Below are 126,483 nucleotides of genomic sequence, written 5' to 3' on the forward strand. Positions count from 1 at the left end.
AAAAATTATGTTACCTACTTCTGTGTATACTGCATTATAAACAAAAGTGGTAATACAAGGCTATTAGCTTTGATCAGCCTAACTTCACTGTGTCATTGTCTGTATGGTTAAATTGGTGTTTCCGTGTACAACAAGCATTCTGAGAGTACTGCTAAAGCAATAAATGTCCTCTACTGGGCCCCAACAAATTTTGTATCTCCTAAATTCAAAGGTCAGAACTCTGTGAAAAATAGGTAAATCGCCATGAGAGTTAAACTTAATATATACATGATAAAGCCATATACACAATTTTATTTCATAATCTTCAGGCATTGCAAAAAAAAAATCTGGACAACAAATGTTCATATCTCCTAAGTTATAGGAACATAACTCTGTGAAAAATTAGTAAATCACCAATTTTCAGCTCAATATCTCAGGCACTGTGAACAAAACATCCGGAAAACTATCAATGGAACAGACTGATGGACAGATGAACAGACAGACAGAAGGACGGATATGAAACCTATAGTCCCCTCTAGTTAGACTTTTAGGGGACTAATAACATACATACAAACTACTATATTTAAATTTTTATGAACTGGATGAAATGTGATTTTGCTATTGTGTAAAAATCCAAAGGTGGAAATGCAAATATACTAGTAGTTTAAATGGCAACCCACTATCGTCAAGCATCAAACAATCGATCAACCATTTGACTTATGCTTACATCCACTGAAGGTTCAAGCACAACTATCTAGGGCACATACTCTCAGATCAAGCATGTCAAATGGGGTCTTAATGCAAGACAAAATTTTTTTTTTTTTTTTTTTGGTACCAAGTGATTGGTCTATTTTGTGATTTTAGATTGGACTAATAGTATAACAAAATTATTTACAGTACTTAATGAACCCTGTCATTGTTTATTACTGGTATATTAGGATAAACATGAATGTAGTTAATTTTCTTGATTGTATAACTTAACAGTTTGCAATGTACAATAAAACAATTTTATGCATTTTAACATTACATAAGTAACCCCAGCAGTGAAGTAATATAATCTAGTTTAATATTAGGGTCTCCACGAGTACTCGAGTACTCGGGCACGGGCCGAGTCTAGCAAGACTCGAGTCCGTTCACAGGACTCGAGTACCCGTACAAGGTGGAATCAACTATAATACACTGGACAATGTAGGACAATAATTTCAGGATTAGATAATCAATGATATAAGTGACACAATAATTATAAGATCATGTGCTAGTTTCTTTTTTTAAACTGGCCGTCCATCCATAAACCGGTTTCTAAATGCAATACAATGACATGATTTGGCATCCATGTTCAGCCCTGCAATTAAAATGCATAATTCTATTTAACTTTATTCTTTAATCTCATCATTATCTAGTGTAAGTGTCGGGTACTCGGGTCCGGGTCGAGTTTGACCCTCGAGTACTCGAGTCCAATATTTTGGACTCGTGGAGGCCCTATTTAATATATCTATATAGCTAATAATGGACATTACTATTTAGGGGTTAAATGTGTTATTTGTTGCAGAAAGTTTTAGTTTCCCCAGGGCAATAAGGCATCATGGGTCCCTTATAGCTTTCAATTGTTAAATGTAAGAGCCTAAAGATTTGTTTAGACTTTGAAGTAGTTTAGTGGCCAGAAAGATTATTATCGATAACAAAAATGAAACAGGCTACTCAACAGTTTATACAAAAAATAAAATTCACAATTAACAAAAATAGCTTAAATCATTATCAAGTTAAAATTTTGAAGCATGTTAGTTTCGAACATCAAAGTAATGACTTAATGAAAGCCAATGTTAGGGTATAATTACTAAAGTGGCCGTGAACAGAGTTTCTTGGAAATGAACTTGACACCAAAAGTGTCCTGTTGATTAGTGAGTCAGCAGTATAATTGAAACGTGACCTGGGTTGGGGCAGGTTTTCTTTGTAGTTTTAACAGTGATATTAACCTACAATTTAAAAAAAACTAAATACAGAATTCTTGTAAATGATCTGAAAGTATTGTTTATAAATGTATGAGGCCAGTTGTAAAATTTTATTACCAACAATACAATAGAAGGAATAGGCATTTTATTTAACAATGTACTCAACACATTTTAATTACGGTTATATGGTGTCATAGTGCACAGGGCACATTGAGTGGCGTATCTACAGAAAAAAGCACCTATGCCAAGCACTGAAATTGTGCCCGTCCAAACATCTGACAGACTTTAATAGAAACTGTTCAGTGGTGCCCCCCTTTAAGTGGTACCCAGGGCATATGCCATACCTGCCATACCATAGGTATGCCGCTTTCCAGACGGTTCGTCCACCGGACAATTCGTCCACCGGACAATCGTCCACTCACCTCGGACAATTCGTCCACTCACCTCGGACAATTCGTCCACTCGATGACTGCATTTTTTTCAAACATATTACCGGTAATAGTTATTTCTTTGACATTGTAATCATTTCTTAACATTATTTTGTGGTATACTATAACCAAAAAAGTAAAATAGAGTTAGAATTCAACATTACTATCCAGTTTTTATTAACTGTTTGTATTCATTATCATGCGGATGATTCGTCCACTCGCTCGTACACGATGTGGTAAATAGGTAATGCAAGCCTTCGCGTCAGAAGACTTTATTACCCCCCCCCCCACACACACACACACCCCGTCATGTTCTCCTTCAATGGCATAAATTCTATCCACTGTACCCTCCCTCGTCATGTTATCCCCATATGCCTAATAACCTCAAAATAAAATAAAAACTTGCTGTCTTCAATTCCAATTTAATTAAATGTACATTAAAAATACAATTCAACAAAACAACAAATGTCATTCAAAAGTTAACATATTTGACATATTTGACAGTAGTAGAAATGCACAAGCGAATGTTTTTGGTCAATTAAATCAATGTAGAATCGATGAATGGTATTTTGTCGTTGTTAACTGCACAAATCACTGTAGGAGATTATCCATTCAAATATCACTGGAAGAGAAACGTCCAACAGTCAGCTGACTAATGAATGGATAATCTCGCAACAGCACGAATCAATTCTTTGGCACTAATTTCGTCATTGGTGTAGCGTCTCTAAATGGCAAAGAATTCTCCCTGCCGGGTCCTATGCTTCAGCCGTTGCATCCGTCCATACACCCCTGAGCGTGCTGTAACCTCACCGTGGTGCAGGGGTGTAACATTCTCTTTGAGAATACAGCACAAATTGAAATTTTGAGTAAAAGTCAGTATCTATCTGTGATATTTGTATTTTTGCACAATTCTTTACACTGTTTTTATTTAAATCTTGAATTTTTATATTGATGTTGATCATCACCTTATTTGTTTGCATTACCATAGTTTGACACCCAATAGCCGATGTATTTTTCGTGCTGGGGTGTCATTAAACAGCTTTGAAATAAGGCGTGTTGTTTTAGGCGCTACTGGATCCAACTTGGTGAAACAAGCTTAAGCAGTAATGAGCCTGCATTGCTAATTACTTCACGATATCACAATAGAGTACACCTGTACACTTAATTGGTAAAGCAAACAGAAACCATACAAGTTGAAAGGGAAGGGCTAAAGATTATCTTTACTGGGCATATTGTACGAAAAACATCCTACGACATGTAGCGTGAAAGGTGTACATTATAGAAACAAATAATAACCGAATAAATAGAAACACCAAAGAATTATGTCTGCAGAGCATTGTTACAAAAACTAAAAAATACGGGGTAAAATATATCTAATAATTTATTTAGCCCCCACGCACATGTAATACACATTATTTAGGCCATGGACGAAATGTACTGGGAAAATAAAAACCCAGTGGACGAATCGTCCGTAACTGATTTTGTGTAGTGGACGAATTGTCTCGAGTTCCTCAGTGGACGAATTTTCAGTGGACGAATCGTCCGTGGACAAATTGTCCAGTGGACGAATCGACTGCATCCCGGTATGCCACTGGGAACATTTATTGTCCGAACCAAATTGTTAACAACTACGAAAAATTACTCTCCTACCTTTAATTGCCGTTAGATTTCCTCCAAAGTTTGTCCAGACACAAATCGTTAAAAAACCACTACAAATATACAGATTCCACACACGAGACTGCAACGATGTCGCTGATATCACCTTTGCTGAGATTGCATAGGGAAAAATACATGCAGTTTTCTGCCGTCTGCCATGTTGCTTGTTTATGGAATACTCTTCAAGAGGGGTGAAAGCCTCCAAAGTATGTGACACAATTAATATGAAATCAATGATCTCTTGTGGTATCATTAAACATTTTTTAATAATAATAATTAATAATATGACGTCATCACGTCTGCTTTTATATCATAACATGTTATGACGTTGTTAGATTAAGTCCTATCCTTTCACCCCTCTTGAAGAATATTCCATAAAAAGTCAAAATGGCAGCTGGCACAAAATTACATGCTTTTTGCCCTATGCGCTCTCAGCGAAGTCGATATAGGTGACATAGTTATCATCTGGTATGTGGAAACTGTGTCATTGTAGTGGTTTTTTCAAGATTTCTGTCTGGACAAACTTTGGAGGAAATCTAACGGCAATTAAAGGTAGGAGAGTCATTTTTTGTAGTTGTTAACAATTCGGTTCGGACAATAGGCAATACTTTTCTTAAAAACCACACTTAAGACATCCCTCTGGATTAATGGTGTTGCACATATGGCATTATGGATATGGTTAAGGATCACAGATATAATTAGAAAGGAAACCCGCTGACACTCCACAGGCTACTATTTTATTAATTAGCTGCAAGGGCTCTTTTATATGCACTATCCCACAGATAGGATAGTACATACCACGGCCTTTGTTACTACAGTTGTGGAGCACTGGCTGGAAGCAGAAATAGGATAGCCCTTCATGGCTTCAGGCTTCAATTATCAATGGACTCACCGATGAGGATTGCCTGATGCGCGGTCGGTCTAGGATCAGGCCATGTAAGGAAATGTTACGTTCAATAACTGTACAATCATGTAGATAAAATTTCTCACCCCAATATCTTCCAAGTCTTCCAAGACATGATATGTCCCTTGCCCAGCGGGCTTGTCAACTGCTTTGGATAACAATTTTCCTCGCCAGTCCAACCAAAGAGCAGGACACGACTGAAAACGTCGAAACAACAAAAGTTCAAACCCATTGAACACGTCGGTCATTTCCAACAGTTTTTCTGACAGGTTGTAAGTTAACGGTTGTCAAAATTCAACAAAAATGTATACAGAATCTACATCATTATGTGTAAAGATGTCATCAAAAACCGCAGTTGTTGGGATGTATCTTTAATTAGAGTTACCTCCCTTTGACAATGTGAACTAAATAAAATTAAAGGCACTATATCGTCTTTATAAGTCAATTTGAGATAATGTTTCGAAAATATTTACATATCGGTGTGTGTGTGTGTGTGTGTGTGTATGCACGCGTGTGCGTGTGTGTGTGTGTGTTATAGGAACGGTTTCATTAACAAACAACCCACCCCAGATAGCACAACTACGTTGGGCCATCTTCGCCATGGTTGACACTATCGCCGTTGCCGGTCTGACGTTGGCAAATGGTTTGTTCGGGCCGATCTCGCCTCACCTTGCGATCGCGTGAGGAAAACTCTGACCTTCACCTTCAGTTGCAGCCATTTGTGTTTGAACAGAAAATATTAGTAGTCATGTAAGTATTCAGAAAATGTATGGATTTATATGTGAAATACGAAGGTTTTGTGTAAATAGTAAAAAAAAAAAGTACCGCATTGAAGCATTTGCGCCGAATTTACTTCTGCTTCAAGGCGTCGGCTCGACGTTGGCACAGCGTTGCATCGACGTTAGCAAACTACTCAAGTTAGAAAGTTTAAATAGAAAAAATATTAATTAAAAAAAAAAAGTAATTATAATAAATTTTATTAATAATTCTGTATGTAAATAATAGAAGAAAAAATATCCGCTTGTTTGGAAATAAACAGAAAAAAAACACACAAGCAAAATAAAGCAATTAAAAAAATATTTTTAAAATCTTGTTATTAAGATTTTGGTATCTTATCATTCTAGGGAACATTTTGTTTTCAAAATCTTTATTAGCGGTATTTCTTGTCTATTGAAAATTAATTAGCAACTACTGTTTAATCTTTTAAAATTGTATAGCGATCTCTGATACTTGTGTAGCAAATCACGAAAGCAAATAAAAATAATTTCACTTGTGACATTTATAAACTTGATAAGAAATGGACTCTCTCTCTCTCTCTCTCCCTCTCTCTCTCTCTCTCTCTCTCTCTCTCTCTCTCTCTCTCTCTCTCTCTCTCTCTCTCTCTCTCTCTCTCTCTCTCTCTCTCTCTCTCTCTCTCTCTCTCTCTCTCTCCCCTCTCTCCTCTCTCCCCTCTCCCTCTCCCTCTCCCTAACCAATAACAACTAACCCAATGTCCTGGAAAAAAGTTCAGATTGCTAGCTGAAATGTGTGCCTAGGACAGCGTGCTTGAACCTGAATTGGATATAATAACGAAAATTGCTGAAGGTTACTGGATGGAACTCGAGAAGAATTATCTCAGACATTTCCGATAGGCTCCAATCCTATGACAAAATGCAGACCGTTATGTCATGTAAAGAACGATTGGATTTTTCTATTTCATTTGTGTAGGCTACGTCTAGTAAAAGAAATGTTTTATTTAACGACGCACTCAACACATTTTATTTACGGTTATATAGCGTCAGACATATGGTTAAGGACCACACAGATTTTGAGAGGAAACCCGCTGTCGCCACTACATGGGCTACTCTTCCGATTAGCAGCAAGGGATCTTTTATTTGCGCTTCCCACAGGCAGGATAGCACAAACCGTGGCCTTTGTTGAACCAGTTATGGATCACTGGTCGGTGCAACCCATTGAGCCTTGCGGAGCACTCACTCAGGGTTTGGAGTCGGTATCTGGATTTAAAATCCCATGCCTCGACTGGGATCCGAACCCAGTACCTACCAGCCTGTAGACCGATGGCTTGCCACGACGCCACCGGGGCCGGTACCTACGTCTAGTATGTAATGCAATAACGGAATACATGAACATTGATATCCCTTCCCCAGATAATAGGGTTGCCTCTGAATAGATTTCCTATTCCTTGTGTGGGTTTATTTTGTCAATTTTTTTTTTTATTAATCTTTTTTTTTGGGGGGGTGGGGGGGTGGGGGGATTTTCTTTTCTTTTTTTTGTTGGGGAGGGGAAGGGGCGGGGGTCCGTGTCGATGGTCTGACGATAATGTTGGGGTTTTTTGTTGTTTTTTTATAGTGCGGTTTCCTTATATTATTTTATGTTATTTTATTTCATACGTCATTGGATCTTTCATAGATCTGACTTGATATAGCTGCAACGATATATATTTTAATTAATAAGTTTAGAATTTTGGTAAATGTTTTAAAAATATTTGTCATCTATATGCTAGTAGGCCTATTATTTCAAGCTAACGTGTTGTTATTAAACATTCGTTCTATCTTCTGTATGTCATATACCACAGTCGTCGTTGCTGAAAATGTTTGGACCGATGTAGGGTCTATGGATTTGCAATTAAACCTGGCACGGTGGTGTTTTCTAGTCCCAGTCAGTGACCTATTACTGGTGTATCAAAGGGCGAGCTATGTGCTGTCCTGTATGTGGGAAAGTGCATATAAAAGATCCCGTAGAAATATAAACTACTTTAGTTTCCCCATTTTTTTTTAAAATTTAAATTATTATTATTAATGTTTGTTTTTTTGTTTTTGGTTTTGGTTTTTTAGCACTTTATTCACACTACAAATCTATTTTGCTTGATATTCTATGTATTAACTTTGTTCCACCCTTTTCTCTTTTTCTCCCTTTCTCTTTCGTGAGTGTATACATTAATACACGCACACACGCACACACGCAACACGCACGCACGCACACCAGACTAGTAGGAACTTGATCAAGCTAAAATGTAATCAGAGTACTTTGCCGTTCGAGAGCTAGACGGACATTTGGACGGTTATGGTCGCTCTCTCATAACCGTCGAAATGTCTGTCAAGCTCTCGAACGGCAGAGTACTTGGGCTAGTTAAAACAGAACCAATACCAAAACTACCCTGACAAGGAGCATTCATGAGAAAAACGAAATATGCCGGCACACACACACACACACACACACACACACACACACACACACACACACACACTAACGCCACAAAACGTTTGGGCACCCCACCCCTTCCCACACTGGAACAAATTTTGGTTTAGCCTATTTTTAGAAATGTAGAACATTTTCTTGAAATTTTATTAAAATGTGGTTAATTTGAGGAATATTTTATTAGCCAAAAACTAAATGTTGTAGCCATTTTGTAATAAAATTAGCAATTAGCTAATTTGGCAATATACAGGGTGAAAAATCCCTGGATAGCACTCTAAAAATATTAGACCTGTATGCCAACGTATCTAGATTAAACATAAACTACTCGAAATCAAAAATCATCTGGATAGGCAGTAAAAAATATTCAAAAGATGTTTTTCATCATCCAAAATGGAAGTTAGAATGGGGTGCAGAAACCTTTTCCTTACTAGGAGTATATTTTTCAGTTAATATTGAAGACATTATTCAAACTAACTTTGAACCGAAGTTAATGGAGATGAAAAGACTGTTAAAACAATGGTTCACTAGAAAATTAACTCCACTGGGTCGCGTCGTTGTTATCAAGACCTTAATAATTTCAAAAATAACACATTTATTAATTGCATTACCAAATGTACCAGATCAAGTAACAAAACAAATAACTATTTATTTGGCAAAACAAACCAGAAAAAGTCAAAAGAGAAGTACTAATGCAAGACTATGTAAATAGAGGCATCAAAATGCTAAACATTAGAAATTTTACAACTGCGTTAAAAGCTACTTGGTTAAGAAGACTTCTATTATCAAACTCGAAATGGACACATCTTTTCCAAGCTGTAACAGGTTTAACGACAGCAAATATGATTAAATGTGGAGATTATTATATTCAGCTAAAAATAACAACAATTAAAAATAATTTTTGGAAAGCTGTGTTACAAAGCTGGCTTACCATTCAACAGAAAGAAACGCCTGATAATAATGAAGATTTAATGAGCCTAAACATTTGGTACAATAGCAAAATTAAAAAAAAACCCCGGCAAACCTTTTATTTATATGAAGTATTTATTGACATTAACATTATTGACAATGAGAATTAATATAGTACAGCATAACCTATAAACTTATAGTGCCTGGAATTGTCTCCCTTTAAATTGTGGCAGCACCTGTTTCCTGTGTTTCTCTTTCTCAAGATCATTGTAGAAGGGCATTTTATAAACAGAAGGTTTGAACAGTTTTTAATGATGATATGTACAAAAATGTTCTGTCAGAAACTGGGAAAGATATCCCCCGATACTCCCATTATCTAACGATATAGAGAGGGACCCTAACTAAAACCCACCCAGTACCGTGTACGAAATGCGGGTCTCCCCTAGTTCATCAAGATTAACTTTGCTTACAAGTGCAAGCACTACCAAAGTTAATCTTGATGAACTAGGGTCTCCCCATATTTGTCTATCCATCGGGCCCTCTGCATCGGCATTGCCAAATTATTCATTTGCTAATGTTCAAACTAAGTGACTACAATATATAGCATTTTGCTAATAAAATATGTGAAGAAAGTGGCCCTGAAAATTACTTTCAGTAACTTTGTTACATGGGACTTGTAAGTTGTAGCAATCTTTACGACACTTCAGCAATGATAATTTAGCAAAATGACTGGTACGAATTTAGTTCATAAAAATAAACTTGAATGTAAATGCACATTACTGAGTTTATAAGGCCAACGACATTTTCCATTCGCAGACAGAGCCGTTCCGAGCAATTTTGCACAATTGCTCGGAATGGCTCTGTGTCTGCGAATTATGTCATTTTTATCATCCCGGATGAAAACCGAGTGTAAATGATTGTTAAAATTCTAATGAATTGTGTAAAATAATTTTCCATTAAAAACACCCAGAGTAAAACAACAGATTGACAAGTCACATGGAGTTATGTGAGTTATGGCAGTAAACAAGTCAGTGTCTTGACGACTGTTGTGTGGTTTGAAAACAAAAAATCAAATTAGGTCCAAAATATTAAGGTGACTTCGACCTCTCAGAACTGCTAAAATGTTGGAAACTTAGCCTTGTTTTTTTTTTGATGCATATCAGAATAATCATACATTTCTGAACTGTTAGAAAGTTAGTTTGATTTGTTATTTTTTGAAAGTGATAACCTATCGAATCTACTGTCGATCTTTTAAAATATTTATGATGATATTTTTAATTTTAAAACATTGTTTTAACTTATATTATTTTTATTTTATTTTTTATTATAAAATGCAATACTGATACTAAATTTCAGTTGGGTTAATTAGTATATATTATATATGGACATTTCTACTGTTAGAGTGGAAGATAATGGGAGTTAAGTTCTATTGTCTACACAGATTGACCAGTACTGCCGTTGATGCTCAACATATAGTTTGCAGGGGTGCAGAAAGTACTCGCCTGCTCGCCAAATGCGAGTAAAAATTCAGACGGAATGTAACAACCAGTCCGACGTACCATCTGTTTTTTTCTGACTGACTGTAATTTTCCATCGAGTCCGCAATAGCGAACAGGTCATGCCAGAATTAAATACAATTCAAACGAAGTGTTCAGAATAATAACGAACTACGTAATACATATACCGGTACCACATTGACAATTGGAACTCACAGTTCCAAATAATCAAAAGCGTAAGCACGATATTCAGGAAACAGTCGGTGAAAGATCAGTACTATCTAGAAATGGCTTGTTTATGCTCAAATTATGTTGCTGGTTTTCAATAGATTGGTCTGTTAAATACTTGTGGGATGTCACTTGAATTTTGTAAATCTACATGAAAGAAATGATTTGTCAATCAAGTTCTGGCAGACTAGTACAAATTCTGACGGGCTATTAAATTTTAGTTGGTCCTAGTCCAGCTGGCTAGTGAAATATTTTCTATTTCTGCACCCCTGGGTTTTGAAAATTATGAGTAATCATGAAAGTTATCACCGATTACGATTACAGTAACAATGTAATCGACTGCGATTACATGGCATTCTCAAATGTTGCGATTGTGATTACATGAAAACATGTAATTGATTGATTACTTCTTCTTCTTCTGCGATCCCGACCATATTAGATGAGTAGTCCAGTATTGTGGACGAAGTCCGCAGTCAGCCATAGCGACGTCGCCGGTCCCCACAGCTTCTCGCTTAGGTCCACTGCACTGGGCCACGTTTGCTGTCGCAGAGTGTTGAAGGTGGGACAGGATTGGAGAATGTGGGCTGGTGTCTGTGGACCAGTGCCACATGGGCACTCGTCCGTGTGTGAGATTTTCAGCCTGAAGATATGTGAGAGGAGTTGACAATGTCCTGTTCTCAGCCTGAAGATGATGACCTGTTGTGACCTGTTCAGCTGGTAGATGCTATTCCCTTCAGGCCCTATCTGCAGACGCTGCCTCCACATGTTCTTGAAGTGGTTTGTTTAGAAGGGTCTTGACTTCACCATATGACATTTGGTGGGCAGTTTGCTGCCCAGATTGGAGAGTCTGTCAGCTTTTTCATTTCCCATAACACCACAGTGGGAGGGGATCCACTGTAACACCAGTTTTGTTTTGGGGCCCAGTGTTTGGAGTTCCAATTGATTACTGATTTCAATTACCCCATCATTTATAAAAGATGATCTTTACACATATTCCACTTAAAGAATAAAGCACAATGAAGTTATGTAACAATGTTTCCTTCTTGACAAAATAACAACAAACAACTACAATATATAAATAAACAAGTTTAGCTAATGTGTTATGTAATTTTATCTTTCAGATGTTTGAATCAGGTCCGCCAATGAAATATCCATATAGCCTATCGGCTAAAGTTGCACAGTTTCCATTTAAATGGATGTGGGCCAATTCGAGATTCCTGCGATACTTAAGCTATTCATTGATCGTCACTTTTCCACTCTACGTTTCAATTCACCGAGCTGGTAAGATTATTGTTTTCATATAATTAAAACGTTTGTTTCGTTTCACGACATCACTACAGCACATTGATTAATTAATCATCGGCTATTGAATGTCAAACATTTGGTAATTCTGACTTGTGTAGTCTTAGGAAACCTGCAACATTTTTCCATTAGTAGCAAGGGATCTTTTATATGCACCATCCCACAGACAGGACAGCACATACCACAGCCTTTGTGGTGCACTGGCTGGAATGAGAAATAGCCCAATGGGCCCACTGACAGGGATCGATCCAGGGCCCTGTTCACAAAGCAGTCTTCACAATAAGGTTTTATATCAGTCTGATTAAAATTAGCTCTACTGGGGTCTACCAGTAGATCTAACAGCATTGCATGGACTCCCGTGTCCAGTGGCATTTCATCTATAAATAACAATTTAAATATCGATCAATTACACTTTGCCTTTTATGGCAGTATTCAGGAGCATACAAATTCTAAAAATATTGTTCGAGACTATACTTGTTGGTCTATTTCAACATTGGAAAAACAGGGGGGGAAAGTGCAGTAATACTCTGGATTGTATACTAGTATAAACATATTGTATGGCTATACCATCACAGGTTTTTTTTTTTCCATCTTGAAATGAATTTTATACTGAAATTAGTTTCTGGCATACTTTGTAATTCACCCGAATCATTTTGTATACCCTCGGCATAATCCCGAATGTTTTCAAATTCTTTTTAAATCACTGGCATTATTTTGCAAGTAAGGTTTTGATTGGTCGAATGAAAGGTCAACTGGACATGAGCTCCAACGGGCTTCTGTTAGATCCACATGTAATAGTGGAGCTAATTTTAATTAGATTGGTTTCATATGGGCCATGAAAATTCTAGGAAGTCAGAATTTGAAAAAAAAAATTCAGGCTTGAATTTTTTTTTTAATGGGAGGTTATGTACCGTATATGAATAAAAATTGGTTGATAATTAATTTTCTTCATTTAAAATAACCCAAGAAAAGATTGGCAATTCACATTAAAACATTGTGATATTAATAGATTATGTTAATGAGTGTTTGAACCATGTAGTTGCCAATCATAATCCATCTACACTTGATTACTCCTCAGTTCCTAATTGGTACATTACAAAATTCTGAAAATTATTTCTTTATTGTTTTCAGCCAATTCTCCTGGTAATGTTGACAAATGGAATCAAATCAGAGAGGCAAGAAAACGTAAGATAGTTTTAAAATACTCATTTCAGTTATTTCACTAAGAATTACTTTTAGTATAGTTGGATATTATAGTTGTATTATATTTTAATTACAAGACTGAGTCACTGGACACATAATCTTGAAAAAGTGTAATCTGGAGTATAACTATCAAAGAAAAAATCAGAACTGAATTTGATCTCATAATTGTCAATTAATATAATTAGTAATTTTATCTTTTGAAACCAAAATCCAAAACTGTGATGTTAATCTTGTCACAAATTGAGCCTGTTGTTCTACATCACAATTAAGTTATGTTATGTTTACAACCAGCTTTGACAGTAAATGTATAGTGAATGTATGCTTGAAAACATGAACACACGAACAGGCACTTTTTCGAGAATATGGCCCCAAAGTTATATAAATTCTCCTTGTATTTTAGTATCGTTTCCTGTTTATGCTTTTTGGTGAAGATTTATTAATAATCCTCCACATTTCAAGACCCTGCAAAGTTTTCCAGATTTTTTTTCCAATTTCATTTTCCTCATTGATGAATAATTATGGTAGAATAATATATTTTTTTTATTATTGGAAATTCCATAACCAGATTAGAACAACTACCAAGTAATATTGTTAGTGAGATGAATTTTCCTGAATATGGAATTCAGTGTTCTCGCTGCTCCATTTAAGCGGGGCGGCTCGCCCCTCTATTGCATTTTGCCGCCCTCCTTTATTTTTCTGCACCCCTCTTTATTTTCCAGCCCCCCTACTATATTTTTCAGCACCTATCTCCGCTATTTCCAAATGCACACTTTTTTCCACACATTAAAAAACCACAACAATCAGTCTGCACACTGGACATCAAAGGAAACGAGCTGCGATGTGTATGAAAAAGCAATTGATACGACATTTACCGTAAAGTAATTTAACAGTATTTTTAACAGCCTCTATTTTGTCCCATACCTGTATCCATTTGTATGTTTAATACACACAATAAAAGTTATATTTTATTTGAACAATGAATTTTTTTTTACTTTTTACGGATTCAGCAATCTACAATTGGTTGTAACTGATGATTTTTACTTTCTGTCATTGTTTATTCAGCAGTTCTTTATAAAATATTGTAAACTTTTCATTTTGGGAGGATATCAGCGCTTATAAAAACAATGGAAGTGGTAGTGTTTATAATTAAAATCATTTATCTTGGGTGCCAAATAATATATACACCGCCTTTATAAAACAAAACTTTTTATCAGCTGGTGATATTATTTTATCAGCGATCGATTCATTCAATGAAGATGGAAATAACAAAAAATGTATCAGACATTAGGAGATCACTTCACAAACATTTTATTGTTTTTCGTATATCTTGAAATCTTTATTAAAGTAATAATATTAAAGCTTTGATCAGTTCGGCAAAACCGGAACTGCCTGTGAATGTCAGGCCAATAACATCTTCAGATCAGTTAAAAGACGAGTTTGTTTGTATTTTGTATAAAAAAAATTGTAGGCAAAATAAGGAGTATGTCTTTCTACAAAGTCTACCAACACACAACAATATGGTAACCAAGCTCTCCCCCTTTTTTTTTTTTTGCCGCCCTCTTTTAATTTTCACCCAGCGAGAACACTGGAATTGCATTTGGAAGGAAAACTAATGTTTTTTATGCTAATGATTTTAAATATGTAATTGTGAAACCGTGGATATATTTTTGTTTATACCAGTTAAGAGTATCGTTTATAATTCAAATGACAGTGTTACTGTAATTGTCATTGTGTTTCTGGCCTGGTGCTAATAAAGTCAGAGATTTTAATGCCATGGCAACATCATACAAATTGCATGCGTGTGACATCACTAGAGATCGAGTCTAGACTGTAAAGTTTTATAAGCATGGGCCCATGATAATATGAGGCATCTACAAGTGTGTACTACATTTGAAGATGTATTTGTATGAGTCAATATGATGCAAGCTGAATACACATAATAAGATGTTTTTTGTTTTTTTCAGACTCACACTTTGATCCTATTCATTAGTAATACATAACTTGCGGGTCTGGATACCTGGACAGTGGGTTTTTTGGATGAATGTATAGTGACTTTTCAGGACAATTTGAAGCCCTTATACATGTTTACAGTGTGTACTATTAAAATATTAATTATAGAATAAACTAGTGATTAATTACTGAATATAATTGAGTGTTGTTATATTTTGTCACCTTCACTTGTAATTGAGAAATCGTAGATGTGACAATGTGATCATCTGTATATCAGGGGGGTGGGATTTAGCCCAGTTGACTGATTGCTTACCTGATGTGCTTGTCACAGGATCAAATCACCTCAGTGGATCCTTTTAACTGATTTTTTTTTCTCTTTCCAACCAGTGCACCACAACAGGTCAAAGGCCGTGGTATGTGTTTTCTTATCTTTGAGAAAGTGCATATATAAGATCTCATGCTACTAATAAAAAATAAATAAAAAATTCTGATGACTACATGTCAGAATTACTGTATGTTTAACATCCAATAGCCGATGATTAATTAATGTGCTCTAGTGATGTCGTTAAACAAAACAAACTGCATATCAATACTGAAAGTAACTGATGTCACTCATTAAAGAATATGCATGTCACTAACAAATACAATTTTTAGTTTGTAGCTGTGAACTGAAGTGTGCAAAACCTTTTGGGTGCATGTGAAGTTTGTTAAAACTATACTGAAAGTATATCTACGAGACCATTGTCTTGTAATTATTCCTACTAGTACTTCACAACTGATTTATCACATGGTGTGGTATGTACTATTCTGTATACCAGAAAGTGCCAGCATTTTTTTTTTTTTGTACACTAACCTCTATTCTAGGCAAATTGCATGTCAGTTAAAGGGTGCTTTAATGTTAGTTGAATTCACCAGAGGACTTTATTTGACATGGTGTGGGACAACTGGGCGAGTAGGTTTGAGTTATAAATAAAAATCATTTATGACCAGATGCCTCTTCCCATTGCAAGATTGTCTTTGTGAAGGTGTCAAGAAAAGTTGTTGAAGGAAAGGCAACATTCTTGGCAAAACAAAATGCCAGTTACTACACAAGATGATTGAGCATCAGTGACTGTAAAGAGTTGTCAATGCCGCTATCCTAATGTGACCATCAACTGACCTTTCAAACACACACCTGCTTCAAGTATGGAAACTAATCATGTTGAAATACCTGTCTAGTAAAGGGTGGCCACAAGCATGTATTACATAAACATGATTTATAACCATGACCTCAAATTCATGCATTGGGTGTTTGACCCAGTTGGGATAAGTTCTTCTAGACATTTCTCAGGTGAATGAACACATACAGGCCAACAGTTGACGGCTTATATATCATTTATCCCCTTCATCATCTTCTACAGCCAAGACCTTTGATGATGAAGTGTTAATATGCTTGTAGGTTTCAAAACGGGTATTATTCACTTTGGATAATTTGTTTAAAACAATACTTCAAAGAAATTAATATACCTTTAACGACACCTTTGCAGAGTTTTAAACTTGTCGAGAGAAAAAATCCACACTGGTACAGACTAGTCCTTCCAAAAAGCATCCGAGATCTGTGATATAGTACATACCACAGCCTTTAGTGGGCTAGTTGTGGGGCACTGGTTGGGTTCCTGAGACTCGTCATACTTTACGTCAGCATTTTACCAAATTAGCTGTATCCCATCTTAAATTAGTGCTTCACAACTATTGTATCAGATGTTCTGGTCTATCAAGTCCCGTCTGATCAGTACATAAGATGTTTTCTGTGGATTTTTTTCCATGCCAGATGTTACAGGGTTGAATAAATATTCTTTCAGTTGAGGCATATTTAATGAGTAATGGTGACATGTTTTAATAATTAATTTTAATTTGATTGCTATACATTTATCTCCTTTTATTATAAAATGTGAAAAAACTAATAAATGGATGTGCTGTTAAAAAGCAGACATGAACACAACTTAGATGTAAAAACAAAATGCTAATAACAAAACTACATGTAAATATACTTGATTTATTTATTCACATAATTGTATGGTTCTGTGCATTGATGATCAGAATATACAAAGTTTATAATGAATTGTGTCTTTAATCTCACCACAGTCCACTGTTTAAAAATGTGACTCCACTATGTTATTTTTTCATCAAGGAATCAACAGTTTTTTTCACTGAAAACAGCTTCAGCATAACATTAACCCTTGATCCCTTCAATTTAAATCAGTATACTATAAAGCAAATCAGTATACTATAAAGCAAATCAGTATAAATAATTAAACTGCCCATATTTATTTAGACACATTGTAAACCCCAAACAAGTTCTGAAGACTTGGTTTAGGTTATGTATAAAAAACTAAAACCCAAAGCAACAAATATGAACTTGTTCTGAAAAATGACTAGGTTTTACAACAATATTAAAAAACTGTTTCAAAAACGTGCAATTAAGAATTTGATAAATTTTATGACTAATGGTAATAAAATAAACTACACGTATATGGTTTTTTTTAAATCACATACCGGGTACTCCTGGAATGATCAGACATTCTTGCATTTCACACTACAACATGAAGATAATGACATAGAAGGAAGGGGAAAAGGTACACAGTGTTTTTAGAACAAGACAATAGTCAATGAATTTTAAACATTTAAAAAATAATACATATATACCAGTTCAAAAGTTTGTTTATTACGACAATAATAAAAAAACCCAAGAATTTTTCAAATTGATGTAAAAATAATATGCAAATATGTAGCTGGGAAATCTATTGCCTTCGTTTCAAGCCAAATTATTTGCATCACAATATGAAGAATAATTTCTGAATAAAAACAAATCCTATTAGTTGCACTAATAAAAATTTCTAAATTATTATTAGAATGAAACAAGACATTAAAATAATACAGAACCAATACCTATGAGCTATTTACTGAATAATTATTGACGTGTGAATACATTTTACCCTTTTGATTTCAGCTAGTAATACATATATATAATATATATAAATATTTTTTCTTATTAAAGCCGCACACCCTAGTTCCATCCAGCGAAAATAAATTATAATTTGGTTAATCTACAAACCTGTAACACACTTAGATCACGTTTTTATCAAATGGAGTGAAAAAGCAGGTTTTATATCGATAAATACCATGGGAATCCCCCATGTCCCAATTGCTTGAAATAATTTTGAAAGTTAGTATTCTGATGTCACCGGTAGATGTTGCTCGAAGCACAACAATGCCTACGTCACGACAAATTTCACAGAGTGCGCACAGACTTGGGGTGCGTTCTTTTCACCTCTACTGGACATGTTCCAACTGTTCTGTCCTGGTTGTATCCCCTCTCCAGATATCGTAAGACTTAGCAAAATTATTGGTTTTAAGGGTTTGTAACCTTTTGTATTGAGACACTTACTTGTCTGAACTTTATTGTTACTGAAAATGTTCACGAACTGTGAAGAAAAATCTCACAAATGAACAACAACAAATCGGATGTTGATTGCGTGAAACCGTGCACGAGAAAACAAACCGAACCAAAATGATAACGGTCACGTGGTATACCAACATCTGTGACGTTTACACAGGAAGATTCCCTCTAAAAATAGATTGGACCTCGCTTGCTTAACGTTTTTTTCTCGACAGCACGTCTTGTGAAAAAATGCATTTTGTGGTTTTACAAACATCAGGATTACCAAAAAGCACTTCAGGTGAATGGAAATGTGTATTCTAAATAATAAAATGTAAATAAAGCGCAATTTTATTTGTGAAAAATGGGGTTTAATAGCGAAAAACAACGCCGTAATGGTTAACAAATAGCCGTAACTAGGGTGTGTCCCTTTAACACACATAGTACAAAAAAAGAGCCCCAGGTGTACTCTGGTGCATTTTTGTGACAACCCTACAGATTCTTTAAAATACCTAAAATAATTACTGTACAGATCCATTTTCCCCCTACCTTAAATAATAGGATGATTGCCAAAGCAAAATGTAAATGTTTATTAAAGGTGCATAACCAAAATTTAATTCATTGATTAACTGGGTTCCTGAAGGGCCTAAAATTTAAAACACCTCCAGTATTCTCAAAATTTTCTCCAAGCTTGATTTTTTTTAATATGGATTTGTTGAATAATCATAATTTTTTGACAATCTGATTTAAAATTATAACTGAAACTCAAAACATGATCCATGGCAAAAATATATAAATAGTTTATCCGCTTGGTGTTTGGAATTTAAAAAAATTAACAGAGGATCTGAAATTGTTTTCATCAACAAAAGCCTGCAATAACCCAGTAATTGTACATGCTTTTAAGGTATATATCCCTGTTAACTACTTTTATATTTCTTTAGTATTTGTGTATATATTTAATACTGTATATATTAGTATAGTAATCATCAGGTATATTTCCTGTTGACACAAAACTGGGCAACTGATAACACTACTTTAACAGACAAAGGTTTACAACAATCTTCAGTATGATATGAAAGCAAAAATGAAAAATATTTGTCGACATTTCAACAAAACCCTGAGATGAAAAAGATGATTTAAAATCCTGAAAATGATAACTACATATGTACATAAAGGTTTTTTTTTTTTTACACAAATGGAAAAAAAAAGAAAAGAAAAAGCATATCAACACATCTCCAATTCATGTGAAGTGATGAGAGATTCATAAATATGCCACCTCAGAAAAATGCAACTGTATCAACCTATCAATTAACAAGTGATGACATATTTCCATATTAAAGTACTGCATACAAGAACATGTATCTCTAATATAACAGTAATATTAATATATGTCCGAGGTAATATATAATCTGATCCAGTTTTCAGACCTTAATATAAGTTTGATCAAAGATTAAAATATTTCTTTTTAAAAGATCATTATTATGGTAGCACACTTCTGAAGTTCATGTGACACCAATACTAAAAATCTTGTGAACAATTAATTTATTCATATTGGCTACTAAAATGTTGCATACTTGTTTTAACACACTTGCTTTATAGTGGGTATTTTTTTTAACAGTAAACAAATAGATATGCTCATCATCAACTTACTTGATAGATCACTCAAAGTGTTCGTGTATGTAAAACTAATCCACCAGTTACTCTGGTTATATATCCTACGACTGAATGACGTGTTCAAATAGAAATATCTAAGGACTATATATTAAGTCAATCAACATAATGATGATAATATGTAATGAAGAACACATAAATTGGTCACGGAGTAGTTTCATGTTACAGGCTTTCAAATGGAAAGAATACGTCAAATATTGCCTGCAGCCATTACATACCATTCAATACAACAACTAATATTACACTCATACCTAAGTATATACACAACATGATGCATCATATATACTGAAACAATACATGTACATATTATCTAAAGATTATCACTAATATCAGTGGCAAGATAAACATAGATCATATATATATATATATATATATATATATATATATATATATATATATATATATATACATACACACATACATACATACATACATACATACATACATACACACACACATACATACACTCATAAAGTGATAACCAGTTTGATGTTTACCAAAACTGAAATATTTAACATCATCATTCTAACATACTGTAGGCTTTAAGTATTCTAGATATTTCACTTCAATCCTACAATTTCTAAAATGTGCTTTTTGTTTATAAATTTAAAAGGATAAAATACAGGAAATGAACATCATCATCATTAAAGCTGTATAAACCTTGCAAAGAACAGTAATCTCATTATCTGTAGTTCAAATAGAATGAACAGCAAACAACTCTACCCACATGCTGGTCATTACAGAAACACTGTGCAATACTAATCAACTAATGTCTGATGTCAAGTAATAACTGATATTCATCTGGATGAACTATGTTTAACATCCATTCAGTACAAAGAATCACATTGTATTGTCTACTATACAGGGACTTGATTAAGTAATAATTTATGGTTATTACAAAATCAATAAGCAGTTAATGTTAGTTACATCTGTTAGAATACAACAAGCATGACTTGACATTTAAGACAGTTAGTGTCTCCATGACATTGAAAACTAACTTTTGTTTAGTTAAATAGCTGAATTGAACATAAACTGCACACCAGTTTTCCTGTTTCAGAAAACTAAAATAGCATTGTATACAAACTTACTGCATGTCTGCACATTTGTTTTCATTGAAATGAAAATATGGAATGGAATAATGGATACATAATATGTTGAACACAGTTAAAAGCAGGAAAGTAGTAAAAATATACTGTAGTAAGACCTGAAATACAACTGCGTTATTGAGCAAGAATATATGTATTCAATATTTACTGAATGAAAGGTAGTCCTGAGCTTTTTGAATTAAAAAGAATTACACAAAAAATAAATTAAAATCCTGAAAGTATATCAAGAACTCTGCCTGAAAAGAAAAAGTACAAAGAATCTAGTGTTCTTGTTTGGGTTGTTTTGTGTTTTTTTAAATAATTGTCTTATTTTATAGAAATGGAACAATTTGAGAGCTAAAATTCTATTAAACAAAATATACTATAAGCATAATTATTTGGCTGACAATTTTTAAATAGCAATAAAGTTATTCACTTCTAATATAGATGAAAATAACTTGAAAATATAATTGTCAATGAATATTACAAATAAGGTACCAAACTAGAAAACACACTATCTAATATTTTAGTACATTCTTAGTATGGAGTATTTCCTTGGATGTCATACTCACTGAAAAATGAAAGCTGAAATGATTATTAAAAACTGATAAAATTGTTTACTCTAAATCAGTATATGTTAGTGAGCATAAAATTGTAATGAATTTATCAAGGGCATACATGACACTAATATATCATTCGCTGTGTACTTGTCTTTTTAATACCATAAAATATTTAGCAGAGTACTCTGGCATTAATTTCATCAATGATAGATATATACAAATAATGTATAAAACATATTTTTTTAACAGAGAACATTAGCAGCAGACTATTTTTGCTTTTTATTACAAAAGAAAAGTTGCTACTGAATCACAGAATTAATGTTATAAATTATAATCTTTAATAAGAAGATTTTTTCATGTTACTGGTCAAGTGTCTACACTAATATTTTGAAACAGAGATTCTGAGATAAAATGTAGTACATAATCACAGTATATTATGAGTATTGATTGGATATACATATATTTTAAAGTCATTTATATACATTTATATAAAAGGCTTATTTCATTTGTTTCAAACAGTTCCTGACAAATGTAAGCACTAGAGTGCAAAATGTACGTACAGGCTACCATTTTAGAATGTGATTATCAATAAAAAAAGGTGTTTTTTTCCTATATTAATCATGTTTTTTATACTAAGTTTAATCACCTTCTTTAATTAATTTAACAGTGAATACAGCCTTATTTTAAAATATTTGCATAAAATTAATATAGCACCAAACTCTTATCCCTTGCATCCACATACTTCCCTATATACAGTCACTTGTGTTATTCATACACCTACAAATATCAAAAGATGGCCTTTACAAACAACTGGCTGCTTGATACAAGTCAATTTGTACTATTCTTAGATGATCTCTTAAGACAGTTGATGGCTTAATAAAGGTGGCCACAAGCAAGTTAGATAATGTAATCTGGATAGTTTGCAGTTGAACTGTGAAGCATATTCTTAACACTTATGGTAGTAAATAAAGTGTTAACACAAATATACCATAAGAAACATTTGTGCCATCTTTTGATATATAAAATTCATTAGAGCATGGATATAAAAATCAGTCTTTTTTACATAATTTTAAAAATAAAAATATATAATTCAGAAGCACAGACTAGATGAAAAATAAGCTTGACCATAGTGTCAACATATAAAAGGGAGCCGACTTGATTATCATAAACTGTCAGATTGCACTACTTGGTTTTACAAACAATAGCATCTTTCATAAATGCAAAGCAATAACATACTAATTCTAAGAAATATATGACATTAAAAAAAAATATATCAGACCTTTAGTGACTTTGTCATATATTTGGTGCACATTATAAATCTAAGATACAATACATTGTCATTCACTCTTATTCTCAGGGTAAATTATGTAACATGCATTTTGGGAAACCAGGGTCTAATACAGAGAAATCTATTTCCTCTATTCAACACTTTGACAGATGTGTTTTCTCATTTCATGAATACATAATGTGACCTGTCAACCTATCTGAACCTCCCTCTCTTCCAGTGAACTGGTCCAAAGATTCCACCAGCTAACCATTGAACAAAATCTATTGTGTCCTGTTTCTGGTTATGAATTGGGGACGTTCAAATCCATTTAATGTAATAGGGGGGATGCAAATAGGTCGAGAGATCAGGATATAATATGGAAAGAAATGTATCATTCTAATTATACAGTAAATGTTATATATGTATTTTCATATGTATTCCAAAGATTTCAACACTGTTTTTAATTCTGAACTGACCTGCATCAGTTGGAATTTGGTAAATGTTTTACCTATTGTAAAATATTTCTTTTCAACATATCCTATCTATTAACAGATATACTGTTCATGTATGGCACTTCCTTTATTTCAATAGAATGAAAAACAGAAAGTGCAGTTTACTTTTCAAATTACAAATAAATGAATAAGAAATTTAATCAGTATGGTCTTGGAAGATTAGCTTCACATATCCTGGCTCACACAGTGGAGTAGCACAGAATGGGCAGATAGCTCTGAAACCATGGCAACCATGTGGCACAGTAACCAGGCACCAGTATCTGGAAAATAAAGACAACCTTTTTTTTTTTACAAAACTAGAAATAGTATTATTTTTTTCATAAGTGTTTCTTCAAACAACCAAATGGAGATGGGGTGAGAAGCATATTATAATTAGGATTTTTCTGTCAAGTGTGAGTATTATTTGGTCACATCTATTACAATTATGTTTGATGATTTTATCTCTTAACATTTTCATCTCCTATAAATATGGCCCTCATAAGCTTACCTCTTAGTGAAGGCAGGCTATCTCCTCTCCCTATGATTTATAAGGTCAAACCAAAACAGTTAACTAATAAGAATCTAGGCCCAAGATTCCTAGAACTCAAATGATGTCATCATCAAGAACAATAACACGTTGTTCTTTGAAATGAAAATAACTGGTTCAACAAAGGCCATGGTTTGTGCTATCCTGCTTGAGGGAAAGCGCAAATAAAAGATCCCTTGCTGCTAATCGGAAAGAGTAGCCCATGTAGTGGCGACAGCGGGTTTCCTCTCAAAATCTGTGTGGTCCATAACCATATGTCTGACGCCATATAACCGTAAATAAAATGTGTTGAGTGCGTCGTTAAATAAAACATTTCTTTCTTTGGTGAAGAAAAAGACTGAATGGCAAAATGTTTTAAATAAAACAATGATTTCTAGATTCTGTTATTACCTGACTGAATTCTCTGAAGCGACATGACCACATGGACTGAAACAGTAAGTAGGTGAGTCGGAATCCACGTACAAACTCAGTTCACACCCTATTTCAAGCTTTACAAAGGGTCCGACCTAGAATCAAAACAAGATTCATGTGAACTTTTTTCATTGTACAGTTATTAAAGCAAAGAATATTTTAAAGTCATTTGTAAGAATATCACTAATAAACTTAAGTAAATATCAATTTTTAGTTGTTCATTTATATAGTTAGTTTAGGTATAAACAGTGGCTGAATTAAAATTTTGTTGTGTGAACTTGACCATTAAAACATTTGTTCACAACTAAGTTGTGATATTCCTTTATGCAAATGAAAATTAACCATCATTACGTCAGTTTATAAGTGTCTAAATAAAGACATACTGCCAGCACCAGACTTGGAGACAGCACAGTTTCACAGTGCAAAAAAACGAGACAAAATGAAGAAAAGAAAAGAAAACACAGGAACTTAATTTCAAAAGTATATACAACATTTCAAACAAATGTTAGTAAAAATGGCTATAAAATGGTAATTGTAACAATAATGTACCTCCTGTCCTTGACGAAAGAGCCAGAGCAAGTCGACACCTGCACCTATTTGTGCTACAATAGCTGGCTCTGAAGTGCATATTAAAACCTATGACCTAACCTGATAATGTACAAATCAGAAACCGCTTACCTTTACAACAGTAAAGTTCTTTGCTCTGGAGCTATAACTTACCTCTAAACATAGTGGACACTTGCGACTCGATTCAGTTGTCTGACCCCATTCATGTTTGCCGTGTACGTGTCCACACTTGAGGTAGACGTACGGTTGTCGGTCTCGAAGGTTCAGGGACCCACGTGTTGGCAAGACCAGAGTATTCAAGCCAACAGGACACTGGGGTCGGCCAGCATTGATTTCATGAACCATCACTTGAAACTCATGTTCACTCTAAAAGCAAGAATATTTAATCATATAAAATACTAGTGATGTTCAAATGAATGGTTATAATAATATAAAAAAACCTTTCTGATTTAGCTCTATTTGATCAATTATAAAAATCCATAACTGATTGTCACAGGAAATGTTAACTGTAAATAATTGTTCCTACAGTTTGAAAGATGGAATTGATGTAAATTGGTTGGGATTTGGGGTTGTTTTTAAGTGTATGTAAAGAAAACAGATATTGAATGGGTATTAAATGTAAAATTAGTCATTAGTGTCTTTCCCAGTAAACTTAACACTAGGTGCATAGTGCTAAGTTTATATAATTTTAACTGATTGTAAAAACAAAAGTTGATTTGTTAGTGCAAACCGATTATAACGGATGACTGATGATGAAATTGTAACTGATTCCCAACAGATACCATATATTATTTCTTCTATTCAAAACTAATAAAGCTAAATAACACCACTAGAGGAAGAAAATATGTAGGATGATGCTATTTCACAAATACTAAATAGGGTATGTTGTTAATAAGATTTAGTATTCAGGAATGATATTGTGGCTCCTGTTTAAAAGGGCTAAAATGCTTTTCAACTAAAGAAAGAAATGCTTTATTTAACGATGCACTAAATGCATTTTATTTACGGTTATATGGTATCAGACATAAGGTTAAGGACAACAAAAATATTGAGAGAGGAAATCCGCTGTCGCCACTTCACTCTTTTTGATTAGCAGCAAGGGATCTTTTATATGCACCATCCCATAGACAGGATAGCACATACCACGGCCTTTGATGTACCAGTCGTGGTGCACTGGCTGGAGCGAGAAATAGCGCAATGGGCCCACTGACGGGGATAAATCCCAAACCGACCATGCATCGAGTGAGCGCTGTACCACTCGCTACACCTCGCCCCTTGCTTTTCAACTATTGCACATACTCCCAAATCTACTTTCAACATAGAAGTCATATATTCAAAATTAAATTCCTTTTTCTTTCTTTTTTAAACTTTAAACTTAGAAAAATACATTAACTCCCTATACATTTGGACATTCTTCAAAAGATTTACTACTTTAAATGGGAAAATATCATAAACAGTCTTCTTACTGGTGAAGTAATGAGACCTAAAGCTGATCTCCAAACCAACGTTGCTCCACAAAGATCTATTAGTGTACCGTCTCTCAAAATATTATCTTCCTCCAAAATCTGTGAAATAAGCAGACAAGCTGAGTTATAGCAACTACATGCAAATATTATTTTGTTATAAAGTCTGAAATAACAAATCAAGAAGATTTATAGAAACAACATTAAAAATCTATATTTGTAAAAGGATACGAGAAGAAAACATAATACATTTAACTGGATGTATTCTAGAAGGCAATAAATAATCCAAAAATAGTATACCTGGGTTAGGGTTATTTTGTGTTTTTAACAACTTTTATAGTAACCTCACAACTGATAGCAATAACTATTGAAAACTGATAGTGCATTTTCAATATAGTTCAGAATATTATCTTGTAATATAAGCTGTGAAATAACCAGACAAATCGATCAAAAGCAACTACATTCAAGATATTATCTTTCTCTCGAAAACATTTAAAATAACCCAAAAACATTCAAGATATGAGAAATGCAAGCTTGCTGTCAGTCGTAAAGAAACTATATGTACATAATTTTCTATAAACAAAATGATGTTAAAAAAATGTAGACATATTGGACTGAATTTACAAAGCCTATTTATGTCTTACACGCATGTAACTACATACATTTACAATGCTTAAACACCTACATTTAAGAAAAACAGGCTACGTAAATTTGGTCTAATAATTTATGACTGAAATATCACTGAAAGCTAAGTTTAAAATATACATGCATGTTATCATTTATAGTAACTCCTGACCACAAGTAAACCAAATAATTCAAGAATTTCAGAGGGGTACATACTGCTCGTATATCATTTTGGTTTTGTTTTAACTGATAGGCTCTTTACCAAGACAACACACTGATTACTACCTACCTGACAACTCTTGAGCGGGGATGGCCTGGATTCTCTGAGGGGGAAGATGCCCCCATCAACAGACACCTCTCTCCAGACATTGGGTCGGGCAGTCGGGCTGAAACCACCCTGAGGTTGCATTATGAATACTCCATTTGTTGTCAGTCCATCAATCTCATCTCCGGAATGCCATTTCACAGCCTTTTCCTAAACAAACAGAATTTCAAAATATTAAATATTAAAAAAACACAAGGTTTGATTGATTGATTCATTCAAAATACAAATAAATGACTGAAAAAAGTGTATCATTTGTTGATTTAGCTAGTATTTACAATACTTTTATAAAATTAATTTGTTTTAAAGAATGTATGGAAAGGTTTTTTTAATTTTTTTTTATAGAATTTAGCTATAGTCTTTATATTTTATTAACGTACATGTTATCAAACTGCAATAGGTGCCTAATATTCTTACTTGTTGCTTTCATTGTGCATACAGTAAAAACCAATATATATATATTATGGTCAAGTCAATTACATAATATGAATAAACAATTTGTAAACTATATTTATTATACTCACTCCAAGAAATATATTCTTCCCTGAGTCAAAGCCTGCTGCAAAGATTTTAGCTGTGTATGGTGGATTTCTATCAATAATAATTCTGCAAGCAAATCGGGAAATTGTGCTCTGTGTAACATTCTCGCTTGTAGTCCGTAAGTGACCAGGAATGGTATCCATGACAACAAAATCAATGGGGTGTTCAGATGAACGACCAATCTGAGAAGAAGAAAAGAAGAAAAATATTATTACTAATTTCTAGCACAACAGATTGAACTGTGTTCAAATGAGTTTTCAAAATGACCCAAAAAGTATAAACATATGTGTTACTGTTACATTGGTGTGTTTTTTTGATAAATGGTCCACAAAAAAACCAAGACAATTTTCTAAATTGATATTTATAATAATAATGGCATTTACACTGGGATATCTGCAAAATATGAATTTTATCTATAACAATAAGACCACTCAGACACTAAAATGATTAGCAAATCTTTAAAAGAAAACTAAAATGTAACCAATATTGACACTACTGATAAATGTTTCCCTATATGCGGTCCACATTTTTAGTTTGTACTTAGTTTATTGACGCTAACCTGGAACATATCTGTGTCGTCATCTGGCTTATATTCCACTATCACGGCCTTGTTGCGAGATAATGTGTATGATACTGAGTGTTGTTCATTGTCCTGAACAGCCTACAAGTTAAAAAATACAAAATTCCTGTAAACATAAACTATCTAAGACAACACATTATACTTTTAACATAACTATCATAATTAATACACTATGAAAGAATGAATGAATGAATGTTTAACGACACCCCCAGCATGAAAAATACATCGGCTATTGGGTGTCAAACTGTAGTAATGGACACTATGAAAGAAGACAAAATCATAATGATTAAAATGGTCGTAACACTTTTTATTCTAAAACAATTTTTGATAACTTCACCTTCGATCTCTTGACCTGAAGCAATGGTCCCGGCCGAATTGCTATACAAACTAGTAATAACGGCCTTCAAAAACTCAAACTTCAAAAACTCAAACTTCAAACACTCGATAAACTCGATCTCTCGACCTCATTCTTTGGCCCCTCCCCCCATAAAGATATAATAAATTATGCACCTCTAAAACTTGACGTGTGTGGGTTGATTAAACTGTCATTGCTGATAGCATTTTAAAGACTAATGAATTGTCAATCAGATCTCTTATAATTTAATTTCGAAAACTCAAACTCCCTGAAACTCAAACTATTTCCTCGTCCTCTTCTAAATCGAGTTACCGAAGTTTGACTGTACTTCCTATCTGGGTCTATCATTGCAACAAGTCACAAAATCAATCAGGTGACTGACATAAATGTCTATTTTAATGAGCTACAAGTCACATCTTACCATGTTACATGATCTATATTTAACCAATCAAATATAATATGTATGGTACTGGTAGTATCTCATATTATGGAATAGCAAACAAAGGTGACCATACAACACTTCAGAAGATGGTGTTCGGCCTAGTTCTGCTACTAAGAATCTAATGTCTACAAATACAAACTGAACAGCACAACATAAAAAATCCTTGTGATAATTTATATTTTATTAATTCTCAACACATTCGCAGCATTCAATTTTGAACACATCCTTTCACATTTCAAAATATCCAAGCATTTTTGATCACAATCAAGCACTTTTCAAAATATGCAAAAACTTCTCAATAAATCCATTTACTTCTCACCCTAGTCATGCACTTCTCAACACATGCATATACATCGAAACACACCATACTTTTTAAGTCATCCAAACCTTTTTAATGTCCAAGCAATTAACACATGTATACATTGTTCAAAACTCAAAACAGATCTCAATACATTCCAGCAATAACAAATATAAATATATCTACACTTTTTCAATACTCCTAGGCACTTTTTCAACACATTTTTGCAATTATCAAGAATTCTATGACTTCTCAACACATTCAAATTATTTTGAATAAATCTAGACAATATATCTCCAAGCACTTAGAAAATCCACTGAGATTCATGAATTATATATTTTCATTGCCACTGTTGTGAATAAATAGGATGTCTGAACAACACAATAGAAGTTAATGGAAAATATATTTTTATTACCTTGGATGACTGTGGACTAACAACTAGGTGTTTTCTGAACGGCTTCACCCCATTGGCACGAGTTCGTTTTCGTAAAATATACTTGCTGCGCCGCCTCCCCTTATCTCCACTTGTAAGATGGCCATTGTATCTGGTGATATCAAATAAAGCAATAAAATCAGTCTCTTGTAATTTAATGATACAAAACATGGATGTTAAGAGGGAAAGTAATATATTGTTTAATCAGCAGCTACTAGGTACATGCATAACATTGGCCATTTCTTCCAATTAAAATCCTCATGTTTTTTATAACAATGTGTAGTTAAAGACTGCATAAGACAGCTTTTTATATACAAGTCACAAACCAAAACATCCCTATAAAAAAGAACAAAAAATCATAGGCTTTACCATGCATCTAATAGAGTAGTAGTAGTAGTAATTTTGAATAATCCATAAATATTGGGGGGTTTTATATAGCAAAACAGCTTTATGTATAATATAAACATTCAATTTAAAGTAAAGCAAACTGGTGTTATAGAATAAATTTTAATTATATAAACTAAATAAAACCAATTAAGAAATCTAACATTTACCAACAGCAGATGGGAATAAAAAGAACAAAGTTAGTTTGTTTTTCTTATTGATCAATAATTTTTTTATAATTTTTTTTCTTCAACATTTTGTTTCTAAAATATTAATATTAAACTTTTTAAAAAGAAAAAAGTCATAATACCAATATTTCCTTATCAAAAACCAAAAAAAAGATTAACCATTAATCTTGCATCTGGTTACAGCAACCCAACAAGTTCTGCATATGGTCTAGTGTAATGACAAATGCACCAAAGAGCTAAGGAATTTTACAGCAAAATCTCATGACTGATTCACTTAACCCTCATGTAGTTTGCTTTCTGTCATTTCATTTTGGACAAAAACCCATTATCGAACTCCACAGCAAATGGATGAGGAATGTAATTACCCCAGTACTACCAGCTCTCCGTATTTAATGTTATCATTGCTCTGTGGCTGGGCTTCGTTCTTCATGGCACTCTGAGGCCCAGCCGGTGGCTTGCATGTCGGAGACTCATAAACGTTGTGGTGAGGTGGTTTGGAAACTTCATCAGCAGACCTAAACCAAGATGAAAACTCTTCGTTATAACGTAGCCACTAATGCCAATAACAATTTTCATTAGTGACATTAACATTTACAGTCCAGACCAGCTTAAATCAATTCATCTGACAAAGATTTAGGTTGGAAACAAATACATGCTAGTCATCCATTTTCTTTCTTTTAAATGAAAAATAAAACCCCCACTTCTTGATAATAAGTTATAGAGAATAACACAGTGACACAAGCATCTGTTGGGGACAAATTATCATACAAGTTAATATGCATTTGGAAACTATGAATTGCAAGATAAATGGTCTCCCAACAGTTACAAGTGAATTATTACATTCTTACATACCCTGAAAACATAAAAATTAAAATGTACTCATTTTGTTGTGGAATGTAACTGTGTCATAGTGCATGAAAACATTGTTTTATAAATACGTACTGGGTTACCACAAAATGACCAGTGTTCTGATAGTTCATAGTTTACTGGGAGAAAATAGACAACTCAACAGTTTTGGACAACAACAAAAAAAGATAAAAACATCTGATAAAATGTAACAGCGTAATGTAATTATTTTAATATTAATGTGCTGTCAATTTCAAATGATAGTTTCGATGCTTGGCTTCAGGTCTTTATGTCACTCTGATCATGCCCAATTTTCAACCAGTCACAAGTCTTAAAAGTGATCTCCAGCTATGATGGATATGAAAATGATCTACAACGTGTGATCTCTTATATGGGTTTATAAGAAATTACTTTTCTTCAATGGTTTTGAAAATTAATTTTTTTAACTTTTTATATAAATTTCAGAAGAAAAAAAAATGAAATATCAAATAAAATATTTTGTACGTCTCCCAAACTGTTTTTTTTCTTCAGCAAAAACAATTATGAATTATAATGATTAAAACACTTTTGATATAATTGCTATTCAACACAATAGCGAGCACTTATCTCAAGTTGTATAATACATGAAGTCATTACATCATATTATACATGTATAATAAATACATGTATATATATATGCCTGAGGCTCAACGACTACATGCTTAAGCACAATAGCACCTTCACATAAATACTTCTGTTTTGAAATGTGTCATATTCAAAATGTGCTTTGTCATTCACATATAGAAAAACCCCACTGATTTCATATATAAAAAAAATCATTTCTCTATGTTACACACTATTTTTACCTGAAGCAAACTAATTTAGGTTTGTACCTACTAGTCCATCTATTCAGCCGTCAGTTAATTGATAGAGAAATCAATACACTGATAGAACAGAGCACAATATACTAGCAATTTGGCTTCGACATATGTTCGCTAGACAAACGGAACCATCCGACAGTATCAAACTGAGAAATCATTAAAACTACAACAGACGTGTAATTAACAATAATGATATCGAGGGCACTTCATTTCAACATATGCGCAAATATTGCAGAATAACTCTGTAAGCCTGTTCATATGGGTATTATCATGCTAAAATCTAGCTTCGTGGGTTCTTATGTGTATATCATGTTACTAAAACATTTTTAAAATACTTTCGAAAAAACATGAGCCAGTCAATAAAAGCTATTAGAAATGAATAGTACACAATGTAATCTATAGAAATGAATGTTAACACAAATGGTCTTGTCTCAGTGCAACTGACAGATACTGACATAATGTTGTTATATCTGGCATTAAAAAACCAAAGCCTACATTGCTTTTAAAATGTACATTCCATGTTCCTTATTTTTGCACACTTGCAATATCAGTAATCTTAACACCATTCTAAACCAACCTTTTTACTTGATGTTCAATTTTGAGAAGCTTTATAGCTGTCTAACTTCTAATGTACATGACCAGTTTTTATACTTAAACATTTAAACTATGGATATTTGACAAGGTTATTTCAATACTTTGGTTGAAAGACTGAAAGACAAAACCTGCCACCACACTAGATCGAATATTTCTATCATTATATATCATCAATATATATGTATAGTAACCACCAATCCAGATATTCCTACAAAAACAAATACAGATTTTTTATATGCACCTTCCCATTGACATCACTTAACATATTTATCATGGAATAGGAAAACACCCAAGTCAACTGAGGGTGATTGATCATATAACCCATATAACCCATGACAACTCAGGTGAGTGCTCGACCACTAAAATGTTCTCTCTCCCCTACCCCCTCTTCATATTTATTGCCCCCGTGGGCTAAAATATCTGGGGTAATATATTTTTTTAGATAACTGCACAGTGTGCAAATTACTTCTACAGGCCGGCTAGAAAATGATGATGTATGGTTATTTGGTTATTTGCTATGAAAGTGAAATCACTTTCATTAATTTAATGTTTCCATTTATGAGTCAGAAAACACATAATATATATACGATCTACAGGAAGTTTAAAAAAATTTTATTTCAGAAACATGAACTAGTATATTTTAATAAGCAGCAGCTTTAAAAGCATAGGAAAATAATTGTTTTTTAATGCAGCCACAGTCGTATCATTTTGTACTGTAAACATTTTGCTCTAAAAAGAATGCTGTTATGCTACATGTATCACAGCACCTAATGGCTGGTGGATATGTTGTAAACATCAGAAGGACTTTTATATTAAAAACCAGTTAAACGTGGCAATAGGTAATAAAAAAACCAAGCATTTTGAGAGTACTGCTAAAGCAATACACGTCCTCTACCTGACCCAACAATTTTTCTTATCTCCTAAATTTAAGGGCTAAACATCTAATCTGGGAAAAGTGGGTAAATCACCACGAAAGTTAAACTTGATCAGTAACAGTACATGGTAAAGCTATATACAAAATTTCACCTCAATATTTTCAGGTATTGCAAAACAAAAGTCTAAAAAAATATTTTTTATAAATCAGGTTTATAGCATTAATTCACGAAGGACAGATAATCCGTAATTTTTCGTAACTCTTTATTTAGTCTCTAAATGTTGTACATGTACCATCTCGTGTTCATTAACTGGTATATCAAAGACTGGGATTATACACACTGTTTGGTCTGTGACTCTTAGGACAGTGCTTATAATTATATTAAAAAACCCTTAGAGATATTTGGAAACAAAAGCCTAAATGGTACAAGTCTCTCTATTTTTTATTATTATTATTATTATTATTTATTTTTTTTTTTTTGGGGGGGGGGGGGTCCACAGAAAACACAATATAAAAATTACCATTGTTTGACACCAATCCCATGTAGCAGTAATTTTTAAATTTCCGTTGCCAAATTTAAGTAGGTAAGTGTCCATCTACATACGCAATATATACAATGGGATAAAAACAAAAATCCTGTAGCTTGGTATAAAAGTTTATGTTTCCTCATGAAAGTGGACATTTTTATGGTGGCCTGCCCTAGCTCAAGTGCTTTAGTATCACATAAACCACTCCATAACTTATGGATGAAAATTCATGAAAGCTGAAACGCGATAGAATGTTTTCCTGTAATGTATTTTATATCAGGTTAAATGTTTCTGATGTTGTTGCCAGGTCAAGCTGAAATCCCATAGAAGTTCAATTATTTATAAAACTGTACCATGTACATGTATATATAAATATATATTATGCCTGATACATTCTTTCTTTGAATGTACAGTCAAATGTAATTAAGCTTAACATAGGCCTACTACAATATCCCAATATATCTACATACATGTACCTGTAAAATGTCAATATTCCATGTCTATGGCAATAAAAACCTGGACTGCTACAGATGTTGCATGCTCTTTATTAATATACATCACATATTACATTTACTGGTCGATAATATCTAATGGTTGCGATATAATTATGAACAGGCTGCAAAACTAATGTTCGCAGTATCCACGGACAAACCATTAGAGCACTAATATTAGCACCAACTCATGAATAAAAAGCAAATAAGAAAAACATACTCTGCATATGGGTCTTTTAAAATTACGATATGTTCTAACACGGATTAGTGAAAAAGACAGTCCTAAAATGCATGCTAAGGGCAATGTGCTTAAACCTTTGTTATACGAAAAGAGCATGAGGAATATAATTTATAACACAGGCCTAATAGTACAGTGAAACCACTCAAGACTGCACCCTCTGTAAACCGGAATTCTCTACAAACCGGACATTTTACAGAGTTCCTTTTTAAAAACCAGATCCCTCTTAAAACTGGACATTTGTCTTGGTAACAAGGGTGTCCAGTTCAGAGGGGTTTCACTGTAATAGATCTGAATCCATCTCTCTTTCCACCATGTAACTGTAACATGTATTTAGTCAAACCCATTGTGCAGCTGCTCAATATTTAGTCAAACCTACTGTCCTGAATACAGAAAATATTCTTCGGATGTATTCATATTTTGCCAGCATCAGAAATTAAATTAAATTAAAATTAAAATTAGTATATGAATTCTAACCATTATATATTCAACTTCTTAAAAATTAAAATAACTTTTTATTTATATTTACATGTAACTTTATTGTTAAAATACAGATTTATACATACATATTCAATGCCAAATTTAGACAACAGATTCAAGGTTCTTGACAAGAGAAAAAAAGAGAGAAAAAAAAAAAGAGTACAAATCAAACTCTAATGACCAAGTCTGTAATCCTAATCTGCTTTTCAGTCAAAATCACAGCTAATGACGCATGTGATACATCAAAACATTCTGGAAATACTTCATTTGATTGCATCTTAATGTATCTGTATCTTGACACAGGCGCAAAACACAGATATGTCATTTACTTCCTAATAAAAACACTACAGAATTCAGGGTCACCATCAGGACTTTAAATGGAATAGATTGGACCAGTCAAACCTGCTCCACTTAAAATATAATTATTTGACAGGGCTTTAGATCAGACTATTTTGAGCACGTGTATTTTTTGGTCTGGTCAGAATACACCAAGTATTTTTAGTGCACAAATGTTAATACTCATTTGTAAAGAGTTGTACATATTCAGAAATGCATTTCCAATGTATTTTAATCTAACTACAGCTAACATTACATTATTCTGAGGTAACATGTTTTGAGGTTAGCATGTTTGTACTTAATTTGGGCTTACTTATTCTGGGCACACCGTTCAATGCTTCAGCTTTGTTGCAATCTAAAGCCCTGTTTGATGGTACTCTAATTTTGGTTGACCATCTACTTCAAGATATAATCTTTATACTTTAAAACACAAATTAATACACACCTTTACTTATAGTGGGAAGCCCCTATTATTAAACTTTTGAGACAGTCCCTTTTAACACAGATATGACTGTATTTAACCAAATAAAGAATACTGCCAGAATCCGGTCAGGCTGCTGGTGCTCCCTTGCATTTGCCAGTGTGGGCACCCACTTCCACCCACCCCAACCCTTTTCCTGTCCTGGACTGAGGAGTAGGGCCAAGGCCAGCACCTGTGCCCAGGACAGGCATGGGCTACAACAGCTTGTTCTGAATGTACACGTACCGGCCTCGGTGGCGTCGTGGCAGGCCATCGGTCTACAGGCTGGTAGGTACTGGGTTCGGATCCCAGTCGAGGCATGGGATTTTTAATCGAGATACCGACTCCAAACCCTGAGTGAGTGCTCCGCAAGGCTCAATGGGTAGGTGTAAACCACTTGCACCGACCAGTGATCCATAACTGGTTCAACAAAGGCCATGGTTTGTGCTATCCTGCCTGTGGGAAGTGCAAATAAAAGATCCCTTGCGGCCTGTCGTAAAAAGAGTAGCCTATGTGGCGACAGCGGGTTTCGTCTAAAAAAAACAGTGTCAGAATGACCATATGTTTGACGTCCAATAGCCGATGATAAGATAAAAAATCAATGTGCTCTAGCAGCATCGTTAAATAAAACAAACTTTACTTTGAATGTACACGTAAAACCCTATGACATGACACACTGCCAGATACACCAGCACATGACTGCACACATGGAAACATGCAGGTCAGATACTGAAGCAAAAGCGGCACTTTTTTCTTCTGTAAATGCATTATACACATTTATGTAACAGATGTTTTAACTATTGATATATGCTGTATTACTGTTATCTTCACTGGCCTTGGTGGCGTCGTGGTTATAAGCCATTGAACATAAGGCTAGTAGGTACAGCGTTCACTGCCCGGTACTGGCTCCCACCCAGAGTAAGTTTTAACGACTCGATGCCACCACACCCTGTTCTTTCTCACTAACCACTAACAATTAACAAGTAACCCACTGTCCTGAACAGACAGCCCAGATAGCTGAGGTGTGTGCCCAGCGTCTTGAACCTTAATTTGATACAAGCATGAAATAAGTTGAAATGAAATGTTATCTTCATGTACACATGTAGACATTTTATGTAAATATTAGATGATTTATGTCACCTGTTATTGACTGTACCAATAACAACTGGTCTACACAAACACAATAAACAAGGGAAAAGAAAGGTATAACACTGTAACATGAATAGATGGTAAATCAAAACCAAATGACCTTCACAATGTACAATTATTGCCTCTTTTTTTTTAGCAATTGTTCATCCAAAACAGTCATCCTGATATGGGTTCTTTGTCCTTAAAGCAAAACAGGTGTAACAAATAAACATGTTGACAAATAATCAGCCTTCAAAATTCAGATCACTTTACATCGGCAATTTAAGTACAGTTTGTTTAATGACACCACTAAAGCACATCGATTCATTAATCATACGCTATTGGATATCAAACATTTGGTAATTCCAACAGTCTTAGAGAGGACACCTGCTACAGTTTTCCATTAGTAGCAAGGGATGTTTTATATGCACCATCCCAGACAGAATAGCACATAACACAGATTTTGATATACCAGTTGTGGTGCACTGGCTGGACAATGGGAATTTAAGTACAGATAATAACAAAGTAACTACCCAATCATTAATTTTTTTTGTTCTAGATCAATTTTGAAGCAGCCTTTTGTGGAATCATTGCTGGTTGCCACTGCAAATTTTGAGGGCTGAATAAGATACATATATCAGTGTTTCAAACATGAGGTGACGAATATATGAATATGTATTCATGTCATTGTCATTGAATATACATATTTAAGTAAATATGGTTTGTTGAAAGGAACAATGTTTATTGTAAACCCGATTACACAGACCTGTGTATTTATTTCAGAATTGCCTTCTTTTGAAGAAACACTATGTTTACATGAAAATACAGCTCTGTAAAGTATCAACGAACTGCAATAAAGTGCTGAATTCAGTTTGGTGTTGCATTTTGATTACCGTGAATAAGTTGTTCATTAAACATTCATGTATTCGGTTCAGCTAGTGATGAATACGAATGCAACTATGATACCGGTCACTGAACAGTATATCTCAGTATATTGCTACACCCTTAAAACAAATGCATATTTACAGCTCTGCCTTTTTTAAAGTTTAACTTTAGAGTACACATGCTTATCAGTTATTATTATAAACAATTCACACACAACTGCCTACTTTTAAAAACCGAATAGCACAAGTATTATTATTTTTAATTCTATTTGCAAGACACTTCATCGTAAAATTGATTTTTGTTTTAGTTGTTGGTCTATTAATTGTTAATATTACAATAAGATCATGGGTTTCTGATAATTAATTAGCATCTGTCAGTGTGTGAATAAATAATGCTAAGCAATATAACTATTAAAGGCAACTCAAGCACTGTATTGGATGGCTGAACACTAAATTCCTACAGTTGAAAACCCACTTCCAATTAAACTATGCCAACAGTGTCATAAACCCACCAAGGTAATACACATATAAAGAGAAGACCACATTGCAGTCAATTCTTTTTCAGTTTAGTAGCTATGTGACATTTAAAAATTGTTTAAGAATGTTTAAATTACCTGTAACAATGCTCAAGTATGCAGAAAACAACATAACACTTTTAAAATTCATATACTTAGACAATAGTATTGGCACAAATAAAAGGATTCCAAAATTCCAAACAAGAACTGTTGTTGTTGTTATAATGTTAGTGTTCCGACATACAGAATATTTTGTGTGCCTCAACGACTCTAAAACCTATGATCCGACATATACAAATGAAAAATCTAATAGAAAAGAGTAAACTGGCATATGTGTGTACCTTATACATATAGGAAATGCTAAAAAAAAAAATCCTTCCCCATTCACAATGTCTATGTCTTTACATTTACCATATCCAAATGATGGAGGTACTTTTGTTATTATTTTCTATACAGCATTTTTTTGGGACATAATATAGAAACAAGAAAATGTTTAATAATAATAAAACAATGCTATGAAAATTACTGCAATTTAAAATGTTGACAACTCTGTATGGTTTGAAATAGTGTGGGCTAATTAAATTGTTTATATTAATAAACCAAACAGATATATAAATAATTAAACAGCCGTTTTATCTTTGCAGTCCCCATAAATTTTATTTATTAGAAAAGAACTCCAGAACATTCTGTATACATTTAAATATTTTATAATCATTCATAATTTTTAAAGTCTATAACTGGAATTAAAATACTTGGTAAACTTCTACCTACTGACATAAGATTTGTGGAACTGTTTAATGTGTTTGCATATATCATAAAATAATGATCCCCTTTTAAAAATTTCACCACAATATTATACACACTAACATTATTTTTTTTGCACTAACTTACCAACCACTTCCAAATAGCAAGCGCACGTCCCTATACAACCTCTTAATAGGCATTGTGACCGGAAGGCTGGAGGAAAAGCACTCTGTATGAGAGAAACACGGTTTCTGACACCCACATCTGTACTAGTTCACTCACATCTTAATGTGCTGTATTGTTTTGTCACACAAGTGTTAACCAACAACAGAACAACTTGGATAACTAATCCACACAGACAAGGTAGATTTTTATTTATCTACTCAACATGTAGGAAATCTCCCAGAACAAGTCAATTGCTGAGCTATCACCCTTGTTGTGTTCCCATTAACAGTTGACAGGGCACTAATCCGTTGGGTCAACCATTAAAACAACGACAGGGTGTACCAGCACAAAACAAAAACACTCAGGTAGACACTGCAATTAACACTGCTGCATGGGCTGGCATGGTCCAAATCTCTCCCCATAAAAGCTAGGCTGGTTTCCTGCTGGCCAGATTCAAACAGCTGACACAATCGATCCCATTAGTGTGACGGACCAGGAATAAAGCACAACACATAAAACAAGATTATAGCGGTGTGGGTACAGGTACTGCACAATACGCAGAATTGCACCATAAAGCTAACCAAGCATGGCTGTTGTTTACATCTTAGCAGTCATTAATCACCAACACATGCGGAGATGATTGATTGATTAATGCTGTAGTCACTGGCTGGAAGTCGGTGTATAATATATACATATATATCAGTCAAACTGCAGGAAGACAGAAACCAGTGGACTGGCTATACACAATGGCACACTGTTACATCACTAAGAAAGAGGATCTGCACAATTCACAGTGTGACTAATTTTCTTACAGTATAGCAATGCATGCATGGTGTACACACATGTAATCGGATATGGCTTGGCCCTATCATAACATGGCAGGTCTGGCAGTGCTGGTACCGATTCATGTAACTACTTGTTCTGTTGCAGTAAGATATTAATATAGTATTAAGTGAACTTCCTTTTCATATCAAATTTATTTCACAACAAAACTTTAAATATATAAATATATATTTTTTTGTTTTGTTAACAAAGTCATTTATATGAATGTTAAGTATATTTTATAAGTATTTTATTAATTCATGAATTAAAAAAATAATTGTTGTTTTGTTTAGCTAAAAAGAATAGGACTGTAGTCATTACAATCAACATTAAAATTGCAGGAAATATACTCCATGGTTGATATATTATATAGCCAATTAAAAAATTTACAAAGCCAGTTTAGATCTTACACACGTATAACTACACACATTTACATTGATGAAACACCTGTGTAAGTTCATAATTCGGCCCAGTACAATATTTGTTTAATGACACCGTTAGGCCATCAGTCTACAGGCTGGTAGGTACTGGGTTCGGATCCCAGTCGAGGCATGGGATTTTTAATCCAGATACCGACTCCAAACCCTGAGTGAGTGCTCCACAAGGCTCAATGGGTAGGTGTAAACCACTTGCACCGACCAGTGATCCATAACTGGTTCAACAAAGGCCATGGTTCGTGCTATCCTGCCTGTGGGAAGTGCAAATAAAAGATCCCTTGCTGCCAATCGGAAGAGTAGCCCATGTAGTGGCGACAGCGGGTTTCCTCTCAAAATCTGTGTGGTCCTTCACCATATGTCTGACGCCATATAACCGTAAATAAAATGTGTTGAGTGTGTCGTTAAATAAAAGACTTCTTTCTTTCTTTCCATTTTAAAAGCTATAGCTATTTAGGGGGGAGGGAGAGACAGACACACAGAGAACCAATGTCACCAATAAGCTACTCCAACCAATAAAGCATGTCATGTCATGTCATAGGGTTTTACGTGCACATTCAGAACAAGCTGTTGTAGTGCACACCTGTCGTGGGCACAAGAGCCGGCCTTGGCCGGCTCCTCCGTCCATGACAGGAAAGGTGGGGGGAGGGGAGAGGAGGGACCGCCTGCACTGGCAGGTGCAAGGGAGTACCAGCAGCCTGATCAAATCGGTAGCAGGCGGGTTTTGATATTAGTGAATCGAGAGTAGCTCGTTAATTTTAATTAAAGCAGCAGCCAAGGTATCTTTTATAGGGCTTCAGATTGCACCAATGATGAGGTAATAAAGGGCGTGTCCAAAATAAGCAAGACCAGATGAAGTACTAACATGCTAATCTCAAAACATTTCACCTCAAACTCAATGGAATGTTAAGCTGTAATTAGATTAAAATAACTTGAAATGCATTTCTGAATATGTGTAACTCTTTATCAGCTATTGTTAACATTACCGTGTACAAAAAAGACCTTGGTGGTCTCAGAACAATCAAAAAGCCTGTTGTGCCCAAATTAGTGATATCTAAAGCCCTGTTTTTTGCACTTTCCGACAGATAGGACAGTACATACCACATTATTTGATGTACCAATCATGGGACACTGGTTTAGATGGGATGGGGGGAACCCAAGTCCACAGACGGTGTTGATCCTGCCACCCATCACACCTCAACCAAGCTATCTACAACTGAACTGTATTCCATCCCTGTAAAACCCAAAGTTAAAGTTTGTTTTGTTTAATGACACCACTAGAGCACATGGATTTATTAATCATCGGCTATTAGATTTTAAACATTAGGTAATTTTTTTATATGCACCATCCCCCAGACACGATAGTACATACAATGGCCTTTGATATATCAGTCATGGTGTACTGGCTGAAGCAAGACATTGTCTAATGGGCCCACTAGTGGGGATCGATCCTAGAATTACCACACATAAGGTGAGTACTTTACTGCTTAGCTATGTCCCACCCCTGTAAAACTTGTTACCATCTGATTATTAAATTAATCCTAAAAATTTAATACACACAAAAAAAAAGTTACTTTAAAACATACATGTACAAATACATAATTATACAGTCTGTTAAATGGTGCAGAAGTTACAACTAGATCAATGCGTTTTTCTGTAATGGCACTGCCACCGATACACATGAATATACGCACATGTATATTTGTAGTTACTGTAGATCACTTATCAGTGTAAGGGAAATAACCCATGATGAGCCTATTCATCTACATCAATGCTGTTCAGTCATAACATATATACCCACCTCAGATACAAGATCATGTCAGGGGCCTAGCCTGGGATTTAACTAAAATCACTGCCTTCAACAGACAGTTGGTTTCTACACTCATTTTAATATAATATTTAAAAGAATACAATAATTAAAACTGACTGACCCACTACTAAACTGATAATTTGAGATAAACAACATCCATTTTTGAAAAAAAGAATAGCCCAATATGAACAATGTTTTTTACAACACCTGTTAAGTTCACATTTGGGTAAAATGGAGATTACCGCATATATTGCTTGTTTGATATAACATACAAAGTTAGATACACAGCGGTCATGCCAAAATGGATTACAAATTCCAAAATGACATATCGGGTGACCCTACTGAATATAAAATTATTTTAAAAGTATGAGGACTGTAACTTTGATATTTCATACCCATTACTATATGGATATTTACCACTTTCAGTAACAATTTTAGGCCCAATATAAAGAAAACAAATGTAACGTTAAACAGGAGGGCAGTAAGTGCAACGAGCCTGGCATGATACAATTCCATGTTCAGTAAAGTTATCACATTTTAGGGCCACCCAATATATACTTCAGTAATCTTCAGACATTATGAACAAAACTTTGGAAAAAATACATATATAGAGGACATAATATTTTATGCAAACCATCGTTGTTTGCATGTTGGTTACGCAAAATTAATTTCATATGAACTGCTATGTTTGGGAGTGTTATTTCCTAAATTACTCTTAATACAATCATAGTCATGTGTTCATCTCCTTGGGGCATTTTGTTTTTTAAACTATATTTTTCAAACTTGCTGCTTAAAATGTCTAAATTGTTATGTTCTAGAAATTACTTTACCAAGAAACTGTACTTAATGAAGTTGAAATCCAATAAATTACTTTCATTTTATATTTTATTTTGTTTAAACATAACTTCAATGCAAGTTTGAGTTAACTGAATAGGTTACACAAATGTCATTCATATTTAACCAAACATCCATTAACTAGGTAAAAAATCACATGAAACGACTTGTGGTTACCTAATATATTAAAATAAGTGAACCATGCAACTATAAATTACAATTAAGCTTTTAAAAAAAAAAATCTTAAATAATATCAATAAATATTTTAGAAACCCACATGAATTTGTATTGATGGAAGAATAAATGGGTGAATGCATGCAAATGCTTGAACAGAGGGATGGATGGTTGGATGGATGGATTAAAGATAGACATATGTATGTGAATGTGTATTTGTGTACGCATTATAAATATTGTCTGTTATTTCTTTCATGTTTATCTGGGTATGAACAAAAACAATCACCTGCAAACTTGGCTTCGCCAATTAACAATCTGCAGATTTTTTTGTTGTTGATCATACCCCGATGAATGTAAAAGAAATAACAGACAATCCTTAATTTAAAAATGTAAAATAAATGCATTGAAATAAAAAAATAATAAGAAAAGATTAATCATGTGTTTAAGTCTTGTTAACACTACCAAACCTGTTTATATTGTCAACAAAATATTTATTTCTGCAAAATTCTTGTTTTAACTAGTATTTAAAAATCTGTCAATTCTGTATAATAATATTCTCGATCTTGCTTGAAATTCTACATACACCTGCTTTCTTTGCCAATGTAATTATATGAGCCTTCAAAGATCTCAAAAAGTCCTTTCAAGGAGGCTTATTTCTTTACTGCCGTATTTGCCACGATACGCCTGCATGGGTGTAACTACTCTTTTTTTTTTACTTGTACTCTGAACAAAAGCAGGCAACTTATTGCTAACATATTAAAGCTTCACCTTATGTTTGGCACACAAAACTGAGTATTGAAAGTAACACCCATGATTGGTGTGGACATAAAAAAAGCATAAATAAATACAAACACTTACCACAAAGCCATTAAGCTTCTAAGGTGCAATAAACTTGTCATCACAGCAAAAGTTTAAATCCATAATAAATAATATTGTCACGTGCCGGATTGATGCCAAGAGCAAAGATGTCCAAAATAATCACTCAATGAGGAAAAGGCATAACATTTATCATTGATTGTGATAACATTATATTGATGCAAACAAGTGCCCACTACATGTATCACCCATGCCGCACATTGCCACCAGCGTCTGTGAGTTTAATGAATTTGTTTGGTGAAAGAGAAGAATGAAAAACTTGAAGTGAAAACAAAAGAACAAACCACGGCTTCCTGTTGAAACAGGGCCACAGAGTCAACAGGTTGCTGTGGCTTGAATAATGGGGTGGTCTGGACCTGATCTCCGCAAACAGTTCAACGAACATAAAGCAAACACTACATCCAGGACAGCCCATTTCATAAGAAAGTAAATACGAATTGCAGGTGTTTTTTCCCCCTTGTTTTTTTCTCCCCTTTTTCTTAAAGTCTTGTAGGGATCATGAATCATTTTGAAAAGAATGAAACTTGTTATACTAGCTAGTACTAAAGACATTAAGAGGGGTATCAATGAACCCCACCGATGATGATTTTTATGATAATAAATAGATTTTACCGTGTCATGAAAGATTTCAATTTAGACATTTTTAGCAGCAGGTTAGAAAAATATAGTTTAAAAAAAAATGCTCCAAGGAAATGAACACATGACAATGACTGTATTAAGAGTAATTTAGGAAATAACACTCCCAAAACCAGCATGTTTTTTTTAATTTATTTAAACATCAACAGCTAATGTCATCTGGTGACTTCATTAAGGAATCTAAGAACAGGAATTAGTGGTTTAAGATCTGATAAAAACTAAATAAATGGACTAATTATATGTATGGGTCAGATCAGCTTTGCTTATGAATAAAGTTTAATTCAAGACATTTTTTTTACTTTAAAATGTGTACGTGTGTGAAAACCACTTAACTGACACCCTATTTTATAGTCAATGCATCAGTTACTGTTAAGTATTTAAAGGATAAAATCTATATATCAACTAGCTTGCATTTGTATAAATATATAACTATGAAAAAATTGTGGTAAGAAAAAAACCCACCCAATCTAATCTACATGTATTGTAAACTAAACGTGTTGAATTCTTTATAATTATATTGTAATTTTTATAATTTTTGTGTGAATTTATTGATATTATAGAATTATTGACTGTTACACAACGATACATTTTACACAAAAAAAGATACAATTGTTACTTACAATCTTTTGAACTTGTGTCGAATTAATGTCACCATCCACGATATCCTAACAGACATAAACATGTCGCCTAATTCCGACCGTAATATCTGAAAATGTTATTCTATGATGTTTGCTGTACCATATTGTTAGTTCATGATACTGCTTGCAATGGGTCTCTCTCCACGACGCAGCTGGCTAACAAACAACAAAGGAAAAGATGAATTAACAAATACTTGTGCTTCCTTCTTAGCTTGACCACCCTATATGATTTACAGTGTATCTCTCTGCATAAATAATGAAGTTTCAGGGATTAACCACTTGGGTTTTTTCACAGTTTATTCCACAAATGACCACACTGAGGTTTTCCACTATAAACAAAAGGATTTGTTTTTTTTCAAATATGTTTAAGTCAGAGTTAAAATATTTATCACTGCAATGTTGAAATTAAATAGAAATTTACGAGAGGAGTGCTGCCAACGAAGACACGTGATACATGAATACACACGAAAACTGAACATGGTATGTTTGTAAAGAAAATACTGCTTAATGGATGTTTGCACATGTAGCTTGTTTACATAACAAGTAATATCTGTTTGTGCAGCACATTGTGTATTGTTTGTATGTGAATATTTTAAGACAATACTGATGTGCAAACAATAGGCCTGCTGTTAGGTCATAGCAATCAGCTGTTGGCCAAAACCACCATGCATGGTGCATCTAGAATATTTGGAGCTTCCCACTCTATCAAAAGTTTGTTGAAGAAAAGCTAAAAATGTGTTTACTAACAGCTTAACACATGAGTTGCATGTATTAACAATGTCATGGATATGTCAAGTTAATACCACAGCCGAATACACCATATTTTACATAGCTTACATTAATTCATGTACCATTATTGATTGACAACCATAAACAATGTGTTTTTGTAATACCACAGCCCTTTCATTACATGTTAAATGATACAAATGAACTACAGCAGGAAAGAAATCTGCTGCTGACACATTCTATCAAATCATAACAACTATATAAATAAGGTTTATAACAATAGATGTCCAAGGTCAAATGTGAGACAATTAAAAGAGTTTCTTTTCTTTTTTTGCCACTTAAAGGTAGGGTCAACTCAAACAAGAGCCTTATGTGTTGGAAAGATGCATACCCGGACCACCAACACATACTGACACTTTAACAAATGAAAAACGCGTAATTTTAGAGTTAATAAAAAACCATGATTATTCCTGCTAACTGGGGGCAGCCATTTTGTTTCGTTTTTGTGACGTTCAGTGGTATAGCTTGGGGCGAAGTGATGTCAGCTCCGTCCATCTCCTCTATGCACAGTGTAAACAAACGCTCTAATTTACGGCAAGGCGCCTCACTTTCATCAACCTGACTTGTAAAACAACATAAATGACTTGATAGTATAATAAACTATTTAACTAAATATATTTCAATTTGCATCAGTAGAATGAAATGGAGTTATAGTATTTTTCTTTTTTTTTAAATCCAAAGAAAAAATGCATATTACTAGTATTAGGCCTATTGGTAGGGTACGTTCGAGCAAAAACGACCACTCACGATACCCAAGTGATACTTTTCTTTTCGACGACATAACTGCATGGTCAGTTTTATGATTTTAGATGAGAAAGTCTACTTAATCATGGGTTTTACAGAATTACTTACAGTAATAAAGCAGGATGGCTGATAATGTCCATTACGATTGGAGGGGTATCCATGCGGTTATCACACAATACCCTGTGATCTTAATAAAAGAGGCACGTCTTTTTAGTGTGTCTAAATACAGTGTCTAGGGACCATCTAAATATACACCTGCCAATCAGGAACCACAGGTACAGGCCACGGAAACCAAAAGACCAATTAACCAAGAAAACACTCTGATTATTATTTCAGTACATGGGTTAATTTATGTACAAAACAGTTATTTCAATACTTTGACAATGGTGGTTTATTTTGCATTGAAAAATAATATATAATTGCTGCTGGCTTACTGGGATGGCTATTATTACAGAACACTGTGATGCATCCGCAAAAATAAGGTATGTTTTGTTTCTTCAGTTCGAAGACTAACTCCTGACGTGACACATTAGGTATTACGTAACCACCAGCTGCCAGAGGGCTTATTCACTAGGATGTTACAAAATGGCTGCACCCATTATATATAATAGCCATCACATTTAACTGTTTTATGAATTAACTATCTTTGAATATGCATACCAGGCCAAATGCCTTAATTGTCCCCTCCTTTAAAGCTGAAGTAGATTGAAAAAGGTATATTGGTAACAAAAACAATGTAGGTATGATAAAAACTGCTCAGGAGTAATAAGCCTATGAGATTGTGGGGGTCGGGGGAGACACCACCAGTGCTGGAGCAAATAGTTATATTCGGACAAAAATGAGGGACAGACCTGACCGTGAATACACACATGAATTCAACCTCATAGTAACCAATAAGGCAATATAGTAAATGTCTGATGACATCATGACAATATATCAGACTATACAGGGACAAAAAAAACCCACATACACATTTTGTTCAAAGCTGCAGACTTGCCCTCACCACAGACTATGTCATGAGCAAAATAAAGGCAATAACATGAATTTTATTGAAAAATAATCAATTTGCCACTGTCCCACTACTACCCAGGTATGGAGAGCCTTTCCTGGTGAAGACTGTATACCATATTAATATTATAACACTATTTACAAAATACGGGGCGGGACGTAGCCCAGTGGTACAGCGCTCGCTCGATGCGCTCGGTCTAGGATCGATCCCCATTGTTCCAGCCAGTGCACCATGACTGGTATATCAAAGGCTATGGTATGTACTACCCTGTCTGTGGAATGGTGCATATAAAATAACCTTTGCTGCTATTCGAAGAAAGTAGTCCATGAAGTGGTGACTCCAGGTTTCCTCTCTCCATATCTTAACCATATGTCTGATGCCATATAACCGTAAATAAAATGTGTTGAGTGCGCTGTTAAATAAAACATTTCCTTCTATTTACAAAATACAAACACTACTACAAATTACATTTGTACATGTTTTTAGAAAATGGAAGTAGGTTGATCTCGCCACAGGCAAGATAACAGAAGCCATAAATCCCATTTACTGTTTTGCAAAAACACCACACCATTTCATGTATATATGGGATTGTTGCTGTATAATATAAATACAGTAGAATCTCACTGGATTGAACACCATTAGAGCACCATAATATGTAATAACACTACGAAAATATCTTAATGACTACTAACCACTAAGATAATTAATATCTATACATGTACACCTGCCAGGCCTTAGAAATTTTTAAAACAAAATGACCATTCTTGCAATTTTCAGAGGTCTGCCCTCAGCCTGTAACTAGTGTTAGCAGTGGTTAAAATATTCCTGTCACAACTGATTTTTGCTGGTTAACATCTCCAGCCAAATTTCCGTATCATGTCATGCAACGTCACTTAAGGGAGTGGAACAAGTCAGGAATCGATAACCGTACTCATGATATGCACAGTCATTGCACACTGTTGATGTTTTGGTAGACAGCTGATAAACCTGAGTGTGACAGTAAGCATCGCCTACCTGTCTCAACTTCCTCAACGGGTGCAGCCTCTGTGTACTTCCTTGCACCCACCTGGCATCCTCATCCTCTGCTGCTAATAAAGCTGGTCTGACCCACGGCACTAACGACCGCTGATTGGTGTGGGATCGATCCCCGTCAGTGGGCCTATTGGGCTATTTCTGATATATCAAAGGCCGTGGTATGTACTATCCTGTTTGTGGGATAGCACATATAAAAGATCCCTTGCTGCTAATCGAAAAGAGTAGTCCATGAAGTGGCGACAGCGGTTTCCTCTCTCAATATATGTGTGGTCCTTAACCATATGTCTGATGCCATATAACCGTAAATAAAATGTGTTGAGAGCGTTGTTAAATAAAACATTTCTTTCTGACCACTTTCCGAAGTGGTCAGACTAAGCCCACAGCTAATGGGGAATGACAGGTGTGTGGCACGGATAGCCACAAGAGACAAGCACCTGTCGCGGTTGGAGAGACAAGGACGTGAAGGTGGACAGCAAAAGATGTTGAAAGATAGGAGTTGCCAGATCGGGAAGAAATGAGATGAAATTCAAAAGGTAAAAGGAAAGGGGGCAGTGGGGAAAAAAAGGGGGGGGGGAGATGTTATTTAAAACTCAAAACAATGTGCACGGAATTCATTTTAAGTGCAGCGTTAGTTACTTGTCATACCTTTGTTTTGGCTTTCAATACAGACTCAGTAAATATAACATATCTTATCATGATTTTTGGATATATTTTGTATTTATTGAATGATACTTTTCTTCTTCTTTCACCTTTTTAAAAATAAACTGAATATTTTGTCTAAAATCATGAAAAACAAAAACAAACCGACATACACGTGTACATGTATTTTGCATTTACTGCTCAATATCAGGGCTCAAAATTAAGAATTTGTCTCCCACAGCAATTTGTAAAAGAATTGCTGTGAGTGAAACGGCCCACCGATGGCAGTTTCGATCCTGCATATGGTAGTTTTTTTAAAAAGTGAAATTTAATGGGATTTTTCAAGATTTCTGTCTGTACAGAATTTTGGGGAAATCTACCAGTAATTAATGGTAGGAGAGTAATTTATCGTAGTTGTTAACAATGTGGTTTGGACTCTAGTTATGATGTGAGATGATCTTGTACGATCTGATAAGAAAGATATCCTCTGGAAACAAAAAAATTACAGACGGATGATTGCGTGAAAATTATTACTTAAATAAAATATTTAGACATATATATTTTTTAATATTTTGCATTTGTTTGACAAATAACAACCGTATTTATTATTTAATATTCACTTGAAGTGTATGCGAAACCTGATTTAAAAAAAACTACTCTATATTCACGTGCTGGTCTACATTTGGCCACCAAATCACTATATATATATATATAATACTTTCTGTCTCATAAAATTAATGCACCCCTTTTCAATAATGTTCCGGTTAAATACGTAGGTGCTGAATGGTTTCTTCCTGTAGTGTATATATTAAGGTCGACGACAGTCACTTTTTGCACCCTTGTTTTGGGTTCGTACACAATAAATATAGCGTATCTTACCGTAATTTGACTTGAAATCTGTATTTCGTAAAAAGTACAATTTTTTAATCACAAGATTTTCTTCAAACACATTCAGGTGCATTAGTAATGTTCAAACAAAAAAATTTCAACATCAATTTTGCATTGGGATTTTTCCAGCATTCTTAAAACGGAAACGTTATGTACCCAGTGTATTGTAAGGAGATTCAAAGTGACATCATTGGAATATACTGACGTCATTCAAAATCAAAATTAGCTATATTATTATAATGCTTCGCCACATTAAAATAAAAACTGGTCTACTAACCTTGACCCCTGTCAAATTTCTATAACAAGCAGACAATGCTGTTTACAGGTTGGTATTGTTTTATTTTTCATAATTCTGGACAAAATATTAATTTTAAGTTTCAAAAGATGAAAGAAATAAAAAGTATTTTTTGTCACATGTATCATATCAAAAAATTAGTTGGATATGTTTTATTTACTGTGTCCGAAGCCAAAACAAGGGTGTAAAAAGTGACTGTTGTCGACCTTAGTGGTGAATAAGCAAAATAGTTGTTAAATCAGTGAACTTGAAAATGATCAATGTAAAGGTATTTAGCTTCAAACTTAGAAATGTTTTGGGTATTAGAGGGGAAATTGTTGTCTACCACATGGCAGTCAGCCATTCTGTGTTTTTGCTATATATAATTTCGAGTAATCTCTGACTGAGAGAGCGATCATAACTGATAATATACCATAATGATAACTGATAATGGCTTTACCCAATCAAGCTAGATAACCCTGGTGGCAAAATCCCTGGAATTAAAAAAAATGATTGCACATCATAGATAAAAAAAAAAAAAATATTAATAATGACATTGAAGCTTTAAAGGAGAGAGACGTAGCCCAGTGGTAATGCACTCGCTTGATATGTGGTTGGTTTTGGATCAATCCCCATCAGTGGGCCCATTGAGTTATTTCTCACTTCAGTCAGTGCACCACGACTGGTACATCAACGGCTGTGGTATGTGCTATCCTGTCCCTTGCTCAGTTGCTGCTAATTGAAAAGGTTTCTAGACGTTTCATACCCTAACCGGTTCGTACCATACCATTTCGTAACCACTAGCATACCAGTCCGTAACCAATTAAATAATGTCATACATTACACCTAACATTAATATATTTTTTAAATACACAATTATAACGTTATATTACAAACATATTGTAACATTTAGCAAAAAATGTGTTGTAATAATCACTCAGTATCTTTTATAAGCATTAAATGAGCAATTATGTGCTGTGCATCACTGAAGCATGCCGTTTCGTAACCAAAAAGCATACCTTTTCGTAACCAAAAAGCATACCTTTTCGTAGCCAAAGAGCAATTCTTTTGTCATAAACCCATTTAATATTTGATTGTATTAACCCGTGTAATAACAGTATGCAAATTTCATGTCATATGCAAATTTAAAAGTTCATAATGCTACTTTCACCTGTCAATAATTGAAGGACTCGGTGCTAAATAGGGAATAAGTCACATTTTGAAAGTTTTTAGAAATATACCAACATAAAAGTTTTTATTAATTTCACATTTACCTTTACCATAAATACAATTGTATGAATGTACTGGGTTTCAATATCTCTATATATAATTATATAATTATGTTAATATTACTATGTTTGTAAATATTATTATACATGTTTGTACATAAAATGTTTTTTGTCATGTAAAAAGAAAAATGTTGTGTTTGAAATATATCAACAAATAAGCTGACTTCGCTTGACATGATTCTTCGTGACAATTTCTAATCGCTAATTATTAAATGCAGTTTGGCTTGGATTTTTTTGGTTTTGTTTTTCATTAAATAACATGTACAAATGTGGGTATGAACTGGTATGCCGCTGTTCCTCTGGTTACGAACTGGTATGCCTTTGGGTACGAACTGGTATGCTTTTGGGTACGAACCGGTATAGTACGGTATGGTTACGAAACGACCTGATAGTGATACCATTGAAAAGAGTAGCCCATGAAGTGGTGACAGCGGTTTTCCTCTCTCAATATTTGTGGTCCGTAACCATATGTCTGATGCCATATAACCGTAAATAAAATGTGCTGAGTGCGTCATTAAATAAACCATTTCCTTTCCTTTGAAGCTTTAAAGTTTAAGAAGTCAAAATAGGCTGTACAGAAGTGATCACTGTGATGCACGCTGCACTGGGCCTCCTTTACTAGCTTTAGGCTAAATGGATATTTTAATACAGATATAAAGAAATAATCTGGAGAGATCTGTCAAAAATAAATCTAGTAAGACCTGTCGAAAATAAAACATATATTTTAACTCGATAACCTCATGCATAATTAATTTTAAAGAGACGGTCCCAGGGCTGCTGTCATGCTAAACAAAGGAAACTCACGGAATTTGAGGTGCAGCAAAGGCGTGTACTCTTTCGAAAAGCAAAATTAACATTACCTTTCTTTTGTGTCTGGCATATCCCTTTAAAACTTTGTGCCAGGCTTTCAAATTAACTTCATAAATCCATGATTTCACAGACATATATGACTTTATTTTCCCTCAAAATCAAAACATTACACACCATTATGTTTACAGGAAATAACCCATCTTTGACACATCCTACAGAGGGCGCAAATAACATGGGAAGAATATCTTTCGGAACACATCGGCCGATTACGAATCACAACTAATCGATTAATTTTATCATTTGGAAATTGTCTGTTCTGTTAAAAAAAATACATAGAAGATATTCAAATCATAATGATTATTTTGAAGTAGAATCGGCATGTGTGTGTGCAAATGATTCTCAACCAACGGAGATATTCCGAATACATACGGAACACTTCGGCCAATTACGGATTCTCCGGATAAATTCGTAGTGGCGTTCCATGAAGAACGTAAACAATGTTTGCGCATGCGTTGTTTACTTAATACAGAAAAACTGTCATTAGGGCCTACAATTTTTCGCAACTTAAATCAAATCATGGATCAAATTTTGGACTTACAGTCTTGGTCTTTAAGTAATGCTGATTTGCTACAAAATCTAGCAACACTTTCTTGGATAAATAACAATGATCCTGAAATGATAAGACAGCTAACAACAATGCGAGTTGGCTATGAACTATGGAGTCGCCTGTCTGGTGAAAGAGAGTTGGAAGCGTTGCGTACACAGACAATTTTGAAGATATCCCAATATGTCAGAAGTCACCCTAATGCGTCAAAGGAAGAAATGAGTAAAGAAATTGGAAAGCAGATCTGGCTTTTTCAAGAGAAAGTAAACAAAATGTGATTGTGGCACCTATAAATGTGACAGGTGCGCTGGAACTGGTGTAATCACCTCCTTATTAAGGGGCCAAGGACACCAGTGATCCTGGTATACTCATGGATTTCAAAACATACACTGACAAATATGATGCACCCAAAGTCAACAAAGCATATACGGGTGATCAGAATATTTCTCCATGTTTAAAAATTAAAATAATGCAAAAACCCAGTTATTTTGCAGATAAAATATCTGTCATTACATAAAGTTATTATTAAAATAGAGTTGGCAAAGTTTTTAAAATTAGCAGTTGGTGAATTTGATGAGTGGTACAGAGGTAGCCCTGAAATGCAAGCACTGGATGATTAAAAGTCTGGCAAAAGATGGACATTTCCTTGAGAAAACTGCATTCCTATGTTAAAAACAGCTGGATCCTGTCAAAACATTGTGTATAAAATGTGACAAAAGCGATGAATTGTGGAACATTAACATACACCATCTTGTACCATTGTCCATAATGTAAAATTGTCAATACATTATACATGTAACTAAAATTTTAGTTTTATACATGTATTTGCATTTTCCACGTCTCCATTTTATCACATTTTCTGTTTGTTTGATTTTAATACTATAGGGGCCTATATACTATTATTCATCATGTATTAAATTAATTACATCTACTGTAAGTTTTAATTTTTTGTTTTTGGTATTTAATACAAACTGCATCACACGGGTGGTGTTTTAAAAATAATCCAGGTTAAATCTGTGTTGTCTTGACAAGGCTCTACATGACAACTTTTGTTGACGAGCAACTATTTGTTAAAAAGTAGTAGTCAACTGGCGAGTACAAAATGTTGAGCCAAGTAAAGCATAAACAAGTTGAACATTCCAATGAAATCATCAGTTATTAAAATCTTAGTAATTAAATTAGTATAACAGATATGCTAAACTCTGACTTACGGTAGATTGTCTGTCTGAATATGTTCTAGATGCATTTATTTTTAGACTTTTTCTTCACCCATGCAACGACCCCACACAGGGTTTCTGCCAGAGGGTAAAACAGGTATGGTGCCATACCCAATGTTTTTTTGTTTTTTTTTACGTTAACATTTTGACAAAATTAATGACATCATTATTGTATGATTTTCTTAACCCTAACCCTAAATGTAACCCATTTTCTTTGTGGGGGAGGCCCCCCATACCCCCTGTTGACTGTGATTGCATTCAATTCCATAGCACCATACCAAAAAAATAATTTCTGGCAGAAATGCTGCCATTGGCTATGGGCCTGAATAGCTAGTGTTCGTTAGACTTCAGGTTGTGTAAATTCTTTTAAATAAATACTTTATTAGCACAAATATGGAGCAGAATATGACTGAATTATCAAACATTGTTAAAAACAACAACCCATAATTATATTTTTATTAAGAGCAACAAACATTATTTTTAATTGTCACTTGTAAAATAGTTTTAAATAAATGTACAGGCATACAGGCTCCCATTTCGTAGGGGAATTTTTGCCCAAATTAAACGAAAATGCCTGAATCTGCATAATATTTATTCATATTAATAGCATTACTACCAATCGGCTATATATAGGGTTGTAAACAAATCACTGCAGATTTTTACATGGGTTACAATTAATTTTGAGGGTAGGAAAGAAAGAAATGTTTTATTTAACAACGCATTCAACACATTTTATTTATGGTTATATGGCGTCAGACATGGTTAAGGACCACAAATTTTGAGAGGAAACCCGCTGTTGCCACTACATAGGCTACTCTTTCCGATTAGCAGCAAGGGATCTTTTATTTGCGCTTCCCACAGGCAGAATAGCACAAACCATGGCCTTTGTTGAACCAGTTGTGGATCACTGGTCGGTGCAAGTGATTTACCCATTGAGCCTTGCGGAGCATTCACTCGGGGTTTGGAGTTGGTATCTGGATTAAAAATCCCATGCCTCGACTGGGATCCGAACCCAGTACCTACCAGCCTGTAGACCGATGGCCTAACGACGAGGCCGGTTTTGAGGGTAGGCATCTTCATAGATCAAGGCTAATATTCGTTCCCTGAATACGAGGAACGAATATTAGCCTTGATTTATGAAGATGGAGGGTAGGATGATAAAAATATGTGGTAAAAAGGTTTCAGGTTAGCACATTTTGCCTGAATATCTGTATAATTTTTCCTCGAATTTGAGGTTTTGCTCCAGCACTAGAGGGGCGTCTCGTACACGTATGTAAATATATCATAAAAAGAAAAACTAAAGGGGGGGGGAAAAATTCTTGACAAGAAGAATGTTTTATTGTTTGTTTACACAGGTAGTGAGCAAAAATCTGCTGCCGCTACACACTGGGATACTTTTTTTCAATTGGCAATACAAGATCTTTTATACGCAGCATCCCAGACAGGATTATTCTGATATTATTACCCCAGCGGTCACTCATAACAGGGAAAATATTTTCTCAGTGAGAAATATTTTGCATTGGTTTAAACAAACAATACTATTGGACAATTTGACACTTACAAACCAATGACTTTGTTGGTACTAAATATGACGTCGTTATGATTTGACAAACTCAAAATGACGTCATGTAGTTTAAAGAGTTTGCATTTACGGGTCTCTGTTTTTGGTGTTAAATTAATAACAAAATGTCATTTTAATGCAATTCATTATAGAGTTTGAAGCAGAATAAAGAGAAGTTGTGTGTGGTTTTAATTATCTATGAACGTGATTAAATTACAGCATTATAGTAATTCTCAGAAGAGTGCGTATTTAGTGGTTTACATCATTTCTATACAGGTTGGCCTTCGTGCATGTGCGTGGAAAATAAAGGTTTTAAAAAAAAAAAATAGCTGAGGTAACAAATAAAATAACAAACTCGGTTCCAGTTATTATCAAAATTATGTCCCTCGTGAAATAATTTTCATTTGTCACTTGCTAAAGCTCGTGACAACTGAACATTATTTCACTCGGGACATAAATTTGATAATAACTGGTAACTCGTTTATTATCCTCTATGTACATTATATGGGGAATATTTTGTTTTAAAAATCTTGACAGTGATATTTCTACTCCATTAGAAAATTGATTAACAACTACTGTTTAGTGTTTTAAAAATGTGTAGCAATCTCTGAAACCTGCTTTATAAATTGCTATTCAATACTGAACAAAATGTTTCCCTCGATATACCACAGCCTATTTATAATAAGCAAGTTTCAAGCCATGTGTTATGTTAATATGCTACTTAAAACAAGTTGGGAGTTAGTGGACCACAACTGTTTACATTGTACGTTTCTACATTAGAGACTATAGCACTTTTATAAATATCAGTAGGCCTGTGCATTTTTTAAATGCACCTTTGCCTGTCTGGGAGTGGGTGCAACATATCCTTAAAAGGACATGCCCTTTGTCAGTCTCTTTCTCCTAGGATATTAATTTATACAAATACACTGCTAAACCTGTCTGGAGTACACCAATTTCACACTAAAAGTACTACATATGCATGGGCTGGAATTGCCACAAAATAGTCTTCAATGTTAATAAGTTAGGGGCTTGCAAACTAAAAGCTCTCCACTATCAACTTCAATCTAATAATTTCCACCATAAAACTATTTGTTAAAATAGCAGATAGTGCAGACATATTTCCAGATTCTGGTCAACCAATGGGAAGATGACTAATTTGTGGCTCCTTGTAAATGCATTTCACAATATTATATTGAATGAAACAATTTCCACGGTTTTAACATCAAACACGGTCTATGCCTAATAAAAGAATGCATAAAAAATCCTAGATGTCTGTTGGAAGCACCAATATGATGGAACATGCAAACCCATAAAATTACCCCCCCCCCCCCCCATTGTATCATACATATTCTTTGAGAATTCTTTTTATACAAGTCTATTTTTGTAGAAGGTATCTCCCTGTTTCAATGTTACAAAGCCTTGTTTCACTTTATTGTAGTTTAATACAGATGGGTTACAGGTTTGTAGATTAACCATTTTTACGGACTGAAACCTAGGGTCTGCCATGTGGGACAGGAAGAAAACGCCAGAGTCCATCACACCTTTGGCAAGTACTGTTCACCTGACCTGAACCACATCCCACCTCACAGTAAAAAAAAACAAAAAATGGTACCAGCAATTAAATTCTTTATTAGTGAGAATAGCAACATATTGCAACACAAAAATAGGTGAATGAATAACCATATACAACTGTGCACAATAAATATATATATATACTGATTTGGTTTTCCTCTGGTGTAAAGAAACTTATATTACATACAAAAGTGTGTTGTTCTATGCAAGACATTTATTCATTCATAAAATGAAATGAATGAATGTACAATTTTATTTTAAACAAAATATGTACTGGTAAGGAAAAAACATACAGGTATACTTGATTCAGAAACAATTTAAAGTAGATCCATCCAAGATATACATGTCAATAGTGTTAACGAACAGGTAATCCACAATGGATCGAATATTATTTATCTACCATAGGTGTAAGTGGGTAGGCCAAGGGGGCACTGCCCACACACCCCAACATTGGAGAGTGCATTGGAACAGCCCAGTTGAAAAGCAAGTTAATATATAATTACACCCCCCCCCCCCCCACCCGGTTGCTTTCATTTTCCATCAAAGAAGTCCATCATGATTTTTAATTAATTATTCAACCCCTGCAATTGCCCAGGTCAATCAGCAATGTCATGGACTATAGTTAGGGTGTTATACTTTTAATGTGATTAGATTAGTGACTGCTTCTGAAGAATAGTTGAATGGTCTTACAGGAATAAAAATAATGACAAAATAAAAATATACCCAAAAGTGTTGACTCCTAGTCTTCAGAGATCACCCGATACATTTTATCATTAGCAGCAAGGGATCTTTTATGTGCACTTTGACACAGGCTTTTTGACATGAGTCACTGATTGGGACAAGGGAAAAAAAAATCTCATTCGGAGGATGGGTCCACTGAGGTGGTTAATTCTTATGACATAACGACCTCAGGAAATATTATGCCTGAACGTTAACCAAAATATGTTGACAGTGGTCCAAAAGCTGGATAGAAAACATGGTTCTATTGACTTGCATTATGCACTGCATGCAAACCAAAACTTGTAAAAAAAACATGAAGTAAATAAAACATTATTTATGCCATAACTTGCTTAAATAAATAGCAGATTTCAGAACTTTATTCATAAAGACAATGAATGCAAAAAAAGTTGCAAATATTGTGTCATTAACACTATAAAAATATAGGCCCCCAAAAGTCTGAAAATATGACCATCACAGCATAAAATACTTATTAACGTTAATGTTAATCTATAGTTTATCAAAAATATTAAAATATTTTACATAAAATTATATGTATCACTGATTAAGTTATGAAACAAACAAAAAAAAAACCCTGGTGTCTTCGACAAATTACAGATCAGAAAATTATATGTATCACTTATTAAGTTATGAAATTAAAAAAAACCTGGTGTCCTTGACAAATTACAGATCAGAAAATGATCTACCTAACAAAGCCATAAATGCTCTGTTAGTTCATCCAATTAATCCTATTTTTTCAGTGTTAAATTGCTTTTATAACTTTTTTCTTAGACTTTTTCTTCTCAGCTAGTAAAACAACTTTTTTTTTTTTTTTTAAACTATAAATTATACAAAACTTTGTTTGACTTGGTGAGTCATATCACTAATCTACTTAATAGCGTTTGTACTTTTTTCTTTCTTTTTAAAAAAAACTGCTTTTATACAACATGAAGAACAGTCCAGAAAGTTGTTTATTATAAACTAATTCCATCGTGTTCCAGGTTATCACATAACAGCAGTATTGGTGAAGAAACATGCAAACCCATATAATGGATAGAAAACTCCAAAACTTTACATCTGTTATTGCCAAGACAGACACTGGTCTAAGTGAGAGTTTATCTGTGAGTCTGGTATGCGTGTCTTACAAACTGGACATGGGTGTGCTGCTTCTACCATGGAAGGACCAGCCTTCCCTGGGCTCATCAACCTTCTGATATCCATATTCGATCCATAATTGTTTTCATTCTCTTTATTTTGTTTTATATTCTGTGTACTTTTGGTGGCATGAGTTTTATTGCCAGCATTTTTGGTTAGTGAAGACACTTTGAGTTTTTTTCTCAATGGTTTTATTTCAGAGGAATCATCTTCGCTGTCGGACAATATCACAGCTATTGAGCTATTGGATTCAATTTTTCTTTTAGGTGCTTCTATTTCGATACCATTATTCAATGCAAATGATCCGAAACTGCTTTGAGAAGCTTCAGTTAATTTCTTTCTTTCAAGGGCAAGAAAGGAATTTCCATCTGCACTGGCACCCAATGTCTGACCGGAACCAGAAACATTCCAAGAAGACTGTTTACAGGAATCACCATTTGTCTGGTTCATATCACTAATTTCTCCACTGGAAGAACCTGCATCGTCACTCACATCCATTGTATCCCAGATTGTCTGAATTCTCCCATTATTAGTGGAAGACTTGGTAGATTTTGTTGCATTTTCTGTTACGTGACTTTTATTTGATATAGTGTGGATATTCACCAGTCCACTCTGTGGTTTAGGAATCCATCTATTTGAAGTATTGCTTGATTTTGGTTTTGACGAGGCAGGCTTCAAATCAAAATCATCAGAAAACCAATCATCTAGACTGTTTGCACTGTCATTATCACTGTCATTGGGTAATTTCTTAATTTTATGCTCTTTGTTTTTACCACCTGTTTTTGTTTTGCTGGAGCCTGACAAAAATGAGCGAATGTCAGTACCGTTCGAGTCTGCATCATCTGAAAAAAAGAAATTATTTCATTCAATACTAAATTTTTGGGGATTGCTACGTCAATACCAGAGTATATCACAAGAATATCATTAATAGTAGATCATCAATATATAGTTAAAGGGTCTTCCCTGAAAGAATCCCAATTATTACAACAAATTTGTTGAGTGCACATAAGCCTACATTAAATTCATTTTAACCGAGGGTCATTCACAATTATCATCATTTCATAGACATAGAAACCATTGGTTGTTATTATGTGTAAATACTTTAAAATTTTGTTGTAAAAAATATTGCTTGAAAAATAAACATTTTCAATGCACGTTTTTAGAAAGGGACAGGGAGGGAATATAATTAAAAATGAAAACTAGGACATGGTGACTAGGGATGGGATGGTTCGGTTTTTTTTTTTCCGGTTTGATTTTTGTTTTTTGGTCCATGGTTCAATTTATTCACGATACAAGTACGCCAATTATCATACATACAATTTTATAAACTATTTTAAGAGCAAGACATTTTATTTTTAATGGTCATTTGTAAAATAATTGTAAATATAAAATTATATCTTGACTAGAAAACAAAAATAGCATTTTTACCAGGCCATGTTAGCATGTTGGGTCTGGGATACATGGGCAATGTGTCCCGCAGGATTTGAGTTCAGAGTGTTGGCAAAATAATTTGGGGGCGAGAATGCTAGGGGGTCTGGGGATAGTCTCTTCTGTTTTTTGTTTTGTTTTGTTTTTTAAATTCAGTTGTCTTTAGATGCATTCTGGAGTACATGACACACCACCATCCCTGTTTGATGGTCCTATATGAATTAATAAGAAAGAGATGCTCCGGCAATAAAAAGATTACATGTGGTAGGACACCATACCATAATACGACCTATCAAAGATGAGGATATAAAATTTAGGATATCATTTACATGGCCATGATGGGTTATGCAAAAACAAAATGGGTTACTTCAACTTGTTATTAAGTAACCCATAAATGATTTATGTAAATTTTCAATTCTCAAGGGCCTGCATTCATTCATAATTTTTAGGAAAAATTAAACAGCATATATTTTCAGGTATTATTTTCTTGGACCATCTAATAAGTCAAATGTTTTTACCAAAAACAATGACAAAAACCTACATACATGTAACATACCATTTGTGTTTTTTGTTGCATTCTTTACCGACGATTCACCCTTAGATTTTTTCTTCTGTCCATATCCTTCTGGCTCCTTGACCTTAATATACGTCCCACCACATGACCGCTGGTGTTCTCCCCACCAAGGGTCTCTTGATGAAGGAGCCCGGTTCATAGATCGCTTCACATACCCAAAATAGGGACGTCTCTGTTGACACGGTCCATTACATCGCCACCAGTGTTGACGATAGCTATCCACCTCATCATTAAAGGTATGATATATCTGTTAAATAGCAATCATGTCGGCTTTGCATTTTGTTTACAAATTAAATACATATAGAAACCACAAAACTAAATCTTAGTATTATAATAATACACTAGGAACCTGTCTCAGTTTCAAAATGTGTTACTCATGAATCTTTGAAATGAAAGAATTAATGTTTAATGACATCCCATCACAAACATACACTTTGGCTTTTGGGTATTAAAGAAAGGTAAGTGTATGAACAAGCAGTAAAATAAACACATTAATAGTTTGTAATGATCCAAGGACTATTTTATTAATACAAATAACAATGAACTAAGGTTTGTAGAAACATTTTCAATGACATGCTAATACTAATAAACATGAAATACACATGTTGCTGTAAAAACTTTGCAAACAAAACATATTTTAGTCATAACTAAAAAAAATAGATTACGGAAGCATTCTGAGAGTACTGCTAAAGCAATACCTGTCCCTTACAGGACCCAACAAGTTTTCATATCTCCTAAATTCAAGGGCTATACCTCAGTGAAAAGTGGGTAAATCACTATTAATGTTACACTTGATCAGTAACAGTATATGATAAAAGTTATATACAAAATTTTATCTCAAAATTGCAAAACAAAAGTCTGGGAAAAACATTCTTCATATTTCCTAAGTTCAAGGGCCATAACTCCGTCAAAAATGGGTAAATTACCATGAAAGTCAAACTTGATCTGTAACTATACATGATAAAGCTATACACAACATCTCAAGGCATTCTGAAAAAAAACACCATGTGGAAAACTATATGTCGGACAGACGGACGGACATACAGACAAACAGTCATACTAGATTCAAACATGGCCTCAAATATACTTTAAACAGACCACGTTTAAATATGGCCTCAACTGCAGACAAATATAGGTTTATCTTCACAATCAGAACAATTCAAATTGTAATTGTTTTAAATGTATTCACAAATAGAAATGTACTTATATTTTTTATTCACACAAAATTATTAGACCTTATTTTAGTTTTTAAACTCATCCACCAACCAAAAATACCCCCAATCACTCCACCTGATGACAGGGAACATGTTCCTAAAGACATCTAACCAACCTGACGAACAGTAACATTAAAAAAGAATTGAACTACAGTCTGATGCACTTGTTAATAATTGTTAGCCAGAACAAACAATGATGACTTACTGTAATCTTTGTGCCACTTTCCTTGTTAATTCTGTGCATGTGTTTATGAAATTCTGGTCCATGCCCATCATGGTCCTAAAACAAACAAGAACAAAATTAAGTACAACTGTGTACTGATTGTTTTAGTTTTTGCATATTAAGTTATTAAGTAGCGGCATTTTATAACATTAAACAATGGCAGTCCGTGACGTCTATTGATATTTCAACCTTATTTACAGAATTTATTCTGACACGGAATTGCTTGTTGAAACATGGAATACAATCCCAGATTCTAATAAAAAAGTGTATCCGTATCTTCATTTAAAAGATAAAGTTGGCTATTACATGGCAATAAATGCTATTTATTTATGATTATATCAAATTGTGATAACATTTGTTTGTACCCGGTATGTAAAATGTGTTTGTATTAATTATGTATGCATCATTGGTATTTACATTTTAGTTTCAATGCATTTAATGAAGACTAATTATGTTGAATTTTGTTATTACATTGTTTATTTCATTATATGTAGGGTAATAATTATTAACACTTAATAGAGAGAAGGCCACAAGGGAGATTAGTGCACTACTATTTGTGTAACATTCTTTAAATAAAGATTATTATTATTATTATTATCATTAAATCATATGCATGATATGCATTCAACATTTACTAAAACATGTCAATTGTGTATTAAATTTCAACATCTAATTAAGATAAAATGAAAACTATTAAAATATAAATTATATTTCCATGAAAAACAAAACAAACATCAAGTGATTTTCAATCTAGTATGTTAGACAGATTTCATTCCTGGACCAACTACTTGTGTAGAATATTTTAAAAAACATACAGTGATAGCCTACTTAAAAGTATTTGGTATTGTTATTCACAACAAAAAAAAGAGGTGGATTTGAATAAATGGTCTTGGACTTCGTTCCTTTTCCACACTTGACCCAGACCTGAGTAACCAACATTTACACTAGATGATAATGAGACTAAGGAATAATGTAAAATAGAATAATGCATCTTAATTCCAGCACTGAACATAAATGCCAACTCATGCCATTGCATTGCACTCATATTCCATCTATGTTTATTAGCCCTATAATTTAAGTGGTGGCAAGCATATGGCAAAACGATGTAAAAAAATATTATTAAAATAAAATGAGAGTGCTCTTCCTTGCACGGGTACTCGAGCCCTAAGGAATACCACTTTACTTTTAAAATATCAGTGTCCTATTCATGTATCTTTTTATTGTTAAAATAATATTAACATAGTAATTCCATTAAAATACAATATATGTGTATGCAAATGTGAAAGCTGGTGTGCAAACTCAAGAAAAGCATTCTTACTTTGTTGTTATCAGTCACAAATAGATAGGCATGGATCATTTCATGCTGAAAAACAAAAATTATATTCAGAACAATATTGAATCAACAATGATTAAGTTCTATTTTGTTTTTACATCAGAAAGACTACATTAAACAAAAATACTTATACTACAGGACCCATGAAGGTTAGGTCTAAGAAATGTATTAAATACATATTTTACAACACTGCACAAATATTTTACAACAAAGACAAGAGACACCTTAAAGTATAACCTATGGGGTCTATGGAACTTGGGTTTATCTATACATAGTAACAACAAACATTTAGCTAAAATATATGATCAATTTTAAAAGTTTGCTAACTACAATAACAATAACTCAGTTACGTTAAAAGATATGATTTAACAAGAATACTGATGAGATACAAACAAACAAACAAAGTTCGTTTTGTTTAACAACAACACTAGAACACTTTGATTTATTAATCATCAGCTGCTATTGGATGTCAAATGGTAAGATACAAAATTAGTTTTGTTTAACAACACTATTAGTGCACATTGATTTACTAATCATCAGTTATTTGATGTCAAACATTTGGTAATAAATGGTGAGATACATTATATGCCCATCAAAAGTAGGTCATGGTGATCTAGCTATGGTATGCAACACACCACCATCCCAAGTTGTACTTATATGCAAGGTTTGATAATCATATATGAATTGATAGGGAGCATATTACCCGGACAAGGTGTTTTTCATATTAATGTGCAGTAATGCATAAAAAAATAGGTCATGGTGACCTAGTTATGGTATGCCACAACCTGCCATTCTAAGCTGTACTTGCATGCAAGGTTCAATGATCTTGTATGAATTGATAAGGAAGATACGGCCTGGACAACAATTTTTAGTAATGCGTAAAAAGTAGGTCACAGTGACCTAGTTATGGTATACGACACACTGCCATACCAAGTTGTACTTGCAGGCAAGATTTAATGATCCAATATGAATTGATAAGAAAGATATAATGGCTTATTTACAAAACTGTGTAGGAGTAAACAGAAATGAATCAAATGAAATTCTTTATCAGAACAAGGCCATGACAATACAGCTTAATCAGTAATATAATTATAAACTCTCTTATGACAGAACTAAAATACATACTACATGCAGACTAGAAAGTTGACAAACCACCACATCACTTGAAAGAAGAAATGTTTTGATTATACTTAATGATATTCACCAACAGTGTTTCCACTAGATCTTTCCTAGGACGGAGACGGAGTAAAGGCAAGCTCAATCTGACGGAACACAATCCTCCTCTACCTTCATAGCAACACAGTCCTGCACACCTAGCAACAGAGGATAAACAATAAGACATGCATTTATTTATATTTCCTGCAGTGATCTATTTTGCATTGACGATACTGATGTGCCATAAATGAAAATAACACATAAAGCCGATTTAAATATATCATAAATTTATGGGTTATGATTTTACTGGGAGGGGTAAAAACTAAGACCAAGCTCTTGTCCCAGGCAAGTGGATATTTTTGAGGATGAATATAGAGTAAATTACACTAGTCACCCAGACCAGATAATATATTTTTCAATATAACTTATGCAGTGTAAAGATTCCTTTTTTCAGGCCACCCACAAATGTTGTACAGAGCTCTGTCAATAACATGATTTCAACCAATAATGAGGGGACTAGTGACTTTCATGGGGACTACAAACTTTCTAGACAACTAATGTCCTAGAGACAGGCCATTGGAAAATATTTCTCTATTTCTACCCATAAGTTTAAGTAATCCAAGGTTATTAAACTTGCTGATAAGAAATATATCGATGTTCATTACAAATATAGCACAATAATAAAATAAGGTGAGAAATTTTAAATAAAGAACAGAAAAGAAAGGAATGTTTGTTTAATGTCTCATTAAACACATATTACACTATTGGTATTTGATTTTAAATAAATAGAGCAAAACGACAAATCTGCAAAAAAAAAAATCTTCTAAAGTAAATGTAAAAATATCAAGGGTAAATGTGTATCTCACACATTTGGCAACTAAAATATTTCATACTATATATATATACATATAGTCGAGCAACATTGTGTCGATACTCCACAGCACTTGTTTGCCTTGGACTATATTCAGGTTGTTTTTCAATGGCATGGTTTTTGCTGTGGACATTTTCTTAATTGCAGGAGTTGGAATCATACATTTTTTTATTTTAAGCCAATGAAAATTACTATGCTGTGAAAAATAGATTAATCTATTGTACTGCTGTGCACGTTCTGAACAAAGTTAATCATCTTTTAAAACTTCTATAAATTGAGAAATTAAAATCACTGTGGACATTAAAACAATCTAAATTTTGTTTTTAACATTGAATTTATAAGAAAGTTATAATAACAAAATACAGCTACACAAAATGTTTTGTAGAAGAACAAATAAAAAATTCCACGCTTAATAAAGTATAGGAATAATATTTGTTGTGCATTGGTTTGTGGCATCAAAGTTGTAGAGCTAAAACGTTTACGTCTCATAATTTTCCGTGACAATCCTTGCATCAATTTCAGATACAACATGGTCACGGGCAGTTAACACCTCCTTAACAATGATGTTGTCTAGGTCATACCCAAATCTCTAGACTAGGTTGCCATAAGAAAGTCACCAAAAGCAGAAACAGTGGTGTCACTGAATACACACCGAGATCGATGCCTTCTTTGTCAATTAACAACTAGTTAACCTATCAAGACAAATAAATCCTACTTTCACCAGTCCACAGTTTCAAAAAGCCACATGACTAGTTGCATTGTGTAACAATTGTCGTCTGCTTGCATTTTCTTTTATTAGCTCAGTAAGACCATTTTAGTAACTTGTTCAATGTTTTAGATAATTTCATTTGTATATCTTACACATGAACTGTTACAGTAATTACATGTACAAATCATGTTTTTACCGTCAGTTGTGGCAACTCTTTTGACGGTTGATCACATGCTCACAATACAAATAGGGCAATGATTTCAGATTGTGCAATTCATATCTACCTTTTTAAATATTTTACTTATTTTAACACTTAATATTAATATCGACACAGAGCAGGGCTCAAGCGACCGGGCGAAGTGAGCCGAAACGTCGCTCTGACCAGCCTGACTTCGCCGTGCTAGTCATCGTAAAGCGAGATCTGTGTCGCCTTTTTAAAAATAGCCATCACTTGCAATGTACACAATCACGGATGAATGGTGAAGAACTTGAAGAACATCTATTCATAGATAATAATCAAATGTGAAGTGTCTGAGAGTTTGAAGAGAGACTGGTGCCACAAAATCAAGCGACAGGCTCATAGACTGTCTAGCTCAGACAACATCTGTGTCTGGCACTAATAGTTGGCCAAAACATGCTACTGACTGTTGATGCGTATTATCAGGTGAATGTGCTAGAAATTGTATAAGGGTGGGGATCTAGACTATGATGAGTGCATTTTTTTTGGAGGGGGTTGGGGTGGGGTGGGGAGTTTGGGTCATGCTCTACCGGAAAATTGATAAACAAAATATTCGTTTGGAGCAGACATTGTACATAGACTTTGTCATAATGAATAACTTCAACATACAAAACAGATGTCGAAATTATAAAATATATAGTACAGACCAACCTCTTGAAGCGGCTTTTTAATGTATATGCACTCATAATAAACAGTGACCTGTCCTACACACCCAGCGGCCACTTAAACTACATCCCCAATTCGCTAAAGTGCCTGTGTTAAGCAGTCACCATAAATTCTTTAAACATTTTTTTATTGTAAACAACAGTGACAAGGTGCAGCAGATAAGCAATTTTCACACCTTCACGGATACTAGTGCCCATTCAGTCTCACAATTCCACAATGTATTAATTAAGAAACTGTGACAGGAACGCATTTAATTGCCTCTGGGTAATCTAAGCTTGACATTGTAGATTAATCTACTAGGACAATAATCTGCATGGAGTAGGTATTGAATGAAATGAGAAGACAAACTTGTGAGAGAAAGAAGAAAGAAGTGTTTTATTTAACGACGCACTCAACACATTTTATTTACGGTTATATGGCGTCAGACATATGGTTAAGGACCACACACATTTTTTTTAGAGGAAACCCGCTGTCGCCACATAGGCTACTCTTTTTTACGACAGGCAGCAAGGGATCTTTTATTTGCGCTCCCCACAGGCAGGATAGCACAAACCATGGCCTTTGTTGAACCAGTTATGGATCACTGGTCGGTGCAAGTGGTTTACACCTACCCATTGAGCCTTGCGGAGCACTCACTCAGGGTTTGGAGTCGGTATCTGGATTAAAAATCCCATGCCTCGACTGGGATCCGAACCCAGTACCTACCAGCCTGTAGACCGATGGCCTGCCACGACGCCACCGAGGCCGGTACTTGTGAGAGAATGAATTCTAAACGGTTAAATTAGTGCTTTTCAATTGCATTTCATTATTTCTAAAGAAGGTGACATGTGGAAAGGTGATTTAAAAAAAAAAAAAATATATATATCCATCAATTTGCATTACAAACTGTAAAAAAAAAAAAAAAAAAAAAAAAAATACAGATGGTAAAAGTAGCATCTGTATTAAGATAACTTCTTTTTGTGTATTTTATTTTTTGGATTAAAAATTCAAGTCTCCCTGCTGTTAAAATCTTCACCCTCCCTAAAGTTTGTGAGAGAAGTGACTTCGCTCTCTAATTTTGACCTCGCCAGAGGCCTGATAGAGACATTTTTCCATATAAACCAGGGCTTGAAACTTGCCAAAACATATGGTGGCCCAAAAAATAATGGATGTTGGCAAATTATGGTAAGCGAACCAGAAACCATAAGCAAGATTTTAATGTGGAATAAATAGATGCAATACGAATATTAATAGTGGCTAATATATTATAGATCTAAAGTAGATCGCTCAACTAATATCATATGGGCATCCAATGCCATCATATTTTAATATTAAAGTTGCCCAAACAGGGCATTGGTCGTACTTGGTGACTTGGCCACAGGCCGTTTTGAGCCCTGTAAATGTCTATGATGGGACCAAATAATATATCGACACAAACATAATATCAACTCAACTGAGATAAAAACATGATACATTGATAGTTAATACACATTTTTGCCTGGACTAACAAGTCATATCAACACAAGAGATATATTGACTCAAACAAGTTTGACACAACGGTGCTCGACTTTATATATATAAAAATAGAAGTAGGTGCCACCTGACTCCTTGATGGAATATTTAATGTAGAGGGCTGCCAAAAAAAATTCATTGTCTGCCATTTTGCTTTTTTATGGAATACTTTTCAAGAAGGGTGGAAGGATATGACATAATCTAACTACATCATGACATGTGTTAAGGTATAAAACAATCGTCATGATGTCATATTAACTATATCACACACTTTGGAGATTTCCACCTTCTTGAAGAGTATTTCATGAAAAAAAAGCAAAATAGCAGGCAGTGAAAAAATGCATGCTTTTTGTCCTTGGAGATCTCTCTCAAAGAAGTTGGGCAGGACTTTCCTTTGGATTGTCATGTATAAAGAACATTATAAATACTTATCATAAATACTTAGGGTTAGGGTTAGTTACAGTGCCAAATGAAAGTCCTTCCAAAATCTAAAGGTAATTAGTGGGTGTGCAATTTATCATAGTTGTTAATTGATTCAGACAGTTTCGTTTCGTTGTTAGGAATGAACGGTTAAAAAATTTGATGTAGTGCACTCTAGCTTTATCCTCGCACATAAACGTGAAAAGTTAGAGAATACTGGAGCTATCAAAAACCATATTCTTTTTAATAGCGATGTGCAGCTTTAATAAGGAGTTTAGATGTGTTTACAGTGTCATTCTGGGACTCCATTTCACTTCTATTCCACTGAGTCGTCCTTCAAAAAAGCGATCATTATACTGTAGGAAAAGAGCTCTTATGTCTGGGTTAGGGTCAGTCAATTCCCATTGTGGATCAATCAGAGATAGTTCAGTCTTTTCTGCTGTTAATAAAGAACTGGATTTTACAAAACTTTCACTGATTTCTCTGTCAAATTGTTCCTGTAATCTCAAGGCAATGCTGAAGTCATCAATGTCCATGTCATCGCTTTTCGCGTCCCATCCGTTCCCATCCATATCGGAAACTGTTCCGTTCACAGCTGCCCGCCATGACAAAAGGTCAAAGCTCAACGAAAATAATTCGAGGACGAATTCGAATGGTCGATAGGCGTAACTCGAATAAAGTCGTGTTTGTGTTGTCTAACGACCCCACTAGAGCACATTGATTTATTAATCAGCGACTATTAAACATTTGGTATTTTTGACATATAGTCTTAGAAAGGAAACCCGCCACATAGGCCCTATCTCCATTAGTAGCAATTAAGCTTTTAATTTAAAAAGGTTCTTTTATATGCAACATCCCATATCTATAGACAGGATAGTACATACCATACCTTTGGTATACTAGTCGTGGTGAAGTTGAAACAAGAAATAGCTCAATTGGTCCATCGACGGGGATCGATCACAGACCGATCGCGCATCAGGCGAGCGCTTTACCTCGAATAATAATTCTACACGTTTCCCAAATAAGCATTGATTAAAAAAACAACAACAAAAAAACAAAACAAAAAAACAACAACCCCCCAACCCCCCCCAAAAAAAAAACCCCAACAGCAACAAAACAAACAAAACAAAACAACAACAACCCAACAACAAAAACCAACAACAAACAAAAACAACTTCAATATATATATATAATAGTTTTAGTAATTACTATTAAAAACTGCATTTCAGTGGGCCTATTACTATTGGAAACAATCAGTGCACCTCAGATATCAATTATCTAGCTGTCTCTTTCTGTCTGTCTGTCTATCCGTGTCTCTTTCTCTCTTCTTCCTTCCTTTCTGCACCCCCCCTCTCTTTCTCTCTCTCTCTCTCTCTCTCTCTCTCTCTTTTTGTTCTTACTGCAGCAAGGGATCTTTTATATGCATTTTCTCACATACAGCAAAATACATACCACGACCTTTGACCAGTTGTGGGGCGGGACATAGCCCAGTGGTAAAGCGCTCGCTTAATGCGCGGTAAGTGTGGGATCGATCCCCGTCGGTGGGCCCATTGGACTATTCTTGTTCCAGCCAATGCACCACGACTGGTATATCAAAGGCCGTGGTAGGTGTTATCCTTTCTGTGGGATGGTGCATATAAAAGATCCCTTGCTGCTAATCGAAAAGTAGCCCATGAAGTGGCGACAGCGGGTTTCCTTTCTCAATATCTGTATGGTCGTTAACCATATGTCCGACGCAATATAACCGTAAATAAAATGTTTTGAATGCGTCGTTAAATAAAAACATTTCCTTCCTTGACCAGTTGTGGTGCACGTACTGGTTGGGACAAGAGAAAAAACAATCAGTTGAATAGATCCACCGACATAGTTCGATCCTCCGACGCAAGCACCTCAAGCGAGCACTCAACCGGTTGAGTTTAATCCCGCCAAAAAAGAAATAAAAGAAAGATAGAAAGAAAAAAGAATGACTGACAGACAAAAATAGGAGTAGTTGTATAGAATAAAGTGTATAACGTATAACCTTGACCTTATGGCATTGACACCGATTTGACATCCGGAAGTGATCAGCAGAGCGACATACCTTAGCAAAATGACATGAATTTATAATATATAATCTTTGTTACAATGTTATGATTTCTACAAACCTACCGTATTTCTTTTGGGTAAGTATATGCTCATTTTATTTTATATTTCGTTATTATTCTATCCGAATATTCTACCAGAACTGTGATGGCATGGTCCCAGCCTTGGATCTTGCCAGTCTGAGACTTGTTGAAGCAGACAGGATCAGGCTAGCAGTAGCAGACATCACATTGATTATGTCATTAGCATGTGTCACAGTGAAATGTCTGATCACTAACATATAGCATGCATTATGTATCAGCACTGTAGAGTTATGTAAATGTAGATGTGACTATACATATATAATACTATTTAATTACACATAGTGACATACCATTTAAAAATATATTTAATTCCAGTTCATTACAAGTGAATTTTAATTTATACAGTTTTTAAAATTGTTTCATCCAGATGGTTACTAAACTAGATGTTGTAAATTTGTTTCATGATTTTACAATAGGAATTAAAACAATTCTTATGTAGGAATTACTTCCTTATGACTGCAAATGTTTTTTGTTTTTTTTTAAAGAATGGGATTTAAATCCTTAGGCATCAATACATTAGGACTACCCCTTAATGTACTAACCATGCTTTTGCATTGATCAGTAATATAATAGAATAATTAAAAACATTTTTAATGTAATAACTAAGCAGTGTTTAACACTGTTTAATCTGGACCCTAATAATTACTAGAAATTAAATGAATTTGAACAAAATCTTTATATTCAAGTTTTATTTAGCCAAACAAAATCTTGCAACTTTTTCTTCTGCGTTCAAGCTATAGTTGATCATGCTTTAGATTTGGAGTCCGGTTGTGGTGATAAAAAATGCTGTCTCAGTCAAGACTTCTTTGGAACCCCAAAGCTTGACAGCCAGTATTGCTCCGTTTCGGCCAGTGCTTTATCCTGGCTTTATTGTAGAGGGGGAAGAATTGCAGGATGTGCTCTGGAGACTGTGGTCCTGTTTGACATGGACATTCAATGATTCATCAGTGTTTGCCAGTTTCAGGCGGTACATATGGGATCTGAGATGGCAGTGACCGGTTCTTAACCTGAAAATGGTTGTTTCTTGGTATCTCTCCAGATGATGGATTGGATCCTTGGTTGTAGCGTGAGTGCATTGGAACTTTCTCTTAATTATGGGTTTTGTTTCTCTGAAGGAGATTGGATGATTTGGCTGTTCCATTGTGATTCCCTCCTTTGTCAGCCCGTCAGCTTGTTCATTTCCTGCATTGATACCACAGTGTGCTGGAACCCACTGGACTACAACTTGCATGTGTAGAGAAAGGTTTTCTTCAGGTGACTGTATGCTTTAAGTGAGGGAGTTGCAATCTGCCAGGAACACAACATGTCATAGAAGTGGATTCTCCAAATTGATGATTCTGGTGGCTTGAAGAAGGGCATTTGTTTCTGCTGTGAAGTTTGTTGACTGTTTTCCTGCTGGGTATGATCTGGAAGTTACTCGTCTATCAGGAAATCTTACGTGGACACCACTACCAGCATTCTTTACTGCCTCTTCAGCTGAGCCATCTGTGTAGACATGGGTCCACTGTGAGGTCAGGGTTAAAAATTAACATGAAAACTATGGTCACCAGCAAGGCCAGTTGAAGAAATATCTTACTGGCCCTTCTCAAATTCAACTAGCCCTTCAATTTTAACATTCTTTAACTGCACAGCCAAATTCAAAACTAGAATGTTCTTTGTTAAATAATAACCATGTGTTCATCGTATACAGACTGTTTGTTTCAAAAGGAAACCGATGAATTGTCATTTAACGTCATAATGAATAAAGTTGAAATTCATTTTTTAAAATGTTAAACAGTTTTAAACCCATAACTCAAATAACACTTAAGTCTTTGAAAAAAGAAATTTAGTATAAATAAAAATGTTTCTTTACAAATTACCATTAAATTATACATATTAAATCTCATTTTGATACAGGTTTGAAGACAAAATGCTAGAACAGCCAAGGTATGCAGCTTGACTTGCATTGTCTCTGAAGAAAAATAAATAAATAATGCAATACAAAGAGAATAAAGGTAGAACTGTGCATGCTTTAGTATATAAACTAGTCTGGTGGCAGTTCTCTTTGTGGCAATGCCAGAAGGTTGAAATAAATTTGGGGACGATGCAAGAGTAATAACATTTCCTCAGGAGTGGCTGTCTTCCTACAGACTAATCACGCACATGTTTATTTGAATAAAATTGTAAATGCTAGTAAGCTACTAATAAAATAAATATCAAAAGAAAAATAAATCTGTGACAAAAAACCCTCACCCAAGCAAAACATTTTTACCAAAATATACGATGTATCATATTACAAAGCATACATACTTATTGTTTATTACAGTAATATTTGGACGGTTATGTAATCATGTAAGTCTTGGTGTCACTTTAGATCCAATCTGTTCTTATTTCACGCAAATCGCTTAAACTTAAAACAATATCAACACCGACAATTAACTGACATTTGGAATAAGCCCTGTAGTAATGAAAAATGTAATTGGTATTTTTATATGCGTGCAAATGCTGTTGTTAGTATGAGTTAAAACTACAAGATAGATTTCGATTTTGTCCTAGAATAATGTAAGCTAATTAAATATTGTTCCTTTTTACCATAACATTGAATAACAATTGTCAAATAGTAGCTCTACTAGATAATTATGGCGTATCCAGTCCATTTCAATAAGACGACGACTTCCAGATTAAAAAAAATATATGCAATGTCTTCAATACGTTTTGAGCTCTATTTTCAGAAAGACCCAACCCAAAGCCACAGAAGCTGAATCTGGCGTTGTCAAAATATAGAACATGTTCTATGTCTTCTGCTTCTGTAGTTCGCGCCCTCACAGACGCGATGTCTATTGTCACATTCGATTCAATTTAAGTGTCTTTTCTTTTTTGACTTGTACCATACTCGCCAGACCCTAAAATCGGTGGTCGCCCAATGGACTACCTTTCTAAAATTCTTTGTCGCCCTTAGCCAAGAAAGGTCACCACGGGTGACCGGGCGACTGCTAATTTTCAACCCTATGAGGTGGTGTACATGTCTTGAAGCATTTCCAATATGAGAGACTTTAGGATGGCATCTGACTGTTCTCCCTTCCTGGTGATTCCTGGAACATTCTCTACAATGGTTATGTCTTTTAATGACATTGTCCAATCGTCTACATCTATCAAGGGTTCTTGTTTTTCAGGTGTCCTTGGTAGGATATCAGAGTATGTGTGTCCAAGCTGTCTGGCAAGATGGTTTATGCTGCTTTGTTTTAAACAGTATTTTGTTCGCTCTTGGAGTTGTTGATGTGCTGGGTGAGATGGAAGCCTCTTTAGTTTCTCGGTTGTGATTAACAGTTTCTCCTCCCTTTGTGTGTCTAGTGGCAGCAGTCCTGTTGTTTGTTCCAGTGCACTGATTGGAGTGGTTTTCATGCCAGTTGTTATACGGCGCATTCCTGTATCTTTGTCAGTCTGTTGGAGTTTGTCTTTGCAGCAGTTGCCCAGGCTGATGATCCGTATTCCATAACAGGTCTGACGGCTCCTGTGTGCACTTGTTGTAGGATCTTGCTGTTTGCTCCCCAATAATTCTATGATGTGTATAATGGGTTTTTTGTGTGTTTTTTAAATAAAGAATTTGCAGGTACATAACATGTATATTATGGTATCATGATAAATGTGATAACCCTGTGCCATGTGGTTGTTACACTTTTACATTCAGTTCACAGGTTTGTGTCCATGAAGAAATCATATCATTCTGCGATGAAAACCAAAATTATTGTACTTGTTTTAAGTAAAACAGAATAAGCACAAACAAATCAGTTTCAATTCCTTATTCATAAATAGTCAACAGATTATCATGATTCAGAAAAAAAGAAAGAAAGGTTTTATTTAACGATATGCGTAATGGGTTAGCAGATCAAACGCAACACTTCTGTCCATTCAATAATTACATAGTGGAATCTTTGGCAGGTTTTTTTTATAACCCTGCACCACATATCATTTTGTAACGTTAAGACCACCATCCCTTCTAAAATTATGTAACACCCTCATCACCCCTCCACTTTTCACTGCCACAGTTATGCATTTTAACCAACATTATTCAGTTTGCATTTTTTTCTTTTGGATTTAAATTATTTTAAATAAATAATTGATTAAAAAATAATCTATTAGAAAATATGGCCATGTACAGTATTTAGTTTATGCTTTAAAAAGAAATTGCATTGTTTTAAAGATGTTTCCAGTAAATAAATCTTGACAAACAACCCCTACCCCCATAGCGTTTGTAACACATCTCATGGTGCATCAAAGAGTGTTACGTAATTGTTGAAAGAAAGAAAGAAATGTTTTATTTAACGATGCACTCAACACATTTTATTGACGGTTATATAGCGTCAGACGTATGGTTAAGGACCACACAGATTTTGAGAGGAAACCCGCTGTCGCCACTACATGGGCTACTCTTTCCGATTAGCAGCAAGGGATATTTTATTTGCACTTCCCACAGGCAGGATAGCACAAACCATGGCCTTTGTTGAACCAGTTATGGATCATTCAGCGATGAAAGTTCGCCGCCTTTCGTCGGAATTCTGCCTTTTTGTTGCGCCAAAATAAAAAAAATAAAAATCCGCCCCTTTTCAACTTTCATTCGTTCCGCCTAAAATTTCCGGAGTTTAGATCCAACTTTAGATCTAATATGGCTGCGCCCATTGTGGCTGCCATATTTGCTTATTCGCCATTGACCAGATTTGTCTCGTGAAGTATCATCTGCGCGAGACCAATGCGCAGATCGTATACATTGGTCGCGTCATGTTGGACAAAATGGTGGTATTGTTTGCGAATGCATTGAAAATCTGTCCATTGTTCGGGATTTTGTGATTTCAATGGGATGTCATACAAAGTTCTTGATCGGTCAGCGGGCACCCCCCTCAAACATAAAATTATTTCAGCCCTTTTTGGGAAAAGTCACTTTCATCCCTGATCACTGGTCGGTGCAAGTGGTTTACACCTACCCATTGAGCCTTGCGGAGCACTCACTCAGGGTTTGGAGTCGGTATCTGGATTAAAAATCCCATGCCTCGACTGGGATCTGAACCAGACTGTAGACCGATGGCTAACCACGACACCACCGAGGCCAGTCATAATTGTTGAAATGCTCTTTTGTAATGCATTGTTTAATAATCAGTTTCCATTTTGCACGTTTGTTTACAATGTGTATAGTGTATAGTGTATAGTGAATGAGCAACCTTTACTTGATTTTGTACTCGTGTTCTTCATTCGAATGCAACCACCAGTAATGTACCATAGTGAATTGATTATGTATAGTACAATACAGTTTTCAGAACTTCTTTAATTGGCCGATTACATACATGGTCCAGAAATCGATATCAATTGAGATATTCCAAATGGTTGTCTGCATTAAAATAACACACCAATCGAAATATCTGGATTATTTTCTCAAGTATCTGGATTGTTTTTGCCAAATCACTCAAATCAGCGATGAGTTACAAACGATACCGAAAATTAATACGGAATTCATAATGATCAATCGGACAACTTCATACATAACACATTTTTCCGACTGCACAATGATGTTAACAAATTTCATTGGTTTTCGCTGTTAAGACTCTGAATGCACATGCCAAATAATTTAATACTTAGGCGTTTTTGGAGTCAATCGCCAGACGGCGACGATAATAAATTCAATGTCACCACACCAACATTTTGGTCGCATTGGCAACCATTTTGGTTGCAATGTAGAACACTGTGATAGAATTCAAAGCATCTTGCATGTGGATTGTGGCAGTGTTGGTGTTTTCTGCTGCATTCAAGATTGCAAGATCATCAGCATGAAGTGCCTTGGAAACATGTTGGGACAGATTTTCAGTGATGTAATTGATGAAGACTGTGAAGAGAGTTGTAGATATGACACTAACTTGTGGTACACCTTTGATCTTTATGAGGTGGCTCAGACATCGATTCAGTTTTACTTTGGCTGTTCAGTGTTGCAGGTAACTCTTGATCCAACTGTACATTTTGCATGCTATTCATGTATTCGGCAGCTTCAGCAGGAGTGCATTCTTCCAGACCTTGTCAAAGGCCTTTGAGAGATCCGTGAAGACTGCTATGACTTTTTTCTTCTCCTGAAAGCTATTTTCATTTGGCTGAATTAGGATGGTAAGCTGGTCTTCAGTGTTTCTCTTCTTCCTGTAGGCAGTCTGTTCTTTGCAGATGAGACCATTGCTTTCCAGATGCCATCTAAGCCTTCGGTTGATCATTCTCTCCAGAATCTTTCCCAGAACACTTAAAAGACTTGTTGGTCTGTAGCTTGTTTTGTCCTTCCTGTCTTTGCCTTTTTTTCAGAATGGGAATAACTATGGCCTCCTTCCAGGCTTGAGGGAAGGTTCCATTGTTCCATGACTGGTGGTAGAGTTGCAACAACTTTTCCTTGGCTATTTGTCCCAGATGTTGGATCATTTCATTGGTGATACCATCTTTGCTAGGTGCCTTTTTTTTCTTCTAGAGTTTCTTGATGGCATCAGTCAGTTCCGACATTCCTAAATTTGAGATCATTGATATGTTTGGGTTTTGAATTCTGGTCTTTCCTTGGAGACAGTCTTTGATCTTTTTGTTCCTTTCTGGTGGGATTTGGAGAGAACATTCACTTCGGAATGCATCTGCCAGAATATTTGCAGCTTGCTTTCTCGTGTGGAGTGTCCCAGCTTCTTCTATGATAGTATTCCCTTGTGAGAGTGTGGCATCTTCATTGAGTGACTGTGTGAGATGCCATAGCTTTTCTGTGTTTCGTTCTAGATTGAGAGAGGAAGTTTTCTCATGCCAGCTGCGACAGAGTTCCTCAGTTTTTTCTTTTGTGAAGGCTTCCTTTAGCTGGTTGTGTATTCGTATGTTAACACGTGTGGGTACCTGTTCCATTTGGGATCTTGCATCTGACAGTTTGTTGTGGATTTTCCTCAGTTTGTCAGTCCAGTATGGCTTGTAATCCTTTCTGGATCCACGTGGAATAGATTTTTTGGCTGCATTCAGAATGGCTTCTGTGAGAAGTTTGACATTTAAGTTGATGTCTTCTGTGTGATGCACTGCCTTGCAAAGTAGGTCTGTGTGATATTTGAAACTGTTCTAGTTAGCTTTCTTGTAGTTCCAACTGGGTTCTTTTCTTTTATATTCAGTATGTTTCCTGTTAGCAATGTCCAAAGTCACAAGGAGATGGTCACTTCCACCTAACTGGCTGTTTACAGTCCTGGATGCATTTTTCTGCACATCTTCTGTTGCCATAGCTAGGTCTGCTGTGGATGTTTTCTTCCATGCTCTAGAGTAGTAGGATGGTTCGTCACTTGGCTGGTTGATGATGATTAGCTGATTGTCTACCATCCAGTCCTCAAGCTTTTCTCCTCTACTGTCTGTAACTTCATAGCCCCAACTGGGCTACTGGCCATTGAAGTTTTCTACAATGATATGGTTTTCCTTTACCAAAGGGATGGATTGGAGGTTCAATTTGGACTATAGCAGTTGGTAATACTCATCTCTCCGGAGGAAAGGAGAACCTTGGTTGTGATGAATTCTAATTCTCCGTCTTCTGCCTGGTTAGTCTGGACTGCTGGGATACCAATCCTAACAAGAATCAAGACTCCGCCTTTGTGTCCTATTTGTCTGTCTTTTCTGAAGGTTTCAAATCCTCTGATGAAGAACCTATGTGTTTTCCTGAATGCACATAACATCTATGTTTTCTTTCAAGAAGGCTTGGAGTTCTGGCTTTTTGTGTTGAATTCCTTCTGCATTCCACTGCACAATTCTGAAGATCTTTGATGTTTCTGCATGTTGACCAGTAGCACTACTCTGTCTACCCCTGGCTTTAAAGCTGACAGAACTGCCAGTTGCTTGAATGGGCCCCTTCGAGGCTGGAGGCCCCGGCACTGTACCTACCTGGCTTTGGTCCATAGGGATGACACCACTTCGATATATCCATCTGTTTCATGATCATAGACAGACCTGTCAACCCTCCCGGATTCTGCGGGAGACTCCCGGTATTTGATCAAGTCTCCCGCGGGAAAAACGTTTCTCCCGGGAAATCGTTATTTTCTAAGCATAATAAAACATTCAAGCTACCGTGGCTGTGTATTGACATTCAGTGTTGCCATATATAAAACTATCCAATTTAGTCCTAATAACACCTCTGACTGTAAAATGTCTTCCCACTGGATTACATAACACAAAGTTCTATGGCTGGAAGTGCTAGAGTAGACAGCGAACGCATGCATCAATACACACGATGTCAAAATTACATGTCAAAGCAAGACAACAGAAAGACCAATTAGCTGTATAAACAATACTTGTATCAATTAGATTTGTAGGTTTGTGCAGTAAAATATTAGTAACGAGTACACTTCAAGGGATTATTTTCCTATGATTAATAAATCTTGTCATAACGTTACTCACGGAAATAGGTATAATTCCGGTATATTTCACACGATGTCAGTAATGAGCTTTTACTTATGATTAGTAGAAATGATTAGTGGAAATACAATGTTTATTGCATGGTTATAGGATTTTAAATAAGTACCACACCACTGTACCTTATTGTAATAAAAACTGAATATTAATTTATAAGATTTAGGCCTATATAAATTTGTCTTGGGTCTACTTTTTACGAAACACAAATAATGATGATGCAACCTGTAAGTGTAATACCGTAAATGTACTAATTAATGTTTAAATGTTAGTGTTAAGATTTTTGGATAAAAGAGTTATTTTTAAAAATATGTATTAAATTATAATAATATTTAAAAATAATTAAAACAAAATTTAATATATATGTAATTTTTTTTAAATTATATATATATATATATATATATATATATATATATATATTTTAATGCCAATAACTAAGGTTGACAAGTATACATGACATTATGTAGTGTTCATATAACTTATTGTAGTACTTTTTAAAAAGTTGCGTTAAATCATGTGCAGTTAAAAAATCTCCTGTTTTATGACAAAATCTCCTGCTTTTTCAACACACACCTCCTGCTTTCTCTTGACGAAAGATTGACAGGTCTGCATAGAGCTTGGTGCATGTACAAACATTTCCTTTTGGTTTCCACGCTAATGCTTATGCATAGGTTCTGTACTCTGACTTCAGTGGACATGGTTTGAGTTTGGAGTTTTCCTTTTCCTAGGAGAGTTTCCATACTAGGATTCTGAGCCTCTCCAGTTCATTTTTGATTTTGGAGTTTGCTTCTCCTAGACAGTTGTCTTTCTTGACTCATATCCTCTGTCTGTCCCGTCTATATTTGACCAGTCCAGCTTGGGTGACCCTACCAGGAGCTGATGCTCCAGGTAGGCATAGCTCTCGGGGTCATTGTGACATGCAAGCCACCACGTCAAGGTATGGACCATGCGATAGAAATTGTGCAACTAGTTAAGATCTTTAAATTATTATTTACATATGTGTATCCGAATTGTCTTTGAATGTGTCAAAGATCAAGGTGTTCCAATTACTTGTCAACAATGTAATTACGTAATTGCAGACATCATGTACTAAGTTGAGAATGGTCATTGATATGTGTCAAAAAATCTGAAAATAAAACAAAAACTTTAATCGCTATATTTTGATCAGTTGAGTGTTATTCAAATATATGAAATATATGCAAGAAGCATTGCAATGAGAACCATATCCTGAATGAATAACTAAGTATCAGGGTGCTTGTGAAGGGACTTTTACAGTAATAATAATGGGAATTGTCAACTTGAGCTCATAGGTTACCTGACATCACTTATTCGATGCCTGTAATTGGTGTACCATGACTGATTGACACATTTATCTTGTAAGGTATTGAAATAGGGCAGGCCAGTGATTTGTAAATTGGCTTTTTGGCAAAATCATAATAAAATAAATTTGCCAAATTAAACAATTAAATCGCATTTGGTGATTTGGCAAATGGTAGCGAAAACGCTAAGATCCATAACCATTAAATGTGTTTGGGGGTGGGGGATAATAAAGATGACTTGTTCCTGAGCCCCAAATATGCAACTCCAATAGACACAAATAACAAATCATTTACCTTTAATTTTTTTAACAAAAAGCGTAAATTTAGCAGTATATACAGCACTCTACATTGCAAGCGAAATGGTTGCCAATGTGACTAAAATGTTAGCAGAGCAACTGGTTGAATTTATTGTCAGTATTGCCATTTGGTAACTAACACCAAGAATGTTCAGCATATTATTCAGTCTTGTGCATCTTATATAAAAATTTAAATTACATCTGAAATGACTCCATTGTGCAGTCGAAACAAGAGGTTTTCCACATTAATCATCATAATTGGTATCGTTTGGAACTCCTTGCTGATTTTGGTGCCCACTATGATTTTGGGATAACAATTAAGTTACTTCGATTGGTCTGTTAGTTTAGTGTATGCAACTGTTTGGAATATATGGATTGTTTTTATTTCCTGGATTAAGTATGTAATCAATAATTTATGTGTTTGTGTGGGTGCGATGTGTGGGTGCGATGTGTATAGTTAATGGTATTTTAGATAAGATGGATGCAAGAAAACTAGTGATGTGGTTAGTAGTGTTTTCCCTAGAAATTTGGCAAGGCATGGTAGATAAAACACTTTGTGGGCAATTTTTACCATTTTCAGGACACTTTTTTTGCATTAAAGACCAAAAAAATAATTGAAATAAACATAAATGTAATTAATGTTCTTGCTTTAATAAATGAATTGCAAAATATATAGCAGATATATTTCTATTAATTAATAATACATTTTTTTAGTGTTTTATCAAGGCAATTTTAGAATTAATTATTGAAAAAGGCTTTTTTAAATCTCGGTACAGCATGGCACTGATTAAGGCAAGATGGTGCTAGACTAGTGAGGCATGGTGCTGCACCATGCTAAAACAAGTTAGGGAAAACATAGTTATGTTTAGTTATAATTTTATGCTTTGTAAGTAAATTGATGTTTTAATCCCTAACCCAAAGAAGAGTAACTCAGTAAGGCATACAAAAGTGTACAGAACATTCTGTATGTTTGTACCCACAACTAACATGTTTGAACCTTAATTGAATGGAAGCAAGTTTTAAAACCAAGTTTACCTACCTACCTACCTACCTACCTACATACATATATACCTACATACGTACATACCTACATATGTACATACATACCAATCTACCTACCTATATTTACCTACTCTATAACAATGTTAAAGTTATAATTCATTCATTGCATATATACATTATATATATCACGTACAAACTGCGAGTAAAACATCAAATCTTGTATCCCCATCAGTGGGTCCATTGGACTGTTTCTTGCTCCAGCCAGTGCACCACGACTGGTACATCAAAGGCCGTGGAATGTGCTATCTTGTCTATGGAATGGTGCATATAAAAGATCCCTTGCAGCTAATCGAAAAAGAGTAGCCCATGAAGTGTCAACAGTGGGTTTCCTCCCTCAATATCTGTGTGGTCCTTAACCATATGTCTGACACCATATAACCGTAAATAAAATGTGTTCAATGCATCGTTAAATAAACCATTTCCTTCCTTCCTTCCTTCAACTCTTGTATAACTACTTATTTTACACAATAAATTATGATTTTAAAAAATAATAATTTCAGAACTATTTAACTTTTATTCAATATTTCAGACATTTGAAATGAAAAACCAGAATGGGCTGAGGAAAGCAGCCTCTGGTACTTGTTGGAAGGGAAGTCCACCACCATTATCATCATGACGACTAGTAGTGATGACTTGCTACAGGCAAACCAGGTGGTAAAGGAGCGCTGGAAAGTGGTAAATAATACATGCTTTAAATGCTTTAATCTTTTAATGAAGTAATAGTGTACTAATAATTAAGAAGACTTTATCATTTAAACTTCTTAAGAACAAAAGGCACTGAAGTGCTTAATATTGGTTGAGCAATTCTATCAATGATTTCAGTCAAATGTGTTTATTGCTTCTGAGGCCAATAAACCTTTTAAAATGGTTTCTGCGGCCAAACATTTCATTTTTCATTTCAACTTATTTTCGTGCTTATATCCAATTAAGGTTCAAGCACACTGTCCTGGGCACACACCTCAGCTATCTGGACTGTCTGTCCAGGACAGTGAGTTAGTTGTTATCCACTGAGTCATTAAAATTCGCTCTGGGTAGGAGCTAGTACCAGGCTGCGAACCCAGTACCTACCAGCCTTATGTCCGATGGCTTAACCACGACACCACCGAGGCCAGTTCAGACATTTCAAAACAGACCTCACCATTGTAAGGGGAGCTATCACTGTGCCAGCACCCCATCACTCTCTCTGAAACTAGTTCAAGCATATGAATTTTAAAAGGATTAAGTATTAATATAGCTCAAAATGGTAATATCTTAAATGGGTTCCCTCAATTATTTTCATGATGAGGTCTGTTAAAAACATAATTCATATTAATTATTTTTCTTGTCAATCGAGTCTGTCAAGCATTGCCCATACCTATTTGGCCAGTTTGTCAATTCTAGGTTCCATGTAGAGAGGATGATTTTCTGTGATCACAAAAAAAATGGTCAGAATCATGGAATTCCATAACTGAAATGGAATTCCTGATTTTTACAGATTTTTATTTTCTTGTAATATTTCTTTTTGACATACAGTATTTATTTTATGATCAAAAACAGTTGTATTTTGGTATGTATAATTTACTATTATTTAATGAAATACTTACAACATTTTTGTATGCCAATGTTGTTGGTGTCACATACTGTAGAACCTGTGAAGAATTGTGTTCATTATTCTTGCTTATTATAGAAATGGAATATAATATGTGAACCAGTTACAAAAAAATTGTGAAATGATTTGGACTTGAAATAAAGGTATAGACTACTCAATTGTATATAGTGTTGATTAAACAATGTTAAGTTGATTTTTGGTAGTGTCTTTTTATTATTTAACTGAATCACATGACGCATTAATCTAGCAAAATTTGTAAAAAACTTCAGGCATATTCGTTAATTTGTATGGAAGAATATTACATTATATATATGTACAGTCAAACCTGTCTTAAGCGGTCACACAAGGGAATAGATAAAAGTTGCCGCTTAAGACAGGTGGCCGCTGATTACAGGTTGCGACATATAGTGATTAAAACATATGTTGTTGTTTCTTGTTTTAGCATCTTTACTGCTAATTAATGGATATGTGCTTCACAGTTTATTATAAATAAACTTTTCACATATCGCCTCCTTCAGGAAAAACTGCAACTGGAATGTATTAAATTAACTGTTCTCAACAAGTTTCATAGTCATACTTTCTTAGCTGATACACAGTAGAGATGTCGGGACTGAATGGGTACTAGTATTCCTGAAGGTGTGAAGATCGGTTATTTGCTGCACTTTATCACTGTTGTTAAATATCCCTTTTATATAATAGTAAACATTTACTGTGGTCGCTTAATACAGGTATTTTAGCAATTTGGGATCTGATTTGTGTGGCCACTGGCCACGTTAGACAGGTGACCATTTATTACATGTGCATTTATGTTATAAATCGTTTGGAAGGGAAAAACATAGCCGCTTAAGGCAGGTGACCGCTGATTACAGGTGGCCGTTAGGACAGGTTTTACTGTATATATATAATTTGTAGCAAAAACTAAAATTATTGCTTGGCATTAATTGGAAATGTTAGAGAATGGGTGATTGATTTTATAAAGATTTCATAAGATACAGCTGATAATAAATTAATATTTTTATTGTCATTTGAAGTGTGAAAATGTGTTCTTCCCCTATGTCCACCATCTTTGTTTGACAAAGACCAGTCTTAAATTATATAGCAGATACAATGCATGGAAGACTACATAAAATTTTAAAATAGATACTGATTACTAACATATTAACCCAAAACAACATCAGTTTCTTGCTAATATGATTGTCTTGATATTGTCAAGTGATCATAATGTATTATGTGACTGGTTTATTCCTGAAGATGGTGAAAACTAGTCACTGTTACTGCTCAACCTAATAGTTAAGGTTATGAAAAAGGTTGAGAGAACGGAATAATCTTGTCAAAATGAATTAAATTGTCTGATATTTTATCATTTGATTAACAACTTAATTACTTGTGTGCAATATTTTGTTATATTTCATGTGTGCTATACTATGCTTATATGATATGTATGACATTACTATGTTTGAAATAAATCAAGACAAGACTAAATTAAAAAGAACAAGATAATGAGATAATCCAGTCTTATGGAATCAGTTTAAAAAATATCTTTATGTTCTCTGACAGCATTAATAAAAAAACCCAAAACAAACAGAGTAAAACATAGCATTGGTGGAACTCTTTTTGTTCTGACTGGTTCACCAAAATAAATATTTTAGTTGAACAACAATTTATCTTATTAAAGGGACACACCCTAGTTACGGCTAGTTGTTAACCATTACGGCGTTGTTTTTCGCTATTAAACCCATTTTTTTCACAAATAAAATTGCACTTTACTTACTGTTTATTATTTAGAATATACATTTCCATTCACCTGAAGTGTTTTTTGGTAATCCTGGTAATCCTGGTGTTTGTAATACCACAATTTTTTTTTTTCGTATTTCTGAAAAACGGGTGCATGTTTGAGAAAAAACCCTTGATCAGACAAGATCTAATCTATTTTTAGATGGGATATTTGTCACAGACGTTGGTATACCACGTGACCGTTATCATTTTGGTTCGGTTTGTTTTCTCGTGCACGGTTCGCGCAATCAACATCCGATTTGTTGTTGTTTATTTGTGAAATTTTTCTTCACAGTTCGTGAACATTTTCGGTAACAATAAAGTTCAGACAAGTAAGTATCTCAATACAAAACGTTACAAACCCTTAAAACCAATAATTTTGCTAAGTCCTACGATATCTGGAGAGGGGATACAACCAGGACAGAACAGTTGGAACATGTCCAGGAGAGGTGAAAAGAACGCACCCCAAGTCTGTGAAATTTGTCGTGACGTAGGCATTGTTGTGCTTCGAGCGACATCTACCGGTGACATCAGAATACAAACTTTCAAAATTATTTCAAGCAATTGGGACATGGGGATTCCCATGGTATTTATCGATATAAAAACTGCTTTTTCACTCCATTTGATAAAAACGTGTAAATCAAAATTATTGACATAAAAATATTTTAAACTTTGAATATGTTAATTAATGCACAATGTGCAGATAGTGTTATTTAATGCATCTGTAGTAAGTATCAGTCTTAGGTGAGTGATCACTCCTCCTCCCATACACGCCTCCCATACATTTCAATATATTTATTTGAAACTTCATCCGTCAGTGGGCCCATCGGGCTATTTCTCGCTCCAGCCAGTGCACTACGACTGGTACATCAAAGGCTGTGGTATGTGCTGCCCTGTATGGGATGGTGCATATAAAAGATCCCTTGCTGTTAATCAAAAAAGAGTAACCCATGAAGTGGCAACAGCGGGTTTCCTCCCTCAGTATCTGTGTGGTCCTTAGCCATATCTCCGACACTATATAACCATAAATAAAATGTGTTGAGTGTGTCTTTAAATAAAATATTTCATTTGAAACTTCATGTAGCACCATTTTAGGATCATGATCTTCAGCTCACCTTGATTTTGCTCAGTGAAATTGGTTTGCTACATGAAAAATGTTTTTGAAAAAGTAAATACAAAGGCCTGTTTGAACTTTGAGAGAATAAGAATTATCAGTCCCTTACCGGTCCAACTGGATGGGACTATAAGTTTCTGTCTGTCTGTCGGTCTGTCGGTCTGTCTGACGGTCGGTCGGTCAGTCTATCCATTGATCCATTTTTCACAGAGTTGTGGTCTTTAAATTTAAAAGATAAGAACATTTGTTGGTCCCAGTAGAGGACATGAATTGCTTTAGCAGTACATGTACTCTCATGCCTGTTGGCCAATCCCAAAACCGCATATTTAATGGTTAATAAATATTGTGTAAACCAATATCATTATTATTAGCACTGACTCATTTTACAAATGGACTGATTTTAGACATTGACTGTCGTATGTATATATTTATAATGTATGGTCAAATAACTGTAAAGGCACTAAAGGTCTGTAAAAGAATCACGCAATAATCTAGCAATCAAATTGTAGGTCAGCATCATATCCTTTTGGCCATGTTAGCCACTGCAAGGTGTTCATTATAGAAATAGCAGGTTTGGCTGTATTTTTAACTTGATATTTATGGAGATCGGCATATTAATACTGCTCTCTGCAAACCACTTGTCTGGGGAATCAATTTAATGATTTCTTTAATATTACTTCATTCACTGCAGTATCTGACAGTATCTGACTTCAGTATTATTGATTTATTGTAACCTAATGTAGTACAGTGTAAAGATATCTAGAATTATAAAGCAGTTAATGCCAAATAATTACAAAAAAGAATCCATTCATAATTACACATATTATTCCCTGAGCTGGTTCATCCTATTCTTGTAAGATAGCTAAGGCCATAATTATCTGCCATTACTACATCTTGGACACGATATGGATTGCTGATATGGATTGCTGTGAAAATGCGTGTCAGTAATGGGTTCCTATGAGACTCCGTTGTTCTAATCATGTCACAATTGCTTTTTTGCTTTTTCTGTGCTTTTTTGTTGTTGCTGTCATAGCTGTTCCAGAATTATCACTTGGAAGATTTTTATTTTTTTGGACCTGTCAGTGCTTTAAATTGCGTCAAAGTCGAGTTGATAAATGTTATGCCCAAAATACAGATGCCCAAAATAATCATGCCCAAATTAATCATGCTGATCTAAAAATATTTCATCTAAAAACCACTGAAATGTTAAATTTAATTACATTAAAATAACTTAATGCATTTGTGAATATTGACAACTCTCCAGCAGCTGTTAATGCCAGTACTGAACTAAGATGACCTTCATTTGCCAGAAAAAACAAAAGTCCACGTTGTGCCTAAATTAGTGAGATCTAAAGCCCTGCCTGTACTTTTATTCTGTCTTCAGATTAAATTTAATTTGGTTATTTTTTGTCATTACAGTATTTCATGTACATGTAGGTCTAACAAGATTAATTTAATTAGAATACATTCATTTACAGAGAAGAACAATTATTTTTTTCAAGCTGTAATACAATTTGCTCAAGTTGATATGTTTTATATATTGCCACCCCAATTGGGCTCCCACAACAGTTAGACGTTTTCATTAAATCATTTGTCATTAACTTCCTGTGACACAAAACCAAATCTTCATGTTCAATATTTAATTTTTTTTATTGCTACTTTGTTTTAATAACTGAACTGGCAAATTTTGGCAGGTTTCAACTACCAAATGACATATGGACAACTAATGTTACAGGATTTGAACTTAAGAATTTTTCTCACAAGGCAATATTTTTAATTTAAAACAAAATTGCCATGGGTGAAATGATCCACTGACGTCAGTTTTTATCCTGCCTACAACAATGTTTTTAAAAGTGACATTTGCAGCAAATAAACATGACTGGAAGGTTATTTTGCTGTATGTAGACATATAATATTTCCAATGTACAAATGTTATACACTGGCAGATAATGTACACCAGGTATATACATTTTGCCATTGTTGAGAAGTTTTACCGACAGCACTTTTGTACCATCAGTGATGCTCCCGACCTACGGCAATCTATATCTCCACGACGGTCATTAAGTTCCAGCCCTGATGTTATGTCACACATCTGAGCTGCTTTAGAATGTCATCTTTTAAATTATATACATATAACACCACGAATAGAAGGAGACATTGCTACCTATTAAATAATGCATTATGCAGGACAGCTTACCTTAAGACTGCTGTTACTGTATATATATGTGTTCACATTTTATTAAGGATTGTTGTAGTTGCACATGTTCAGTTTTATTATTGTGTGACCATTATAATTAAAGGTTTTTAAAATTGTGATAACTAGTTCTCAGTATATCAGATTTGTTGTAAATTACCTGAAACAGTGTCCATTCAACAAAGGATATGAGTCAGCTTATTGAACTGAAATCTATATTGTTATTTTTAGACTGTAAGCGTGCACTCATGTTAGCATAACCTGAAACTCCAAAGAAGAAGGTGCAGTCATTCTACACTAATCATACATATTGAATTTGATTAAAAACTACTGTTACCTGTAATTTTTTTAAAAATAGCTACAGTAGTTAAATATAGCACCAGACAATACTAAACAACATACAAGACAAAAATGTAATTTTAACTAAAGAAATCTTAGCTAACAGCCATTGAAATAAGCATAGTGCGTGGTAACCCATGTACAGGTTACCATAAATTATGAGCTTGGTAACCTATATAAAATCTGTAATTCACATTGTTATTACCCTTTCTGGCCTTGGTGGTATTGTGGTTAAGCCATCGGACATAAGGCTGGTAGGTACAGGGTTCGCAGCCTGGTACCGGCTCCCACCCAGAGCAACTTTTAATGACTCAATGAGTAGGCGTAAGACCACTACACCGTCTTCTCTCTCACTAACCACTAACAACTAGCAACTAACCCATTGTCCTGGACAGACAGGCCAGATAGCTAAGGTATGTGCCCAGGACAGCATGCTTGAACCTTAATTGGATATACCGGTAAGCACAAAAATAAGTTGAAATGAAAATTGTTATTACCCTTTCCTGTGCTAAACTGACGAGCCGGTATGGTTCAAACCTGCACCCATGACAGGTGTGCGTTACAACAGCTTGCTCTGAATGTGCACATTAAACCCTTAGACCAGACCAGACCATTGTTATTACTTTAAAATTCCTTCACTGATATGTATTTTTGGTTTAAACGATTTTTATTGCCGTTCAGAAACAGTAGCAGTCTGGAGATTGATCAACATGTTAAGGCCTCTTCCAACATTTTATAATATGAATATAAATTTGACAAGCAATAAAAATAAAACATAATTCATGTTCCAAATTTACTAACAAAGAGGGGAAGTAGAAGGATGTAAAGGTAAAGAAGATGAACAAATTATTACCTTTAACTATTTTACATTATTTAGAATAAGATGTCAGAAGAGAGAGAACGAATGTGACCGATTAATTAATCTCAAAACGTTTGCTATTTATAACGAAGTTTTGGACAGATTTGAATATTGCATTATTTTCTAGGAGACTAAGATTTGGGTCACCAAATAGTAAGATATTACAGTTAAGATTTTGGTAACCTTACCTGACAAATGGGTTTTTCAAATTATGTTATTTTATATGTTGTTTTTTTGTAATTCATTTACATCACTTTTCTTGTACTGATTCTTGTACATGTATGTTTATTTTATAATTGTTTAGCGCTCAAATAATACAACTTTATGTGGTGTAGTTTTTGTTTAATAAGATTTTGTGAAAAATTAGTACCATTCTCGACTTTCTTGACATGTGATAATTTCCTGGTAAACTGAATAACTGTTCTCAACATGTTTTGATGCCTGGCTAGGCAAAACTATCTGGTGTGTTTTATTACAAGAATGTTTTATTTACGAAGAAATTAAATATTTTATACCTGTATCTGCCTACATCAAATATAATTAACAATATTGGTGAGGGTAAAAATAAAAAGATACTGGCTCACATAAAACTAACCAAATATGAAAGGTTTCTGTGAAAAGAATCATGAGGCAAAAGGAATTAAAGAAACATTAATCAAAATCCAGTTTCCTGAGCTTACCTTCCTGGGACGAGGTGTGTGCATTTTGAAGATTTACTTACATGGTAAAGCCATCGATGAAACAGAGGTGGAGAAACCAAGATTTTTTTTTTAGGCACATGTCACAGCCTTTGATATACCAGTCATGGTGCACTGGCTGGATCGAGAAATAGCCCACTAACGGGGATTGATCCTAGATCAACCGTGCATCAATACTATATACTAGTAGTAATATACTAGTGCCCTATAATATACTAGTGCAGTATTTTAGTAGTAACTAAACAAAGGAGGCGAAGATGTAGCTCAGTGGTAAAGAGCGTGCTGGAGGTGTGATTGCTGGGTCGCATGTTCATTTGTCCTTGATGGACTGGGGTTTTTCACAATTCAAACTGATGTTCCTTAACTGGTACGTCAAAGACCATGGTAATTGGTATGTCCACAGTCCTGGCTATGAGAAGATAAATACAACAGATCCCTTGCTTCTTTTTCAGTACTGTGGTGGCAGCACAGAACAAGTGGTGGCAGTTTCTTTTGTTTCTCGCTTACCAAAATGTTGATATATCCAAATAGCCATAGTTTAAGATGTCTTTAAACAAATACTCCTTTCATTTCAATTAAAAGCAAAGGATTCATAACTTAAAGGCATTTAAAGAAATTTAAACAAACTTTAACCAGACTTTAATCTAACTAACATGTAACTGGATGATATCTTTAAACACTGAGGCCAAGTAACAGGTTTAACTGAACTTAACCAGATATTGACTTGGTCAGTCAGCTGGACATCCAGATGAAAAACATCACTGACTGACTTTAGGAATTGTATGTGAGCCAAAAATGAAATTTTAGTTTTTTTTGTTCTTTGTAATTTTCATATTATTACTAAGACATTCTCTTGATATCTTGAGTGAAATAATTTTCATTTGTCATGAGCTTTATCAAGTGACAACAAAAATTATTTCATGAAAGAAAGAAAGAAATGTTTTATTTAATAACACACTCAACACATTTTATTTATGGTTATATGGCATCAGACATATGGTTAAAGACCGTAGAGATATTGAGAGAGGAAACCTGCTGTCGCCACTTCATGGTCTACTCTTTTCGATTAGCAGTAAGAGATCTTTTATATGCACCATCCCACAGACAGGGTAGTACATACCACGACCTTTGATATACCAGTTGTGGTGCACTGGCTGGAACAAGAAATAGCACAATGGGGCCACTGATGGGGATTGATTTTACACCGACCGTGCATTGAGCGAGCGCTGTACCACTGGGCTACGTCCTGCCCCCTATTTCATGAAGGACATAAACATGATACAAAATGGTAGCGAATTTAAAATCCTATTTATTACCCATAATTGATTTAAATTTATATTTAAATATCACTAAACTCGGTTGATTGATGTTCCAGTACGGTCGTCATCCACCAATCGTATGATGTCATCATACATGTTTGACTTCTTAAGTGTTACGGGGGCGGAATGTAGCCCAGTGGTAAAGCATTAGCTTGATGCGCGGTCGATCTAGGATCGATCCCCGTCAGCAGACCCATTGGGCTATTTCTTGTTCCAGCCAGTGCTCCACAACTGGTGTGGTATGTACTATCCTGTCTGTGGGATGGTGCATATAAAAGATCCCTTGCTGCTAATCGAAAAGAGTAGCCCATAAAGTGGCGACAGCAGGTTTCCTCTCTCAATATCAGTGTGGTCCTTAACGATATGTCTGATGCCATATAACCATAAATAAAATGTGTTGAGTGCATCGTTAAATGAAACATTTCATTCATAGGTGTTACGTCCCACTTTACATTCTAGTTGGACATAGCACTGATATGAACCAAGACATTTTTAACCATATTGGTAATAATGTTATTTTTTAATTACCCATTAAAGTTATTTTGTATGCTTGTATTATCACTAGTATCATTAGTATTCCTATTAGTTTGTGTATTGTGATGATCATGAATAAAAGTGTGATCAAAACAGATAACTAATAAATATACTATGTCTTTATTGATTACACTAACAAGGAAGTGTGGTAACCTGTGCGCTGCTCATGTTCCTTCACTATTGATAAACATTACTCGGGAGCGTCACCTTATATTGCAAGGTCTTAATCAGCCACAGACAATATATTGATTTTATGTCACACACTGTCTGAACTGTGTAAGTAATACCATGGGAGCATGCTTTTTTTTCTCCTTTCATTTCGTTGTCTTGTTTGTATTTTATTGTTTGTGACATTAAGATGTATTATTGAATTTATTGTTGCTGCACTGTGTGTCATCAGTACAAACATAATAAATACACTTGTATGTAGGCCACCTTAGGACCTACAGAATATGGTTATTTATAATGTATACATACGGGACTATTCTAAAGTGCGCTTTACAGACAGATGGTTGTTGGAATGTGCATTATTAGTTAGTAGGCAGTGTTGTTCTGTGGCTACACCGGCCTCAGTGGCATCGTGGTTAGGCCATTGGTCTACAGGCTGGTAGGTAATGGGTTCAGATCCCAATTGAGGCATGGGATTTTTAATCCAGATACCGACTCCAAACCCTGAGTCAGTGCTCCGCAAGGCTCAATGGATAGGTGTAAACCACTTGCACTGACCAGTGATCCATAACTGGTTCAACAAAGGCCATGGTTTGTGCTATCGTGCCTGTCGGAAGTGCAAATAAAAGATCCCTTGCTGCTAATCGGAAAGAGTAGCCCATGTAGTGGCGACAGCAGGTTTCCTCTCAAAATCTGTGTGGTCCTTAACCATATGTCTGACGCCATATAACTGTAAATAAAATGTGTTGAGTGAGTCATTAAATAAAAATTTCTTTCTTTGTTCTGTGGCTACAGCCACCATCATCAGTACATGTACCTACTATTCATGCCTAAAATTATTCAGTCATACTTTTTTCAACCAGGCTTCTATTTTCAAAGATAATAAATTAACACCTTGGATTATAAGGTACTATTTTCCTGTTCATTTGCATTCAAAACATTTGTTTGAAATTGAAATAATTAAACTTCATTCCTTTTTGATGAAGGATTATATATCTTTTTTATCGGGGTTAGTGTTTGTTTTCATGAATATATAAAGAAAAATAATACTGAATAGAAATGAGCAAAAACTGAGGCTTTTAATAATTGAACAGGACAATAGCATGTTCGACATCATATAATATGCATGTCTTGTTTCTTATCTTGCAGCATCTTATGCATAATTAAAGACAAATTGTGTTTAGAAAGTCAGCCTTTGTCATATATAGTTCACCATATTTCATTATTCTTACTGGGTGAAAATTAAAGAGTGGTGTGACTCCCACCCATTCCCCCCAACGAAACGTGAAAACATTTTAGAGCTTGGTTAACACACTTTTATATATGAAGGTCAATACATACAGTTGATAGTTCATAAATTAAAGTAGGTTTTTTTTGCCTTCCTTTAGCTTGTCAACTTCTGGCTTTGTCATGAATATCTAAAATATTGGAATCTGTTGGTCTTTTTTTTTTTTTACTATAGCCTTAAACAAATAATGTTGTCTGTTTTGTCATGGCATACAAAGTAGAATGAGAGTAATGAATATAGATTTTACTTTATGTAATTATATAATAAATATTGAAAATAAGGCTTCTCAATAAACATATAGGTAACTGATAAAATCTGATTTGTTTTATTTCAACTGGATTTTAGAGTTGACAATATGGAAGCATTTGTGTCGTCACTAATTGCCTTGAGTAATCCGGTTGCTGGATGCCATAACATGTCTGGCAGTGAACCACTTGTATTGTTTAGCCTTATGTAATGCCAAGCTGCTAATTGCTAACAGATGAGTTTATTTTGTTCAAGTTGACAGGTTTGTATTTTCTCAATATAAAATGTAAACTCAGCCAGAACTTAAAGGTGCTTAGATCCATAATCTGTCGGAGGTTTGTTTCTTCTGGATTTGATTGGCTTAGAGAAACACGTGACAAGAAGCGTGTTTCCTTTGATGTCGAATTTGCAGACTTCTGTGGGGGAAAAAAAGAGTGCATTTCGAAATATCAGGGTGGGTAGAAATGAAGGTGGTAAAATATGGCAGGATGCAGAAAAATAAAAAGAACAGAGAAAAATAAAAAGAACAGAAAAATAAAGTGAGGGCTGCAAAATGTGAAAGACGGGTGCAGCGAGAACACTATTTTTACAATACTAACACATTCCAATCTGTGTTTGCCATGATATCAAAGACCAATGTATATGCTCTGGTCACTTGGAAAATCTCACCAGAAAATTACATGATGACTAGTCGTTATGACTGAATTGAACATCAAAGTGTATACTAGTTTATTTAATACATTTAGAACAACAATATATGTTTAAAACAATTATAATTACATCCACATTAGTTCATGACCAAGTTGACATCTGAAGGAAAACAATAGAAAATACTTTAATCACTCAAGTTTATGTCTTGACTGTAGGCCTTTTAATTGTTATGTTGTTTTTATGGTATCGTAAGTTCATAATACCATATGGTAAAACACAGGGAGTAAGGACTGTTTTTAATGACCATGGTTTTTGGCACATTGGGGGTATGGAACATGAACAATGGATACATAAAAAAATCAGTTCAGTTGTTATCAATAGCATCTTTTGTGTGATTTTTGGTAACTGTGTCTTTATGTCTGTAATGGCATACGTGGAAAATGGTCCTAAAAGCTATGAACATATCTTTGTAGCTACTGAACAAAACCAGTTTTGCTTGCTTGTTTGGGTTGCCACAAATGATTTCCAATACTTGACTAGATTTTAATGATTCTGCCAAAGTTAGAATGGTTGTAATTCTCAGTAGTGTCTGACGTATGAAGACGGTGCCATATTGATCTGGTTAGAGCCATTATTCCATGTCTGTTCCACTATTGTGGTACATAACAAGTTTATTAGAAACGTGTCTATCTTTTACCCTGTTGGTTAGATGGTGCTTATTATAGATCTGTGCAGTAAAGTGAATGTGCACGATACATTCAAGAAAGTAACCATGCTGTGCTAATTTTTAGATCAATCATTTACAAGTATGAAAATTATATTTTTGTCCTTCCAGCTAAATGAACATAAGACTGTTTAATTATTTGTTTGAGCAAAACATGTAATTAACTTTTATGTCATGTTAATTTTTATTTGTCACTTGTGTCACATGTCACATCTGTGGAGTCAGAATGTATTGAAAAGAATTTGGGTCTGACTGGTCGTAATCCATAATAACTGGGTAGTTTTTGTGCTTTAGTGTTTTTACTATTATTTATATTAATCATGAAATATTCTGGTCTTTAATTGGGAATATAGGTCTTTATATGGGGTGGTCTTAGAACCAGGGTGATCGATCATTAGGTGGAGTTTATTGTTTATGCACTGAGTAATATTTTTACGATTAAGTCTCACAAATATTTGTTATCATTATGGTTAAAAACAAATAGTTTGTCAAATACTGTACAATAATGTGATATAAGGTTTCATGTGAATCTGTGAACTTGAGTATCAGAGTAAAATATTTGTTTTTCTTGTCGACTAAACTGAATTAGGCAAGTTATGCATAGTGCTAGATAAATCTGTCTGGCCATCCAGGGCAAGATGATTTCTAAATAGTCTGACTTCATAAAACTCATGTTTTACCACGATTGATGTCATAACTCATGTTTTTCAAGTTGCCATTTCATGTCAGATCATTGTTTTAAAAATATTACACAAATCAATATTTTTCACTTTATATATAAGTTGTAACATTTTTATGCTGTTGCATAATGTGGACTATATTTGTCAGTGTATTATTAAATGAGTTTGTTGGTGAAATGTTTATGAATCATTCTAGAATAAAAATACCTTTGATATATTGTTTTGTTACTGCAGGGAACATTTCAATTTCAAAATTTTGATTAGCAAAATTTCTAGTCTATTGAAAATTGATTAGCATGCAACTACTGTTTAATGTTTCAAAATTAAAATCACAGAAACTTGTGTAGCTAATAGCAATGTGATACTAAACTAAATGTTCCCTGTACTGTAATTAAATGGGCAAGAAAAAGAATCCATCATTATTGCGAGGGGTAGGTAAGGCAATTCTAAACCTCAGGACAGAATGTAAACCTTGGCCCTCATAAAATAAAATTGTTTTCCTTTGGATTAGAATTGCCTTATCTATACCTCACAACGGTGATAGATTCTATTATTCCACTGTTATATAGCTTGAATATGACCTTCATTTATGTAAAAAAAAATTCATCGACCCTTTCACGTCAGTCACAAAGTAAGTTATTATAAATTCAGAAGTGGAATGAATTAATCCAAGATCATATGCCGGCTTATCATGTTGTTTATTTAGCACCTATCGGTAATTATCTTTCTAGTACAGACAATTGTACTACGATAATCGTTAGCTGAATGAACCTTGCATGTAACACCAATCAATTGGTGAGCCTAGGCAGGCCTCGCCGGTTTACTTTAAGCATTTTAATCGCTACTCTATGCATGAGCGTCGGGATATCTTGTTTTTAACTTGAAATACATGAGAGATCAATGTAATATAGTGATTGCAACAATAACTGGTAAAGGGTGCTTCATGCACTTTCATTTTTACTCAACGTTGTCAATATATCGCTAAAGATTCTACAACAGCATAATAAAGAACGATTTTTTAAATTAATAAATATTTATAAATACAAACTACCAGTGTATCTCATCCGACATTTGACTGCGATTTCGTTACTCATGAGTCATTTGGACCATCTCGCCCAAGCCAGTTTTACGGAAATATGCTAGGTGTTCCGATTGGTTTTTGTGTTACAGAAGCACCTGACAACAGCCGAATGCATGGTTCGAACTACCCGATGGGTCGAACAGACTTTGATGCACCGACAGTGTTCGAGCCAATGAGATTTTACTATATATATTAATGCATCTGGTATATAATTGTATCTTGTAATAAAATACTTATGGTAAGGTAATAATAATCACAAATAAATGTATTTACCATAGCCAAGTCAGAAGACTGTTTTATTTTGTCTTTTAGTTGAGGAAGATAGGTGGTGGTGGATTTGGGGAGATCTATGAAGCAACAGACATGGTCACAAAAGAGCTAGTTGCACTGAAACTGGAATCGGCAAAACAGCCCAAACAAGTTCTCAAAATGGAGGTCGCTGTGCTGAAGAAACTACAGGGTGAGTAATCAGAAGAAAAAATATTACAACTGAACCTGTTGTATGATTCTAAACTTTGAAAATACAGAGTGGGTAAAGCCTGTGACATTTCTAGTGAGATATGTTTGTCTTATATATGCATGGTTGAAGGAATATAAGACTCCATCGTATGTGGTTACGTGGAATAGAAAAAATATACCCAAGATGTTGTAAATTTTGATCTGGGACATGGCTTGCTGAGTCCCAGGGTTAAAATTTCACCACCGAGGAAATATCTTTTATAGCTGTCTTATGCATAAGAATGAGAGAATAAGTTTTTATTATTAATGTTCTGTTATTTAATAAGTTACATGTGTGTCTATAAGCACTGAAAATAGTTAAAATGTTGTAAATTTAGTGAATTAAAACTTTCACTTTTGTTATGTAGGCCACGACCATGTCTGCCGTTTCATAGGCTGTGGGCGAAATGAGCGCTACAACTATGTTGTGATGTCATTGCAAGGCAAAAATCTAGCTGAGTTGAGGAGGAGCCAACCAAGGGGTTGCTTTTCATTAAGTACAACTATTCGACTTGGTGCACAGATACTCAAGGCTATTTCATCAATCCATGAAGTAGGCTTCCTACATCGAGACGTCAAGCCAGTAAGTCAGGGTTCACAGTGTAGTACAGGTAGAAGAAGAAATTACTGTAAATCATACAGTATTAGAGGATCTTAAAATTTACTAAAATCCAAATAAAGTGACAGATTAGCGGCATAAACCTTTAGTGAGTTCGGCATATCAGACACTAAAAAAAGTAAACTGCAGTTGTAAGACTAGCTAAAATAATACATTTGATATATTTTGACATTATGCAACTTGCAGACATTTAAATTTAGTAGAAAATTGCAGTACTGTGCATGCTAACTAATAATTGTTATTTGCTATCCTTTTGGTGTAATTAATAACATGTAACTATTGTCTGTTCAATTGAACAACAACAGAACAATCGCATAATTTTTTTTTTTTAACAGTATTGTACGTTGCTTTAAATTTAGCATTATGAAATATTAGTATCTTGTATGGCCTTGCTAATTTTGCTAAAATTTTATTCTTGCTAATTTCTGATTTATAGGGTTGGGGGTGGGGGGGGGGGAATTATACTTGTCCTGATATTGTGTATTTCACTCTAATCAATGGACTGTAATATTCCATTGTGTCCACTGTCTCCAATGTCCGGCCACATGATAATCTCTTCCTTCTTCATTTTTATTTAACTGTTCAAGGAACATAGGCATGAATTAATAAAATATCACTTACTTTCTGGAAGTCTTGATGGTTTAAATAATATGGCTGCATTTTGCCTGGTAATTTAAATAAAATCTAGAAAAAACATTCTGGTATTTAGCAAAAACAACAACCCCAAAACACCATTCAAACATATTATTTTCAAATGAATCTAGTAACTGCTTAAATTGTGTTTTGTGATTTTTGATGGTTATGAAGACTTTTTTTTACTTTCAGTCAAATTTTGCAATGGGCAAATCAGCGACTAACTGTCGTAAAGTTTACATGCTTGATTTTGGCTTAGCAAGACAATACACAACATCAACTGGTGAAGTCAGGCCACCAAGAGCTGCTGCTGGATTCAGAGGAACAGTGCGATACGCTTCAGTTAATGCTCATAAAAACAAGGTTAGTACTGATAACAGGTATGTCAATTATCAACGGATTTGCTGATTTCCAATTTTCTTATGGTCATTTAGACAATTTTTTTTAGATCATTACAACTGATGTAAAACTGATTTTTATGAACTTTGATAAAATATTTTTCTCGCTCCACTTGACTTCAAACATTTTTGTTTGTTTGGGGTGTTTTCTTGTTGACATCCTTGTGATACTACTACTCATTATTTAAATTTGTAAGCAAAAGTGGAGTTTAAGGGAAGGCGTGAATGGATGTGTTGTACTGAAAATTGTGGCTTTCAACAGTAGAATTATGTGATTATTTATGCATATTTATCTGACAAGTTGAATTTAAAATGGCATATTTTAGAAGTCTTGTACTATCTCTGTTTAATTATTCTTTAGGAAATGGGTCGTCATGATGACTTGTGGTCTCTGTTTTATATGATGGTGGAGTTTGTTATTGGTCAATTGCCGTGGCGCAAGATCAAAGACAAGGAACAAGTAGGGACTATGAAAGAGAAGTATGACCACACGCTACTGCTCAAGAACATGCCGTCCGAGTTCCGACTTTTTCTTGAGCACATCCAGTGTCTGGAGTATTATGACAAGCCAGACTACACGTTGCTGCAGAACCTCTTTGAACAGTGCATGCGCCGGAAAGGCATCAAGGAAAGTGACCCGTACAACTGGGAGAAGCCACAGAATGATACATCATTAACCGCGTCGGTCACTTCACAGCCTGTAGCTATCAGACAGACTTTGGCTGGCCAAGGGTATGTACAAGTATAATACGAAATTTTTATTGGAGAAGTCTTTTTGAATTTCTTTTCTGAAACCTTATAATGTTTTCACAATTGGTTATTTAAGGATTGCCTGTTATTTTTTTCTAGGTTTATAAGTATATGAACAAAACAAATAAAAAATTCATTAACCTAAATGAAATTAACATTCTATATAATTAAATTTGAAACAGTGTTATAATAACACCAACAAGTTTATATTTTATTATTAGTTATCTCTTTGTATCTGCTGCTATCTATTTGAGGTACAAAAGTTTATTTGAGGATAATAAAGACTACAGATGATAATTTCATGGGTTCAGCGATCGAGATAGTTAATATTTTCTTAAATTAAGAGATATTGTAATTACAACACATGGACTCTATTGAACTCCACATCTTCATTTGGATTTGTGTAAACCAGAAAAATCTCAAAGTCCCATTGACTGAAAGTTAATTTATCACAGTTAATATATTATGTGTCTAACTGCCAAATCTGGATGCTGTCAACTTCAAACTTCAGATGGTAATTGAATAAAGAAATAAGGAAATAAAACATGATTTCAATGTATTGATTATGTATACAGACATACATAGTATATTTGGTTTGTCTTGAAACCCCACCCCCACCCCAACATGTTATAGAATATGTATTGGTCTTGTCTAGAAAGTACATTTAGTCTTAGTAATTGAATCTGAATGCTTGTACTTCTTCCAGAGTTATGCAGTTTGGGCCAAACACACCAGGCCACGGTGCTACTGATATCATCGACGAAAACCTGTCTCAGGAAGAAGCTGAAGACCAGCTGAAAAAGAACATGCCTGATTTCATCATTCCAGATAGCAAGTACCACCCGGAAATAGACAACCGCGTTGTTGAGGAGAAAGGGGACATCCTGCTCGTGCCTAAAACAGATTTTGAAACGGAGGCTAAGAAATATGAGGCTGAGCAGAAGGTAAAGGACACTCCAGAAAATGGCACTAATGTTGAGAATGGTTATGGCCCCGACTTGCCAGAAAGGACTGGAAGCAATGCTCAAGATGTTGAACACATTCCAACATTCAGGATATCCCAGATGGTAGGTGGTGAGCAGGGCATGATGCAGATTTCTCAAGAGATGGAAAAAGCTGCATTAATGAGGACTGAAAATGGGATACACAATGTTGGGAAGGATGATTGTGATAAAAACAAAGATCCATTAATTCCAGATGGTACTGCAATGTTTGTTAGTAACTCCCAGCTTGCTGATTCGAAACCAGTTGATGGTGCTACGCAACCAGGGAAGGACACCAGTGTTAACCCAAATACCTCTGGTTTGCCAGCTAGCCTGGCTAAGGCTCCAGATATATGTAACTATAATGTAGATTTTGATGAAAATGGTGATGACAGGTGCAATATTAGCAAGAACTTAGTAGATCCCGACTTCCTTATCAGTAGAGCACCAGTAACTTTTGCAATACTTCAGACTGAGGAGAAGACTCATACCGTTGGTGATGATGACGATGCAGCAGAGAATGCCACTCGTGCTGCACCGTTCACTATTGCCAGTCAGTGGGTGTCGGCGTTTGGATCAAGTGGGGAGGACAGTGATGCAGATCAGAGTGATGTAGAAAGTGTAACAAAGCTAGGAGTGGATGGAAAAATCAAATACTTCAAAACCAAATCAAAAAAGAGTTTCATGAACACAATAGCTGATGTAGATGATATTGATAGCATGGCTAGAAATTCTCTCGTTTTACTGGATGATAAGGATTTGAGGGACACTTTTCGAGGATCTCTTGTGTTTGATGATGATGAAGAAGAGAATGCTGAACATCCTGTTGCTCAAGGGAAGAGTCCTGCATTCAAAGAACCAGAAAAGGTCAGGAAGCAGTCGTTGCCACCTCGGCAGTCTGAAGGTGTTACTTTAATTGACATGAAAAGAAGTAGTAGTGTGGACAACAAAGATCGGAAAGGTGGTAAAAAAACATCCAGTTTTTCTAGTCCTAGGAAAATGCCAGACAAATTAGCAAAAGATATTGGCAACCGAATTGGATCCCCTCTGAAGCAGAGTACCAGTAGCTCTTCCAAAATTACATTCAGAAACAGAGATTCTTTTAGTGATGAGAAAAAACATGGTAAAAGTAGGCCAAAGGTTGTTGCCACAGGCAAACCTCCCCCATATCAGTCTGTTAAAAAAGATAAAAATATACCAGAATCTCTCAAAGAGAAAACAATTTCCAGTGTCGATCCTTCAGTTAAAAATCAAAGTAGTGTAAAAGGTCCCATTTCAAAACCAAAAGATAGTTCAGTGGACAAAAATAAGCTCTTAAATGATGCTAAACATGCCCTTGCAACTGAAGAGGTTAATAACAGTGCCAATTCTCAACATGCAGGCATCGATCCACCGATATTAGAAAGCCAAATCCAGTCTCCCAGTGCACCTGATGCTCTATGCAATGACAATAATGTGCCATCAACTAGCGGCAGAGTGGATCAGCAAGCCAACACGAGGGATACATCGTCGCCTGCGCCACAGCGTCCAGTGAGAAGGCGTTCACAGTCGGCATCGAGAGTGGAAAACCTGAGTCGGCACATGGACGATGACACAGGGCGCGTCACTCCAATCAATCTGGATGGAGACAACTGCATGCCACATCCTCCACCAGGCCAGGCACCAAGAAATGCACGGTAATAAGCTTATTGGTTTAATTCGGTGTTCTTTAGTTTTACACAATGTTACTTGAAAAATGTTTTTCATTCATAGAATTATTTGTGCTGTGTGTTTGAAAATGTTTTCGATTTTATCTTCTCTTTTAGAGTTTGATGGTAGTGCTGTAATAAGGTATTGTTCTAGATTGTGTTTGTTTTTTTAAGTGGTTGCATGCTTCTGGTGGTGTAGGGTAAGGACTGTGGTACTAAGAGGTATTAACTAACTTAAACATGTGGGTGTGGAGATTGCAATGTTGAGATACTGAAACTTCTTAGATATAAATATTTGAGATAGGGAAGCATTGAAAAGAAAAACTCTGAAAATATAAAGAATATGGTTATTACCCAGTAAAATAAATAAATAAAATATAATATATTTTTTACTGAGCTAAGTAAGCTCTTTGATTACACAAGTCACTAATGTACTCAAAAAATTGTTTTGTTTTTATTGTAATCCATATTCTTTTCCGATGAAATATCTTCTGTTTCCTACACATTGCAGATTCGTCCATAATAGATATGTGAATGTTTAATTAACACCCATTAACTCAATTAAATTTTTTTGCATCATTTGTTTAACAAAATTATTTAAGTTACCGTAATTCATTTCATTAAATATTTAGATGTTTTTAAGTGACTGTTGAAACAGTGAAAACCATGATTCTTCCATGTATGCAAGCCTCCATACAGTGATGTGATCTAAAATCATGGGTAGTGCAGTACTCTACTTGCACCTTTTTGAGTGGATATAACTCGGGGGTAGAGTGCTTTCCTGAAATGTGATGGGCCTGGTAGCATGTTGGTAGTGTGTCATCAGAATCATGGAATCAAAAGTTTTTTACTCATAATGTAACGTAACCCACCATTACCATGATTACTCAAACACAATTTCCGATGGTCTCAGATGTTCACAAGGCATGCAACTGCAAATATGATAGTACCAATTCACCAAAAAAATAATTTGAAAACCACGTGTCATTCATATGTGTACTGCTATTTTTATAAATACAATGTAATTCTATTTTGCTAAGTGTTAGTTGAATTTGGCTACAGATTTCTGATAAAATTGCTATTAATTATTGGTGTCCAGCTTGAATCTTAAGTAAGGAATCTTTGATATGCACTTTCTCACAAGCAGAACAGTAAATAACATAGCCTCCGATACACAATTTGGTGTAGATTGGTTTGGACAGGGTGAAAACTCAGCAGGTCCACTTAGAGCAATTGATCTGACATGCGTATGCCCCATTGCACCTCAAGCAAGTACTCTACCAACTGACTGCAGTTAACAGACAGTATTGACACATCAAGATGGAATACCTTTTTCCTTATTTAGCAGTTAAATGGTGGTCTTTTAGAATTCTCTCTCTTTTTAAATTGTTAAATACAGTTATTTTCGTACTAAAATAACGGGTAACTGTATTATATTTGCAAAGAATTAACTAATAGTCTCCCTTACATACCCCTGCCCCTCCCCTTTCCATCACCCCTGTAATTACATTTAAAAATAGTGACTGATTAATGGTATGCAACTTTCTGCTAAATCAGACCAGTTCACCAAATCTTGAACATTATTAAGGCTTGTTTTGATTTATGTGTCATTATGCTGTAATCTATTATTTAAAAACCTGTTTTATTTGCTTTTATAAGTTATTTGTGTACTTTGCTCTTTAATTTTATTTTTATGTGTTCCTATGAATGTAGTATTCACATTTATACAGTTAGCTTCAAAAGAGACTTTCATATATTAGTCACGAAGTGTACTCGTAATTTCAGCAGCATCTTTTCATTTATCTTCAGGCAACATTTCTACCAAGGATATAATCTAAAGTCTAAAATTGTACACATGTAGTCAGCAGTCATGCAAATTGGAATATATCATGAAAGTATTCAAAACACACATTCAGTTTTATCATGATTGTAAATTCTTAGAACATCTGTCTAACACACTGTTATGTTACATGTACCATACTTGAAACTTCTTGATTAAGAAACTTTCTATAAATTACTACATGTCCTATGTATTTCTGGTTATCCTAATGTTTGCAGTAGCTAAAGTCAGTTTGTAAGTTTGTACAGACAATTATTCACTTTAAATAATTTTAACAGTCATGAAAATGAAGAAACCCTCATTTAAAAATTTCATTAGACTATATGGCTGAAGTCAAATCAACCGATTCCACTGAAAAAGAATCCTGAAATTTTAAAAGTAATATTGTGGCTTTGTGGCGATCTTGGTTAAAATATTAAAGATTTTTGTTCCTAAAATATCTTAGTTGACTTCTTAATTCATATTTGGCAGCAAATACTTAACAGGCTTTGAAATGAAAATTCATAATGTGCATCTTTTATTTAAAAACAAAAACAAATGCATGGTTGCAATTTTAATTTTATTCAAGTTGATTAAAATTTGTAATTGTTTAATGTAGTGTATGAATTTGTAGTTGTGTAATGTGCAAGTGTTTGTACAGTGAAACTTTGGATATTTTTTCTCAACTGAATCGTGTATTCCTTATTAGTGTGTTGCCTGGTGGTAAGTTTGACACTGCTTTTATGTTTTGCAGACGTCGACGTTATAAAGTAGCCTCATCTAACCTGAGCCCCCGTGACCCCACGTCTTCATGAGCATGGTCTACTTAGCCATTTTCTCTCCATTATTTTCTGTTGATGTTCATCTTCATTTGTCTTATTGTTGGACCCCTGTGAGAGGCTTGCACCAATAGGTAAATAGAACACTTCAAGTCTGTCTGCCACATTATGTAGGACGTTGGTTTTGTTAAAAACTGCAGTTTGAAACTATGTGGAAATACACGTTTTGCAGTTTTGAAAATAAACAAAAACAATTTGGATACCGGTACTAATATTAAGTTTTTTTGTTATCCCCCATTATTACAATACATATTTTTAATAAATATTTTTTTAAATTATAATTTATGCAAAATACACAATAAATGTTATCTTGGAATCTGCATAAACTGAATCACTTTGGGACCTCAACATTTATTCCATTAGAGTGAGAGATCCGCTATATTCAGGATTTGCATTTTGTCATAATTTTTTATATACGGTACATTCTGGTTGAAGAAATTGCAATCAGCTGAATGATTTCCAAATTGGCCAAATTGTTCCAAAATATCTCAAAACACAAACCTGCATTACCGGTAATTAAACTAATTAAAATTAATAATTAAAAGTTACATTTGTTTAAACATATAATGATGATACTGAACACATACCAAGAGCACATTATTAAATATAGCATGTATACCGATAATATACATAGGGACAACAAATTAACTGCCATGAAATTTTCTACAATATATAGCTGTAAGAAATGATGCAAAATTTGAAGTGACTATGCTGCTCATATTATATACATGCATTTATGTGTATGTGCAATTTTTATTTATTAGTTTTGTGATAGAACAATCAGCTATATACAGAACTTTGTCTTATGGGGAGCATTAGACTAGCCTTGTTAGCTGATAAATCCTTCTGTTTTTAAAAGCAATAAACTGTTTTATTCCAACTTCAGTGTATAAAACGGCTCAGTGAAAGTTATGCAAGTAACGCAAGATACTGTGTACATACCACTTTGAGAATACAATTAATAACAGTCATTATTCTTAATTAATCTGATGATGTAATGTGTGTCTAGACTGCTGAAATGTCAACTTGCCTAATTGGCTTAATAGCCGTTTGGCATTGAGACAACATGTTTATTCAGCAGTTTTTCAACTTTGTTTTCAGCAATCTAGTTTTTGCAGGTTAATAAATTGTAATGTTTTTATGCAAAAAGTTTGTCTGCTTTCTATAATGAACTGGTTCTGGTTTATTCATGGTAAAATAAATTTGGACTGAGAAATTTGGCCAGTTTGAAAAGGAATCCAGTTTTGTCAGGATTTTGTTAGGCAGATCCCACTGCCATTTATATCACTACAACTAAAAGATGTTATTTACCATATTTTAATAATTAACATCAGAAATTAATGGTTCTGTGTTGCAATTTTGTAAACAACATGTGTATAGCATAATGATTGTTCAGATATTGTATTATATGTAAATCAAATTAAATGTATATATGACAGACCAATCGTATTTTTCAGACATATTCCTTCAGTACATCCAAAAAAATTCTACAATATTCTAACCAAGACCTAAGCTGTTTCAAACTATGTTTTTAAGAACATTATTTGTTTTATCTAATGTGGCTTTCTAATAGACTGTAGCACCACTGCTTTAAATATTTTTTATTAGAAGCTTTTTATTACTGGTAATCTGAGATATTGTATTTTATTGTAAAAAGTCATAAAATAAAATACATTTTGTATAGTTTCGTAATCAACCTCATTTACAGCTGCCAACAGTATGTACATGTAAGGCACACAAATATTGACAGGTTAGTAAAATCTGAACATCTATTGTAAATCCATTATTGACCACTGAGACATGTGGATCTAAAGTTTCACATCCGATTTCCTTAAAGTCATTCAGTATTAGCCTTTGATTATTGTTAACAAAAATAAATGTTGATACCAACCGTATTACACGAATGTATAAATTATGTTAATGTGATCCACCTTTTAATTTGTATTTACATCAAATTACTTGAACACTCATTTCTTTTACCACAGCTATTTTTAAAATTAAATTAAATGATTAAATTTATATTAACCAATTTCATGATTAAAGTATTATGGTTAATTTAGCATTCAGTTTAAGATGCTGCAATCAAATTTGTTTAAATAATAATATGATTTGTCATCTGCAAGCTATATCGCTGATCCTTGATGAGGTTGTGTCTAATGTGAAAGTTTACTCTGAATATACTTCAGAATAATGCCGTAAAATGTAACTAAATATTACCTGTTACCATTATGATTATTTCGGTCTTCATAATTTTCTAATTTTTGTGATAATACCTACTTTAGACTGGTTGAATGTACACTAAAATCTGTAATAGTATCCGTACTATTTTCATTGTAATTTATTTTCTTGTCTATATTCAATTGAAGTTCAAGCATGCTCTCATTTAGGGTATCCCTCAGCTACTTGGACTGTTTGTCCAGGACAGAAGTTAACAGTTTGTGGTCAGAGAGAAGTTGTTATTATAATGTCAGTAGTAGCTTTACTTTGCTTGCATTGGGTCAGTACTAGCTACTAGGGTATGAACTCAGCATTAATCCTGATGGCTTATCCACTGCAACATGTATAGGCTAGTACACCCTCAAAAGTGTGTGTTGCTTGACTTAAATATATTAACCTAACCTTGTTTTTAAGTTTAGTGAACAGATTCAGTAGTGGTTTAATTTCTCATCCAATCTGTTATTGCAACAGGCCAACTTTGATGAATGAAATGTCAATTGAATATTTGCATGTACATGATGTTATACTTAATTTAAAAAAAATAGAACATTCATTTATGCTACAAAATAGAGTGATAGTGATTGATAAAATAAAATACTGCTTTAAATTGTGGCTTAGTACCTTAGCATCATTTGGTTTTCTTCACTTGTTTTGTTTTCACCATATTTCGGAGCCCTGCGGTTTGATATCTTTCTTTATGTGCTTGCATGCATTATAATTTTGAAACAATGTTTGGAATGTAAAGTTTATTTTTGGGTGCATGTTGAATAAATGTAATGAAAGTAATTGCTAATAGGTACATTTGTAATAGTAACTTAGCAGGTTGGTTTTTTCACTCAAAAGGGAACAATTAAGCCATTTAAAAAAACATCTTCTTTTCTACTTCAAGAAATGCTATGATTGAATAGTCTTCATATATGTAAAAGTCATTAGATGATTGATCAAAGTTGTGAATTTGATTATTAAAGGGCCCTGGGTTTGTGGCTGATGAACGGTGAAGTTTACTAGATGTGTATAGAGAAATGCATTTAGACTAATAGCTACTAGACCATTTCCAATTAAATTTGGTTGAAAATTCCTTGATTCATGGAGAAAATATTTATTAATTTGGTCATTCTGACTCTTTCCCCCCCCCCCCCCCCCCGAAAAAATTAAAATTAAAATGTGTGCCATGCATTACACGAGTATGATATTTCACTTTTAGAACCTGTAAACTGTTGTTTAATTGAGGCAGTGTGGATTAATAATAAGTAGTACATTCTTGATCACTGGAATTAAGTAATTAAAATAAATTAATAACAGAGAATCTTACATGTGGAAAACACTGGGTTATCAACAAGGAATATTATACAGTTTGTTGAACAATTGTGGCTACATTGAACCATTTGACTTACATGTATTGAGTACACATTTCATCATCGAGTACAATATGTTACTTACTTTCTAGTTATATTTTCTTTGGTGCATTAATAATTAAGTTTACAGTTACATCATCTTTATGTTTACTCTTTATTTAAAGTCAGGCAACTACAAAGTGATTAGTATTTGTACGAGAAAATTAAATTGTTAAACATATACAAACAGCAAAATTATTTTTAAAGTTCCTAGTAAAATCTTAAAATGTTTAATATTCAAAGAAAATGATACACCTGCATAGTGTATACCTGTATAATTTCTTTATTATTCATATTAATTTTTTTAACAAGGACTGTATCAAAATGTTTCAAATGTAGCCAGAAGACACCGAAACAGTGTCCTTTTCCAAAATAACCTAAATTTGGTTATCAGTTAAACAGAGCGAAGACATTTTATTATGACTTTGCTTCCCAAAATGTTGTCATAAATTGGTCACATGTGTCGAACTCATCATATTTCTCTGTGTATCTTGGACTATGTGGATAATAATGATCATTTTTCACCTGATGAAGTTAAAAAACTCAAATCTAGGTTACTGAGGTATTACGTTTTCAGTGGTGGTGGTGTAGGTCTACATTAAGTTTACACTGTTAGCTCCATTTGTCACAAACTGTATGTCCTAGATTAAGGAACTTGGTTTATAGTTACATCTTTGAATGTTCATCTTAATGCATTTAAATAAATAAATAAATATATATATTTATATATGCCATGTCTAATTATTTTATAAGTGGAAGGGTTTTTTTTTTTTCAATGTTACTTGAGAAAGTATTTCTTTATTCACCATATCAGTTTGTGGTAGGTAGGACATTTAAGTCCATGAATTTTTATTTTATTGATAATGTATAATTCTACAGTTAAAAACATGTGGAGCTTTCCCTTTTATTGTTCTTATACGTGAAACAAATTTACATAGCTACATGTAATATATAGTCTAAACTGCCAGTACCCGGTATGTTTATTCCTATAGTTTAATTCTGCTGGTTGCCTTTTAGCATTGAACACATTGCTTTGCTGTCATTAATGACTATTTGATTACAATTATTGATTATCTAGCTCAATCCAGGGTTTTGAAATTCTCTATTTGGTTAAAAATAGCTTTTCAGTCAACCTTGGATTTGTTTTTACCATTTGTTGTGGAAATTTAATGATGCATATTAACTTCCTTCAGATGGTTAAATAAAACTAGGTAGCAATAACAAAATCTCAGTTATAAACTAATTACCGTCCTGCCATTATAGCGTTTCATTGAAGTTTTGGTAGATAATGGTCGGTCTGTGTTCTATAAAAAAATAAATGTAATTCTGTTTTCCTTAAAAACTAAAGTAATAGACTATGCGTACATCTGTCCTGATCGATACAACTAACATATGTTGGAGATGGTGTTTGGGATGGATGTGCTTGAACCTGCATTGGATATAAACAACATAAGTAGCATTTTGGTTTGATGGTTGGGTATGCCTACATTTATGCTATATATTTCCATAACTACGTTATCTTGGAAAGTATTCCTGTACCAAAAAAACTCTGTGTATTAAAAAATAAAAGAATATGCAACAGATGCTTGAGGCATAAATAATTAACTACTGAATAATTAATTCACTCACCCCAAATCTTCTGTGTGATACTTTCTGGTCTAAGTCTTAGATATTTTGTGATGTTGTCTCCTGAATTGTGATATAATCCATACCACATTTGCTTAAGGGATTTGATTCCAAATTGTTTAAGGAAAGCTAAGTCAATCAGTAATCAATTAAAACTTGATTTGCAACTTATATTTAATGTTTTAGAATTGTGTAGCAGTTTGCATAGCTTATCATGATGTGATACTGAACAAAATGTTTGCTGTAAGTATTTTATTGAGCTATAAATGGCAATTAAATATTATATCGTTTTCAAGCAATAGATGTAAAATACATTTATTGTGTTTAATGTAAATAACACTAATGGTTATTTAATTTTAATTTTTTTTTATTTTTTTTCAGAAACAGTTCAAAATCCAAAGCTGTATGATGCAACTGGAGTAGACAAGTTTGTTTTTGATGAAGAAAAAAACAATCTCTTTGTTTTACAAGTTTATTTCTTATTTAGAAACTCATTGTTTGTGGAATTTAGCATACATATCTTTTGTTATCCCAGCTCATTTGAAACCGAGTGTGTTTAGATTAATCTGTTATATAATATTTTGTTCATTATGGTATATAATTTGTTTTCATTTGTTACACAGGGAAAACGACTTATTCTGCTTTCTGTGTTAAGTGTCATAACTTTGCCATCCTAAGCCTGCAATATATGGTGCCAAATTTAATGGTTTATTTGCTATTCTGTAAAGTTTTTGTACATGAAGTTGCATTCACATGAGATTAGTGTATGACTGGTGTGTCCATATGATGGCAGCAATTTTATGCACAAAATGCAAGCCATTGTTTTTTTATGTTCTCAGGATTATCAATATTTCTTTCTTTTTTTTCCTTTTTTTTTTTAATGCAGCTATGCTGTATTGTTCTATTGATTTATAGTTTATGCTATTTGTGTATCAGGTCTTTTAACCTATATCATAATGGATGGCCTAATTCATGCAAAACATTTCACTGTCATTGATCAAGACAATCATTAGTGCATTAGCTTTATATGTGTGTTGCATTATTTGCAAACACATTGATCCAAAGTTTTACCTTCATTGAATTATGTCAGACTTGCACAGCTGTTGAAGATCACTGCTTTATTTTATGACAGAATTTTGAAGCATGCATAAATCTGATGGGTTTTTTTTATCAGGATTTTTGCCAGAGTGTATGAAAGGTAAAAGTATGTACCCTAAAGTTTAGGAAATTAATGCATACAATTTTATAATTTTGAGAAAGATTAAGAGAACTGATGTTTAAAATTTGACAAATTACATGAATTGCAGTATACAATATCAAAAGATTTAAAATCTATAGCCACCTTGGAGAGGCACTTAACGTCTTTTCTTTTTTTATTATTATTATTTTCTGTCAGAAAACCTGTTTATGTACCAGTAGTTTTCTTGAACAACAAAATAAGCAAAACCTGTATTCAGGTGAACATTCGTATGTTGAATTACGCCATCAATTTTAATGTAGGTTGAAGAGATTGTGTATATATATATATCGCTGTTCTTGTTGGGAGACTGAGCAAGCTTAAACCATGGTGCAGCATCAGTCATCGTTCATCATAGTCTTTCATCCATGATTTTAAGCTTGTTTTGAATTAACTATCATAGTGACTGTGAATATGTATTACACTTTTTAACAGAGCATAATGAGTTCAGAGATAGGTTTAGTGTGACCAAGGCTGTGAGATTTAGAAACTGAAATGTTTTCTTAAATTTTATATTGTATAAAGAGACCAATCACCATCTTTGATTAAATTGTGTTTGGTGGTGCTTGCATGTTTGTGTACCTCTTCATATCAAAATGGTTTTCTTTTCTTTTCTCTATCTTTTATTTTCTTCACATTTCAAAATGGTTACAAAATATCGTTGGGAAAATCTTTTTAAAAATTCACACAATCACTTGGCTATAGAGTATGGAACAGCTATTTGCCTCATAAGTAAACTATATGTAAAACATTAAAATTGGAGCTTTCAGTGTAATAATTTTATTATTATTATTCTTTTTGAATGTGCAGTGAAACCTGTCTAAACCAGACCCTGAACAAACTGAAACCGTCAAAACTGACCCAGTTTTATGGTCCCGAATTTTTTAAATTCTAAAACCGTGACCCTCTTAACACTGGGTCCTGTCCTGAAATAAATGTTAGCTCCCCAGAGTAATCCGGTTTAGACAGGTTTCACTGTATATGTATTAATGTCATCAGTTGGAAGAGTCTAATGTGTGTACTTGTGTATACATTTTTGTGTAATGAAATGTATATTGTGTCCAAATACTAAATATTATATTACGTTATGATTAAATAGTGAGGAAGCATAATAATGGGTGTAACGCAGGATTTATTGTTATTGAAAATCAATACTTTTAGGTTGTTTGTCTGATATTATTAATCTGTACTGTACTTCCTGTCCAACAGTTTGTTTGCTTGGAGAAAATTGGACAGTTCCTGTATTATCTAATGCACTGGTTTATCAACATGTTTTGGCATACATTAGCAGGCCGCACATGAGGTCCAAATTATAGGGCAAAGTCACTTCTCTCTCAGTCTTTGGGAGGGTGAAGTTTTTAACAGGTAGGACACTTGTTATTTTATAATTTCCACATCTTTATTTGTATGTTTAATTTATTCATAATTAAATTAAATTTTAATTAAAAAAATAACTGATTGGCTGTATACAAAATAAACAATAGAATTACTAAAGTTAGAACTTTTAGGACCAGACAGTTGTAGTCTGGGCTAGACAACCTGTTACATGATTTTGTGGTGCCAAAGTGTCACTTCGAACTCTCAGATATTTAACACTTAATTATTATCTATAAATAGGTGTTTCTCAAGTCTGAAGGTTTTCACCATTCTGACATTCATCCACGACTGTGTACAATACAAGTCATCACAATTTTCACAAGGTGACATCAATTTCGCATCATTGTCATTAATAAGCTGTCAAGCTGATTAAAGCAAAGTATTTGCTCACTTCACCCGCTCACATGAAGCCTGCATTAGTAATTAAGATTACTTAACAACTTAGAAACAAAATAACACACAAACATGTTTTATACTCACAATGAATGGGAATACAGGTGTTTTGGGTTATTATGGTTTTATTAATTTACACCCAAAAAAATCAGTTGTGCTTCACAAAAGCAGCCCTTCTTATAAATATTCGTGAAAATACCTTTTAATATGCCAGGAGGGGGTGGAGACCCATAACCACTTAAATATAATTGTATATATGTTTTCAAAGTGCTGGATGTGGTGGGTAGTTGGCTCAATCACCAATTATAATAGGCATGTCACCAACTGATCCCTTCTCGTCTTCTTCTCCTACTTGTTCAATTTCTATTAACCTAGATACCAATTTTCTCTTTCACATTCTAGTATTAGTGAAATCATTTAATTGTCAGCATGAAGGTTTGCGTATCTTCTTGAGTTTATGGCAGGTCCACCATAATTTTAAGCAGGAAATGTTTTTATACTGTATGCATTTACAACCCCCTCTGGGTTAATTCTTAAGCAAGCTTGCTATTACACAAGTTATTGTGATCTTGTAAAATGAATCAAAATGTTTTTAATGACATTCTGTCAGAAATACATGTATTTGTCTTTTATTTCTGTTTTACACTTATCATTTTGACTATGCAGTAATACAGTGTACAGAGAAAGGTATATAACCTACATCGATTTTTATAATGAACAAGCTGCATTGTGCCATTTTAATCGGTGAACACAGGCATGGCTGAAGATGTTCAGTTTAATTTTAACAATTCTCCAATTGTATGTACATACAATATTTAGCATGTTAAATTGTTGCTGGGTAAAATATTTTACAAATAAAAAAATGGGAATATTAAAATAACTTGGCTGGGGTTTTGGTGTTAAATATGTGGGTTCTGTTGGGATTCTGCAGTTTAGTGGTAAAAGAAAAATCAGTGATTAGTACATGCATGTAGTTTTGGCTTTATTAAAAAAGTACTTATTTTGTGAAGAAGCAAATTTTAATTAACATTTCATTGCATTATAACTGTTCTGAATTGGGTTTTGTATGTATTTCTATCTTCTCACACTTTGCCTACTTTAAATACAGAAACTATACAATTTGGTATGACAACCATTGATCAGATGTTCTTAATTTCATTATTGAGCTCACTAAATCTGTATCTTAATCATATTTCCTATAATTTCCTACAAGGTACGGAAAATATTAAAATGTGAAAAGAGAAATTTATATTTATCATATTTGTGCTAATGATTTAACACTTAATCTACTATGAAATTATCCTACTGATATATTTTATTATCCATGTGGTTTAAAATAAACAGTGCCATAAATTTTATGTAATTACACATGCTACGATGCTTACACATGACTGTGATGTTGAACTTATACATACATACATACATAGGCTTTGAAGCATGGCTGTGACTTTGTCTGTGGAATACATGATGTTGAAATCTGAGAGCTTTTATTGTTTTGTCTTTTGTAGATACATGTTCTGAGAATGAGAATTCACTTCTGGAAATTGGTCAAAAATTATTTTAAAGTAATTCATGATTATTTTGTAACATTTCATTGAGTAATGTCTAATGTATATGCCATGAAGTATGATCACTTTCCTGACATAATCATTTGTCAACACAACCACAGCTTGTAATATTAAAAAACATACATACAGTATTGCATTCTAAATGTTTCTTTTACCTTGTCAACAACGGTTTTTACATCTATGAATATTTCATTTTTGATGGTGCATTTAACAAAAAACCCAATTTGCACTAAGACTGGATTGAATGAATTGAGTATGTCTGAAATAGATAAATAGATTAGCATGTCACTTTGAGTAAATTAATTAGAAGTTTAATTTCTTTTTCAACACACTGCCATCCTATTAGAATCCAGCTTTTGTGTTTCTAATTATACAAAAGAATACCCATAGCTGCTGGTCTTACTGTCTGTGTTCATTTGGCTGTTCCGAACTTTAGTAGCATTAGCACTGTATGTTATATATATATTATGAACATCAATATGAACTTAAATCTTATGTATGATTTTCTCCATTCTGCTGAACTCTTGAGTATGATATATTACTCTTAGTATCTGATAAGCCAGTACACCATACTTTGTTGTTAGTAACCAATATTTTTTCTTTTGGTAAACTTTTTACTGTTATTTTATGTTAATTATTATTTAGAACAAAGAAACCTGTTTACTAGTAATTTTATTTTTAACAAATGCATATTAAGTACATTGTAATGATTTACAGTATTTTTGGCATCTAGACAGTACTACTTTCTCGCAAATTGCTTAAAATACGAGAAAAGATGGATAGTGATACAAAAAAAAAATATCCAGCTTAGTGCTGTCCAGTCCAGCACCTGTTGTCAGTCCAGTTTAGATATATATTTATGTTGTTTATTCTTTACAGTTCATTTATCATTTACCTTTTAAAATAGTGTGCATAATATATTAAGAAAGCTCATTTTATAGGTTCAAGATGTGCATGTGTTAAAGAGACTGTCCTGAGTTTGCTGCCATTGTAAGATGTTTCCAACTAATAAAATCTTGTCCCAACTAAAATTACATAGTAATTATAGTTTCTTGTTTAAAATATCAGTGTCTGCTTATTCAACACATTTTTTACCATTCTAATGTCTGTAAGTACCCAAAGTGGATTGATTTTCCAGTAATTTTGTATAACAATATATATAAGGAAATAAAATGAAGTTTGACCTAGTACAAATGTTAGTACGGTCAGAAACACAGTTAATATATATTCCGTTAGTAATTTATGCAGGAAAAACATGTTTAAAATGCAATTTTAATCAATAAAATGTCGGTTAGTCGGCAACATCTTAACAATGGTAACAAACTCGGGACAGTCCCTTTAAAATTAAAACCAAAATAACGTCTTACATATTATTTTTGAAAAGCATTTAGTATCATACATATTTCATACTTTGATGAATCTGAAACAGATTGAGTACCATACAATATCACCGTCATGTATTTCATATTTTTCAATAAATTGGTTGTGGTTTACGTTTCCAGTTCGTACACTGAACTGGTACATGTCTTCAGTTACACAACTTTCTTTTTAAATGAAATTATGTTTAGCAAATTTTGTTGAGATTTGTTGATTATAACTATCCTAATCTATTTCTCACCTTGTAAGAAACAATTTTGGCAGTTGCTGATCTTTATCAAAACAGTTATGTTTAAACAGTATTAATGTTTTGAAACTTTGAGATTGATCAGTAGACAAAGACATATGAAAACATTAAGAGTCTAGACTCAAGACTTTATTGATGTCTTGTGATTTTAACTTAATGGAAAGGCCTACATATTGCATGGGTGTGTCATTATTAAGGGGACTATCCTGAGTTTGTAGTCATTTTAAAAGGTTTTCAGCAAATGTTTTTTTTATATGATTAAAATTTCAATTTACTCATATTTTCTTGCTTAGAATATAAATATCTCTGTAACCAGTTGCATTTCTGGATATGGTAATGTTTTGTATTATTTCAATATAAATTTTTTGTCTAAAATAATTTTGTACGTACAAATTTATTATTTCTTCCAAAAGGCAAATGAAATTTGAAATAATTCAGACAAGATCATTTCAAATGTATTTATCCATATAATGTTTTATCAAGGTTTAAGCTGTTGCTTGCCAATCACCAAATATGAATTTTTAAAGTTTAATTTGGAAACTATATTTCATTACTAACTCGCTAAAAAGCAAATTTGAAGATTGTTGTTTATAGATGTACCATCATTTTTGCTGTTTGGCTAAATCAAACTTGACAGATTTTCTTAGCAAATTCGCCAAATTGCTAATATTTTATAGGCATCAGCCTAAACCCTGCTTTGTATTTAAAACATGTTATGGTAAGATAGTGTTTAAAAAAACCCACCTGAAAAAAAGCAGGATGTGTGTTTATTTGTTAGGGGTAACAAACACAATCTTATTGGTGGCTGAAAACTCTGGATAGTCCTTTTAAACATTTGAGTCTATAGTCTGCCCACAGGGAACGCCTTTTTTCATACTATGGAATTTACTACAATTTATTTATTTCTCATACGATTGATTTGTAAATTGCACACAAAAATAGTATTTATTTGTTATTTCCAAAACACTTTTATGTTTCTTCTTACTTCAAACCAAACTGGAATTATTTCCAAAAAACATTGTTATAGAATGATGGGATGGACTATAGATTTGAAAGCTTTATACATATGGTCTATGTTAAAGCTGCAATTTATCATAAAATAGTTCGCTAATAAGAACACAACCACTGTTTTAACATATTTATGTTGTTGCTATTGGTCGATATTATCAACTGCCACCTACCAGAAATATCTGGGTCTTCTCTTTTTTTTCTTTCTTTTTTTTTTAACCTAGATTGGGGATTGCAGCATATTTGAAATTAACACAGACTTTCTTATTTTTTTTTTGGGGGGGGGGGGGGGTTCTTAAATACAGCAATTAAACTTGATTTTGCATATTTAAGATCTCATAATTTCTCCCATTTGTTTTTAAATACATGCCCAACTTTGACAAGTCTTATTATGGTATGACATTGTCCATGGTGTATGTTTGTCCGTCTGTTAAGTTTCCTTGTTCGAGACATATCTTCCTTACCAAACTTGGCATGGCGGCATGTGTACCATAAGTAGGTACTGTGACCTACTTTTTATGGATTACTGCACATTAAAAGAAATCCTTGTCCGAGGCATATCTTCGTTATCAATTTATATAGGATCATCAAACCTTGCATGTAAGTACAACTTGGAATGATGGTGTGTCACCCACCGCAACTTGGGCAACTATGTTCTACCTTTCACAGAAATCCTTGTCCGGGTCATATCTTCCTTATCAGTTGGTGTAAGACATCAAATTTGGCATGGCAGCATGTGTACCATAAGTAGGTACTGTGACCTACTTTTTATGGATAACTGCACATCAAAAGAAATCATTGTCTGGGCCACATTTTCCTTATCAATTCATATAGGATGATTAAACTTTCCATACAAGTACAACTGGTGTGTGCTTCACTAATCAAACTATGATGAGCTTATCATGTACTTCACTACTACTCTTGGTTTGGTATGATATAGTAGCAACATTTTAGTCAGTTGCTAATCAAACTTGTATATATTTTACTGACTGAAATATTTGCTTATAGAAATTTCATGACAACATAAATATTTCCTATTTTAAATTTAAATGGGTTATACAAAAAAAAAGAGAGCAAACATTTTATGTAGGTGGCAATGAGATACTATCCACTTTGCAAACTTTTCAGTGCAATCTTCTTAACAATACCATATTTTGTTAAAAGGACAAAATTGTATGTTGTTCTTGCTTTCAGTATGGTAATCAGTAGTTTAATTGTGGTTTACATTTGTAAAAAATAGAAATAAGAATTTCTGTTTAGAAGAAAAGAAGTACTTTTTTGATATGCAGTGTGATCTATAAGAAGACATGCATTGTACCCTATATTCTAGCCACAAAATTGTGTTTCAATGCCCTATTCTGTCTCAACAATGCATCAGTTCAATAAATAGCTGCAATGGCACTAAATATTTCTGGAGTTGGTTTGCTTATTAGTAGAATGTGTGCACCAGTGCGATAAATTTTTCATCCATCCAGTATGTGCGGTTTGTTTTGTCCTGTCTGTGGAAATGTTTATTTAGAAATTGGTACATTTTTGTTTCAGGTATACAAGCTTCTAGTATGTGGGTAATTTTACACCTATCCAGTATATGTTTTATCCAGTCTTTGAAAATGTTTATTTAGAAATCTTTACTTTGTTTTAGGTATAAAAATGTCTTTATTAGTGGGAGAGATGGCTCATAGCTCAGTGGTAAAGCGCTCGCTCGATTCACGATTGTTCTAGGATCAATCCGTCAGTGGGCCATATCTTGTTCCAGCCAGTGCACCACGACTGGTATATTAAAGTCTGTGGTATGTGCTATCCTGTCTTGTGAAATGGTGTATATAAAAGATCCCTTGCTACTATGGAAAAATGTAGTGTATATGTCAAAATTACCAAATGTTTGACATCCAATAGCTGATTATTAATCAATGTGCTCTAGTGGTGCCATTAAACGAAACAAACTTTTAACTTTATTAGTGGAATGTAGCTTAGTAAAATGTTTGCCCCAATGTGTGCAAGTTACTTGCCATCCAACCAGTATATCTATGTAATGTTTTGTCCTGTGTATGGAAACCATTTAGAAATCGTTACCTGGTACATTTTTATTTCAGGTATACAAGTAACCAAAATATATTGGAAACCCAAACATATTTATTATAATTTCCTGCATATCTCCCACTCAGCAGATACTCCACAACTAGCTATTAGGTTTTAGGGGGACAAAAAAGAAAGAGGACCCGCTTTGGTAGTTAGTTTGCAGACTATCTGTATAAAAAAAATAAAAAAATGTATCACGTGACCTCGGAGAATGCGGTTTGCATGTACCTTTGCATGTACCTTTACAGAGTAGTCGGTCGATTGCTAATGAGGTTTTTTTAGCCCCAAGAACAGGTGTCTGCTGGGGTGTAGCATGCAGGCAATATGAAGGAAATTAGATAGGCCTGTATCATTACAACTGAGCAAAAACCCTAAACCATGACAAAACTATGCAATCTCACATGATTTAACTAGAGGACAAGACATCATGATAACCGACATTTATAATCAGGCGTGTTCACCTATTTCAAGTACATGTACTTGAGACCGGAACTCTTTTAAAAGACTGCGCATGTGAGATTTTTCTCCCTTGATTACTGATTCAACATTCCATATATGAAATTTCACTTTGACTAAATTTATCTCAAGGAAGGTTTATCAGGATACCGGCCTCTGTGGTACAGTGGTTAAGCCACCACACATAAATCTGGTAGGTACTGGGTTTGCATCCCAGTCAGAGCCCTCAAAAGTACCCAGTCTCCGGCGGCAAATCGTTGCCTGAAACAGCTTTTGCCGCCGCCTACTTTTCGAGTAAAATTGTTCAGTTGCTGCATTTAATGGATGGTGACTGATTTGCGCTAACAGAGGCCATGAGAATGCATCTCAGAGGTTGATTTTTCAAATGTTTCTCGGGGAGGGCCCCCAGACCCCTCCCTTTGCCCCCTGCTATCATCACTGTTGTAGCCTGCTACTTCTTAAACTATTGAGGGCGCTGATCCCAGTACCGGCTCCCACTGAGTTTAACGACTACACTGACCTCTGTTACTTACACTCTGTCCTGGACAGACAGCCCAGATAGATGTGTGTCCTGGACAGACAGCCCAGATAGATGTGTGTCCTGGACAGACAGCCCAGATAGATGTGTGTGCCCAGGACAGCATGCTTGGACCTTAATTGGATAGAAACATGAAAATAAATATAAATGAAATAAAAAGCCTAACATCAAATTAAATCTTATAGCTGATAAAGCCTACTGGAATGTGCTTAAATACAGAAAATACCACCATGGAAAAGGTAAAGTTTTTTCTAAAAGTAAGCCCATGTCTTATATACTCTTCAAAAAAAGAAACGCAAAAGGGTACAAATGGGTTATAACTCCGATTTTATGTTTCCTACCGGTTCATGCTTTGTGAATATAAGGTCATTGCATGTCCCAAACACATTCCCACGGTTACATTCGATAAAACGCAGCTACTGTACAATAAAGTTCCAAAATGTGAATATTCGCAAAAACGCAGCCACGTGCAAACCATGTCACCACTGCACGTGCGTTGTCTGCACGTGCAACATGAACACCGACAGTATAAAAGTGCAGGGTGTTCGCTTGCCTGGCCTCTGTATCTGGCCGACAGTTTACAATCCAGGACATGCCACGTCTCAGTGAACCGCAGAGAAACAATGCCATCGGCCGACTAGACGCAGGCGAATCCAGAACGGCCGTTGCCAGGGCATTCCATGTGTCCCCAAGCACCATCTCCAGACTGTGGGACCGTTACCAGCAACATGGATCAACACGTGACCTCCCTAGATCCGGTCGACCACGGGTCACTACCCCCGGGCAGGACCGCTACATCCGGGTACGCCACCTTCGGGAACGATTGACTACTGCCACCTCCACAGCCGCAGCAATACCAGGTTTGCGCAGGATATCCGACCAGACCGTACGGAACGTCTACGTGAGGTAGGAATTCGTGCCAGACGTCCAGTTCGAGGTGTCATCTTAACACCACAACACCGTCGACTCCGACTGCAGTGGTGCCAGATTCATCGACAATGGCCTCAACTGCGATGGAGACAGGTGTGGTTCAGTGACGAGTCCCGATTTCTGCTCCGACGTCATGATGGAAGATGTCGCGTGTATAGGCGTCGTGGTGAACGTTATGCGGCAAACTGCGTGCAGGAAGTGGACAGATTCGGCGGGGGTAGTGTCATGGTGTGGGTTTATCTCACACACTGGCAGAACTGACCTGGTCCACGTGCAGGGCAACCTGAATGCACAGGGCTACATTGACCAGATCCTCCGGCCACACATCGTTCCAGTTATGGCCAACCCCAACGCAGTGTTCCAACATGACAACGCCAGGCCTCACACAGCACGTCTCACAACGGCTTTCCTTCAGAACAACAACATTAATGTCCTTCCTTGGCCATCGACATCACCGGATTTGAACCCAATTGAGCATCTATGGGACGAGTTGGACCGACGCCTCCGACAGCGACAACCACAGCCCCAGACCCTGCCCGAGCTGGCAGCAGCCTTGCAGGCCGAGTGGGCCACCATCCCCCGGGACGTCATCTGTACTCTGGTTGCTTCAATGGGCAGGCGGTGCCAGGCAGTTGTCAACACACGCGGAGGCCACACCCGGTATTGACTCCAGATGACCTTGACCTTGGTGGTGTGTCCTATCACTTGCTCACAATGGACTAGAGTGAATTGTGAACAATCCTGCAACATTTGGTAATTATCGGACTCACCATTCAATAATTAAATCAATTCTCCAAATGTTACGACAATGTGGTTTTGCATTTCTTCTTTTGAAGAGTATATTAAGAAGTTGAAAAATGGTTATACTATAATAAAGACAAAAGGTGCAAGTTAGAATAGCAACAGAGTACATACTAATTTCCGTTCCATGACAACTTTAGTCATTAGCAAAACATGTTTCAATATCAGAGGGACAGTTGTAATGCAACTTACGGGAGATTCCTATTGAAAATTATCATCTGAATTTAAGCACATGGGACTTAATTTCAGTAAAATTTTCTATTTTTAATGCCTATGGGCTTCATTCGTGTGGGCTTAACAGGGGCGTCGGAAGTGATATGGCCAGTACATCCATGGCAGTACAAGTTTTTGAGCCAGGAATGTTTTTTTTTTCTTCTTATGGTGCTCGCATAGTATAGATCTCATCATATACATTGATTTCATGGCAGTACCAACTTTTAATTGCTTCCGACGCTCCTGCTTAAGTATGGAATATTTTTGGCTAATGTGGACTTTGGTTATTACAAATTTAACAAAAAAGTTAGTTTTTTTTGCCTAGAATATGAATAGTATTGAATACATATATATTCATTTTTCGTCATCCCAATATTGATTTTTGTTAACACTAATTTTAAGTCATGATTAACACAGGTTATTGGAAATACATGTACAAACCAACATTGAAATGGACTTGCTAAATGTATGGTTATCATTAACACACCAACCTAAATCTTTTTCATATTTACATTAGAAAGCAAATAAACCAAATGAGTAACACCATACTTTACATAATTTGATATAACTAACTTAACAATTCTGGACCAATCAAATTAGATACTGAAGTGACCTGTCAGTGAAAGTTTCTGTTACCAACTTATTTCTGCCACTTCTTCAGAAGGCCACATAAATAATGACTTTACAGAAAAAGTACATTTTTATTTTAAAGTCAAGGAACTTTTAATACATAAAGAAGCTAAATATAACCAGGAAAGTGAACTATCAAATTTATTGTGTGACTATTACACTCAACCCCACCAAAAATCACTAAATCAAAGTTGATCAGAATATTTTTAATTTTACAAAATATTTTCTGACACAGTTTACAATGACAAAGAAAAGGATAAGAGCTATGCACAAAACTTGGCTACAAACAGCCTACAAGCCAAGTAGTAGTAATAACAACATAATATACAAGAAAGCTTGTTTAATATTAGCATATGTACAATTGTCGAACTCTGGACACAACATAGAAAACATGGGTAACTGCAAGTTTTTCTTAGGATGTTTTATTTTTTCTTGCACAACTTCAAACAATATCACCAAGTTCAGTCTAAAATCATGCACACAGGTAGTTTTAAGTCGTATTTACAGTTACTTCTCTTTTGGGGAGGATGGGGTGGGGGGTGGGGGTTATTTTCTAAAATATGAACCTTGCAACAAAAACTAATGGATAAACAGTGTGACAAACACATTTAGCATTTACTGTAGTGAAACGTGTCTGTTGCTAGTTTCACAAGACTGATAAAGCAGTTCTTCAAGACAATGTGTATCTGCAGTTGCCACATTGGATATAGGTTATTAAAACAACACAGAAAGTTATTAACAATATCATACATATAAACATCAGTTATGTAGTGACAGTGCACTGTCATGGCGGGAACTCTGAACGAGTTGGTTCAGAAACGC

The 126,483-nt window shown here is 34.4% G+C and overlaps 4 protein-coding genes and 1 long non-coding RNA gene across 9 annotated transcripts in view; 2 read left to right on the forward strand and 3 right to left on the reverse strand.

The window, feature by feature from the left end:
- The window catches only part of LOC121371222 (actin, clone 302-like), a 28,966-nt gene extending 23,695 nt beyond the window's left edge, over positions 1-5,271 (reverse strand). For both annotated transcript variants that reach the window (XM_041496951.1, XM_041496952.1), the window contains exon 1: positions 5,003-5,271. In XM_041496951.1, the coding sequence (XP_041352885.1) occupies positions 5,003-5,164 (162 nt within the window). In that variant the 5' untranslated portion in view covers positions 5,165-5,271. The remainder of the gene's footprint in view (positions 1-5,002) is intronic.
- A 3,938-nt stretch (positions 5,272-9,209) lies between these two features.
- On the forward strand, positions 9,210-15,392 carry LOC121372315. The gene is made up of 4 exons (XR_005957916.1): positions 9,210-9,315; positions 11,866-12,025; positions 13,178-13,231; positions 15,214-15,392. It is a non-coding gene; the product is annotated as an uncharacterized LOC121372315 (long non-coding RNA).
- Positions 15,393-18,943: 3,551 nt separating this feature from the next.
- LOC121371224 (protein pellino-like) lies at positions 18,944-53,906 on the reverse strand. Of its 2 annotated transcripts, none has more exons than XM_041496956.1 (10): positions 53,736-53,906; positions 31,211-31,360; positions 30,256-30,385; positions 28,725-28,826; positions 28,150-28,347; positions 27,593-27,778; positions 26,683-26,781; positions 25,370-25,582; positions 24,629-24,744; positions 18,944-23,972 (listed from the first exon to the last, which is right to left on the reverse strand). In XM_041496956.1, the coding sequence occupies exons 1-10, from the start codon at positions 53,753-53,755 to the stop codon at positions 23,849-23,851; spliced, it is 1,338 nt and encodes a 445-aa protein (XP_041352890.1). In that variant the 5' UTR covers positions 53,756-53,906; the 3' UTR covers positions 18,944-23,848. The 2 variants fall into 2 exon arrangements, with proteins under 2 accessions (XP_041352890.1, XP_041352889.1); XM_041496955.1 differs by lacking the exon at positions 53,736-53,906 and adding an exon at positions 39,970-40,777.
- Positions 53,907-58,680: 4,774 nt separating this feature from the next.
- Positions 58,681-71,441, reverse strand: LOC121371223 (DNA-dependent metalloprotease SPRTN-like). Its single transcript, XM_041496953.1, has 6 exons — positions 71,122-71,441; positions 66,488-66,596; positions 65,269-65,313; positions 63,933-64,007; positions 62,496-62,760; positions 58,681-61,353 (listed from the first exon to the last, which is right to left on the reverse strand). Exons 1-6 carry the CDS (start codon positions 71,403-71,405, stop codon positions 60,437-60,439), a joined length of 1,695 nt encoding a protein of 564 aa, XP_041352887.1. The 5' UTR covers positions 71,406-71,441; the 3' UTR covers positions 58,681-60,436.
- A 1,445-nt stretch (positions 71,442-72,886) lies between these two features.
- LOC121371225 lies at positions 72,887-121,422 on the forward strand. 3 transcript variants are annotated; one of them, XM_041496958.1, is made up of 10 exons: positions 72,887-72,995; positions 84,617-84,762; positions 99,656-99,803; positions 100,210-100,424; positions 101,286-101,456; positions 101,853-102,223; positions 102,948-104,900; positions 107,486-107,644; positions 109,958-110,036; positions 113,189-121,422. In XM_041496958.1, the coding sequence occupies exons 2-8, from the start codon at positions 84,700-84,702 to the stop codon at positions 107,544-107,546; spliced, it is 2,982 nt and encodes a 993-aa protein (XP_041352892.1). In that variant the 5' UTR covers positions 72,887-72,995; positions 84,617-84,699; the 3' UTR covers positions 107,547-107,644; positions 109,958-110,036; positions 113,189-121,422. The 3 variants fall into 3 exon arrangements, with proteins under 3 accessions (XP_041352892.1, XP_041352891.1, XP_041352893.1); XM_041496957.1 differs by lacking the exon at positions 109,958-110,036; XM_041496959.1 differs by lacking the exons at positions 109,958-110,036; positions 113,189-121,422 and adding an exon at positions 105,030-105,054 and having other exon boundaries at positions 107,486-107,616.
- Positions 121,423-126,483: the final 5,061 nt, after the last annotated feature.

The sequence above is a fragment of the Gigantopelta aegis genome, chromosome 4 (assembly GCF_016097555.1).
Source record: "Gigantopelta aegis isolate Gae_Host chromosome 4, Gae_host_genome, whole genome shotgun sequence".
In the NCBI taxonomy this organism is placed as follows: domain Eukaryota; kingdom Metazoa; phylum Mollusca; class Gastropoda; order Neomphalida; family Peltospiridae; genus Gigantopelta; species Gigantopelta aegis.

Excerpts from the sequence above, each read along its gene's own strand:
- LOC121371224 (XM_041496955.1), bottom strand. The coding sequence starts at position 40,022 with ATGCCTATTAAGAGGTTGTATAGGGACGTGCGCTTGCTATTTGGAAGT. Across the intron at positions 31,361-39,969 it reads TTGCTATTTGGAAGTGGTTG|GTCTGCTGATGAAGTTTCCA; the intron begins GTAAGTTAGTGC and ends ATCTTGGTTTAG. Across the intron at positions 30,386-31,210 it reads GGAGAGCTGGTAGTACTGGG|ATACAATGGCCATCTTACAA; the intron begins GTAATTACATTC and ends TGATATCACCAG.
- LOC121371223 (XM_041496953.1), bottom strand. The coding sequence starts at position 71,405 with ATGGATGGGAACGGATGGGACGCGAAAAGCGATGACATGGACATTGAT. Across the intron at positions 66,597-71,121 it reads TGGAGTCCCAGAATGACACT|GTGTGCAGGACTGTGTTGCT; the intron begins GTAAACACATCT and ends CTCTGTTGCTAG. Across the intron at positions 61,354-62,495 it reads TGCAACAAAAAACACAAATG|ATGATGCAGACTCGAACGGT; the intron begins GTATGTTACATG and ends TCTTTTTTTCAG.
- LOC121371225 (XM_041496958.1), top strand. The coding sequence starts at position 84,700 with ATGACGACTAGTAGTGATGACTTGCTACAGGCAAACCAGGTGGTAAAG. Across the intron at positions 100,425-101,285 it reads TACATCGAGACGTCAAGCCA|TCAAATTTTGCAATGGGCAA; the intron begins GTAAGTCAGGGT and ends TTTTACTTTCAG. Across the intron at positions 104,901-107,485 it reads CAGGCACCAAGAAATGCACG|ACGTCGACGTTATAAAGTAG; the intron begins GTAATAAGCTTA and ends TATGTTTTGCAG.